Consider the following 144,179-nt stretch of genomic DNA (forward strand, 5'->3'; position numbering starts at 1 on the left):
GAAAGAAAGCTGGGAGCTGGATGGCTGGGCCAGCCAGGTTGCCACATCATGCCTCTTTCCATATGAACCTACCCTGACCCTGAGATCATCTTCTGAGGCCCTCCTTCATGTGCCTCCTCCTCGAGAGGTCTGGAGGGGGCAACACGAGAATGGGCCTTCTCTGCAGTGGCTCCCCATTTGTAGAATGCTCTCTCCAGGGAAGTTCACTTGGCGCCTTCCTTATACACCTTTAGGTGCCAGGCAAAAATGTTCCTTTTTAACCTTTGATTGACCTGACTGACATCCTATACCCTTTTAAAATGTGGCTCTTTGGGGGGGGGTATTGTTTTTGTCTTTATTTTATATATTGTGATCTTTTTTGTGAACCGCCCTGACACCTCCAGGTATATGGCGGTATCATAGCTGCCAAGTCTCCCGTATTCCCCGGGAAACCCGTTTTTCCAGATGTTCCTAGCCGAAGAAACGGATTTTGTTTGTTTGTTCCCGGTTTAGTCTGGTGCGGTGGCCATTTTGGAACTGGGCGGAGCATGCTCAGAAGCGACTTTTGATGCTGCTTCGCCCAGTTCCAAAATGGCTGCAGCGTGACTTCTGGTGTGGCGGCCATTTTGGAACAGGGCAGAGCAGCATCAAAAGTCGCTTCTGAGCATGCTCCACCCAGTTCCAAAATGGCGACAGCGCTACTTCTGGTCTGCTACTTCCGGCCCAGTCTCTTATTTCTCAGGCCGGAACTTAGCAGGTATGGGTGGTATATAAATTACTACTACTACTATTAATGTGGCAGATGCTGCGGGGACAGGCAGTGGTGCTGGAAGCCTGTGTGCCACAAACTCTGCCTTGGACCTCCTATGGTAGCTTGCTGCCCTCAGGTTCAGTGCAGGGTTCTGTCAGAAGGGTTCAGTGTCGAAGGAGAATGTCAGTTCCATCGCCTTCCGTGTGGAGAATGGGGGCAAGTGCCATTTTGTCCTTTTCCACAAGCAGCAAAACGCTTTGGGCAAGTCCCGGTGAACGCTTTTACCTCCTGGAAACAGGGGTACATAGCCAACAGAGGGCTCCTCCACACTTCCATTTGTCCTGTGTCTAGAAAGCATGGGTCCGAGTGGTTTTCTGCTTGGCCTGTGCTTTCTAGACTTGAGTCTGAGCAGTTATGCCTTTGCTTCCCCCCAGAAAACATTCTTTAGTGCTAAATTAGAGCAAACGGAAAACACCATTGCTGTCCATCCCCATTCAGCGCTAAACCACGGGTTTTCCCAGGAGAAAGCGCAGGCAGTCCAGCTCTGGCCTCCTGCCCCATTGCTTCAATTGCATTGTTCCACAAAGTTTGACCCCCCCCCAAAAAAATCCCATTTTTCACTCATCAGCAAAGCTTTCTTGGGGCTTTCTGCCTGAACGCATGTGCTTCATAATGATGAAGGTTTCGCTGCTAGATGGTGCCGTTGGGACTATATAGCCTGACTCACTCGATCTATGCCAGGGCAACCCTAATGAAATAAATCCTAGCTGGTTTTAATTGCTTGAGGTTTCAGCCAGCTAAATGAATAATGAATTGGCTCTTTATCTGGGAGTATGTTCCGGTGAATTCAGTGGGGCTTACTTCACAACAGAAAGGCATGAAATGGCGCTGTACTTGTGCATGAATTTGCTTATCTCTTCCTTCCCTGAGCATGATTAGAACTCGCTTCCTGTGCATGTCCCCATTGGCACTCCCCCACCCCCACCCGACCCAGCCGCATTAAGGCTCTCAGCTATGGGTAATTTTACAGAGTACAGTTTGCACTTCAGCACAATTACCCAACAGAAAAGTGAGTGGGATTGAGATCAGGTTAGGATTCAGCGCACTCCAGTTCTACAGTTTTTGCACTGGTTGCTAATTTGCTTCAAAGTCTCATTCAGGATTACATTGGCATATACAGTAGAGGCCTAGAAAACTTGGGTCCAAAATACCGGTGGGAAACCTTCTTCCTTGCAGGCAAGCTCTGGTGTTGAAGCCAGCTAGAGATGCCTTGCTGATATTGCCACTACCCATTGAGGTCTGCAGAATTATGGTATGCAGGTTTTTGGCTAACTGAATAATCTAGGGCCTTTTAAACTGGGGGGCGGGTGATTGCTTGTTACTATGGTGTATATTTGTGTGTTTTTATATTGTAAACTGCTTTATGATCCTCGGACGAAGGGTGCTAAAGAAATTTAATAAACAAACAAATAAAGCATCAGGGCCTTATCTGGTATAGCTCCCAGGCTATGAAATACACCACAACCACAACCACCACTTCTGCACAAGGCACTTCTGTGCTTTCGCTTCTGTGTAATAGCTTAAGACGAGGGGTGGACAAATCGATCAACTTTTGTTTCTCAGTTTCCTTTTGTTTCTCCACTTTTCCACATCCGTTTTCTTGCCTGGAGAACTGAACTGCAAAATTCAGACAAGAGTAAATTTCAAAGGACGGCTGTGTTTCAGTTTGTTTACTTCTTCAGAAAATGGGAATTAGGTTGTTTTTAAATGTGAACTGAAACACACTCCCACCCCTAGACACCCTTTTGCCCAGATCTTTGCTGTATGATTGAACAATACACAGCTTCCCCTTCATAGTATTGCGATCATTGGCTGTTGTTTTAACTGGTGTTTTAATGTGTTTTCTGTTACTTTGATACCGTGTTTCTCCAAAAATAAGACACCGTCTTATATTTATTTTTCCTTTAAAAAAAACAAACACGGCGGCTTATTTTCAGGGGGTGTCTTATTTTTTTCATTAAGTATGGTACAGTTTAACCTACAAGGTTAAACTGCCTATCACTATGGCTTATTTTCAGGGTATGGCTTATTTTCGGGGTATGGCTTATTTTAGGAGAAACACGGTAGGTATAAACCGTACCCTTCGCTTTGTGGGTGCACCACTCCATGCTGTGGAACATTATCCCAGCAGAGATTTAACAGACATTCTTGCTTTTCACTCCCAGTTATCCCTAGATGATTCTTTCATGCCGGGAGGCTGATCTAGTTGTTGAGTAGGCAGCCATTTTAATGGCTGTCATGCATTGCTTTTAAACTGGGTTTTTTCCCTAAGTGTTTGACTATCACTGCACATGCCACCTTGATATTTTATGAATGGGTGGTTTATATAAATACCTTTTATAATAAATAAATTCATGGCTAAGGGACTGAAGTCTTCCCCCTCAAAACCCACTGGGATGGGCCCGTAAGAATAGCCTGCTGAATCAGGCTGGTGACCCATCTAAGTCGGTTGTCTTGTTTTCAGTGTCACAAACCAGATTCCTAGGAGAAGCCCACATGCAGGACGTGAGCGCAGCAGCTCTCTCCCTGCCTGCATTTTCCAGCAGTCGTTATTCCGAAACATAGTGCCTCCGACCTCGCAAGCAGAAAATAGCCATTGCGGCTAGTAGCCGCCATTGATAGCCTTCCCCTCTGTGAATCTGTCTGGTTCTCTTTAGAAGCTGTCCGAGCTGGTGGCCCTCACTGCCTCTCAGGGGGTGTGAATTCAGTTTAACGATGTGCTGTGTGAAGAAGTACTTTGTCCGGAATCTCCCAAAATTCAGCTTCACTGGATGTGACAGCAGAACGCCCCCAAGGACAGACTCAAGCACCCCTCTCAAGACTCCGAACCTGAGTCCACCTCCTGCCCAAGCCACGCCACACAAACTTGCACCCAGGTGACTGAGAGCGTGAGCAGGGCACAACATGAAAATATACAAGTTGAGCCGGCTGCATGCCCTGCTTGAGAGCAGCTGCCCTGCTCCGTGTTTTGCGAGCTGTGAAGAAAAGAGATGCAATGCACAGGCCTGCAGGAGGTATGTGTGCTGATTCTTTGAAGGTGGGTGGCTTTTCGCTCCCGCATGCCTGAATTAGACCTCCGCTACGGACAGCCCCATCACTAGGGCTGTAATTGCAAGCAGGTGACCGTAGAGCTTTCATATCTTTTCATTAGCCTCCCAGACCCAGAAAAACTGGCGTTGTCCTCTCACGGGACTCCGTGGGTTTGAATGCACCTTCCGGCTGAAGGCCTGGCACACAAGGCTAATTCACCAGGACACAGGAAGTCTCCTTCGGATGATGCAAATGACCTAAGATGTGTCGATGCCTAAATTAGCACTTAACGGATAAACTCTCTCCTTCAACAGGAAGCTGCCTTACCCCAAGTTGGACCAATGGTACGTCAGCTGGAGTATTGTCCACATCACTTGTGGTAGATCTCTGACCCAGGGGCCAATTGTGAACTTCCACATCTCTCTGGCCATGCTCCCTTCCAGCTCTGCTTTGCACCCTGCCTCACATCTAGCCGGGCTGGACTTTGTCTTTGAACTCCCGACAATGCCTCATTTGGTCTGAATATGTATTTTGTGTGTGTGTGAACTAACTTTCTAAAGGCAATATTTACATTTGCTGCCCCACCCACTTTTGTCTCTGGCTCCGCCTACACTCGCATGTGGAACCACTCCCCCCCAAGGTGGTTGCCTAGAAGGGAATGCTGAGAAAGTTTCCTTGCCCGTTTTAAAATATAATCTGAAGCCTTATAGTATAATAAATACACTCACTGGGATGTCAATCACACTGTGCTCAACTCATTTCCAAGTCAGCATGCACAAGATCGCAGCCTTACGAGATTGCAGTTGTATAGATCACTGCTCTTTGGCTGGTATGTTGGGACCTGCTAGTGGGTTATGGCCTGATCTAAGGTGGGCTGCAACAGGATCACTACCAGTCTGCAAATGTAAGATTTAAGAAATAGGGCTCCAAGTGATCGGTGGGTTAAAAGTGGGTCCTGAGTCTGAAAAGGCTGATACAGTGGTACCTCTACTTACGAATAACTCTACTTACGAATGTTTCTACTTACGAATGGAGCTCCGTCCGCCATCTTGGATGCGGTTTAGATAGGATTTTTTCGACTTACGAATTTTTAGATAGGGTTGCTTCGACTTATGAATTTTTTCTCCCAATGCATTCCTATGGGATTCAACTTACATTTTTTTTCAACTTACAAATGTGTGTTTGGAACACATTAAATTTGTAAGTCGAGGTACCACTGTACTTGGCATAGATGTTAACTCATAACCCAGAGTTTTCAGCAGCACTTTCTGCCTGGTAAGCGTGCATTGCGGTCGATTTCTAGTAGGAGTATTGTGCAGCACCCAGAAAACTGCCCTTGCGGGTTGCTTTGTAGCCACTTTGAAGGGTTACAGAACTACATGTAAGGTGGACTCTCACTCCCAATGACAACAGTTAGGAGGGTATAGCTGCTCCCACTGGGCCACAAACAGGGTGATACAGCAACTCCCATGTGGGGAAAGGTTACAAGATATGGGGCTTCCTAGTTGAGAGGAAAAAGGCGACATGGCAAGAGGTGTATAAGATGTAGAGGAAGCAGTCAGAGAAAAGGTTTTCTGCTTCTCTCGCGAGACTAGAACTTGGGGACGTCCAATGACGCTGAACGTCGGAAGACCCAGGACCAAAACTTTCTGAATGAGGCAGTGATGGCCACCATGCAAGATGGCTTTAAAAGAGGACCAGACAAGTTCACAGAGGATGAAGCTATCGGAGCCTACTAGCCACATCTCCACTGTTGGAAGAGAGCTGTTGAGTTCAGGTCCAGATTGCAGGCTTCTCAGAGGCCTCTGGTTGGCCACTGGGAGAACAGGATGATGGACTAGATGGGCCATTGGCCTGACCCAGCAGGTTCTCCTTATGTTCCAGGAGACAGAAAAGTACCACCGACGGGTCCCGTGCCATTTTTAATAATAAAAAAATCGCAGTAACAAAAGGGCAATTGATACAAAACAGATGCTTTGGATATGGGCACGGATCTCAAACATGCCAGCTTTTCTTCTCCTTTGGTTCCACGGCATCATGTTCCCCTGTTCCCTTCCATCAGTTATTCTTCTTCTTTCCTTTTCTTTTTTTTTAAAAAAAGTATGAAGCTGGTGATCAGCTTGACTGGTGTTCGGCAAGAGAGTTCTCTTTGTTTCTGGAGCACATCCCGTTTCAGCTTCATTTATTCCTCCCGCTGTGAACAAAACCAACCGACTCCGGCAAGGCTCTCCCTGTTGCCTCGATAGTTTCCTCCGGTCGCGGGGGTCTCCGTCAAAATTCCTTAAAGCTGCAAGAGCAAAGAGAGCCATTAGAAATGTCATCCTGGTGGACACCCCTTTGCAGGTGGTGGTGGGGGAGATGCCTTTTCAAGGGCCGGCAGTAGCAATATATACTCCTGAATTAAAGGAAGAGCAATAGAGACAGATTTTTCAGAGGGCTTCCAAGCTAAGGCAGTTCCTGTTGCATCCTCTGTGGCTTGGGCATAGTCTTTGGGCGAGATATATTGGACATTTGGATTTCTTTTGCAGCTGCTGGATTTAGCGGTATTTGGCAATTGGAGTCTGCGGTTTTTGCTTTACAGTTGTACCTTGGATCCCGAACGCCTTGCAAGTTGAACATTTTGGCTCCCAAACCTGGAAGTGAGTGTTCCGGTTTGCGAACCTCCTTTGGAACTCGAACGTCTGCCATGGCTCCCGATTGGCTGCAGGAGCTTCCTGCAGCCAATTGGAAGCTACGCCTTTGTTTCCGAACGTTTTGGAAGTTGAACAGACTTGCAAGGTACCACTGTATTTTGTTTTAATCTTATTGTTTCATTTTTGTTGTAGGCTGCATATATTTCCACCCTGGTGCCTTTGGGTGAAGGGCGGATTAGAAATGCTTTTTGATAAATAATTTATAAAATTATCATTATAGATCACATACGTATGTGTAATACAAATCTGGAGGCTAGTGGTGAAAGGGCATGGCTGGCAGAAGAACAGGTGTTCCTCACACTGCAGCAATTTGTTGCAGCTCCTAATCGTAGTAGCAGCAATAATAATAATAATAATAATAATAATAATAATAATAATAATAATGCTACTATGATGACCTAGACCAGTGGTTCTCAATTAGCTAATTACTGAGGATCCCCCCCCCCATTTTCAAAAACCAAACCACGGACCCCCTACTTTTTAAAGGTTTGATTACTCTATACTCTATGGCAGTTACCTCTGCAAAGCCATTTTTTGAACAAAATGCGAGGTAGCATCTAATAAGCAAAGGATTTTAGGTATACTAAAACAGACCATAAAAGCTGTGATATTACCATGCAAAAATGACAAAAGATTAGTTTGGGGGGGGGGGAGGCAAGGGATAAGACTGCAGACCCCCTGGGTGCATTCCATGGACCCCCAGGGGTTCCTGGACCCCTAATTGGGAGCCACTGACCTAGACAGAAAGTTACCCTTAAGGTGCTTCTGGACAGCCATCTATTGTGCATTGATGCCATTTGATGCCATATGCCAGTCTGTATTTCCCCACCACTTAATCAGGATTTACATTTCCCATGCTATGTTTTAAAAATAATAATAATAATAAAAGAAACACCTATTGCCAATGTCCCGGGTGCGAGATCTGAATTTGCAATTTGCACTCTGGAAGCACCCTTTGGATGAAAACTGGATTTAAATGCCCATCTGCCAAGTTCATTTTGCAATATGAACCTATTGCTGTTCTTTCTGACCAAAGCTGGATGTCACCCAGCGGCAGATGGCTGCTCACCTAGCCTCCAGACAGTCGTATTGCTGCTGGAGGGGTGAGAATGGCAGCTAGGTGCAAATGCATCAGCAGATAACATTCAGCGGTGCATTTGCACTGCGATGACGTTGCTGCTGCCTTGATCCCCCCCCCCCCGAAAAAAAAACCTGGTAAACATAAGTGCTGCAACTGACTGGAGGTCAAAGGAGGAGTGTTGCCCCACCAGGCTGCCCATTCCTGACGTCCCCAACTGCACCCACTGCTCTAAGTCCATTCCTGCATTTCAGGTTTAGAATTCAAGAGGAAGCAGGAGGAAAATCAGTCAAGACGTTGGGCACAGAGGGTCTTCAGAGGTGAAATGCAGACTCACAAGAAGGAAGTGGAAACTCAGTGGATTGCATGGGGCTCCTTCTAAGTTCCCGTGAACACCAGCTCCACCACCAGAAGTACAACAGCCTCACTTATTCCAACAGAGGTGGCACAAGGCCAAGGGAGGAATGATGAAACCTTTGACCACGAGGTCCCAAAGACACCAGAAAGCAGGAGACGACCTACCAAGTAACACCAGGGGCTTGAGACGTGGACTTACCATGACTTATGGCCCCAGAACATGCCTACTCAAGAGTGATGTCTGACCTGTGAACACAATCGATATATAGTGGTACCAGGGTTCTTGGGAGATTAGGTGGGAGAGGAAGAGTATGTTTCATTACACAACATGGCTTGATACTTTAAAACAGTGGTCATCGTGGCCTAGCTAGATGTTCCGAGGGACATTTAGCATCTCTCCTGGGGATCTCTCCAGCCATGTACTGCATGAGCTTACCAACTGAAGCCCTGATCTGGGTGCCCCTGCCTCTGTTAGTTGCATGGCCACCAGAAACAGGGCCTTTGTTGTAGTGGCTCCTGATTTAAGCCAGAAAGTGGGCCTTTGCTGTGGTGGCACCCCTAATTATGGAGCACTCTCCCCAGATGCTTTGAGCTGGTGCTTATTGCTCTGTCTTTAGGCACTGGCTTAAATCTTCCCAGTTTTTACCAAGCAGTTTCCTATAATATGGGGATTGCTTTCTTTTTAATGGTTGCCTAATGGTGCTCTTTTGATTTATTATTTTCTTTTGCTCATAAGGTATGCTTGCTTGTTTGTTTGTTTTAAAATTGATTTTTATATTTTATCCTTACCCATAGCTGCCAAGTTATCCCTTTTTTACAGGGATTTTCCCTTATGCTGAATAGGCTTCCTCGCGAGAAAAGGGAAAACTTGGCAGCTATGTCCTTACCAAAACGAAGAGATGTGGCTCAGAATACGTCTGGCCACATTCACACCATATATTTTAAGCAGTATCATACCACTTTTCAACAGCGCTGGCTTTTTCCAGAGAACCCTGGGAACTGAGGTTTCTTAAGGGGGCTGTTGGAGATCCTTCTTCCCCTGCCAGAACAATAATTCCCGGAGCTCTTTAATAATCCATCCCCCTTCACAAGGAACTTTGGGCGGCTTCCAGCAAAATATTAAAAACACGATAAAACATCAAACATTAAAAACTTCTCTAAACAGCCTGCCTTCAGATGTCTTCTAAAAGTCAGATAGTTGCTTGTTTCCTTGACATCTGACGGGAGGGCGTTCCACAGGGCGGGCGCCACTACCAAGAAGGCCCTCTGCCTGGTTCCCTGTAACCTCACTTCTCGCAGTGAAGGAATCGCCGGAAGGACCTCGGTGCTGGACCTCAGTGTCCGGGTTGAGCAATGGGGGTAGAGATGCTCCTTCAGGTATACTGGGCCAAGGCTGTTTAGGGCTTTAAAGGTCAGCACCAACACTTTGAATTGTGCCTGGGGTCTCCTAACCCCACTCAACACCCTTGACTAACTACAGCTCACACAATTCATTTAAAGTGGTTTCACAGTGTTTAAAATGTACGCTGTGAATGTGGCCTATGTCTCCCACGACAGCTATCTGTGCCTCATTTTGGGGAGCTCATCTTTGAGAACCACTGCTTTAAAATACAGCCATTCTTCTTTCTCAATCATGCACACCCCCAAATCAAAACTCTCGGTGATTTGTTAACAAGGTACAACTGGTTACGGGAATATTGACAAATTGTGAAGACCAAGGCAATTATGTGGCTGCGCAGATGATTTCCTGGACATGATAGACAAGATATGATTTTTTCCCCCCAACTTGAAATTCATTTTGATTATAAGCATTCAGGGACATTAGTCAAGAAGTCAAGAGGGGGCATCTGTGGGTCCGATGGCACGACAATGGCTTACGGAAATAGGCACCAAAAGTTTCAGTTCGATATTGGCTAGGGCTCTGCAGTCTTAAATTTGAATATTTGTTTAAAAAATAGCACATATGGAAATGGCCAAATTATTGGGGGGAAATGCTCATCTCACCAACAATATAAACATGAAAACATAAGGAGAGCCCTGCTGGGTCTTCTCATAGTGGCTGAATGTATGTCTATGGAAAACCTATAAACAGGACCTGAGTGCAACAACACTCTCCCATCCAGAGGTTTTCCAGAAAATGGTATTCAGAAGCACACTTCCTCTGACCATGATGGCAAAGCATAGCCATCATAGCTGATATCTCCATGTTTTTTCTGTGCTGTTTGGGACTCTGTTAGAACACTGTCCCCTTCTAGGCCATAAGCAACTAAGCCGATCCATGCTGGATCATAGCAAAATTCTATCTAGCTTAGCATCCTGTTTCCTACAGTGGCCAACCAGATATTTCTGGGAAAGCTACAAGCAGGGCATGAGGGAGGTGGCATTCTGCTACTGTTAGGTTCCACAGCAACTGGTACAGTCAAACCTCGGTTGTTGAACGTCATCCGTTCTGGAAGCCCCTTCAGCTTCCAAAATGTTCGACAACTAAAGCGCAGCTTCCGCTTGGCTGCAGGAGCTTCCTGCCCTCAAGCGGAAGCCACGTTGGACAATCGGCTTCCAAAAAACGTTTGAAAACCAGAGCATTTACTTCTGGGTTTTCAGCGTTTGGGAGCCGAAGCATTCCAAAACGGAGGCATTCAGGATCCGAGGTTTGACTGTATTCAGATGCATGCAGTCTCCAATGATGAAGGCAGCCTATGGCCACCACAACTAGGGCTGCCTTCAGATCCATGAGTTCATCTAATCTCCCTTGAAAGCCACCCACGTTGATGGCCACCATCGTTGTGGTAGTGAACTTTCCAATTTAACTATGTGCTGTGTGAAAAAGTACTTTCTTTGATCTGGCCAGGATCTCCACCACAGCCTCGTTGGGATGGTTCTAGGTCATGCAACTTGTTCATCTTCTTCGTTTCCTATCCTGATCTGCGTGTTTGAAACCCTCTTGATCCACTTGAGATGATCGTGTTCAACCCAAGTTATAACGCTGGTGAACTCGCAGTCCTAGACAAATCACACCTTTGCTCTATTCAGGCGAACTTAAATCTCAAAGATAGGTCGCAGGAACTGCGTGTTTTGCTACTGCGTTTTTGCCTCACAGATGTCCCGAGGGGGGAAGAGGGAAATCAAGGGAAAAATCATACCCTGAAATTTGCACACAGACCCTGCTCCACTAGATGGGAAGAGAGAACCAATGGGCATACTCACACTGCAAACTATTTCGTATCCAACATTACTGGGTCTGTTAATGCCACACAAGAGCTAGGAAGGCACATGGGGGAGAAGGTTGCTGTTAGTATTGGTTAAGGATTGGCGGGCATGTTGGGGGGGGTAGTAGAGAAATAGGGGGTTCATTCTATCATGACCAGAGCTCCACTTGACTCTTTGCAGGTGCAGTCAGTGAGAAGGGGCAATGCCACACACTATGGTCTCCGGGCAGTGACATCGCTGGTGCTTCCCAGGAGAGAAAGGGGCATCAGTGGGAGTGCTGGATTGGCTCTGCCCATGTGCCCAAACAATGCCACATTTCCTGCTGCTCCAGTAACATCACTGCAGGGAGGTCAAGTGTGTGGCAGAACTGCTCCTGGTTCTTTGGGACCCTGGTTCATAACTCTCCCTTTAGATATGACCGGAGGTCGATGACTTTAGGTATAACTTTCATGCTTGTATCTTGGCACAATAAGTCAAGATATTAAACCAGCCTTTTGGCCAGGCAAAGTGATAGCAGAAAACAAACCACCGTCTTTCGTTACACAAAGTTCCCCATCTCGTCTGAACTGGGGAACTATGGCGAACGCCTTCCAAACAAACCAGGATATTAAGCGAACCTCAAATCATGGTTTAACATCCTGGGGTTTTCTTTCAAAGCAGCTAACCACAGCTTGGTTTGGATGATCCAGAAAACTACAGTGAAATTGATGGCTTTATCAGGGACGCGGGTGGAGCTGTGGTCTAAACCACTGAGCCTCTTGGGCTTGCCGATCGTAAGATCGGCAGTTCAAATCCCCATGACGGGGTGAGCTCCCGTTGCTCGGTCCCAGCTCCTGCCAACCTAGCAGTTCGAAAGCACATCAAATTGCAAGCAGATAAATAGGTACCACTACAGCGGGAAGATAAACAGCATTTCTGTGCATTGCTCTGGTTTCGCCAGAAGCGGCTTAGTCACTAGTTACAGCAGCCATTAACAGCCATCTACAGGTTTACCACTCCCATCAACCCATCACCCATTCCCACCCACCCCCACCACCCTCTGTATATATATAGGGTCTGACACTTCTGTTTCTAGTGTATCTGAAGAAGTGTGCATGCACACGAAAGCTCATACCAAAATATAAACTTAGTTGGTCTTTAAGGTGCTACTGAAGGAATTTTTTTATTTGGCTTAGTCACTGTGAGGGGACCACCAGGGGTCAGCAGAGAGTCCAGGAAGTCGGGACAAGGGCTCTCCGATGGAGACGGAGCCCAGGATGCTAGCGTCTCGCAGCATCCTTCAGAGGGTGGTACAGGGGCTCAGACAGCGATGCAGACCCTTGGGGATGCTGAGAGTGCTAGGTTTCCAGAGGGAAGGCTGGAGGGGTCGGACCACAGCGCTAAAGAGAGGGAGGCACCAGAGGAGACAGCACCGGCTCCTCAGCTGAGCAGCTGTGGTGGAGAGGGTGCTCCACCACCCCCATCACCCCAACAGTAAAGGGGGGGAGAGGAGGGAGCAGAGGAGGAGATTCAAGGTGCCAAGGGCGTTCTGTTGGCGAAAGTCCCGACGGGGGGTGCTTCCGGATTCTGAATCGGACTAGGACAGTCATGGATTTTGATGCTCTGTCTTGAACATATGTATATAATAAAACTCTGTAAAAACCAGGCACAGAGTTTGGAGCGTCTTACTCATGAGAAAGCAACCAGCATCACTACAGCCATGCTGGCCACATGACCCGGAAAAACTGTCTGCGGACAAATGTCGGCTCCCTTGGCCAGTAAAGCGAGATGGGCGCCACAACCCAAGAGTCGTTCGTGACTGGACTTAACTGTCAGGGGTCCTTTACCTTTTAATCTTTTGTTTGCTCTTGCAAAGGGAAGAGCAACGGGGTTGTTTGCATGTGCAGGCAAAACCCTTTTTCGCTTCTTGGCTTTTAAAGTGGAGGTACCATGGTCCGAGCATGGTCAGAACATCTGCAATCCCAAGGATCCCTGGCTCCTGCATGCATCCTCAGGGCTTCACATGTAGTCTTCCCTAGCAGAAACTCTACTGTTTAATTCCAATGTTTAGTTCCAAAAGCACTTGGGTTGTGGAACATTTGTTGAGGGTGACTAACTGGAAAAAGTTCTGAGAAATCAGTGTGTTTCAAGTTATAATCCTTTCCATGCTTACCTGGGAATAAACCCCATTGAGCATAGCAGGACTTTCCCATGTATCGGACACATACAGATCAACTGAAGATGGGAAATAATCTCATAACGGGATGATCTGCAGTGCTGTTACAGATCTGTTACAGTGCTGGATCCACAACCACAGCTCTGTATCTACCTGATATTTATTTTCTTTTTGCTGCCACCGGAATTAGTTTTGTGTGAGGCCAGATCAAGGCCATAAACGAGGGGTTAGCTATTCCTGAAATAAAACGTGTAAGATTGTCAAACGCTAATTTTGCGAAGGAGAATTTTGAGAATGCTTTCAGTCTGTGCATGACTGCCCCATGAGCTGCTGGCACATGACAACCATGTCTGATAAAAGCCCCATCAAGAATGGAGCATCGCTATCCTGGATTTTCCAAGCATGCTCCGTAGTGTTTCCTCCACATATATAGGTAACTCTGACAGCACGCCATGCAATTCCAGCGTAGCACATTTCAGAACAGAACACCGCCATCTTGTTTTGCTTTGTGCACACTCAACTGGCCCAAGCAGGGGAATTCAACAGGGCTTCACTGACAGGCTGGTAAAACTTAAAATTCAAGGGAATCTGGGGGTGGAATTTTTTTAAGCACCAGTGAACCACAGGTCCCTGGAGTCATACATTCCAAAATATCCAGTCTCTGCAAACACCTACCCTCGTTTTCTTCTGTAGGAGCCGCACCACCCTCGTATTTCTTTGAACACCACACGTGAAAGGAACTGGAAGGGGAAGATATACTCAGAATTAATGATGGCAGTGGCTGTTTGGTGCATGCAGACAGCTCGCCCAGCATTTGTTTGTCCATGACGTTGCAATGATGCCTCTGGGCTTAAGGCACCAGAAGCTGCCTTATACCTATTCAGACCCATTGGTCAATCCCACTCAAGCTTCCATCTGCTGCAGGAGGGGACTGCTCCTGCTTGCCCCACCGAGCCACAGATGCTGTCCATACCCATTGTCTTATACTGAGTCAGCTCAATGGTCACCTGTGTAAACACCAGGCACCCCCAAACTCGGCCCTCCAGATGTTTTGGGACTACAATTCCCACCATCCCTGACCACTGGTCCTGTTAGCTAGGGTTGATGGGAGTTGTAGTCCCAAAACATCTGGAGGGCCACTTTTGGGGGTGCCTGGTCTACACAGACTGACAGCAGCTCTCCACAGAGTTTCAGATGGGTGTCTTTCCAAGCCCTCCAGGATTGAGCCTGGTACCTTCTGCAAAGCTCTACCACTGAGCTATGACCCTTCTTCAAAATTATACACAGACAAATGCAGTTGGAAAGGAAAGACCCCATGATAGGTTTTCATATAAAGCTGCTATTTCTCCATTGGTCTACCTTGACCAGTACTGTCAACTCTTGACAGACAGCAGTTTTCCAGAATCTCATTTGTGGTTCTTTCTCAGGTCGCTGTCCTGAGACCCTTTTGACTGGAGATGGTGGGGGATGCAACCTGGGACTTCCTGCAAGCAAACTGTCTGCTCTACCACTGAGCTGCAGGTGGTTCCCAACTTAGGTCAGGATTGGTGTAGCAATATCAGCTTTTCTCAAGCGTTTACCCAACTGAGGTTTAATTTGGTAGGATTTACCCCTTAGCTAACAGCAGGGAAGGAGACCTCCGGACTTTGTTCATCTCCATTCTCATCAACACCAGCTTGCATGGCCAACCATCAGGGATGAGGGGAGTTACAGGTCCCCAAAAAGTCCTACTCAGATGAGACCCCTTGAAATAAATGGACCTAAGTTAGTTGTGACACAGGACAAGCCTTGAGTAGGATTGGCACTGGATATAACCCATAGTCAATCATCATCTGGAGGGCCACCAGTTCCTGATCCCTTAGTTCACCATATCAAAAGTCTGTAGAGACAGGGGCAATAAGGCGACATGGGCGTCTCACAGAATGGTTGAGTTAAAAGAGGAATGGATGTGGAATGCTCTGCAAAAGGAAACTCACTAGGCAAGCCAGGAGATCGGCGGCCATCAGCATGTAGAAGACATTGTCCCAGCCGGTGCTAGAGATCACACCTGCCAGCAGGGGTCCAAGAGCAGCACCTGCAAAAATGAAAAAAAGAATGATGCAAAGGATCAGCAAGCAGCCAAGAGCGAAGTCCAGCTCATGGCAATATGGAAGGCAGGCTCCTTCTAGCACAGATGGCGCAGAAAACCTATGTCTGCAAATCCTACATGGTGGTGGTGGAGGAAGGCTCAGGAAGTTAGAGACGACCAACATGTACTCATGGGTAACAATAAAAGACCTGCTGTGCTGGATTACAGCGAAGGTTCTTCTAGCCAGAACTATGCATCTTATGGGGGGGCAGCCATTATACCCTGAGCTCACAAGAAGCGCACGATGGCAAAAGCATTCGGTGATCTCTGAATGTGGGGGTTCTGTTCATAGCTAACATGGCTGACTGCTGTTGACAGATTGACCATTTACAGCATGGGTAGGCAAACTAAGACCTGATGGCCGGATCCGGCCCAATCGCCTTCTAAATCTGGCCCACGGGCGGTCCGGGTATCAGCATGTTTTTACATGAGTTATTTGTGTGGCATAGGAATTCGTTCATATTTCCCCCCAAAAAATATAGTCCGGCCCCACACACGGTCTGAGGGACAGTGGACCAGCCCCCTGTTGAAAAAGTTTGCTGACCCCCCTGATTTACAGGTTGATTTCCCACAGAAGCGGGGAACCATGGGTGTGACCAGGGATGTTAAAGAGCCATATGGATTTGTCTCATACATATAGGAACACAGGAAACGGACTTCTACTGAACCAGCCATTGTCCCATCCACCTCAGCGGGGTCTACAAGAGCCGGGGGGGGGGGGGCTAACCTTTCCCAACTCTCGGGGTGGGGACATGTCAAAGTGAGGGAGGCTGCAGTGTCAAAGTTGGTGTGGGCATCTTTAAAAAAAGAAAAAAGTTTACTTGGGGTGGGGGGTTGTTTGAGAGGGTAACCAAAATCCTTTGGCATTCAGAATCACAGTGGGGAGCAGTCAGCTTAAAAAGGTATTTTGATGATGATGATGATACTACTTTAAAAATCACAGATTTGGGGAGCCACAAAAGGTCTTTTGGCATTATATTATCACAGTGGGTGACCTAAGGAAGCAATCAGTATAGCTCTGCCCAAGGCATGATGGAGAACAGCAAGAACCGGGAAAAGATAGGTGTAACATTTTACAAGGAGAGGAAGAAACATCACCGACAGAATAATTGTCACACACAGGAAGAACAAGGATATAGTTTGATTGCCTCACTTGCAATTTTATAAATCATTTAATGTGTCAATACGAATGGAAGTTGTTGTATAAGGGATTGTTATTTTGACCAGAGTGTAATTGAAGTTATTAAAGATTTTGGAACACATAAAGTAAAACAACTCTAGCATGTAGGGGGGCCACCTAAATTATGTGATTTGGTATCTGAATGATTGGTATTAGTAATGGTGTTATAATTTGGCATTGTTATAATGAAGCTATTATTGAATTGTAATTGAAAACTAATAAAAATATGATCAAATTGAAAAGAAAAGGAAGCAATCAGTATTTACTTTTTTTTAAAGAAGTGAAAATAAAGTATTTTGCCATCAGAGGAGCAATTAATTAATAAAATGAACAAATAAATAAATAAATAAAAACAATAATAAAAATATATGTATTTGGGGAAGCCTTGAGGAACCACAAAAACCTTTTTGAGGCAGACGCAGCCTTCTGGAATCAGCTCTCCAGGATTTCATGCAAGACTGTTTCCTAACAATACCTGGAGATGCCACAGATTGAACTGGGGACATTCTGCTCAAGAAACATGCGCTCTGCCGCTGAGGTACAGAGTTAGGTACTTGTGTGCACTTGCATGCAAATTTGTGTCATATGGGTGAGCAATGCGGCAATTAGCCCCATCCGTTCACAGGGCAGATTCAGAGCTGATATTGGCTGGGTTTGAGACAGAAGTGGGCCCAAGGTGTGGGACTAGTAGCCAGTTATCACCACATCTCCCTGGATAATGGTATCCTTTGTGGTACAACAAAACCCTGGATTAGGCTCAAATTAACTCCTAGGCCCGGTGTGGAGAAACTATGGCCCTCCAGGTGTTGCTGGACTGCAACTCCCATCATCCCTGGCCATTGGCCGTGCTGGCTGGGGCTGATGGGAGTTGTAGTTCAACAACACCTGGAGGGTCAAAGGTTCCACACTTGGCCTAAGCTTCTTAGCTACTGACCGACAGATCCCGTTCCATCAATGATGGCTGTAACGGTGGCAAGGGCCTTTGAGTTTCCTTGGAGACATTCATGAGTGCCCTGGGGTGGAGAAGAAAGGGGGGGGAAGCAAAGAAAGATTACAAGGTTAAAGGAAAACATCACAAATGAACATTACAAGGTTCCTGTTGCTCTGGAGGGCAGGACTGGAACCGGTTAGTGGGCGGAAATTTCAGGAAAGCAGATTTTAGTTAGCTGTTAGGAGGTTTAGATGACGTGGTAAGCCAAACCATAGCTTAGTTCAGCACAGCAGTAAAATGACTGGAGCCACATAATAATAATAATAATAATAATAATAATAATAATAATAATAATAATAATATATTTATTTATTTATACCCCGCCCATCTGGGTGGCTCCCAACATAATAAAAATAATAAAAATAATGCAATAAAACATTAAAAACTTCCCTAAACAGTTTGCTTTAGCATGATATGTGTGAGCCAGGCCAGAGATCTAGGTTTGAATTGATTGTTCCAAAACGAGTTAGTTTTGTTAAATTGTAAGGCGTTTAAAAGTATTTTAAAAACCAATTCAAATCATTTTAAAATTGTATGCATTGAAGGAAACATGTTGAATACAGCAGTACCTCTACTTACGAATTTAATGCGTTCCAAACGCACATTTGTAAGTCGAAAAAATTGTAAATCGAAGCAACCCTATCTAAAAATTCGTAAGTAGAAAAAATCCTATCTAAACCGCATCCAAGATGGCGGATGGAGCTCCATTCGTAACTAGAAACATTCATAAGTAGAGTTATTCGTAAGTAGAGGTACCACTGTATATATAATTGCAATGAACTTTTTTTGGAGGGGATTGCATTGAAAATGCTTCCTCTAGACAAGGCAACACTCCCTGCAACAAGAGTGCTCTGAGCCAGTATTATTATTTGTTCTAAAACCATCCTGACTACATCTCCCCCCCCCCTTTCTTGTACACTAACAGCTGCCATGAAAGGAGGGATTTGCCGAAGGGACAATTTTACAGCCAATAAAAAAATTTTTTTTTTACCAGACTACCTGGAGAATGTGTAACCGATCTGTGCCAGATTAGTTCAGATCTCTTCCAAGTTTTGAAGGCTGTGTGCTGGGAGCCAAGAGCTCTCCTCCTCCTCCTCTCTCAGCCAAGGTGTCATGTTTACACTCCATGGAAAGAATTTCCTATTCTGTTGCCCAAAGAAGAAAACTGCTGTGCTGTGCTCCTGTGTGTTGAATCCTGTTCTAGGAATGAGCTCAAGGCCAGAAAGGCTCAAGTCACAGGAATGCCCTTAATTGATGAATAAGAAATGGTTGCAAAGGACGAGCCTGAGAGAAGACAATGAACCACTTTGGACAATCAGATCTGGAATTATATCTCAGCAAGGTATGTGTGAGCTATAATTTAATTTTTTGGCTGATTCAGAAGCTGGTAACCCTAGTTTCCCAGTCCGGATGAAACAGGAAATGAGAGGCTTCTCGGTTTAAGCACGGATCCTGACTAATGTCCAAATGTGGGGCCACTGAATTGTATGGGAGCCAACCTGGGTTGTTAGCTCAAAAGGCCCCTGGAGTGAATGTTTATGTTTCCCAGTGAATAACAAGAACTTCTGGGGGCAATTCTTACCAAGTCCGCAGACACCGCAGTTGTGATGAGAGCGTAAGGCCCATTGACGAGGGCGCCGCAGAAAATTAACATCACTGCAGAGAGAAAGAAAGAACAAAAAAACCAGCCGTCTTGATTCATTCGCTTCCATTTACGAATCAACTTTGCTACGAACAACCCCAAAGCAATTTTAAGTCAATGATAAAAGCGCATTGGAAACAATGGCTGTGGCTCACTGGGGGGAGCATCTGCTCTGCAGACGCAAGGTCCCAGGTTCAATACCCAGCATCTCCAGGGGGAGAGCTGCTGCCAGTCAGTGTGGACAGTACTGAGCTAGATGGGCAAATGTTCGGACTCAGTAGGTGTGGGATGGATCATCACTGAAGCAGTGAAATGCAACATTTCCTGTTGCCTAGAGTGGACACACAGGGGGATGTTGCTCCAGCCAGGAGGACTTCCTGTCACACCTGGTCTGGACCATCCTCCCTGTATGTGACCAGGTAGATGGGCATGACCCTGGCAGACCCTATAAAAGGGCTAGTCATGCAGCCATCTTCCTCTTTGACTCATCTTTGGCTATTTGGCTCTTTTGCTGCTCTTATACGATCTTCTGAAGACTGCCATGTTATTATTATTTTTAAGAGGGAAATAAAGGGAAGTTTACCAGGAATAATCCAATCCGGACAAGCCAATTTGCTCAATCCGGATTGCTCAACTTAAATGGATTAAATCCGGATTGCTCAACTTAAATGATTCTAACGAATCCACCAACTTGCCTCTAGCAATGTGCATGGGAATGTGCTCTGCTACTAGCGTGAGGAGGGATAATATCTCATCAATATATTCTCTCCTACTTTCCTCAACATTCCCACAGAAGGCAGGCTCTTGTGTTGGCAGTAGGCATGGGCAGCACGTGCGGCTGGGCAGGGCTAGCAGGATTAGCCCCCCTCATGCAACAGATGGGTGCTTGAGCGGGATTAAATGTCTTCTCCAAGTCTGTGAGGCAATTTGCTAGCTGGAATGCCTTCCCTTGCAGAGTGGAAGGTGACACTCAAATCAATATCGTGCTGCCAGCTCCAGATTGCCTGGCGATATATTCAGAGAACATTTATTTCCTTGCACAAAACTGAATAAAGAACAGCAACAAAGGGACCGTCAGAGTCTGGTAGTAATGTGAGAACTAGCTCAGAGGTTTCTTGGTGAAGGCCAGTGTACGCCAGTGGTGAAAATCTCCAGAAATTAGTGCAACTTTACCTATTGACGTTGCTAGTCCAGTCTGGCCAACATGGTTGTAGACAAAGAGCTAGAAGAGAAAGGAAGGCAGTGAATGAGCATTTCCAGAGCGGTTCAACAAGCAGTCCCAGGAAACTCTAGGAATTTCAGCTCTGTGAAGGGAATAGGGGTCTTCTAACAGCTCTGAGCAAACTTAACGAAAGCTCCCAGAATCTTTTGGGGAAGCGATGAGTGTTTAAGGGGTGCTTTAAATGTATGGTGTACTCTATACCTTTGAAGGTGACCCAGGAACTACAACTAATCCAGAATGTGGCAGCTAGACTGGTGACTGGAAGTGGCCGCCCAGACCACATAACACATAACACATAACATAAAAAGACCTACATTTGCTCTTGGTACGTTTCCGAGCATAATTCAAAGTGTAGGTGCTGACCTTTAAAACCCTAAACGGCCTCGGCCCTATATACCTGAAGGAGCATCTCCACCCCCATAATTCAGCCTGGACACTGAGGTCCAGCTTCTGGCAGTTCCCTCACTGCGAGAAGTGAAGCTACAGGGAACCAGGCTGAGGGCATTCTCGGTAGTGGCACCCGCCCTGTGGAACGCCCTCCCATCAGAAGTAAACAACTATCTGACTTTTAGAAGACATCTGAAGGCAGCCCTATTTAGGGAAATTTTTAATCTTTGATGTTTTGTTGCTTTATTGTTATTATTATTATTATTACTCTTGTTAGGAGCCGTCCAGAGTGGCTAGGGAAACCCAGACAAATGAGTGGGGTATTTGTTGTTGTTGTTTAGTCGTGTTCGACTCTTTGTGATCCCATGGACCAGAGCACGCTAGGCACTTCTGTCTTCCACTGCCTCCCGCAGCTTGGTCAAACTCAATAATAATAAATTATCATTATTACGGGTGGGCATGGTCAAGACATGCATAGGGAGACATGCATAGGAAAGGCGAGAGGCTATCAAACTATGGCCCATTGGGATTTGGCCCTGTCCTCTCTAACTTTCCAGCTCAGCCTTTGCCAACCTGGTGCCCTTCAGATGTTTTGGACTACAACTCCCATTAGCCCTAGCCAGCACAGGGCAGTGTAGAAAAATGGTGACTAAAGTAAGCAAAGGGCTCACAGAGGTGACTTGTTTATTGAACATTCATCTCAATTTGCTAGCAGGGAACTCAGATGACTTGGCTCTTCAATGAGCATTCGTTTGCGGGGATGTTAGAGGATGTCGTGTCAAAGCAAGTGGTATCCCATCCTTTTCAGTGCATTTCTCCATCACCTCTTGAAAAAAGTTTCAATCATTTGGGGAAGTGGGTTTGTAGCGCAAGACCTCCCAGCCACCTATGATTCCACAACCTGAAGCTGCAGGTATGTGACCCCAAAATAGTGACTGTCTAAAAGTGCCTGGACACACAACTGGCGTTTATCACCTTGCTGCCTCTGGACCTGGAAGTGAAATAGGGAAACTCACCATGGGAGCAGCCAAAATGAGCATCGTACAGCATGTCGTGGCCCTGCCACCTGTGTAGTCAGAGATGAGACCTGCCATGATGCCTCCTGCAGGACAAACAAAGTCACAGTTCACTTTCGGATGTTGGGAAAGGGTAGAGAATGTCAGGTCTGAGAGCCATGGACTCACTCAATGGTCTTTGGCAAGCCAAATAAATATTAGATTTTCTGTTTTACAATTTAAAGTACTCATTTTTACATCCTTAAAATATCAGTGACTTCCCTTCTTCTCTTTCCATGGTTCATTTTGCATATCATAAATCCCTGCATATTTTACAAAAAATACAGTGGTGCCTCTACTTACGAATGACTTGACTTACGAATGTTTCTACTTACGAATGGAGCTCCATCCGCCATCTTGGATGCTGTTTAGATAGGACTTTTTCTACTTACGAATTTTTAGATAGGGTTGCTTCGACTTACGAATTTTTTCTCCCAATGCATTCCTATGGGATTCGACTTGCAAGTTTTTTCGACTTACAAATGTGCGTTCGGAACGCATTAAATTCGCAAGTAAAGATACCACTGTATACCATTCCATCAAAATTTATTTACACTGTTGAATTTATCTTAATGCTGCCAGCGTTTTCAGCTGTACAGAGTTATTTCCCATCTTTTCAATAAACGTTTTCCAATCTTCTCTCAACATATGTTCTTCTTGTTCTCTTATTCTATATGTTAAGTCTGCAAGCTGCACATATTCCGTCAACTTAAGTTGTCACTCTTCTTTGGCTGGGACCTCGCTCGTTTTCTATTTTTCGGCTAACAACACGGGCCGCATTAGGGGCATACATAAATAACCTTTTTTGACACCTGGGAAATTCCGTCTGAATTATCCCCAACAGAAAGGACTCTGGTTTGGAGGGGGGGAGTACTTTCGAACATTTCCCCCAATTCATTATATATCATTTCCCAATACTCTTTTACCCTTTTAGAAGTCTGCCATATATAAAAGAACATTCCCTCAACCGCTTTGCATCTCCAGCTCTTTTCTGATTCAGTCTTATACATCTTAGTGAGCCTACTCTGAGTTAAATGCCACCTGTCAATCATTTTCAAGCTGTTCTCCTTCAAAGAATAACATGCTGTGAACGTCAAATCGCTTTTCCAGAGTTAAGCTAAATGAATCCCCACTGGAATTAATGCAACTAACTGTTCATTTCCACATTATATTTGAGCTTTTCCATGGTGAGAAGGCCATGTCCAGAAATCTCGTGGAGCTTGGTGCTCATTCCCATCTTAAATTGCTTGCAGGAAGGAAATACATTTGCAGCCCCTTTAACCCAGAAAATTGTGGGGGGTAAAGTGACAACATTTGGGGCAGTAGACCGGCATACAGTTCTTTTCTGCTCTTTTCATGGGGGAGCGGAAACACGCATGCGCAGAAGGGGTGGGAGAGCAGTGACCGATAGGCTTGTCCTTCATGGATTCTGCCTAATTCTCAGGATAGCTCAGTCGCTACAGCACGAGACTCTTAATCTCAGAGTTGTGGGTTCGAGTCCCACATTGGGCAAAAGATTCCTGCATTGCAGGGGGTTGAACTAGATGACCCTCACGGTCCCTTCCAACTCTACAAATCCATGATTCTTCTAAAGGCATCCAAGTTGGTGGCCATCACAACGTCTTCTGGGAGAAAACTCTTGGGTTCAGAATCCTTTCATTCCAAGCTCAAGTCTTTTGCACCAGGCAGTGAATCTTGGGGTTCTTGTGCCAATAAAAAAGCAGAACTTCCCTCCCCCAAGTCAGTCATTTGCCCACCCTTGCTATAATTTGCCCACTCATAAACCCCTCACCCCAAGTAGCCACCTCTGCTGTATACACAGTGTTGTTTTTTGGCCCTATCCCCAGGATAACAAAGAAAGCACAGGTGAAAATAGAGTCTTAGAATTGTAGGGCTGGAAGGGACCACAAGGGTCATCTAGTCCAATCCCCTGCAATGCAGAAATATTTTTGCCCGACATGGGATTCGAACCTACAACCTTGATATTAAGAGTCTCATGCTCTACCGAATGCACTATCAATGCAACGTATTTTGAATGTGCCCTAAAGTTGAAGTAACAATGGGCTATACTTTACCCATGGCTCCTCTAATTCTGTCATTTAGAAATGTTAAGGATATTGTATTAATAGATAGAGAATTAGTACAATATTTGCTAACTGCTGTTGGAATGCTCATTTGTCAAAACTGGAAGAAAACGAGGACCTTTTCCATGCGAGAACAGACGACCAGACTAAGGGACATCATATATATGGTTAAGCTCCTAGATATGGTGAGAACCAGATAAGATGGACAGCCAGGTAACATACATTTGCAGGAAAAAAATGAGTCTTTTTTATAATTTACTGCAGCAATGAGCTCCAGGATAATGTAAACCCATTTGTCGCGCTTGAAACCCAATGATTTTCAGTTGCCGTATATGACTTTGGTGAAGCTTGTTAAATTTGCTTTGTCGGTTACAAGTTCTGGATATTCATTTTCCTTTGGCTTTGGATCATCGGACTTCATCTTGTTTTGTTTTGTTTTGGTATCTATGTACACAAATATAATTACACTACTAAAATTATTTTTTTTAAAAAAAGAAAATCGATGCAACAAACCAATTATGCCGCCGACGTCAAAGAGAGTGGACATATCCCCCGCCTTTTTCGCAGTGAAGTGAGCTGCAAAAAGAAGGGCAGGAGAAATGGCTGCATGAGCAGAGGATCAAAATGTGATGGAATTAAATTTCCATTCCACCATCACCAACACCTCCAGTAGAAGACATCTCAGTTGCGGAAGACCCTCTGTATTTGACCCTGTACAGCTTCTGCCAGGCAGAGTCGATAGAACTGGGTTAGATAAGATCAATGGCCTGACTTGGCTGGAAGCAGCTCTCTGCTTGTTGGCAGGAGATGTAGCTCAATGGAAGAGGATACGTTTTGAATGCAAAAAAGTCCCTGGCATCTCCTACACCTGAAACTCTTAGAGAGACACTTCCAAGTCAGTGTAGCCATTACAGTGGTGCCTCGCTTGCGTAACAAGGCCCCAAGAAATCCCAAATAACTCACAACGGACACAATAATTATGGTTTTGGTTTTTGGCATTAATTTTAGGCCACAACTTTATTTAAAATACAAATTAAATTCGAGTGTTGGCTTAGGCTTTGGTTAATCCTTCTGTCCACCCTAAGGGACAGGACCATTTCCATCTGACCACCGGGTCAGGACCATTCCATCTGCTCTGTTGAGCAGGACCAATTCCATCTGACCATTTGGGTCAGGACCAACTCCGACTTACCTCGCGGTTGGTAAGTCAAGTAAACACCCCAAGGGATTGGAGGTACGGTTTCCCAGTACTCTCCTTCCCCCAAGGAGCGTTCCCCGAGGCTCGGCTCTGTACTGGACACACCATCCTTGCTTAAGGCCGGATGATGGACTAGAGTCCCTGAGCCCCAGGATTCCTTTAACGGAATACTTCTATAAGGAGCAAATAATTGGGGGATAGGCCTATAGGCCATGTCCCTCCAAAACCATTTAACCAAAGCCTAACGGCCAACCTAACAAGTTGTGACAAATTGCTCGTCAGTAGGCGAAAACCACTTGGCAACAGCCAATCAGCCAAGTGGAAAAATTCCTACTGAACTCCTGAATACAGCGAGCCCCGCTAATCGGGCAAGCAGTGTCGGCTAAGGCCTAAAACCGGCGGCGGGTGGGTGGGGATTCGAAGCTTCTCCAACGGACTGGGCAAAAACGAAAGTGAGCGGTCATTAAGTTAGAAGTGCCTGTCAATCAAACTCAAGGCACGCCCCGTGAGTCAGCTTAACATTTTAACCCACCCCCTCCCGGATTTCTCTCAGGCCTGTCCGCAAATGCCACTACACTTTATTGAGTGTAATGGTCCTTAACGAATGCCCTGCTTAACGAAATTTCCGCTTAACGAACGGATTTTTCGAGTGGAGCTTGCCTCGCTAGACAAATGTGTTTTATGAAAAATTCATCTAGCAAATCGCGGTTTCCCATAGGAATGCATTGAAATTCAATTAATGCGTTCCTATGGGCAAAAAAAAAAAATTCGAAAAAAATCCAGTGCATTCCTATGGGATTCGCTAGACGAATTTTCGCTATAAGAAAAGACCCGTGGAACGAATTAATTTCGTCTAGCGAGGCACCACTGTATTGAGCTAAATAGGGCCAACAGTACTTTGAGAAGGAAGCCTTTTAGCTCTGCTCTTCTAGTCTTTTGTTTTAACTCTGCTGTTCAATTCCTTTTGTTTTAATTCTGTCCTATTTTCTTTTCTTAGAAGCGCTTGTTAGGGCTTGAACAGGAGCATAAAATGATTGTTATCACTCAATAAATAAAGTAAAACAAAATAAAATGAGGTCCCCCTGGATTCTTTATTTAAAAAAATTTTTTTTAAAAAAAAACTAAAACAAAACGGGCCCATCTTTAGGTGTGATGAAGGACACGGACCTAAAGCCAGCCTTTGGGAGACTCACGAGTCGTTGGAAAATCCCACCAGCAAAAACTTCCTTAAGCAGGTTCTCAGATCACAAATTGGGAGTCTCCATAACAAGCTCCTTGAACTCACCCACATTCACAATGTAGAGGGGAAGCCAGTAAAGGAACGTGTAACTGACTAGTTTTGCAAACAGGAGGCAAAAGGAGAACTCCACCACGCCCTGCAGAGGAAAGAGGGGGGGAAAACCATTAGCAGCTAACAAAAGGCAGTTTTTGCAAAGACAAAAGCCCCAAACAGGCAGGACACAGGGGTATGGGTGTCCGTGGGGGTGGGAAGGGGGATGTTGCCCCCCACCCGAATCACAAGCCACCGATTCCCACAGAACCTGAGATACAAGGGGTTATGTGCAGTCATTCATCTTCCTGTTTTGTTTTAAATATATATTTGTGAGAAACCGGGCTCCATTCAGGGCTTGCCTTTACCCTCCCCTGGATAAATGCCTATGGACCCCCATGCACAGGTCAATTCACGATCTGATCTCCTGTTCTCCTTTTGCCGGGCTCAGCCCAGTATGCCTGAAGGAGCATCTCCACCCCATCGTTCAGCCCAGACACTGAGGTCCAGCTCCGAGGGTCTTCTGGCGGTTCCCTCACTGCGAGAAGTGAAGCTACAGGGAACCAGGCAGAGGGCCTTCTCGGTAGTGGCACCCACCCTGTGGAACGCCCTCCCAGCAGAAGTCAAGGAAATAAATGACTATCTCACTTTTAGAAGAAGTGTGCATGCACACGAAAGCTCATACCAAAATAAAAACTTAGTTGGTCTTTAAGGTGCTACTGAAGGAATTTTTTTTATTTCACTTTTAGAAGACATCTGAAGGCAGCCCTGTTTAGGGAAGTTTATTAATGTTTGGTTTTATTGTGTTTTTAATATTCTGTTGGGAGCCGCCCAGAGTGACTGGGATAACCCAGCCAGATGGGTGGGGGGTATAAATAATAATTACTATTTATCATCATCATCATCATCTTACTAAACAGTAGCTGCCAGGTGTGTAGCTGCCAGTCTGATCCACACAACAGCACACCTGTCCATTTCAATTTCTTGTCTTTCCAGTCTTCTCTCCCCACCCCGGGATATAAATGTAGTCAACTGAAACAAAGGGAGATCTACCACTGCAACTAGCCTCTTACGACGCAGCCATCCCACCCTCCCTCCCCTGTGGGGCCGTACTCACGGGTATCCGGAGGGCATCAATGAAACTAATGGCTTCCCGGTCGTCCGCCGATTCTTTGCTACCTTCCGACATGTCCACAATGTTTTCTCGGCTGTTGCTGGAAACATTTAGGCTCCCGTCGCTGATGGAGTGGCCCGCCTCGAGACCTTTCTCTTCCAAGCCGGCAGCCTGAGAGAGACACCAAGCAAACAAAGGAACACCTCAGGAGTTTGGATGCAGATATGATGCTTCAATAAAGAAGCAGCTGCTCTTTATTGAGTCAGACCACTGGTTTTCCCAGTAGTGATGTATGGAAGTGAGAGCTGGACCACAAAGAAGGCTGATCGCTGAAGAATTGATGCTTTTGAATTATGGTGCTGGAGGAGACTCTTGAGAGTCCCATGGACTGCAAGAAGATCAAACCTATCCATTCCTAATGAAATCAGCCCTGAGTGCTCATTGGAAGGACAGATCGTGAAGCTGAGGCTCCAATACTTTGGTCACCTCATGAGAAGAGAAGAATCCTTGGAAAAGACCCTGATGTTGGGAAAGATTGAGGGCACTAGGAGAAGGGGACGACAGAGGATGAGATGGTTGGACAGTGTTCTCGAAGCTACGAACATGAGTTTGACCAAACTGCGGGAGGCAGTGCAAGACAGGAGTGCCTGGCATGCTATGGTCCATGGGGTCACGAAGAGTCGGACACGACTAAATGACTAAACAACAACAACAACTGGTCTATCCAGCTTTGTTTCCTCTAGAGTGGCTGGCAGCCGCTCTCCGGGGCTTCAGATGGGGGTCTCTCTCAGCCCCTACTACCCCAGAGATGCCAAGGATTGAATCTGTGTACATAGCAGATGTTCTGCCCCTGAGATATGGAACTTCCTTCCAAGTCAGGCCACTTGTGTGGCTGGCACAAGTGGGACCTGCATCAAAATGTTTAAAACAACTTATTCTTTTTTAAAAAAAACCAAAACATGTGCTGTGGTTAAACCACTGAGCCTAGGGCTTGCTGATCAGAAGGTCGGCAGTTTGAATCCCTGTGACGGGGTGAGCTCCCGTTGCTTGGTCCCAGCTCCTGCCAACCTAGCAGTTCGAAAGCACGTCAAAATGCAAGTAGATAAATAGGAACCGCTACAGCGGGAAGGTAAACGGCGTTTCCATGTGCTGCTCTGGTTTGCCAGAAGCGGCTTTGTCATGCTGGCCACATGACCTGGAAGCTATACGCCAGCTCCCTCGGCCAATAATGCGAGATGAGCGCGCAACCCCAGATGAGTTGGCCAATGAGTTGGCTTATTTTGGTTCATAAGGAAGATGGGAGAGCCTCAGCTCCATCAGACTCCGTCTGCAATGATCAGAGAGGTAGAGAGGGGAGGCTGCAGGGCTGTGCGAGGTACTGAAGGTTGCAGCTTGCAAATTCAGATTTAATAGTGCAGTTTTCAGCAAAGGGCTCCCGAAGCAATGCACGAGAAGCAGAAATCTGAAATTGTAAAAGCTGCACATGATGCTAAAGGGACCCCTGACCGTTAGGTCCAGTTGCAGACGACTCTGGGGTTGCGCCGCTCATCTGGCTTTACTGGCCGAGGGAGCCGGCATACAGCTTCCGGCTCATGAGGCCAGCATGACTAAGCCACTTCTGGCGAACCAGAGCAGCACACAGAGAGGTACCTATTTATCTACTTGCACTTGAGGTGCACTTGAGGAGCTCACCCCGTCGCAGGGATCCGAACCGCCGACCTTCTGATCAGCAAGCCCAAGGCTCAGTGGTTTAACCCACAGTGCCACCCGTAGTCCAATGTAAATAGAGTGGTACCTCACTAGACAAATGCCCTGCTAGACGAATTTTTCACTAGACGAATGGGTTTTGTGAATTCGCTTTGTGAAAAATTTGTCTAGCGAATCGCAGTTTCCCATAGGAATGCATTGAAATTCAATTAATGCGTTCCTATGGGGGGGAATTCAATGCATTCCTATGGGATTCGCAAAACGAATTTTTCGCAAAACGAATTGACTCACAGAACAAATTAATTTCGTCTTGCGAGGCACCACTGTAAGTAGTCCTCCTTCTCCCTCCCTCCCTTCTCCAGTAGCGCATTATGCTCCATACTGAAAGGAAGAAGAAACAGCTGTTCACTGTGAGTGGGAGAAACTCTAAGTCACATTAAATTTAATGGGGCTTGCTCCCCGGTAAATGTGCAAAGGATTGAAACATAAGGGTATGTGTGTGCAAAACTTACATGATGGAGAGGAGGGCTGCAGTCGACATCTTCGGGATCTGAAGTGGAGAGGAGACTGTATTATAAAAGCACACCTTTCATTCAGAGCAAAATGACATCAGCAACCGGGGTGCGTGTTTTATAAAATATATTCCAGTTCGGAAATCAGGTAATTAGTGCCTGGCTGGATGAGACCTGTGGTCCATCTAATCTAGCATCCTCTTCTCACAGTGACCAACGAGAAGCCTGAAAACTGGACACAGCAGCACTTTCCCCATTTGTGGTTCCCTGCAACTGGCATCCAGTATCATGAATATCTGTCACTGTGGCTATTTTGATGGACTTCCAGCAAGGATGGGGAACCTGTGGCCCTCCAGATGTTGTTGGACTCCCAACTCCCATCAGCCCCAAGAAGAATGCCCAATGGGAAGAGATCATGGGAGATGCAGTCCAGCTGCATTCGGCGCTCCGAAGGCACAGAAAGCCTCTTTTGCACCCTAAGAAAAATACATCGTGCCAGGGCAGAGAAGAAAGCAGTTATAAGTGCTTTCTACCACTAGGTGGCAACATCTGCTCGTCTACCACTCGTGAAATGAAATTCAGGGATGGTCAGAGGTTTCAAGTCCTAGTAAAGGACCCCTGACAGTTAAGTCCAGTCGCAGATGACTCTGGGATTGTGGCACTCATCTCACTTTACTGGCTGAGGGAGCCAACGTTTGTCCGCAGATATCTGGCCAGCATGACTAAGCCGCTTCTGGCGAAAGCAGAGCAGCGTACAGAAACGCCGTTTACCTTCCTGCCGGACATGCTTTCGAACTGCTAGGTTGGCAGGAGCTGGGACCGAACAACGGGAGCTCACCCCGTCGCAGGGATTCAAACCGCCGACCTTCTGATCAGCAAGCCGAAGGGCTCAGTGGTTTACACCACAGCACCACCCACGTCCACTCAAGTCCTATGTAGGTCAAAAGCAATGCTCCCCAATTTGACACAAGACTAGTTCATTGCCACCTCAGTGATTCCGCTCTAGGTTTCTATTGCTCCTTTTAAACACTGCATGGTCCAATAAGCCACATGCATATTCCGTTTGATTGTTTTGGCTTTTATGAGGCTATTTGAGACAACTCTGACATTTGCATTCAGGTCCTCTCTTTGCTTCTCTCTCTCCCTCCCCCCCCCCCGTGCCCCCTCACTTTGGTGAACTGCTGTTTCTTACCACAACTATGTTATCTAGATATGCTCCTATTAGGCACACATTGCTTATAAACTGCATCCCCTCTTTGGCTAACACCCTGGTCCTAAAGGAGTTTAGGCAGAAGTAAATATCATGGATTTTATAAAAGCAGAAATCACTTCCTTGGGTTTTCACCCAAACACTCCCAAAGCAAGAGTTGGCAGGTGTACATATAGGGCTGAGCCAAAAATTATTTTCAGAACTTTTTCTGCATCAAAACGGAGGGCTTGGGATGGCAGTGGGGAGACTAGAAGATTTCACAAAGCTGTCTCCTCCTTGTGTTTTTCTACTGTCTCCACCTCCTCTTCTATGGGTCTGGTAAGGTCAGAAAGCATTTGCCCTCACTCTGAGTTGGCTTTACAACAACAACATATAATCACATAATGTTGTCGCCACGAAGTCAAATCAGAGAGAGGGCAACACTTCCTGAACTCTCTTGGGTTTAAGTGAGTGTTTTTGCTGCTGCTGCTGCCAATTCTGCATCAGACTTCATTCGTGTTTGTGTCCCTGTACCCAAGTGCCACCAACTTTGCCAAGTGTGTTTGGGTGCAGGGAGACATTTTGGCTCAGTCTATACTCACATTCAATGAGGAACAAGAAGCAGATGACGCCCATGCTGGCAATGATGATCCCAGGCACGATGAACGACAGGCCCCAGGCGTTTGAAACCCAGGCACCAGCAATCAAGGATCCTAAAATGTTTCCCACAGATGTGTGCGAATTCCAGATGCCCATGATTAAGCCCCGTCTGGTAAGAGATAAAAGACATGGTTCAGCAAGTCCAAAGTCTGCACCGATCATAGTTTAGAACCAAAACCATAGCTTGAGTTTCTGAGCATGCAGCTGGCAAACCAGTTCCCTTCCTATCAGCTTTTAGCTTCAGAAATTCACTCCTAATTCCATGGCACAACAATCTTTGGAGAAACAGTGCCTTTAGCTACGGTTTGTCCATTGAGACAACATTCCCAACCATAGCTAGCACAAAGCATGGCTTGCAAACCCCCATTAAACCATGCTTTCTCGTTCTGACTGTTATTGCCAGTTGTAAACCCTCAGGCTCAATTCAGAAATGGTGTCCAAACCATGCTTACCAAAATTTAAACTATGGTTTGGTATGATGTCTGAATTCACAAATCATGGTCTGCAAACCCTCTTTCAACCATGGTTTCTCATTCTGGTTTGACCACTGATTGCAAACCATGATTCATGGTTGCTCCTCCCTCAACCCTGCCTCCTGCTCGTTTGCCCTTTGGTCCTGACTACTGGGGTGACCCATGGCTCCCAGTTGTCAGGTCCTGGGCTCACCTCTGCCTGCCTTCCACGGCTCAGGCCTGATACCAGAATCTTTTAACGAGCAGAGGGTTGCCAAACTTGGAATTCAGGCAATCCCGGTTCAAATCTCTGCCCAGCCATGAAGCTCACTGGTTGGCTTCATGCAAGTCGTGATTGCTCAGCCTAGCCTACCTCACAAGGTTGTTGTGAAGATACTCCAAGCTACTTTTGTATTACAGTACCTTACCTTCCAAGTCCCGGACTGCAGAATCCGGGACCGGCAGCCGTGTGACACCGGAAGTTGTGTCGACGTAACTTCCGGTGTTGCTTTGCCCTTCTATGGGCACCAAAAATGGCCGCCGTCGGCTTCAAAAGTCGCTTGTACGCATGTCAGGAAGTGCGGCGACGCAACTTCCGGTGTCGCTCCGCCCATCTATGGGCACCAAAAATGGCCGCCGCCGACACCGGAAGTCGCGTCTATGCACTTCCGGACATGCGTAGATGCGACTTTTGAAGCCGGCGGTGGCCATTTTTTGTGCCCATAGAAGGGCAAATCAGAAATAAAAAAAATGGCCGCCGGCAGGAGAAAATAATGGAGAAAAACGGGAGACGAAGTGATACGGGGGGCCACCGGGAAAAGGTAAGTAAAATCGGGGTTTTCACGGGGAAAACGGGGTACTTGGCAGCTATGCAGTACTGGTTTATTAACTGTACTTTCATGCTGCCCCATAACTCTGGGTGGAGTACATCAAAAAGCTATTTTGAAAAACACACTCCATCAAACATTTAACACAATGCCATTCACGAAAAGGCAGGAATGCATATGCGATTTTTTTTTTTTAAGCCCCATGATGGTGCCACAATCAGGTCACGGCCTCATTTTTCAGCGCAGGGTGATATTTTCCATTTTCGCGAGGGAATAAATCTGGTACTTCCTCCTGGGATGAGGATTAAGCTATTGGCACTTGAAAGCAAAACAACCACCCACAAGACACAGCTGGGCAGATATTAGGAAACGAGACTCACTTCCCCTTTCCAAACCAGTTGCCAACACACGTCACTACCGAGGGCCATCCCGTCGTTTGTGCCAAGCCATTGAGGACCTAGTGGGTGGGTGGAAGAAGCAGGAGAGGGGGGAAAAACACACAGCTAGTTAAGCCAAAGTTAGCATTATGCACAAAGCCTTATCATTATAAGAAGAATAATGGGTTGTAACCAATGGGTTGTATCTAATGCTAGGCCCCAACTGCACTATGCATATAAAGCAGTATCATACCGCTTTAAATAGTAATGGCTTCCTCCCCCAAAAATTCTGGGAAACGTTAGGAGAGTTCTCCTGTTCCCCTCACAGAGTTGCAATTCCCAGAGTACCCTGGGAAGAAGAAAGCCTCTCTGCAGACTGTAAGGGGCCTAAGAACTCTCAGCACCCTTTAAAAATTACAGTTCCCAGGATTCTTTGAGGGAATCCATGACTGTCCTACTCGGACCAGACACATCTAACTGAGGTTCATTAATTTCAATCGGTCCAACTCTAAGTTCAACTTAGTTGGCAACCACCCACTAAAAATCCATAGAGAAATGGAATGTTTTTATTATTATTATTTCTTACTATATTGGCAAATTTCAAGATGCAATAAATCCCTAGACTTTATTGAGTGAAACAGAGCTCTGATTTAAAATTTGAGTAAGACAGAATTATTTTTTTCCTTATTCCTTTATCAAGGCAAAAATATAATGATGAAGGTGATACTAAATACGGCACTGGCAATTTCAGCACACACACACACACACACACACACACACGACTACATTATGTCAATTACTTGACTTTTGAAACTGCCTGCTAATTTATGTTCAATTTAATTCTGTACAGTCGTACCTTGGTTTTCGAACAACCTAGTTCTCAAACGTTTCGGCTACCGAACTATCGAAACCCAGAAGTGACTGTTCTAGTTTTCAAACATTCTTTTGGAAGCCAAACATCCAACATGGGCTTCCGTGGCTTCCAACTGGCTGCAAGAGCTCACATACACATACTCCTCGTAGTTCAGGGAGCTCAGAGCTTAGATAGGTGGCCACAATACCTTTCTTTCCCCCTCCTTCCTAACAACTCTGTGAGGCAAGCAAGGGCGAGAGGCAGGAGTAACCAATCCCCCATTGAGCTTTGAGGTCTGCCATCCTGTTTTGCACAGTGAAGACCCCTAAAGGTCTCCACCTAAAGGTCAAACTAGATACGACGCCATTCAAGTAATTAGCCAGATCGGGATTTGGGCTCTGGCATGTGAGATGGAGGTGAGGTTTGTCCCGGGATGTTCTTAAGGCAGATCGGGGAACCTGTATCTGCCATTTGCATTGGTAAAAATGTTTTCCCATTGGAGCAAACTGGAGCTTGTTTCTCAATGCAAAAAACACACACCAAAAACACAGGGAAAACGAGGACTCCCGATCCAGATCAGAAGAACATTGAGGGCAAAGCATTAATGCCTTTATCCTTATACAGTGGTAACTTGGTTCTCAAACGTCTTGGTTCCCATACACCAAAAACCCGGAAGTAAGTGTTCTGGTTTTCTAACGTTTTTCGGAAGCCGAACGTCCAATGCGGTTGTCGGCTATTGTTTCCAGGGCCCTGCACCAATCAGAAGCTGCGCCTTGGTTTTCAAACATTCCAGAAGTCAAACGGATTTCCAGAACAGATTAAGTTTGGCGCTTTTGTTTTTGCTATTTATTTTGCGTTTTTGTTTTTGAGGCTTTTTCGGTTAATCTGTTTTTGTGACTGTGTGGAACCCTATTCACTTGGTGATTGATTGACTGCGGAAATGGATAAAAGCCCCCCCCCCCATCCAAACAATGACTATCATCAGTGCAGGTAAGAATTATTATTTTTTTAAATTTTTATCATCTATAATACTGTCTTATTTATTTTATAGTACAGTACATTGTTTAATGCTTTCATTTTATGGCTCAATGGCCTCGTTAGATAGTAAAATTCATGTTAAATTTCTGTTTTAGGGGTTGTTTTCAAAAGTCTGGAATGGATTACAGTGGTGCCTCGCTAGACGAATATAATTCGTTCCACGGGTCTTTTCTTATAACGAAAAATTCGTCTAGCGAATCCCATAGGAATGCATTGAATATTTTTTTTGAATTTTTTTTTTGCCCATAGGAACGCATTAATTGAATTTCAATGCATTCCTATAGGAAACTGCGATTCACTAGATGAATTTTTCGTAAAACGAATTCGTCAAGCGAGGCAACCTCCACTAGAAAAAACCTTTCGTTAAGCGGAAATTTCGTTAAGCAGGGCATTCATTAAGCGAGGCACCACTGTAATCTGTTTTGCATTACTACTGTATGGGAAAACGCGCCTTGGTTTTGGAACACTTTGGTTTTGGAATTGGCTTCCGGAACGGATTAAGTTTGAGAACCAAGGTACCACTGTACCCTTAAGCCATGGTCCAATTCCAACTTGCCCCCCTCTTCCACCTGTGATGTATTTTAAAAAAGCCATGCACACAATTATTGTGTCATAGTGCCTCATCTAGTTTAGCCCTACACCAAGACCATCAGGATAGCTAACCTCAGTCCCCTGGCAACTGATGGTACACATCCCCAAAAGAGCTGTAGGAACAAAGTCTTCCTCACTGCTCATTCCCAAGTAAGCAAGCCAGGGATCCTGATTGTCTGAGTCAACTCAAATTTGGGGGTGTTTCTGGGATGCATCTCGCCTCTCTTCATTCTAGACTTCCCGGTGAGCAAGACCTGGCTGGGCTACCACCCAAACCAGTTGTGAAGTTCAATCCATGAAGGAGTGGGAGGAGAAGATTATTATGACTCGTCCCAGAGCCAGTTTCAATTGGGAAGGAAGAACAATGGGACGCCTTGCCCAACCCGCTCTCTAGGGTTCCAGGAAAGGTCCTCTCCGAGCACTACGTGGAGGTGCCAAGGAGTGGATCTTTCTTCCCTCAAAGAAATGACTTTCTTCCCTTGGCTCAAGCTTAGGGGATACCCATCCTGGTTTTCAGGTGCACGATGTTGATCGGCCAGCCCCTGTGACCTGTCACAAAACCACCAGAGCTCAGAGCTGAAGGGTTGGCCCGAGTCTTCATGGCAAAACCTTCTCAAGGCTGCTCAGCATTGATTGGTTGGCCCTGGTATCAATGGCACAGCCATAAATTAAGTATAAATTAAGTTTTTTTTAAAAAATGGCAATCAAATATTTGAGAGCAGATAAACATGTGATATCCTTGGAAGCATAACCCATCTTTGGAATGTTTAAGGAATAACATCAGGCTATGGGCCTGATTTCCTGATAAGGTTTCAGCTGTGCTTTTTATGTTAATAGCCAGCAAAGAAAGGACCACACCCATGGAACAGTGTAAACGAGCTCATTGTGGAATGATTCACCAGAGTTATATAAGGACGCAGGTATCACCCCAAGAAATTGCTCACTAATCCTTGTATTGGATTTTCCCATCAGTTAATTAATCAATGAATCGCTCAAGTCAAACCAACAGCTTTAGTTAATTGAGCTGTGGGGACAAAGTTTAGTGACAGAGGTCAAAACGGAAGGGGACAGTCGCGAGCTTAATTTTTGAAGCTACTGTTTGAAGCTACTATTTGGGGTCTTATATACAAATGATTACCACAATGTGGATCGGTTGGTTAAATTCTACATTATATCATGCTTTGGTCAACAACTTGAAGAAAATGCTTGGTATGCAATCAACCACCTGAAAGGCACTCACACACTACAGATGTTAAGTCTCCTGACATTTAAGATATTCCAGGGGTGGTCGGTCTTAAAATTCTATCTCACATGGCAATTGGAGTGACGTCCACAAGGAAAAATGCTCTGTTATACCCCAAAGCTCTGAAATTCTCCCCCATCAAAGGCCCATAGGATATTATTATTATTATTATTATTATTATTATTATTATTATTATCTGCTTTTATTATAGATAATATTTTATTATAGATAATATTATATACTATAATACTATAATATTTTATTGTAGATAATATTATTATTATCTGCTTTATTTGGCATAGCCATCCCATGACAATTCACTATATGTATTTTCTCAAGAAAATTTGCCACATAATTTCCAAACAACTGTCTGATCAATGAGCAGAAGCAACGAAAATTAAAGGATCTCTTCCTGTTTTCTTTTTGAAGCAACTTGTTAAGGTATTTCCTTCTTTCTTTGCTGTTGTGCCTTCAGTACAAACTGTTTCATCTCAGCTGTTTGTCAGATCCCAGCTCGTTTCTTATTTTTAATTTCCACTCCCCCCCCCCATTGCAAGTGGGTTGTTTTTCATTGTAAGTACACTGCTCAGGGAAATGTACATTGACAGGTGGTTGAAACCAAAGGGGGAGAACCTATGAGACTCCAGAGAGTGTTGGACTACAACTCCCATCACCTCTGACCTTCAGACACGCTGTCTGGGTGTTGGAATCCAACAACATCTGGCGGCCCAAAAGCTCCCCATCTCCGATCTAAGCGTTTAAAAAATACAGGCAACTCCCATTTTAGGTGCAGCAGATACGTGCGCACAGCGCCGAACCCGGAAGTGACCTGGAAATGTCATAAAGATGTCATTGAAATGTCACTAAAAGGGTGGAGCATTTGCATGCTTTTACAATGGGTTTCCAATCCGACCTGATTTCATGCAAGGGCGCAATACCCCAGAAACACCACCCCCGTGCAAATGGGGAGCTGTCTGTAAACAAATACATTTGATTTAATCAGCTACAGTGTTCTTAACTGGTGAACAGCCCCACTGGTAAGGTCAGCATAAAGACTTTAGGGCACCCTGAGCACAAAAACTACAGTGTATTTTACATACAATTTTGCATTGTATGTAAAATATCCAAGGTTCAATTCCCAGCATCTCCAGACAGGGCTGAGAGAACTTTGTGTCTCAAATCCTGGAGAGTTACTGCAAGTAACCAATGCCAAGCCAGACGGACCAATGATCTGACTTAGTACAAGGCAGCTTCCTCTTGTTCCTTCCTAATGTGGAACATTCTGCATTCAACCGATGTGTTCTGCCACTGAGCCAAGGCTTTCTTAAATTAACAATTCAAAGTGTTGGTGCTGATGTTTAAAGCTCTAAATGGCCTCGGTCCAATATACCTGAAGGAGCGTCTCCACCGCCATCATTCAGCCCAGACATTGAGGTCCAGCTCTGAGGGCCTTCTGGCGGTTCCCTCCCTTCGAGAAGTGAGGTTACAGGGAACCAGGCAGAGGGCCTTCTCAGTGGTGGTGCCCGCCCTGTGGAATGCCCTCCCATCAGATGTCAAAGAAATAAACAACTACCTGACTTTTAAAAGACATCTGAAGGCAGCCCTGTTCAGGGAGGCTTTTAATGTTTGGTGTTTTAAATATTCTGTTGGGAGCCGCCCAGAGTGGCTGGGGAAACCCAGCCGGATGGGCAGGGTATAAATTTCTTATCATCATCATCAACAACAACAACAACAGAAAGCAAAGTATCTCTCAGAAATGCCACAAGGAGCAGGCATTTTTAAGGTAATATAGTGCCAGTACTCAGATACTGGGAAAAGTGTCAGCGAGGACCATCACAAAAGTACCGGTAATACTGGTTGGGTGGAAACTTACTGAATCATCGATTTTGAAATATGCATAAGCACGGGGCTAAGAAGTTCAGACAAAAACAGAAGCACCACATCCAGGAGTTCTGCAAACACAATAACCTCTCATTTGACTGCAGTGTGTGTCATTCAGACAGACAGGCTCAGCTGGCCAGGGAAAATATACTGCATCTTTCTCAAAGTTATTCCGATGGCTAAATATATCGGGTTTCTGTTTGCCCAGACTGCAGTGCATGTGACTATGAGATCCACGGAGCTGAGCATCAGAAAAGAAACCGTTTTCCCATGAGGAAGCAAGTGGAGCAGAGGAGGGTCAAACCACTCACTCAAAAGTTTGTCGAGCAAGGAAGATCAGAGTGGGGAAACCTGCCAACTAAGTCCTGCATAAAGGCTACAGGTACTTGATGATTACATTCTTTATACAGCTCCATCAGTGCACATTGTTATGGTGGAGAGAGATCGCAATTTATTTTTGACAAGAGGAGGAGGAAAAGAGGAAGCTGACCTAGGCAAAAGATAATCACGATCTAACTTAGAAGCTTAATGAGATGAGCCCTAGAAGCCACCTTACATGAAATCAAACCACTGGTTCATTTAGCTCAGTGTCACCTGCACTGGCTGGCAGCTGCTCTCCAGGGTTGCAGGCAGGGGTCTTTTCCAGGGGATTGAACCTGGGACCTTCTGATGCAAAGCAGATGCTCTGTGCTCGAGCTACGGCCCTTTCCCAGATGAGGGTGTGCAATAAGCCACTTTATATTAAATCAAGCTAGCGATGCTTCTAAATCCATAGAATAAATCCCCTCTTTTTTGCAATTGGTTTCAAAGTCAGTTCTGAAGTGGCCCAGGAAGAATCAAGTCTGGCTTCTCTTCCCCTTCATGTGGAACCCAGAACCAAGATGGATCCTCACGCTGTGAGTTGTTCCACCTTGGGAGATGGGCAATCAGTCAGCCTGACAGCCAGGTCCATCTGCCTACCACCTGCTTCAAGAGAAAGCTATGTTGGCCCTCCGGATATGTCCCTCTCATTATCCGAAAGATGATTTCTCCAAGAGAAATCTCCTCACTCTCTATCTGTGTGAACTGCAAAGGCCCACAGAATCACAGTTGGCCATCTAGCCTAGGGTTCCCCAAACTTAGGTCTCCAGCTGTTTTGGACTACAATTCCCATCATCCCTGACCACTGGTCCTGCGAGCTAGGGCTGATGGGAGTTGTAGTCCAAAACCAGCTGGTCTGAAGAACCCTTGACAGAAGCAAATAAGGGCAGGCCTGCTGCTTGACCAGGCCAAAAGGGTCATCTTAGTCCAGCAGACTGTTCTCACAACGACCAGACAGGTGTCTATGGGAAGCCTGCAAGCAGGAGACTGGAGTGCAACCGTGTTCTCCGCACTTGAGATTCCCAACAACTGGTAACTGATAAATGCAAGAAATCTGGAGCAAGAGCATCTTCAACTGATGACGGTCCAGCTTCTGCCTCCGGTGAGAGACCATCAAGTGATTGGCAACATTGCTGAACCGCTCTTGCTACCACGAAGCTTCTCATAGTCATCCTGCTCTGGAGGGCAGGACTCAAACCAATGGCTTCAAATTACAAGAAAGGAGATTCCGACTAAACATCAGGAAGAAGAACAGCTGTTCAAAAGTGGAATGGGCTCCCTCGGGAGGTTGTGGACTCTCCTTCATAGGGGATTTTAAAGCAGAGGTTGGATGGTTGCCTGTCATGGATGCTTTAGCTAAGATTCCTACATTGCAGGGGGTTGGAATGAATGACCCTTGGAGTCCCTTTCAACTCTACGATTCTATGATTCACCTGTAACTCCAGCCCATGAGACCTAGTACTTCCCTCTGAGAAGCGGAGAACATTCGTGGGACAGCCCTTCAGGTGTTTAGAGAATGCGATCACCTCCCCTCTCAGCCTTTTCATCAGACATCAGGTTGACTCTTGGTTTGAGGGAGCTGTGGCCAAGTGCCTTCTTGAGGGGTGTCTCCTTGCCTTAGTGGCCCTCAACAGCAATCGTAGGCCACAGCACTCTGATTGGTTTATGTATGCAACTTAGAACCTGCGGCCCTCCAGACCTTAACCCTGCATTTGGCCCTAGACTGATTTTCTGGGCTTGGCCTCGGTTTGTTTGGACTCTGTTGCTCCTGCAAATCTGCGTTGGTGGTGAGGACTTTGGGGAGAGGCTCGTACCTCCTGGGCCTTGGACCCTAGCTCCTTGGGAGACCCACCCAGAGCACGACAGATGATACAAGACCTGCTCAGAGACCCCATAGCAGGAAGAGGAAACGGCTCTAGATAACTTGGTTGGCAAATGTGATGAATCTCCGTACCTGTACAAGAACAAAATACCACAGTTCATGGATGTTCCAGTAGTAGCCCAGTCCAAATAATGCAGTGAACAACCCGCTCAGCAACATTCCTCCAGACAGATAGTAGCGCAATGGAAGGCGCTCACCGAAGACCCCACTGTGGGAGACAGGAAGGAAGAGCGCATGAAACACAACAGCTACTTCTCAAGCCAAACCAGAAATGAACGTGGAAACAGCTTAAAGGGTAAAGGTAAAGGGACTCCTGACCGTTAGGTCCAGTCGTGGATGACTCTGGGGTTGCGGCGCTCATCTCGCTTTACTGGCCGAGGGAGCAGGCGTTTGTCCGCAGACAGTTTCCAGGTCATGTGGCCAGCATGACTAAGCCGCTTCTGGCGAACCAGAGCAGCACATGGAAACGCCGATTACCTTCCTGCTGGAGCGGTACCTATTTATCTACTTGCACTTTGACATGCTTTCGAACTGCTAGGTTGGCAGGAGCTGGGACCGAACAACGGGTGCACACCCCGTCATGGGGATTCGAACTGCCGGCTTTCTGATCGGCAAGCCCTAGGCTCTGTGGTTCAACCCACAGCGCCACCCGCGTCCCCGGAAACAGCTTAGGGCCACTTAAATTAAAGGAGTAACTGCAGGAGTAACAGAAGCTGGTGTTTCTTCTTCCTAGAATCTGGGAAACCATCGTCAACAACACAGTTATTTCCCATGTCGCATTTCCCACACCGACAGAGCAGCACCAGAAGCGAAGCCATTGTGGCTGCATTGCGGTTGCGACGCCCTTTGTCTTCGAGGAAGGACACAATTTTTGCAATGCCCTGGCCTGGTCAATTAAGCTGACCCATGATGATAAAAATGGCATATACACAGCCCTGGAAATAACCCCGTGGAACAGTTTAATAACTACTTAGGAGACAAGAGAGCAAACAGGATCCATCATGTGGACAAGAGTCCTGTTGACGTCTCGAGCCCTCCATTAGCAGATTTCTTATCTGCCTGCAGTTACGACCATGTTTATGGGAATTCTGTATCTCTGATCGGTTTCCTGCGTGGTTTAAGAGGTGAGCTGATTGCTGGCGGGTGCGGCTGGCACCTGCCATGCCATGCCAAAGTAATCAAACATTATGGATTTGTCCTAAGAGCACCTCTTGGGTCGTTTGAGATCTTTTAACAACAGCCGGGATACTGAAGTTCATAAGCCGGTGGTTGATCACAGGCAGGACCTGTGAATGAGAAACAGGCTGGGGCCATATCCGGCCCTTCAGGCCTCTCTGCTTGGCCCTTGGGGATCTCATCAGGCCACGTCCCCTCCCAAACCACTAGCCCTGCTTTCCGTTCTCCTTGAGTGGTTATTTTTTTGCCTGGCTGGACTATGTCCTTGAACTCTGACCATGCTTCCAGCTTGCCAGGATAGAGGAGAGAGAACTCTGCATGTTTGTAAAAACTAACCTACTGTAGCAAAGGTCAACATTCATTGCTCAGCACGCTTTTGTCTTTGGCACTGCCCGCCACTAGAATGTGGCTAAGGAAAAAGGTACCCCACCTGTGGTGTAGGTAAACCAAGGTAAATTGCAAATGCCACTGAAGGAGCTGGTGAAATTAAGATCACAAGGATTGCCTTGCTAGATCTGACTCCTATTTCCCTCCCCCGGGGGTAGGACACGTCTCCTAACAATTCCCATTGCCCTTAACAAACTACAGTTCCCAGGATTCTTTGGGGGGAATCCATGGTTCTTTATAGCGGCATGATACTGCCTTAAAGGCACAGTGCAGATGGGGCCTGAATCCCACTGTGTTCAGTGGGAATTACTCCCTATTAAATGTGTACAGGATTGCAGCATTAAGGAATGCATCCCATGGAACCAACAGAGCCTTTCAAGCAGGCATGCTTGTGACTTTAACTGTAGATCTATACAAACTCAGTGCACACTAGAGACCCAGGGCGGAGTAATGGTCGTTAGAGTGTTGGGAGATCAGGGTTCGAATCCCCACTCAGCCATGAATCTCACTGGGCAACCTTGGGCCCGTCACCATTTCTTGGCCTAACCTACCTCAAAGGGTTGTTGTGAGGATGAGATGGGGAGAAGGCGACCCATGTACACCACCTTGAGCTCCTTGGGAGATCAAGGTGGTATATAAATGAAATAAACAAGTAAATGTGTCGTTTCTTTCCTTCCTGCATACTGAGTACATACCTGATGTACATTCCTATAGCGTAGGCAACCAGGAACGCATTGTCCAAGGCTCCAAAGAGTTCTTTGTAGTTGTCCTGATCTGGAAGAAGCAGCAGTATGGGTTAAGTTCAGTGGCAGCCATACCCCACTGGGCAAAAGGAATATCAAGCTCACACAGGTTCCTGTATTAAGGCAGCTGCCCCCCCACTCCCCCCTTTTTTGCAGTGGGCAGGGAAGAGCAGTTCCTGACTGCTGATCAGCCACACAAAGTTTTGGAGCAGAATATCACACGATTTGTCTGTTTCGGTCTTATGAATTTCCTACCTTCACAGGTTTCCAGGTCAACTCCTGTGCACTGTTCTCTTAGCTGCACTCTGAAGCGGTACAGTCCCAGCAGGGCTATAGCACAGGCTTTTTTAAAATGTCAACTCTCCATTTCCATCTCTCCATTTCTTTTCTGGATGCAAAGTGCGTGCTCTTAAGTGCAGGCCAACGCAGCCATGCATGCATCAAGGTTGCGGCTACATAATGGGAACACAGGGAGCCTCCCTCGCAGGGCTGTTGTACGGACGAGCCTCCCTCGCAGCCCATTCTCCTTGCTGCATCCTATAAATGGAACTTCTCTTCCAAGCACACAGACGGCAGCCCCTTACTCCCCTCCTTCAAAATGCACCTTGTCCATGTGGCTGTTCATTTGGCTTTTTAATTCCCCATTCTCAGCTGCAACCTGGACGCATGCTTGACAGCATTTGCCTGCACTTAAGAGCACATGCCTTGCATCCAGAAAATCCAGATGCCTTGCATCCAGAAAATCTCCCAGTGCTGCGAAAGACCTTGGCCTGAAAGCCTGGAGAGCCGCTGTCAGCTGGGTATAGGGCAGTATATAAATTCAAGAACTAATAATATTAGACAGTACTGGGTCAAGTGGGCACATGGTGAAAGACAGCTGAAGGCAGTTCCCCAACTCTCCCTCCCACTGCTGTTTCACCCATTTCCTATTCCAAACTGTAAGCTCCTTGCAGATGGGGACCTGTGTCTTTTTGCCTAAGCAGCTCTGTAAAGGTACAGTTTACCCTGAGATTGCACTGTAGAAATATATATATCTATGTAAAGCCTGACTGCGCAGTGGGAACCAACCAGCAACCAATCTGCTAATGAGGCTCCACAACGACATTGGAAACAAATGCAGATAAGATATGCCAAGGTTGCTAATCACATCAGAATAATGCCTGTTGGCCCACGAGGCATCCCGTTTCGGTTACTGCATACAAATCAGTTGGGATCAGAGAGCCTAAGGTGGCCATAAAGGCTGCCTAGTCACCTGAGGTTTCCAGGAAAGGGACTCTGGATACAGACCACAACATTCCTGCTGTTTTCCAGACGACAACTCTGAAAGCCACATGTCCAAATCGCAGAAGTCACAAATAGCTTTTCCATATCCACCAACACAGAAAGTTGTTTTCTACCAAGCTCAGACCATCGGTCCATCAAGCTGAATACTGTCTGTACTACACTGACCAAACAGTGACTCCCGAAGCTTTGCCAGCCCTACCTGGAGGTGCCAGGAATTGAAACCGGGACCCTTTGCCTGCAGAGCAATTGCTCTGCCATGGACCTATGGTCCTTCCCTACTTTACAGCGCTGCAAGCTACACTATTTTGCCCTGTCCTCCATCACTTTATGAAGGCCAAGAGTGCGTTTGCTCTTCTGGGGAAAGATACAGCAGAAAACAAATGCAGCCTTACCAAAAGGCTTCCAGTCACACCACGTAGTGCTGTTTGATTCATTGTGCGGATTGGGTCCCCGCGAAGAGCAGTTATAATGCAGTTCACTCTGGGGGGAAAACACACAGAGAGAGAACAGGCGCATGAGTCAGAGATCCTTTATCCATTCATTAAATTTACATCCTCCCCAAAGAGCCGAGGGTGAGAAAAACATTGGGCAAAATATTCCTGCATTGCAGGGGGGCTGGACCTGGTGATCCTCGTGGTCCCAGCTCTATGATTCTATGAATTTAAAACAAGAACAAACACATTTTCAAAGCATTCTCTCCACAGGAGATTTCGGGGCTGCCAGGAGCGGCATGCTTCAGCCACCAAGTGTCTGGGTAAATAGGGATGTTTTAAAATATCTCCTGAAAGTCAGTAATGAGGGAGACAGATGCACCTCACTAAGGGGGACATTCTAGAAATGGGGAGCCGCCACTAAAAAAGGCCCTGTCATGGGTCAACGCCAACTGGGCAGCCTCCGGTGGTGGCACTGCCAACAAGGTTTCACTTGCCAAACATAGGGGTTGAGAATAGTGGACGTGGCACACTCTTAGGTCCTTGGTCCCAGGCCATTAAGGGCTTTAAAGATCAGCACCAATGCATTGAGTTTGGTCCGGTAGCTCACCGACAGCCAGGGCAGAGGTTTTGGGATTAGCAACACATGGCCCCAGCCAGCAGTCATGTTTTATGTACTTACGTAAGACATTTCTATACCACCTAGTTATTCACATTTCTAAGAGGCATACATAGAAACAATCAGCGGGAAATGGAACAACGGAAAAATCACCATAGAACCACACTGCACTAGCTGTAGCCTCCAGAATGTCTTCTGCAGTAGTCAGATGGGAGGTCACCCGAGCATGGACAATTGAGGCCAGGAATGGCCCTAGCTAAGCAGCCTACACTGGGCTTAAGCACTCCTCCTACAAAAGTCACTCCAGACTCTAGTGGCAAGCTGGAATCCAGGAGTACGTTGAGACTCTGAACCTGTTCCTTCAAAGAGAATGAAACCCCTCTCAAGACAGGAGATGGGAGCCAACTCCTAGGGGCTGTAGTCCCGTTGGACCCCCAATAAAATATTTGAGGGGCATTGCCATTCAAATAGCATGTGCGCATCCTGTGATTATTTTATTCAACTTGGCACCCTTGGGCACAGGCCACACACCCAATAAAGTATCTCTACACACCAGGTCTGGGAACAGAGTGCCGGAAGGGATACACACATGAAAATGGATTTTTATACGTTTGGCAAACGACAAAGGTGCTGATTGCAAGGAAACAAGAAAGGCCAGCTATGAAAATGGATTAAAATTAATAGACGGATGAGAAGGCGATTAAAGAAGAAGAATGAAGTGACAACATCAGGAAGCAATGGACATATGTTTGTAACAGGAGCGGGAAACCTTATTATTATTACTATTATTAAATGTGTTGTTGTTGTTGTTTAGTCGTTTAGTCGTGTCCGACTCTTCTAATTTGGATCGATTTGTTAAAATTTGGGAAACTAATAAAACTAATACAGTATATAAAAAAGGGACATCACATTCTCAGGCATGGTGGTTTCATATAGCACCATCAGTATGGATGCAAATTTAAAGGGCACAAGAAAACAGGTCCCTGCCCCTAGGGGCTTGCAATCTAGAAAAGGGATACACCAGAGGAACAGGAGGGAAGTGGAGGAAGGGGCAAGTTCAAATATGCCTGCTTTCAGCTGAAGCCAGTGAATGTTTACCTGGGTGGAAGTGGATCTCACTGCATTCAATGGGACTTCTTCCCAGGGACACTTGTATAGGATTGCATGTCCACCCTTTTGCGTCCAAAGATAGCCCCTCACCCCTGGGGACCGATGCTACATACCTTTACTATACTAATGGGCTTCCGTGAGAGATGGAAAGTGGTGTAGCACAGGAACGTCAACACAAGAATTAATCCCCGGTACCTAGAAAAGAACACACATATGAAAGATAGAGCAAACAGTGAGAAAGATGGAAAACAGTGATAAGCTTTAACTGTTATCTCTGAAGGCTGACGGCTGAAGTCTCACCAGCTTGCTTGAGCAGTTTGCAGAAAAATAAATGTCTACCACATCCTCTGGGTGGAAGAAAACCAAAGCTGGGAGGTCATTTTACTCCCTAATGTAGTTTAAGCTACAGAAATTGGTATGCTTTAACTCTACATCCAAGGGCACCATGTATCAAAAGAAAAGCTTACTGCTTATTTCATCATTATTAAATTTATATCCTGCCCTTCTTCCCAAAGGAGCCCAGGGCAGCAAATGGCATGTGATAATAATAATAAGAAGAACATATTTAAAACAATATGGTACCAGTCCAGACTTGATGAAAGGCTGTGTGAAAGAGGCAGCTCTTCAAGCAGGTACTGAAAAGACAGCAGAGTCGGTGCCTAACTCTGGGGAAGGCGTTCGAAAGGGCAGGTGCTACAACCCTAAAAAGCCTGTTGTTCTGTTGTTACAACCATCACTGCAAGGTGCATTACTAAGTACAATAGGGCAGGTTCTTGACTCAATGGCATAAGCCAAGGGATACGTGAAAAAGATCACATGATCACACGGAAAAGATCACATGATCTACTACTACTGCAAAAATAGGGGCCACCTTTCCTGGTCGCTTTGCTTGCCAACCCCAGCCACCACCTTCCCTTTACACCTCAGCAAATCCCCTTCCCCACCCTTTTACAACTTGCCAAACTGCAGCGTGACAGCATCCTTACAATTTTATTATATCGTTAGAAATAGAATTCCAGCGCTACAGAGGGGGAAAAAATAGCTCAATTTCTCCCCAGAAGACAACTTTAAAATATGAAGGGTTTCCAGGTTAAAATGTAAGCTTCCTTCTTCCCAAACAGTTGAATCAGATTTCCAAAAACAGGCAACTAGTATTAATCCTTTAAAATTAAACTAAATGCATTTTATAAAAATCAGGGGAATGTTTTTTTTTTCCTTTTGATATATACACTACATGCATGTTTATCATCCACTTGGGTTGCAACCCTACGCACTTGCATAGGAATAGTCGAACTCAACAAAATTTACTTCTGAGTAAATGCAGAGGAAAGCATAGTTTGTGAAAGCCAGCCAGCAAGTGGGCAGAGAATTTACATCATCCGTTACCATGGAACAGCATGCCGCAAAGTCCCTCCAGCCTCTGATCTTCTTCACCTTCAAGAGGTGAAACAGAGGCTGAAATAAATTGAGCAAGAGCCACCAAGGTCACCTGACTCATCCTCTTTATGTCTTCCTCAGAGAGCTGGCTGCATAAATCATTGCATCCTTTTTATCATTGCTGGTTGCAGTTCGCTCTTCTGTTGTGAAAAGACAAGGCCAGTTTGTACTTGCACCTTCACCTCTGGCTGACACCAGGGCAGGAGTTTGTGGCTTGGCCAAAATGGCCTGGGGGTGGGGACCAATTGGGGAGCACTGGTGTGTCTAATGAAGCCAGTGGACCAAAAGTTCCCCATCCCCAGAGGAGACAATGCTGGAGTTGGTAAAGCAATGGTTCTGATTCAGTATAAGGAAGGGTTTAAGGAATGGCGCTGTAGCTCAGTGTCAGAGTACCGGTCCTGTATTAGATATGTTCAGAGTGGCTCAGTCAGTAGAACATGAGACTCTTAATCTCAGGGTCGTAGGTTCAAGCCCCGCACTGGGTAAAAGATTCCTGCATTGCAGGGGGTTGGACTAGATGGCCCTCGGGGTCCCTTCCAACTCTACAATTCTGTGATTCTATCCCAGCACTAGGGCTAAATGGATAAAGAGGCTGGCTTGGGACAAAGCAGTTTCCAATGACATTTCCAAGTAAACTGTATTGAATCCATGCAATTGGTTCTGGCCATCACCCCAGTGATGTAGCCACAGCACCCGGACATGTAAGAACTTATTCCAGCCTTTTACAAAAATAAAAAAATACTTTGACTCAAAACATTTCTGCTTGAAAACAAGCCCAGCAAATATTCCAAAGGTCTCGTTCATTTTTTTTAGATGGCAGCTTGCTCCATCTTCCTTGGCATTTCCCCCTTATCTGCAGCCTTCCCCCCCCCCCCCAGTGATCCTTACAGGTAGACTTCTGAGATCCAGGAGGTTCCATTGCAGATTTGCTAACATTGTTCTGCAGGGGTCAGGTGTATTTTTCTTTGGGGCTGACATATGCCGTTTGCATGGGGGAATTCCCCTCTGCTTTTAGGATGTAGGAATTGGGGACTGCCCAGTATCAGCCATGCCAGCAGAACTTCCCTGCTTTGATTTCCTGCAAGAGGGCAGGACAATGTTTTGCATCAAAACACTTCCTTGACTGCTGCTTCCAAGCATTTCATGCAGCACTTAACAAAACTGCTCAGGAACCGTCCCAGTAATCCCTATCACCCTGAGGATGGATAATACCAAGGGAAGCAGATTCCCTTTACACACCAGCTGCGATATGTGTACTGTATATTCCTGCGTATAACTCAGGAAAATCTTCTCAAAAGTCATGGGTCATCTCATACGCCGGGTCGTATTTCTTATATGGCGAGTATATCCCAAACTCTATACTTTAACTGGAAAAGTTGGGGGTCGTCTTATACGCCCAGTCGTCTTATACGCCGGAATATACGGCACTTGTGTATGGTCACACACAAACATATCACTTGCCATTGCTGCCCTGCTTCTCCAAGCGCTGAGAAGTTGCAGGGGTGCAGAAGTTACTGAGCTTTAGTTCCCTTCGGAAGGAGGTCACCAGAGGCTTAATGGTGTTTTGTAATAGTTGCATACAGTATATAGGCTGAACGTAGGTAGAGGCACAACTGAGACACTCCCAAAAGGCACTGCTTCCAAAGCAAATCTCTAGAAAGAGGCAGCCAGCACCCCAATATGCTATTAGTCCAAAACCTTGGCTCTCTCTGCCTTTTCTCTGTTTGGATTATATCTTCCTTAGCCAAAGTATTTGCCTACTTTGCTGATGGTTCTTCCTATTCAGAATATTCCCCCAAATCTCACTACTGTATTGAGTTTCCATGGCAACACATCACCTATATTTGCATGGCAAAGGGGTGTGGCAGGCCATGCCCCCCCAATCTAGTGTGTGTGTGTGTGTGTGTGTGTGTGTGTGTGAAATTTGATTTAGCTGCCTAAAACTCTGGATATCTGCTGCCAATCAGTGTAGACTATTCTGAGCTAGCTGAACCAATGGTGCAATTCAGTATCAGAAAGCGCTGCCTATGTTCCCATTTAAACAGATCTTTATATAAAACCTTGAGGACTAGAATCTTCCTTTCAGGAAAGGTATCAAAGCTCAGTGATAAAGTATACGCTGCAGGTAGGTAGCCGTGTTGGTCTGAGTCGAAACAAAATAAAAAAATTCCTTCAGCAGCACCTTGAAGACCAACTAAGTTTTTATTTTGGTATGAGCTTTCGTGTGCATGCACACTTCATCAGATACAACTGTATACGTAAAGTATACGCTGTGCATGCAAAAGGTCCCGTTTTTATTCCCCAGCATTTCCAAGTAGGAATGGGAGAAGCCACTGCCTGGAACTCTGGAGGGCTGCTGCCAGTCAGTATAGGCAATACTGATGGGCTCATGGTCTGACTCCGTATGGCAGCTTCCTATGTACCGTAGCTGAGTTCAACTGGATTTATTCCTAGCTAAGTGCAGCCTAAATAAACTACTAAAGCGATGAGATGAGAAGTGAAGGATTTGAGCCTCAGGTGTAAGAAAATATTAGACATCATCAGCCAGCCTGCTACTTGCTGTTGTTTCCTCTTTTGTTAATGGAAAGAACATCGGCATATTTCCATTCTCCAAAAGTGAGTGAGTAGTGATGGGAAAAAGCATGTTTTCATAATCACATGGGATCAGTGGTGGAACCTCAACCATGTGAGGACAGCTCTGCTCAGCCTGCGGTGAGCAATAGAAGCCACAGACTCACTCATTCTGCCTTTCAAGGAAAGAGGGATCTCAGCACCACAAGATAACCTAGAGCAGGGGTAGGCAACCTAAGGCCCGTGGGCCGGATGCGGCAGAATCACCACCTCAATCTGTCCCACGGATGGTCTGGGAATCAGTGTGTTTTTACATGAGTAGAATGTGTGCTTTTATTTAAAATGCATCTCTGGGTTATTTGTGGGGCCTGGCTGGTGTTTTTACATGAGTAGAATGTGTGCTTTTATTTAAAATGCATCTCTGGGTTATTTGTGGGGCTTGGCTGGTGTTTTTACATGAGTAGAATGTGTGCTTTTATTTAAAATGCATCTCTGGGTTATTTGTGGGACCTGGCTGGTGTTTTTACATGAGTAGAATGTGTGCTTTTATTTAAAATGCATCTCTGGGTTATTTGTGGAGCATAGGAATTCGTTCATCTCCCCCCCCCCCAAAAAAAATAGTCCGGCCCACCACATGGTTTGAGGGACAGTGGCCCATGGCTGATAAAGGTTGCTGACCACTACAGCCTGCTAGGGTAAGCTATGCAAAGAACTACTGGGGGGGGGATAACATGTACACAGGATCGGGAGCAACAATTATCACAAAGGTGGTATGTCCTTTGCCAGATTCTGTAACAAATACCTTCAAAGTGGAAGGAAGGACAGGAGCTTTCATTCATTCAATGAAGCTGAATGTTTGGAGATTCAGGTCAGACAAAAGGAAGGGCTTCTTCACATAGTGATGACCAGGGTCGGATTTAGGTTTGATGAGGCCTTAAGCTACCGAAGGTAATGGGCCCCTTTATATGTCCAGCTGTCCTTTGTCAACAACAAATTGTCGCTGTTTTTTGTTGTTGAATATAAGCTATATGGACCTGATTTATGTAATTTATGGACCTAATAGGTATCTAAAGCCATTTGCATATAACAAAATACTGTACAGTGGTACCTCTGGTTGCAAACGGGATCCGATCCGGAGGCCCGTTTGCAACATGAAAAGGCCGCATCCTGAAGCGTCAAATCTGCACATGCGCGTGACGCAATTTGATGCTTCTGCACATGCACCGAACCCGGAAGTAACCCGTTCTGGGACTTCCGGGTTCAGCGCGGGACGCAACCTGAAAAGATGTAACCTGCAGCGGACATAACATAAGGTATGACTGTATGTATTTTAACAATATAATTGTTGAACTGAAATACAATTAAGAAGTATATTAATAATGAAATACAATTAAGAAGTATATTAATAGTGAAATAATTATTAAGCTGTAACTTAAAATGATTTTTTATTCATAACAAACTTAATAATGCAAACACATTGGGCAGCGGGTTGGCTACATTCATGGAATGTAAGGTTCCCAACACCTCCTGGTCTATATAATAGCTCCTGCATCAAAAGCCGTGTGTCTCTGAATACCAGTTGCCCTCCTGTCTTTCTTGTGCCCTTCCTGCCCATAGATATCTGGCCGGCCACTGCAAGAACAAAAAGGCAGGCTAGATATGATCCTGTGGGAGTCTTCTTATGTTCTCATGAAGTCAAAAGAAACCAGCACCTTCATGATCTGCTCAGTTCACAAGGACCAGTGTGCCGTAAACGGTTAGGGTGTTGGACTAGGGCCTGGGAGAGCAAGGTTCGAATCCCCACTCAGCCATGGAGCTCACTGGGTGACCTTGAAGTCAGTCGCCATTTCTTAGCCTAACCTACCTCGCAGGGTTGTTTGTGGGGAGGAGGCGAACCAAGGTACACCACCTTGAGATCTTTGGAAGATAAAGGTAATATAATAGTAGTAAATGAATCAATAAATAGCACAGGGATGGGGAACCATCCCTGCAACTCCTCTGATCCTTAACCATTGTCCATACTGGCTGGAACTGATGGGAATTGGAGTCTACCTCGGAAGGGCTACAGCTTCCCACCTCTGGTGTAACAGCACGTTGCCAAAGGAGTTCGAAGAAACATATTTGGTGGTTTCCGAGGAAGTCCCAACGAAAGAACAATGGCAAGAAAAACTGATGAGCTATGCGGAACTGGCAAAGTTAACATATACATTACGAGAGAAGGACAACTGTGACTTTAAGGAAGAATGGGAGCATTTCATGAACTATTTAAAAAGACAACAAAAGGATTTGGATTCCTTGGCAGGTTTTGAATAAACACCCACAATTTATTAGTAGAACATAGGGCAGATAGAGCAATGATATGTACAATTTTACAACATGCAGAGAATAACATGTGTAAACAAATCAGAGGGGGGAGCTGAGGGAAGTCTCTGGAGGGTGGGAGAGGGAAGGAGGGGAGGGCATAAAAAGGGGGGAAATGTAATTGGATATATTGATTGATAATGTGCTTTGTTAAATTGGGTTCAATAAAAATTTATTTAAAGGGGGGGGAGAAACCAATTTGGTGGTTTCTGTTCACTACTCAGCATTTTCACTTAGTAATAGGCAAATAGACATCCCCGCTCCAAGGATTTTTCTTTTATTTTCCCATCTCTATGTTTTGCTTTTTATATCAGCGGATCATAGAGATCACTTATGTTGACGACATCCATTTAGCCACTGCTGAGGTGGGAGGATCTGTCACTGCCCAAGTTCTCCTCTCCTTGTTCCTGTTCTGTCTATCCTAGACGGAATAGACTGTGTGGCAATTGTTGACAAAGCTAGACTCCCTGCATGTCACGCTGCTGCTGCTGCTACTTCATCCTCCTCAGGAAGTAATGAAACTACAGTACAGTACTTCTATTCCCCCCTTCTTTTCACAGCCAGTTTCACTTCTGCTTTAAAAGTAACCAAAACTGAACAGAGGCAGAAAGGAGCTGAAAGAGACAGAAAAAGAGAAGCAAGGGGGAATATTGTTACGCTCTGGTTTTATATTCTGATTTCATCCTGTTAACTTTCCTGAAACCTGCGGGTATAGGGCGGTATATAAATTAAATTAAAGTATAAATTTTTAATATGGTTTGTTTATATAAATACCCCCCCCAAAAAAAGAAGTGTCAAGGTGGGGTTGGAGCTGCTTACCTGACCTCCTGGCTGCTAACCAGGAGGGGGAATAGGTGATTTGGCTGTGAGACCTGCCTGGTCTCTAGAAACATTAGAGGATCCCACCTGGGCTTCCTGCTAGTGCATTTGCACTGCTCCCAGTAAGCAGCAGCAACTCACCTGCCAGGAGGCCAGGTAAGGACCACCTCCCCACCACAAAAGGACAGTAGAAAAAGTAAAATAGACGTGACCAGCCAAAATTACATAAAGCAGCGCAATCAGCAAACACCCACAACGACATTCTTGCTCTCACAACACAGAGGCCGCTTTGTAGCATTCAGTCTCTCATTGGGAAGCTGCATTTACTCACATCAACACCTCCCACCCCACCCCCAATTTCTCACCTAGCAGCCTGCTAGCCCATCCAAAGCTAACTGCCCTCATAAACCCCAATGGAGGGCATGTAGTTGGTGGTGTGTTAGCCAGGGCGTCTGGGTATCACTAGAGCTAATACGCCCAAGAACCTCAGCAAAATGCACCTCCACATGTGGTGGCAATGTCCCCAAATCCAACTCTTCTGGACAGCAATCATACAAGAAATATGCAAAATAACGACGCAAGTATAAACCCCAAGGGAGCAACCTCCTCTGTTTGGCATCACCCCCAAGAGGACTGCATACTGGCGAGGTGAGGACTGTTTCACAGTCAATGTGATGCTACAACATCATGCTTAACTACAGTTAGGTTCGCAGCACACTTCTAAGCTGTTACAGTGACAGCTGGACAGGAAACGCAGCTGGGGCTCAGCAGCAACCTCCCACCCCTCCATCCCCAATGTTAACTCAGCATTGGAACAGCCCGTGCAAGGCTGCACTGGATTGGTGTGGTCTACTTAGAATTTATTATAAGAATAGCAATTACTACACACCCCTTGCTTTCCTAGGAAGATGCTTCTGCCCACTGGCTCATGTAGCTCAGCACATTACCCTGCCCAGTTCTCTTGGTGTTTAGGTCTTCCTCTTCCCTCCTTGGAGATGCCGCTGGCTGAACAAGGGACCTTGCACATTGCAAACCATGCCCTCTGCCACTGAGCAATGTGCTCCTTCCTTCCACGCTAGAGGCCAAACAGGGCTTGACACTTCCCCATGCTTATCAAGCATCTACATACAGATCAACAAGGGAGCGTCAGAATAAGCAAGATAAGTAGAAGAAAGAAAGCATGCTTAATCCAACAGTTGAAAGCATGGGAGAAAAAAGGTACAGTGTGATCCACTCTAAGGAACATTCTTGCACATCCTTGTCAGTCACCCTACCTGTACTTTCACCCATCACCACCCAACAAGAAAGACTTCCATCGTATTTGTTTTTCTCGTAACTGCATGTTGGACTGCTGACCTTACAGGGAACCAGATGTGAGTAATAAGTAGGAGGAGACAGACACACAGGGAGAGTTTGGAGCAGTGATGGGGAAGTTGTGGTCCTCCAGGTGTTGCTGGACTCCAGCTGCCATCATCCTTTGCCAATGCCGGCTGGGGGTGATGGGAGTGGGAGATGCTCAACATCTGGAGAAACACAGGTTCCCTGTTACGGTGTCTGAGCCTTCCTTGGAAAGGGACTCCCCGCACACATTCAGAGGCTAACAAATCGCTGGGGATTAAAGCTGGGCAATTAGTCTGTGGATGTTTAAACAAGGAGTGTCACAGATGCTGATAGTCAAAGGGGAGTGACGTGGAAAAAGCTGAAGTCCACAAACTTTTGAGGACCCTCAGCTCACTTCTGCACTCACAAAATATTCCTCCTCTCCTCCAGCATCATTTGCAAAAAACATAATGAGGCATAACATCTTTCTCCCCCCCCCAAAAAAAACCCTTCTTAATTGCAGCTCATCAAGAGCCCAGCTTCAGTAAGAACATGGAAATATTGTCAACTTATCCAGCTGTGACTATGTCTTTGGAAGCTCTGTGCCTGTGATTAAGTGAGGCACCATCTATGGAAACAGCTTCATCAGACACTGAGTTACAGGTAGGGGTGGAAGAGAAATCTGATTCAGTTCACATTTAAATGGGAACCTATCTAAGTTGCCTGCGGACCTCCAGATGTCAGGGGACTTGCATCAGCCCTAGCCAACAAGGTGGTGAGTGGTCAGGGATGATGGGAGCTGCAGCTTGGAGGGCCACAGAGGGAGGAGGAGGAGGAGGAGGAGGAGGAGGAGGAGGAGGAGGAGGAGGAGGAGGAGTTTGGATTTGATATCTCGCTTTATCACTACCCGAAGAAGTCTCAAAGTGGCTAACATTCTCCTTTCCCTTCCTCCCCCACAACAAACACTCTGTGAGGTGAGTGGGGCTGAGATACTTCAGAGAAGTGTGACTAGCCCAAGGTCACCAAGCAGCTGCATGTGGAGGAGCGGGGATGCGAACCCGGTTCACCAGATTACGAGTCCACCGCTCTTAACCACTACACCACCCCTGGTTTAAACAAACAAAATAAGTAAGTTTTCCTAACAGAAACACTTTCCCTGAGCTGCTGTGAGCCACAGTATGGGGTATGTTTGTTTGTAAAACAGCAACCTTGGTACAATCTGGATAGCTGCCTTTTTTGTCCTCCACAGCTAATATGACCTTCAGAGGAGGAGGAAATCAAAGTGAGGACTATCACAGGGAGAGTTAATCTCCCCTCCTCTAGCAGCAAATCCCCAAATCCAATGCCGCCTCTTCAAAGTCCTGGAGGTTGCTTTTAAAGAGAAGAGAAACCACTGGAGATCTAATTATGGACCGGTACCCCAGCATCATGTCTAGTTTAGGCACAATGTTCTTAGGACCTTGAGTGAACAGGTCTGCTGTCAGCAGGTGCTTTTTGAAGTCATCCCCAGACGACAGGTTGCACCTTCCAAGCCACAAAACATCCCCTGTACAAAATGAAACCTCTTGTACCCAGCTGCTAAAAGGAAGGAGTCCTGTCCTCTTTTGTGCCTGCTTCCTTATAGGTAGTGGCATAATTAGGCTCATAATTAGGCAGATGTGTGGGCCCTTAAGGAACCAAGCTAACTGCATCACACTCAAGGCTTCCCTCCCTCTAATTAGGGCAGTAGGTTAATGGGAAGATTCAGGGCAGGTCAGCTCTCCAAGGAGCCACAGCCCAGGATAATTGAGAAGGTCTGGACTGGGAAAAGCAAAGCTGGCTATACATGATAGACTGAAGAGAAATAGAGCCAGGCTAGTCAGTCACCAAAGCTACTGGTCCATTTCATTCCTCAGCATTAAAATAAGTTGTTTATTTCTCATATACAATTGGATAAATCCTCTGGTGCTGAACCCAACTCTGAGCAGCCATTGCCTATCTGAGCCTTTGTCCAGCTGCTTTAAAGCAGAGATGGGAAAGCTTATTTCAGTCCAAGGACAACATGCCTCTGGCGGAAGGAGCTGGAGGCAAATGTGGGCAGACAGATACATGTATTTTTCACCTTTGTGCAGTAGGGTCGTTTACACACACACACACACACACACACACACACACACCCCTCCCTGTCCTCTGTGCAGAGCAACAGGCAATATGGGATGTTAAGGACACATTCCAGCCAGGCCAACACATTGGGGATGCAATGAAGGCTCTGCCCTGAAGGCTGTGCTCGGTCCCTGCATCTGGATCCCATCACCACCGCTTTAAAATGAACCAACTGATCATGCAGAGGATGTCCTTACAAATCACTTTAAAGGATTCCGAAATGAAGGACTGGCAGGCAAGGAAGAGAACGGCCGGCTGCCGCAAAAGAATCGCAGCTGTTCGGTCATGTGTACAGGCAAAGAATGCCAGAAGGACACAAAGTCTTGGGAAACACTGCTTGGTAAGGAAGAGGTCATGGCAGAAAACATCTGCAAGATGATCTTCATTTGTAAAGCTACCTGGGGGGAGGAATGTGTGTGTTTGTGTGTATGTGTTAATAATGCGTTTGGACTTTGTGGAATTCTGCACTTGTCAGTTCTCTGCCCGTCTGCCTTTAGACATCAGAATAAAGCAAAGAGTGGCTACTGGGCATGACGGCAATGTGCTCTTTCCAGGACTGGGGGGGTGAACCATGGTTCTGAACAACCAGAGTAGAATCCAACCAAAAGGTAAATGGTAAAGGACCCCTGGACAGTTACAGTAAGTCCAGTCAAGGGTGACTATGGGGTTGCGGTGCTCATCCCGCTTCTCAGGCCAAGGGAGCCGGCATTTGTCCACAGACAGCTTTCCAGGTCACGTGGCCAACATGACTAAACCACTTCTGGCGCAACAGGACACTGTGACGAAAACCAGAATGCACAGAAATGCCATTTACCTTCCCATCACAGTGGTACCTATTTATCTACTCGCACTGGCGTGCTTTTGAACTGCTAAGTTGGCAGGAGCTGGGAAAGAGCAACGGGACCATCGACCTTCTGATCAGCAAGCCCAAGAGACTCAGAGGTTTAGACCACAGCCCCTTCCAAGTACTTCCCTTAGCAGGATTCCCACGGCATGATGGAGAATGGAACTTCCTCTCTCCTTCCTCTCTGCACACACCCTCTCCAAATCTGCTCTAGAGGGGGAGGGGGTAACCCCAGAACAGATTTAAGGAGTGCAGGGGAAGAGAAGTCTTGCTGCAGTGACAAATGTCCTTGCACTAGCCAAACTCCTTTTCTTGGCTACTGCCCTCAGTTTCTGGGGGGCACTAGTAGGGCAGAGCTATTGCTCTCGTGTCCTGCCCCTAGGCTTTGCATAAATGTCTGGTTGGCCACTATAGAAAACAAAATTGTGAATAAAATGGGCTTTTGGTCTGATGCAGGAGGCCTCCTCACATTTTTTTACTTTAGTATACCTCTGGCCTAGCTTGCAAAGTTTTGTTTTAGTTGTCTTCTTCAAGATTTTGTTTTTCTTACTTCCCTCTAGAATTTTTGCTTGGGTTGCATTTTTTCCTTTTCTTCTCAAGAGTTGCCTTCCTTCATATAAGCTTCTTCGGCAATTTCACTCGCCTATCGGAGGCCCTGCGAAAGATTTCTCTGCCGCCAGAACCATGGCGGGTGAAGCACCCAAGATTTGGAATAGCTTTACTTTTGCAAAGACAGCAAAGAACGATTCACTTAAGAGAGTCTTTGACTGATACTCCCTCTTAACTTGATTGTTTCTACCAATGCCTTTTTTATATATATAAAAAGAATCATTTAGTGTTGGTGGGGGAAGAGCAACAGGAGCTCACTCCGTCGAGGGGGATTTGAACCGCCAACCTTCCGATCAAGAAGCCAAACAAGAGGCTCAGTGGTTTAGACCACAGCGCCACCTGCGTCCCCTCACTAGCCAGGATGGCTCTGCTCTGCCTCCACAGTCAGAGGCAGGAATGCTTCTGAATGCTGGTTGTTGGGAGTCACAAGATGGGAGAGGGCTCTTGTCCTTGAATCTGCTTGAGGATTTTCTACAGGCCCCTGGTTGGCCACTGTGAGGAAAGGATGCCAGATTAGATGGGCCACTGGCCTGATCCAACAAGCTCTTCTTATATTCTTGACGAACATGAAGACTGCTGGAATCAACCACAAGTATAGTTCTGTGCACGGGCGGCTGCTTCGACATTGATGAACTAGAGGGGAAAGGCGGCACCGGTTTCCATAAAATCTGCACATGCAAATGTATACATATAGATGCAAATTTAGAGAGGAATAATCTGAATCGAGGCTGGGATCAGGTGATCTATAGGCCCGCTCAGTCTGGTGTCCAGCTGCCGATTGTGGATGGGCAATTTAAAGGGCCCGTCCTCCTTGGGATGCTTTATCTTTAAACCAGGCGAGGACCTGATGACGCTTCAAATAGAGGGCTTCCCTCTAACAGCCCTTCAGATAAAGGACTATCCTCTGTAAGGCAAGGCACAGGGCCACCCCAACTGGGAGCTAGCATTTGAAAGCAACACAAGCACAACTTGCTCTCTTGCAGATTAAAAAGGTAAAGGGATCCCTGACCGTTAGGTCCAGTCGCGGACAACTCTGGGGTTGCGGCGCTCATCTCGCTTTACTGGCCGAGGGAGCCGGCGTACAGCTTCCGGGTCATGTGGCCAACATGACTAAGCCGCTTCTGGCAAACCAGAGCAGCGCACGGAAACCTTCCCGCCGGAGCAGTACCAATTTATCTACTTGCACTTTGACATGCTTTCGAACTGCAAATTAGTGTGTAAAAAAACCCCTCAGAAAAACAGTGTCTGATATGGAATGGATGGAGTCGGGTGTGTTTCACCCGTAGAGATTTGTTCACAAATGCAAGTTACTGCTTTGACCCTGCAAGCATCAAGAAATGGCTCTCCACGTGGAAATTAGAAGTTATGTACTTACAAAATAAAAAACAACCCCAAAAGGATGCAAAATGCCTTGGCTGGTCCCAAAGTGTTCGGCTTGTGTATATTCATTGGAAGCTTATTCTATTCATGTTGTAAAACATCTCTGCAGTGAGATGACCTGATTACTGAACAATGGCATACAGAAACATGTGGGGGTGGAACTATTCAGTGTTGCAAACACACGACTGAAAACTGAATCATGTGGGTCACACAGTGTAGCAATTGGACCTCAAAAGATCGAAGTGTAAGTTGTGCAAGGAAATGTCTGCAACTGCTTGCCAAGGGAGGCAGTACAACCCCTGTGGCTTGGAGTAATTAAACTGAGATTTAAATAGTCTTTTGCAGGTGATGTGATATCCTCTTAAGATTAAGTGAAGCCAGGTAAATACAAGAGCCTCTTCCCTACAATCAGCCTGAACTTATTTTCCTTTCAACACCTGCATGAGCGAGATAAAATGTAGCTGACTCAAGCACAGCAGGCAAAGTTTACTTTGCATCAGCTCCTTCAGTTCTGGGCCCAACTTAAAATGGTGATGGTTCAAAGCTCTAAACCAGGAACAGAGAACCTGTGGCTCTCCAGATGTGGTTGGACTCTTAACTTCCATTAGCCCCACTCTGCATTACCAATGGTTGGTGCTGAAAGTGAGTTGTGGTCCAACAACATCAGTACAACCACAGGTTCCCCAATCCTGCCTTAAAATACTTGAAGGACTATTTGTATAAACCTGCCCGAGTCTTAGGCTTAGCTTCTGAGGCCCTGTTTGTTGGTTTGACACCAAGAAACATTATAATGGCTGCCACAGAAGACAGGGCCTTTTTCGTGATTGTCCCATGCACATGAAACTCCCTGCTTAAGATTTGGAAAAACCCAAAAACCAAACTGCTTTAAATTCATTTTTATGTTGGTGTTTTTCTGTTACGAATTTTTCTGTTTGCTTTTACACTTGTATTATTTGAGTCTACTGATACTTGTTTTTTATAATATTTCTTTGAGGATGTTTAGGCTTGTTGTTGTGTTTTTTTATTGTTATGTTTTTATTACTTAGATTGTTTTTAACATCCTGGAAGCTACCATGAGAGGGGCAGCCTCAAAAGGCCATCTATAAATACAGAAAATAAATTACAAAAAAGTGAAAATGCAATCCCTGGTATAAACTAGCAAGGAGAGGCTTTGAGAAAGTACTTCTGAAACCAGCAAGAAGCTGATACAACACGGACCAATCTGCAAAACAATAGTTTTGAAATGTAAATGGATAGAGTAACAACAGCATACCGCTCAGTTTTAAGGCAGATGCAAGTTGAGAGAAGAATAATTTAGGATTGTGGATCTCAATGTTTCCAAAATTAACTCTGTCACAACTCTGGGCTGGTTCCAATGTTATGTTTTGCATCTACTTTAGAAAAATTCCACAGTATCTGGAAAAATGTTGCAGAGGAATGGAAAACCCTCAAGCAGAAGTGTTCCAGATTTTAGTATCTTGGTAGCAGATCTTTCCTACAAAAGCCAGTCTAACATGTTGGGGAACCTGGGACTTGCTAGACTACAAGCCCCATCATGTCTAGCCTGCATAGCCAGTGGTAAGATGATGGGAGTTATAGTCCAACAACATCTGGGGGGGGGCACAGGTTTCCTACCTCTCCCCAGGGAGCTCAAGGCAGCATCTTTCTCTCCAACAACCTTGTGAGGCAGGTGAGCCAGTGGCTGTAACTCACCCACTTTACAGAACAAATAAATGTGCCACCAAGTGCACTGCAACCTTTCTTTCAGGACTGTGGCACCAGTCCTCCAAAATTCTCTTTCTAGAAATAATGCAAGCCCCAACATTATGTTTTTGCTGTTGGTTGAAAACGCTTCTTTCCCCTCAAGCTGCCCCAAGTTATTACTATATACCGGTAGTACATTTTATTCCTGCAGCTTTTAATTCCTGCCAGCTTCATGTTCTTAACATAATGTTCTTAACATTATCTTCTATTTTCTTACACTGCTCTCTCTTTCTCTTTCTCCACTTACTTAATGCAGAGCTGTTCAAATTCCGGAACGAACAAAATACAATTAAAAACAGATAGGTGAACCATATCGCCAGCATAATTCTTTTAAGGAAAGAGAGGCTTCAAAGGGCCTTGTGTGTCTGCAACTGAACCCAGCCAGGCCCCATCTCGCTCGCTATTGTCTGCACCGCCTGTCTTTTCCAACCCTACCTGGAGATGCTGGCGCTGAACCCTGGAGCCTTTCTGCATGCAGGGCACGTGCTGCGTGCCGCTGAGCTGCAGCCAGCCAGAAGCCTCTCTGCGGCATTTCTCTACACACAGCTGGGCTTTGTTTCTCTGAGTCAGCGTGCTCTTTTTCCCACCAGTTAGAGATAAACTACTACCACCACCACCACACACAAAAGGAAAAAGAAAAGAAAGAAAGCTAAACCAAACCCCTGAATCAGGAGGAGGATGCACCAAACACTCTTTCCCCCTCTCCAGGCCGGCTCGATCCCAAGCTTAAAGCCAGATCCCCAAACCCATCCAAAGGGGGGGGGGGTGTCACCCCAGCTGCAAAATAAAGCCTTCTCTCTCTCTCTCCACCCCACGTCGCTGAGCCAATCGAGGGAGGCGAGAGAGGACCAGGGAATGCGCCCTCGCCGGCGCCGACAGGGCACCTCTCCAAGCCCAACCCAGGCGCGCCGCCGGCCCCGAGGGAGCCCCAAGCAGCAGCCGGCCTGGCGAGGCGAGGCGAGGCCCGGATCGCCCTTTCTTACCAGCTGTCCCTGGAGAAGGAGCGCAGGAAGCGGATCCCGGGCGCGGGGATGGCTCTCATGGCGAGCGGCCTCGGCGAGGGCGCACAGCGCGGGGACGGATGCGAAGCAGGACCCGTGCGAGGAGCGCGCAACCGTCTCTCTCCAAGCGAGACGGATCGGGCCGGGCGTCTGCTTCGGGCCGGCGGCGGAGATGGTGGCGGAGGCTTGCGCTGCTCCGGGCCCGGCGCCCGCTGGCATTTAAATGCCCCGCTGGAGCCCGGGCGTCGGGCACATGATGCCCGTGATTCAGGCAGCCTCCCCGCCCCGGCGCGGGCAGGGCTAAGCGGGAGAAGAAAGAGGCCGCTCCGGCAGCCCCTCCCCTGGCTCCGGCAGGCCCGGAATCACATGCTGCGCGCCCGAGCGCAGAGCCAACGCGGGGAGGCGGCAACTGCGCCCCCGGGAATGGCTGTTAGGTTTTCACGCTGCTCGGATGCTTTGAGCACCACCAGCCGCCTTGCCTCGGAAAAGCAGAAGCAGTTTTTGGTGCTGTCCTCAGCGCCCGAAATAGACCCTGGCAACTTTTATTCCTTGCTTCATTTGCTGAGCAATCTAATTTTGTCTGCAGCGCAACACGCTTTTTCTCCTTTTGGTTGCTTAGGGATTTGTTCATAGGATCATAGAATTGTAGAGTTGGAAGGTACCCCCAAGGGTCATCATGTCGAGCCCCCTACAATGTAGGCAACGCAGCTAACGAATTCATGGCAGTGTCGGACCTTAGCATCTCGAATTTCAGTGGCGCCCTGGGCGATGCAAGCAACCGGTACCGTGCCCCCCCCCTATGTTCTATTGGACTAAATAGTTGTGGTGTTTGCTGCAGCACCCCAGAAGATCTCTACCCAGGGTGACAGAATTGGTTACGCTCCCCTAGATCCACCTTTGCAGGTCACCCAACCTCCCCTAGATCCACCTTTGCAGGTCACCCAACCTCCAATGAAGGAGAATCCGCCACTTCCCAAGGGAGTCCGTTCCACTGGGGAACGGCTCTTACCGAGCCTCTCTGGGGAGAGCATTGCACAGATGGGAAGCCACCACCGAAAAGGCCTGTTCTCACATTGTCAACCTTGGAACCTCTCGAGGAATGGGGACATAGAGAAGGGCCTCAGATGACAAGCACAGGGGCTGGGTGGTTTTGTATGGGGAGAGGCAGCCCTTAAGGTATTGAGATAATAATGCTACTGTTTGGTGCATTGGTTTTCAAAGCATCTCCACACCCATAGGAGGTTTGCCATATTTTGAACAGCAAAAAAATAGGACACATTTGCCGACTTCTACTTTTAACTATGGATCGCTATGGCGACTCTCATTTTACATACCCACGAAAAAGAGGGCATGTCCTGGAAAAAGAGGACACATGGCAACCCATCTCTAGCCAATGTGTGAACAGCTTTGCACAAGTTAAAGACATCCTTGGCCTGTCAGCAGCCCCTGGTGTGCACACAAACAGAAACAATTCTGACACGTTTTTGTTTTGCTTTGTTTTGTTTATTTATTAAATTTGTATACTGCCCTATACCCGTAAATCTTACAACATATGATTACATTATTAAAAGCCACCAAATACATAATAAAAAATAAGAACAAAAAACCAAACCAATACCCCCCCAAACCCCCACAACACATTTAAGAGAGCATCGGATGTCAATCGGCCAAAGGCCTGGCACCTCAATGTGTATAATGAAGGCTTTAGGTGAACCTCCCTGGGGAGAGCATTCCACAAACAGTGAGCCACCACAGAAAAGGCCCGTTCTCGTGTTGCCACCCTCTGGACCTCTTGTGGAGAGACTAGAGGCACACAAAGATGATGATCTCAGGTGGGTTCCTATGGAGAGAGGCAGTCCTTGAAGACATGATTATGAGAACTGCTAGGAAAAAGCTGTGTTCTAGTGTGAGCACATCCTCATTATTTCACCCAGAAACACAAACAGAAGGATAGCAGGTAAAAATTCCCACAAGTGCAGAGCAACCGTCTCCATGGCTGCCCCCAAAGGCCTGGTGCCAATGCTGATGTCTTTTCCACACCAGACCAAGACTTTTCTCTGCATCTGAATGCTACTCATCTTCTTTTCTCTCTCCTATTGTGGCTGCTTTTGGTTCAGTCTGCTATATTACTGTATATAGCACTCACACTTCTCATGCGAACTTAGGTTGAAGTTTGGGGTTTACATTTGAGTTTTGAATGTGATCGTTTTTAGTTAGCTGTTGACATGCGGGGTTAATACTGACTTGTTCATTAAGTAAGTCATCTTGAGACCTTCAGGTATAAGATAAGGAAGTAGTAACAGCAGCAGCAACAACAACACAATTGCATTCCATTCCCATTTAATTCTAATCTCCTATTTGCCTCTTTACACCATTTGAAAGCACGTCAAAGTGCAAGCAGATCAATAGGTACCGCTACAGTGGGAAGGTAAACACAGTTTCTGTGTGCTGCTCTGGTTAGCCAGAAGCGGCGTTGTCATGCTGGCCACATGACCTGGAAGCTGTACGCTGGCTCCCTCGGCCAATAATACGAGATGAGCGCTGCAACCCCAGAGTCGGTCACGACTGGACCTAATGGTCAGGGGTACCTTTACCTTTACCATTCACTTGACAAATGAGGATCACATTCCCTGCAAGATGAACTGAGCATTAGTCTATAAAAAATTATGCCGTAATGCAGGCATCCCCAAACTGCGGCCCTCCAGATGTTTCGGCCTACAACTCCCATGATCCCTAGCTAACAGGACCAGTGGTCGGGGAAGATGGGAATTGTAGTCCAAAACATCTGGAGGGCCGAAGTTTGGGGATGCCTGCCGTAATGCATTTTAAGGTAACACAAGACTCTTTCTTGTTTTTGCTGCAAATGACTAAATACCATACAGCCAACCCTCTGGGATATATGTATTTTGCATTCCTAACAACAGGAAACAGCCTTATGCCAAGTCAGACCCATTGGCCAATTTAGTTTTCCATTCCTACCTGGATATGCCAGGAATTCGGCATCCGATGCCAAAATTCAGCATCGCTTGAGCTCTGCCTGAGTTCAGCTTTCTTCCGATTGAAGTGTTTGGGGACCAGGACATTCGCAGGGAATCCAAAATGCTTGTTTACAAAGCTGTTGTACTACCAACCTTACTATATGCTTGTGAAACTTGGACCACTTATAAACGCCATCTCCAGCTCCTCAAAAGATTCCATCAACGGTGTCTCCGAAAAATTTAGCACATCACTTGGGAGGACAGGCGAACTAATGCCAGTGTAGTGGAAGAAGCAAAGATCACCAGTGTCGAAGCAATGATTCTTCAACATTAACTTTGTTGGACTGGTCATGTTGTGCGGATGCCTGATGATCGTCTTCCAAAGCAACTACTCTATTCCAAACTTAAAAATGGAAAGTGTAATGCTGGTGGTCGACAAAAGAGGCTTAAAGACTCCCAAGGCAAATCTAAAAGAAGTGCAGTATAAACGCAGACAGCTGTGAAACACTGGCCTGTGAGCACTCCAATTAGAGAACAGCTTTTACAAAGGTGTCATGGACTTTGAAGACATTCGAACTCTGAACACAAGGGAGAAATGTGCTAAGAGGAAGGCACACTTGGCAAATCCACACTGATCAACTCCCGCCTAGAAGCCTATGTCCCTGCTATGGAAGGACTTGTGGATCCAGAATTACCTCGACTCGCTGTTATATCCATGTTCATGGAAGACCATCTTAATCGGTTATGAGTGATCGCCAAATAAGAAGATGCCAGGAACTGAGCCTGAGACTTTCTGCATGCAAAGCAGAGCCTCTACTACTGAGCTTTGACCCTTCCCTACTTTTCAGCCTTGCATAGAAATGCCTCCTGATTTCATGGACTAGGCAGTCCTCAAACCCAGAATTTCAGAGTGATAAAACAAATTATACGGTAGTCGCAGAAATAGTGTATATATGCATGCATGTATATATGAAGACCACTATAAAATCAGCAGTAAAATATATTTGCAAATATAATGCATTGTGCATATGTCAAGTAAGAACTTATTTTACTCATTATAATAATAATAAGCAATGCATAACACTCAAGCAAATAATCCCTGATTCGCAATGCTGTCATATCAGAATATTGTAATTATTTGCTGGCTTTACTTCCCACCTACCCCCATAATGACAGACATGAATTTAAGAAATCTTTGTTCTAGATTCAGAGATCCATTATAGTTCATCCAACTTCATGTCCCCGAAAATGAATGTCACGTGCAGCTTTGGGAGATGGTCATGCTGCCGCCACCCATCTTGAACCCTTTTTTGAAAATAATTGCTTAGGTATTCTGTTTCTTTTCCAGTATTTATATCCTTAATTCACATGCTTCTTCCAGTGTCCTGACTTGTTCTCTGTTATACCAATAGACATTCCATTTGAATCTTGATACCATTATCCAAAGATAAAACGGGTGCTCTCTATTCTGTTCTCGATAAGCTACCTGCAAATATTTGTCCTGTTCTGTAGGAAGGTGGGAATAAAGGACAGTTGTTGACACTTGCTCCGTGGCCACCTCGGAGGACCTGCAGCTGCAAGAAGTCTGTGCTGCTGCCCAGAGATCACCAAACAAATATCCGTGTTTCGAATGGTAGTACCCCATTTTGATAATTAGTATGGCTGGTGAAGACAGTGGAAGAGATCTGGCATGTCTGCTGGCACCCGACTTTATAGATAGCATTGTTTGAAGAGTGTTGGAGAATGGTCCCGCTTGGACTACTGCAATGCACTCTACGTGGGGCTACCTTTGAAGGTGACCCGGAAACTACTAATTCAGAATGCGGCAGCTAGACTGGTGACTGGGAGTGGCCGCCGAAACCATATAACACTGGTCCTGAAAGACCAGTACATTGGCTCCCAGTACGTTTCTGAGCACAATTCAAAGTGCTGGTGCTGACCTTTAAAGCCCTAAATAGCCTCGGCCCAGTATACCTGAAGGAGCGTCTCCATTCCCCATTGTTCTGCCTGGACACTGAGGTCCAGCGCCGAGGGCCTTCTGGCAGTTCCCTCACTGTGAGAAGTGAAACTACAGGAAACCAGGCAGAGGGCCTTCTCGGTAGTGGCACCCGCCCTGTGGAACGCCTTCCCATCAGATGTCAAGGAAATAAGCAACTATCTGATTTTTAGAGGACATCTGGAGGCAGCCCTGTTTAGGGAAGTTTTTAATGAACATCAAGTTTTTAATATTCTGTTGGGAACTGCCCAGAGTGGCTGGGGAAACCCAGCCAGATGGGCAGGTATAAATAATAAATTGTTGTTGATGTTGTTTTTGTTGTTGTTGTTGTTGTTGTTGAATGGCTGCCTGATCTAAGTCTCGTTTAAAGATACAGAACCATTGAAAGGATCAGCAGGGGCCCTGAAGTTGCTCACCGGCGGATAGTAGATAGGGGAGGCACAGAGGCAACCTACTCATGGCCTTCACCCCTATGTTGAGATGAATGTCAATTTAAATTATAGCATTTCTCAGTTTGTCACCATATATGTAAATTAGCACATGCAGATTATATGCAAAACGGTGCTTTCTCCCCCCCTGCCCGACACATCCCTGCTTTATCAGATGCTGAAATCAGCTCTTCTTTGGTTGGTCTCAGGTGTATGGAAGTACAGAGGTTCCCCACCTTTGCACTGTGGGAAAGAAAACTGGTTGCGACTGGGATTGCTGTGCAAGGTAATGCAGCACAGCAAAGTTAGGAACTCAAGTACAGTACTGTGGCTGTGAATGGTCACTAGTTTACCTTAAACACACCTGATCCTTACACACACACACGTCCTGCTTTGCAGAAGTCTGTCCCAGACTGGAAGGTGTCCTGTGTTTGTGGGCTGTCTAGAGGACCAAGCCTGGTTTAATAATGGTAATGGTAATGGGACCCCTGACCATTAGGTCCAGTCGTGACCGACTCTGGGGTTGCGCGCTCATCTCGCATTATTGGCCGAGGGAGCCGGCGTATAGCTTCCAGGTCATGTGGCCAGCATGACAAAGCCGCTGCTGGCAAACCAGAGCAGCACATGGAAACACCGTTTACCTTCCCGCTGTAGCGGTTCCTATTTATCTACTTGCATTTTGACGTGCTTTCGAACTGCTAGGTTGGCAGGAGCTGGGACCGAGCAACGGGAGCTCACCCCGTCACAGGGATTCGAACCGCCGACCTTCTGATCAGCAAGCCCTAGGCTCTGTGATTTAACCACAGCGCCACCTGGGTCCCACAAAAAGGGAAAGCAGGAACCTTGCAAGTGGCTCATCAGTTGTTAGCAGTAGTTGCTCAGCAGACAGAGCATGCACACATCTCACATGCTGTCTTCCCTGCTATGGGGAGATGTATTGAATTTATATTTAAATTATGGTAATTATTTATATATTTGTACACATATATGCTGATTTTATGGATTTTTTAAAACAGAAATTGGGGGTACGGTTTTCTCTTTGTAGGGGTACAAATCCTGTTTTGGGCCGTGCATGTACTAGCAAAGCTAACGTAGGAAAATAAAAAAATTCCTTCAGTAGCACCTTAAAGACCAACTAAGTTTATATTTTGGTATGAGCTTTCGTGTGCATGCACACTTCTTCAGATACACTAGAAACAGAAGTGTCAGACCCTATATATATACAGAGGGTGGTGGGGGTGGGTGGGAATGGGAGATGGGCTGTTGGGAGTGGTAAACCTGTAGATGGGTGTTAATGGCTGCTGATGGCTGCAATTAGTCCTGGGCTGAGGTGCTAAAGAAAGCTTGATCATGCATAATGAGATAAGAATCCGATATCTCTATTCATCCCAGGTGTTTCCATGGTTTTAAGCTTGGTAATGATTTCCAATTCAGCAACTTCCCTTTCCAGTCTGTTCCTGAAATTTCTCTGTAATAAAACAGCTGCTTTGAGATCTTGTATAGAATGTCCTGGGAGATTGAAGTGTTCTCCTACTGGTTTTTCAGTCTTATGGTTCCTGATGTCAGATTTATGTCCATTTATCCTTTGGCGTAGGGTTTGGCCTGTTTGTCCAATATAGAGAGCTGAAGGGCACCGTTGGCATTTGATGGCATACACAATGTTAGAAGATGAGCAATTAAATAGTCCTGAGATGGTATGTTGGATGTTGTTGGGGCCAGTAATGATGTTGTCCGGGTGTATGTGGCAGCAAAGTTGGCATCTGGGTTTATTGCAGGCTCTGGTACCAGTGTCCATGTTAAGTCTGGTGGTTGTATTATTGTGGGTGAGGAGTTGTTTAAGATTGGGTGGCTGTCTGTAGGCAATGAAAGGTCTTCCTCCCAGAGCTTGAGAAAGGGAGCTGTCATTGTCCAGGAGAGGCTGTAGATCTCTGATGATGCGTTGTACTGTTTTAACTTGGGAGCTGTATGTGATGACTAGTGGTGTTCTGTTATTTTCTTTTTTGGGTCTGTCTTGCAGCAGGTTCTCCCTAGGTATCAGTCTGGCTCTGTTGATCTGTTGTTTAACTTCATCAGGTGGATATTTTAGTTCTAAAAAGGTTTGCTGTAGATCTCTTAGGTGAGATTCTCCGTCTGTAGAGTTGGAACAGATACGGTTGTAACGTAGGGCCTGGCTGTATACGATGGATTGTTTGGTATGTTTGGGATGGTAGCTAGAAGCATGTAGATATGTTTGTCGGTCAGTTGGTTTTCTGTATAAGGTGGTGTCTATACGTCCATCCTGTATTTTTATAGTAGTGTCCAAAAAATGTATTTCTTGCATAGATTGGTTCATTGTTAGGTTGATGGTGGGGTGAAAGTCATTGAATGTCTGGTGGAAGGTTTCCAGGGTCTGTTGTCCATGTGTCCAGATAATAAAGATATCGTCAATGTATCGTAGGTACAAGAGAGGTTTGAGTGGGTAGGAGTCTAGGAAACGATGTTCTAAGTCTGCCATGAAGACTTAGGAGAATGCATAACGTAGGAGAATGCATTCAGTTGGGGGAAATTGCTTGCAACAATACTGTACATAAAATTGCATTACAAATGTGTTTATTAGGAGAAAGTCATTCTGGAATGTTGACTAATTTCTTCAAAGCAACAAGAACCTGGAAACTGCTGCAGAAATGCGGAGATCTCTATTTAAAATAGGAAAAATGAAAAACCAAGAGGACCAAAACTGAAAGATCCACCGATTCCTATGATTATGTCTGTGTCCTCTTCGGTGGTAGGTATAACATACAAGCACTTCCTGTGGATTTAAAATACAGGTATCCATACATTTTGATGTGTGCATGTCTGTTGCATTTTAAAAGATCATTCAATTGCTTGTCAGAGGTTGATACAATAATACGGTACTTATAAAGCAAAAGCATATACAGCGATCTGTAAGCAGTTCTGCAATGGAAGCAATGAGCTGGAGAGGGAGCAGGCTGTCCCTCACTGGAAGTTTTAAAGCACACGCAGGACAACAAACTGTTGGGAGTCCTCTTGCTTCAGGTTGCCTGCATCAAGCAGTGTGTGTGTGTGTGTGTGTGTGTGTGTGTGTGAGAGAGAGAGAGAGAGAGAGAGAGAGAGAGACAGACAGACAGACAGACAGACAGACAGACAAGGACCCCTCCAACTCTGTGACACCCTCCAAGCCATGGCATGTGTTAGGTGGTTGAGGAACCAACCCCCACGGCAGGTTGCCAGGAAAAGATAAGACAGGGAAAAGTCCTTCTTACCAACTGTTTTTACAGTGGTACCTCGGTTTACAAACACAATTGGTTCCAGAAGTCTGTACTTAACCTGAAGCGTACTTAACCTGAAGCTAACTTTCCCATTGAAAGTAATGGAAAGTGGATTAATCTGTTCCAGACAGGTCCGCGTAGTACTTAAACTGAAAATACTCAAACCGAGGCATACTTAAACCAAGGTATGACTGTATTCAGTATTTACAGAGAGAGGCTTGGGAATGCAGCACCTTAGAATAATGGCGTTGCCACACTACCGTAAATCTCCCTCCCCTTCTCTTCCACTTCCTCATTCATCATTCCTTCTACTGCTGGGACTGAGGGCCCTTTGCTTCTGAGCCCTTTGCTCTCCTACTTTTAAGGCTTGCTGGGTTCTGGGAGATGGTGGGTCTGGAATGCTTTCTAGTGATAACGTGTCAGCCAGCTGCTCCGGCTCTGCCTCTTTCTCCTCTCCCATTACTTCCTCTGAGCTGTGATCTCCCTCAAACCCTTGTTGTAATTCTGAACTGTCTTCTTCTCTGGAAGGGTCAGGCTGGGGAGGTGGTCTCCACCTTTCCTCCTCTGCCCCGTCCCTGACATCATGTATGTAAAGGAGAAGACTGAACTAGCATGCTAGCTAATGCAAGTCTTGCTCTTTCATCATAGGCTGGCTTAACAACATGCATTTGAAGGCGACTCTAATGCCTTTGGGATAGGAACTAGCTCGTGTCCAGCAGAACTGGTAGCTGCCTTTTATCAGCACTGCCTTAAGTAGTACTGCCATAACATAGTAGGATTATTATTATTATTTAAGTGCTGGAGTTGCTCAATCAAATGGGCTGGGTTGGAAGGAAACTTCTCGCACAGGGTTAAAGTTATGTAACCACCATTAAAAGCTGTTTCGTAGAACCACAGGGTGTATTTTTGACCCAAGCTTCTCTGCTGATTCTGGTATCGCTCCAAACTACAGGTGGAACAAAAAAACTGTGGGAAAAGAAAAAGTGTGCATGTCTTCACAAAAAAACAAAAACAGGTCATGCCCCACAGGTGTGGTGGCATTGCATTCCTTTGTGTGTCCTGGGTCCCAACCCGCCCAAGGGCGTGGGCCTGGGGCAGACCCTATCTCCTGTTATTGTTAAAACAGAAAAAGACAATTAGAAAATATAGATTACTGTACAAAAAATCTGGCAAGATGAACCTAGCAAATGAATTTTTCAGGCAGAGTCCCATGGGAGCGTGGAAGGAGGCTAGGACATTGCCACTGTCCTTTTATTTATGTGCCACATTTCGCACAAGTAAATCTGCGCTCAGAGCGGTTCACACAAAAATCAAAGGCTAAATACAGTTCTTATGATAACAATGCAAAGTAAGATATATAACACCACTGCAGCAGAACACTAAAAATCAATAAATAACAGTTAAGAGTTCACTAAATGTACATAGACATTTAAGTCAGTATATAGATTACCAAGAGGTCATTCAAGAGCATCTAAGGACATGATGCTCTCCTACCTCTAACCGGAGCTATTTTTTTCTAGAGAAAGAGGTGCTGGAACTCACCACGAGCATCTCCCTCGTTCTCTTAGAATGGCAATGGAGCCCACCTGAGAGGTGCCGGAACTGAGTTCCGGCTGAAAAAAAGCCCTGCCTCTAACTCTGGCTACAGTACTGTATATGCTTAGCATCTTCTTGGCGAGATAGGAGAGGCAAGAGCTTGATGACAAGGTGAGAACCAAACGTGGACTGAAACAAGTTGAGAGCTGGAGGAAAAGCCAGCATCAGGGTGGGCATCTGATGAGGTCCGCACCCAAGTAGGGGGTCCACTACTAACCCCCAGAGCCCGGCCCTGTTGTCACAGCCTTTTTATGACTTCCTTTTAAGTCAGGGATGGCTTAAAAATGGATTAGAGATATCCGTAGAGCATAGGGCTATTGATGGCTATCATGAATGATAGCTATATATATATTTTCCAGCAACCAAGACCGTCTTCCTCTGAATTTGTTGTTGTTTAGTCGTTTAGTCGTGTCCGACTCTTTGTGACCCCATGGACCATAGCACGCCAGGCACTCCTGTCTTGCACTGCCTCCCGCAGTTTGGTCAAACTCATGTTCGTAGCTTCGAGAACACTGTCCAACCATCTCGTCCTCTGTCGTCCCCTTCTCCCAGTGCCCTCCATCTTTCCCAACATCAGGGTCTTTTCCAGGGAGTCTTCTCTTCTCATGAGGTGGCCAAAGTATTGGAGCCTCAGCTTCAGGATCTGTCCTTCCAGTGAGCACTCAGGGCTGATTTCCTTAAGAATGGAGAGGTTCCCTCTGAATACTAGTTGCTATTTCATGCATGTCCTGCTTGTGGCATTTGGTTGGCCCCTGTGGGAAGAGGAAACTGGACCTGATAGGCCTTTGCCTTGCAGGGCTCTTCTTTAACATGCCCCTAGTTTACTCCCCAAAGCTTTTGATAAGAATACTCATAAAAAAAGAACCCTATTAAGTAACGATGGGGCAAAGAGCAGAGTTCAATTACAGAGCAAAGGGTTGTTAAGCAATAGGAACATTGCCGTATCGCCTCCACCAACAGAGGCCCCTCCCAGGCATGGCTTGAAGTCTCCTTCCTGTCTTCAGCTGTGCTCCACAAGGACATAAAGATAGTCCCGGCCCTTAAAGTAGTGCTTACAAATCTAACTTAACAAAATGTAGGTGCTGGAGATGGAGGGCCAGAACCGTTTGCACATCAAATAACTATTTTCATCTAACCCCTCCCTGTAGGTAGATCAGAGTGATAAACACTGTTCTCTCCCCAACCCCTTACAATTCTGTAAGGCTGAAAGCGGTGGCAGCTGGCCGAATACTTGACAGTGAACTTCATAGCCGAGTGAGGATTTGAATCCAGGTCTGTCAGGTCCTAACACAAACCACTACACACCATGCTGGCTTGCTAATAATGGCCCTCACTTAATCTAAACTAGTTTTCTGGGGTGGCCCTGACAAAAGGGCGCTTTCTTAGCACAGGAGGCCCCTCAAGGATGTTTGAGGTCCCTTCCCTGAGTTTCCAGGAAAGAGAACGAGAATCACCAGCCCTTATATTTGTGAAGATGTAAGGAAATCTGTGCAGAACATATTATGCCCAAACGTTCAATAAGAAGAAAAAGTGTTCCCATCTTCCAGAGTATTGGTTGATGCATTTAAAAGCACTGGGGTGTGGACAAGCACAAAGAAAAAAATAGTTTTGTTGCCTCAGTAATGGAATGGAATAAAATAACATTATAAATATATAAGGCTGCCTGCATTTTAGTCATTCTGCACCAATTCTTCCTATCATGGTGTACTCGTAAGAGGCTTCCTCGCTCCTGGATAGCCTTTTTGAGAGCCTCTTGTAGAAAACACACACAGGCTGCAAACAGATTGCATTGGCAATTAGAAATTGGGGGAATAGTGATTTTTTTTTAAAGTAAGTAAGTAAGTACAGTGGGGTGGGGTGGATCATTGGAAGGAAAGCTCCGATTCATATTGGCATTTACATTGGTATTTACTCCCCATTTCTTGGATTTGTTGCTGAGGTTGTTTCCCTCTTTTTCTTAGAAAGCTCCTATTGTTCAGTTTCTGTACAGAACACAGTGGAGTTTGCAATCCATTTAGTTGCTTCCATTTACTCATACCTTTTCTGTTACTGCTGTGCACATAAACTACACACTTCAAAAACAAAAATATTGATCTCATATAACAATTTTATGATGGAATCAGAAATATTTGTTGTGTCTAAAAAATTGAAATGGTTTATTGAATATTAACAAACAAACTGTAAACAGATAAGGACACTGGCAGGATTATTGTAATAACCTGAAGTTTCACAAGTGTATATATTTAAAGAAGATGAATAAAATAATAAGTTAAGTTAATTTAGAATATGCAGGAAACGTAAAAATAAATTTAAGGAACCACAGAAAGAGGAGGAAGGAAGTTGTGTTGTGAAATGTTAGAATGATCGTAAAACTATTGAAATGTACATAACTGAAAATCATTTTTTTGATTATTTGTTGTGGTACATTAATTTGCATTTGTGTTAGTTGATAATATTGCACCAAAAAATAAACTTGTTGACTGCATCAAGATTCTTTCTGTGTGATTTTTAAAAACTCAATGAACACAAATGCACATCATTCCAGTGCTGTCTGAAAACAATGGCAATTTATTTCTTCTTTTTACTCATTTATTTTTTAAAAAATTATCTGCACCTCCACTTTTCCAAAGCAGGTAGCCAGCAAAACAACATAAAACAAAACCACTGCCACCCAATTAAACCCACCTCTCCGCTCAAAATAGAAATACAAAAATATTTTTTGCAATCACGTGTGCAATCAAGATTGCTTTTTGGACATCGTTTTACTAATGAACACAAATGCACCTTCGGACATGTATTGGGAATGGGGGGAAATAAAAAATGATGTAAGTAAAAGCTGTAGGAGACAGCTCGTGTTCCCAATTCCTGAACGACCTTGCGAAATTCTTCAAGTTACGCTGGAATTCCGGAAGTGGTGGTTACAGAGCAAAACCTTAGAATAATAATAATCAAATAGAACAGCAAGCAGGGTGTGATTCAGTACGCTAAAGGTTGGTTCCATAGCTGTAGAGTTCAGTATCATGCTTACAACTGCACTTTAAGGCACCAATAGAAGGGGGAAAAAAGTCTATTTGATAAGATAGGAGCTATAATTTCATTGATAGAGGTGCAGACTTCCAACATTCCATGTTCAACAACAAGGAAGCCAGGACAGCTTCATTGCAATAGGAATGAACGATAAGCACACCAAATAAGACTGGCAATATCTGTTTACTCCGGTCAGTGAATTTAAGTAACTTGATTTCAATAGATTTACTCCGAGCGTGACTTAGCTGGATGCCAACCAACATGTTTCCTTTTCCCGTAATGTGCTTGCATGGGAACAACATGGGCTTTGTGAAACCGAGATCTTTTTTCAGGGAAATTAATGGAGGATGAAAGATGGCATCAGGGTGGATTGAAACCCACAAAGGCATGGAGAGAAACGACATTTGTTATAGAAAGACAGGGAACATGGCAGGAGGTGCTGCAAGCACAGCAGGGAACCCTGCCTCTGGAAGTAGATGTGCACTACAGGACCCCAAACGTACCCTCAACAGAGGAGGGATGAAGAACTTGGGAGCCCAGTGACATCTGTAGGGCCCCAACTCCCACCAGCTAATGGTCAGGGATGATGGGGAGTAATCCCAGCATAGCCAATGGTCCTTACTGTCTTAGCAAATATCTCTAGAAGCCCGTGGGTGATTGGATCATACAGAGGCTATACTTTCTGAAACTTGCTTAAGGATATGGTGTTTTTTTTTCTCCCCCACCCCAACCTGGAATTATTGTAACAATTAAAAACTTTATTTTATAGGGACACGGGTGGTGCTGTGGTCTAAACCACTGAACCTCTTGGGGCTTGCCGATCAGAAGGTCGACAGTTCAAATCCCTGCTCCCGTTGCTCTGTCCCAGCTCCTGCCAACCTAGCAGTTCCAAAGCACACCAGTGCAAGTAGATAAATCGGTACTGCTGTGGCAGGAAGGTAAATGGCATTTCCATGCACTCTGGTTTCCGTTGTGCCAGTAGTGGTTTAGTCATGCTGGCCACATGACCCGGAAAGCTGTCTGTGGACAAACGCCATCTCCCTCGGCCTGAAAGCGAGATGAGTGCCGCAACCCCAGAGTCGTCTTTGACTGGACTTAACCTATACAGTAGGATTTATATACGTACCAGTTAATAATAAAACACCCCCAAGCCATTTACACGAAACAACATGAAATATTTTTTATGAATCAATAAAACAAAATAAACCAAGTTGACCTAACATTTATCAAAATGTAAGTGAAATCAGCAATAGAAATACAGTATATGTATGTAATTTCATGGTGTTCCAGAGAGGTGCCAGCTTCAGTCAGTGCAGTTAGGTTTATGTTCTTTAGTCATTTAGTCGTGTCCGACTCTTCGTGACCCCATGGACCAGAGCACGCCAGGCACTCCTGTCTTGCACTGCCTCCCGCAGTTTGGTCAAACTCATGTTGGTAGCTTCGAGAACACTGTCCAACCATCTTGTCCTCTGACGTCCCCTTCTCCTTGTGCCCTCCATCTTTCCCAACGTCAGGGTCTTTTCCAGGGAGTCTTCTCTTCTCATGAGGTGGCCAAAGTATTGGAGCCTCAGCTTCACGATCTGTCCTTCCAGTGAGCTCTCAGGGCTGATTTCCTTCAGAATGGAGAGGTTTGATCTTCTTGCAGTCCATGGGACTCTCAAGAGTCTCCTCCAGCACCACAATTCAAAAGCATCAATTCTTCAGCGATCAGCCTTCTTTATGGTCCAGCTCTCACTTCCATACATCACTACTGGGAAAACCACAGCTTTAACTATATGGACCTTTGTCGGCAAAGTGATGTCTCTGCTTTTTAAGATGCTGTCTAGGTTTGTCATTGCTTTTCTCCCAAGAAGCAGGCGTCTTTTAATTTCATGACTGCTGTCACCACCTGCAGAGATCATGGAACCCAAGAAAGTAAAATCTCTCGCTGCCGCCATTTCTTCCCCTTCTATTTGCCAGGAGGTGGTGGGACCAGTGGCCACGATCTTAGTTGTTGAGCTTCAGACCATATTTTGCGCTCTCCTCTTTCACCCTCATTAAAAGGTTCTTTAATTCCTCCTCACTTTCTGCCATCAAGGTTGTGTCATCAGCATATCTGAGGTTGTTGATATTTCTTCTGGCAATCGTAATTCCGGTTAGGTTTATACAGAAAACAATTTAATTCTCATATCTCAAGCCACTGAGAACATTCAGACACATCGTTAAGCAACAATAAAATTTTATGGCCATGTTGTTTCTTTAAACAAGAAAATAAACATAGAACATAAAGTTGTCTTTATTGGACTGCAGGAGCATTTGCCAGGGTGACGCTTGGCATGCCAATTTTCCTGTACCAATAGCACGCCTATGTGCATTGCTGCCAAAGCACCCCAACAGAAAGGTCCTATGCTGCAACTCTGTCCCAGCATAGCTACTTTTTTATGCACTTCTCTAGAACGTAGGTCTTCAACCAGTGGGTGGGTTGCAAGGCCCAGCAATGGGTTGCAAGGCCACGCCATGTGGGTTGCAGCAAAACTGCTGCCACTATGTTTGATTCTAGCTTCTGCTGACCAGACCAAAGGAGCACTACACGTGTGTCTGGATTAGGGTGCGTTCTGATGAGATACTCATTTTGTCAGTTTCTAAATTTATTTTTATTGAAACTTTTCAGCACAGAATACAATGAAAACAAATTAAGCTAAATGAAAATGAAAAAAGGAAATAACATAAAGGGGGAGAAGGGAAAGGGGGGGATGCAAAGTCCTCTACCAGAGGTAGATCTTAACCCTTATCTTCCACAAAAGGATGTGGACCCTTCCAGCTCTCATTTGGGAGCTTCCCTTTCTTCTCCCAGCCTCCCATCCTGGGAGATATGTCTTTCACCTTCCACTTATCCTCTTCCTGTATGCACCCTCCTTAAGCCAGAATACAGGATCTCAAAAAGCAAAGCAAAACATAGGCAAAAGTAAAGTAAATGGAAAGAGAAAACACAAGAAATATAGATAATAATAAAAAAGAGAGAAGAGAAAAAAGAAAGGCTTCAAATTCTCCATCTGTGAATCATGTATGTAAGAGTTATTCAAAATACTAAAAGTGTTTATTCCAAAATGGTATCCAGCTATATTCCATGGTAATATCCAACTGTTCCTCAATTGGCTAGGTGGCATTTTCCCAATCTTCAAGCCCAGGCACCTCAAGTTTATTCATTTTCCTTTCCAGGAAAACAGTCCAAAAGGGGCCCTTCATTTTATCAGTTTGCACGATTGCTGCAAAGTAACCCTTGTCCAGTAAGAAATCTATTTCTGGCCAACTGTAAGCTCCACCTTGCTATGTCTCTACGGAATAGGGACACTCTATTTGCTTTCTAGTCCGCCCTAAACCTCTCCCAGAATAGAACTATGCTGGGGACTAGAATGCAGAAGTGTCCACTGTGGTCAATAGCTTCTCAGTTAAGAACAATCATAAAAACCACTAGTTTTTACACAGTAGTAATTCTAAGGCGACACAATGCACATTGCTTTGTGAATTGCCATTTTATGATTAACAGTGTCCCTTATCAGTGCTATAAATAAAAAGTGAACATGTGAAAGTAGGTCCCATTTTCCAGACTGGGAATCAGACGTGGGCCTTAACTACTTGGAGATCATTGTGCAAGGACCTGCATACGAAAAAGGCAGAGTCTCCATTCATATGAGATCTGGGTACATCTGTCTTAAAGAATCATAAGCCAGCACGATTTGGAAGCAGAGTGCTGTAAATGTTCTGCAGAATTTACAGCTTGTTAGATTGTAAAAGTAATTTTCCACCCCATGTCTCAATTAGAAGGGGCAAAAACATGTGTATCTACAGTCACCAACTGGAAACTAAAAGACATCTGGGAAACTGCCAAATTCTGTTGCTGAAACAATTCTAGTTTTAGTTGGTGATTTAACAACTGCTGGACTGATTGTCCAAACGGACAACAGAAAATTCAAACCAGTCTAGTATTTTTAAGCAGGTCAACTTAAAAATAAATCCAGTGGACGTTACTCCCCAGATTGCAGCCTTATTGCTCCAAGTATTTCAGCTACATTGCATTGTTTAGAAAGGGACAACATTCAAACTCCCAAACTTCAGACTTTGCCTACAAAAGCTTCATTTAGAGAAAGTCTTAGAAATGTTTTCTGTCTCCTAGGAACTGTCCAACAGCTCCTTTAAAAGACCTGTTCTGAAAGTTGAGAATATTGGCTTAGCTCTCACTATGTACATTATAAAGAAATATTCTGCTCTAGTCCGTGTATTTCAGAAGATGGTTGATTTTGCCCTTTCATAATTTCTGGAGACATTCAAGCAAACCCCACCCATGATTTGTCTGTGGGGACAGCTTCCCCCAACCTGGTGCCCTCCAGATGCTTTTGACTACAACACCTATTAGTCCCAGTCATAGGTGCTGTGGTCCAACAACATCTGGAGAGCACAACATCTGGAGAAGACTGTTCCAAAACTAGGCACAATATTCCTGTCATAGGTGTGCAGTTGAAATGGCTTATATATATATATCTATGAATAGAAAAGGAACATGGGTGGTGCTGTGGTCTAAACCACAGATCCTAGGGCTTGACGATCAGAAGGTTGGCGGTTTGAAATCCCGTGATGGGGTGAGCTCCCATTGTTCGGTCCCAGCTCCTGCCCACCTAGCACTTCAAAAGTACGTCAAAATGCTAGTAGATAAATAGGGACCGCTCCGGCGGGAAGGTAAACGGTGTTTCCGTGCGCTGCTCTGGTTCGCCAGAAGCGGCTTAGTCATGCTGGCCACATGACCCGGAAGCTGTAAGCCAGCTCCCTTGGCCTATAGAGCAAGATGAGCACGCAACCCCAGAGTCGTCCGTGACTGGACCTAACGGTCAGGGGTCCCTTTATCTTTATGAATGGAAAGTGCCTTATTTTTAGGCTGCAGTGCAGTATTTGAAGTTTCTGAGTGCTCACTGGAAGGACAGATCCTGAAGCTGAGGCTCCAATACTTTGGCCACCTCATGCATTGATGCACAGAAGCATGTAGCAGGATTTCAGCAGGATTTGCAGCAATGATATTTCCCTAAAAGGAAGAAATATATAAGAAGGAAAACAGAGGCAATGGATGGGTAAATAGCTGCCCTCAGGGGCTCCTCAGGGACAAAGGCCTTGAAAATTTAAAGAGCTGTTGTATTATAGAAACATCCCATTGCAACAATGTTTACTCTGTAAAGTAAGAGTACTTGTGTATTATCTTAACAACCCCATGCTTTCTGTAACTCAGAATTTACTAGCTCTCACGGGAGCCAAAAGTTGTGATACATGGAAAAATACAGGGCCGGCTCATCATAGACCCCCGGTGGCGCAGGGCACCATGGCGCCGGCCCACCAGGAGGGCGCCGCGAGCTGCGCCCGCCCGCTGGCCGGCTGGTCCGCCGGTCCGCTGCGCAGCTGTGCGCGGCACCCACCTGCCCACCGCGCTGGGAAACGGGGCGGGAGGGCGCCGGAGAGATCGCGCTGTGTCTGCCCGCCCACCCGCCGCTCAGCAGCGCCGCGCCCACCCGCCCACCGCGTTGGGAAACGGGGCGGAAGGGCGCCGGAGAGATCCGGCGCACCATGGCGACAGGGGCGCTTAAGACGGCGCTGGAAAAATACAAGAGACATTGCACATACCTTTGCAAATGAAAAAATCCTTAATAATAAAACTGTATAAATAAAAGGAAAGGAAAGGAAAAGGAAAAGGAAAAAAAAGTGACTGGGTTGAGAGTGGGTCATGGGGGGATGCAATATTTTGCTCCACATCCCCCTGGTATGTATTGATTTTGGTAGTCAATACAATACAGCTTCTTTGGGACGCTAGAGCCAAACCTTAATTTTTCAGTCTGTTCCATCTGGGTATCCTTTGTCTGCTGTTAGGCAGGCAATCCCTAGTCAGTTCTCTTCAGCCATTACCCAGCAGCTGTCTGTCCATCCTTCATTCTTTCCCAGCGACTCATGATTCGGTTTCGTTTCTTCCCATGTTTTAGACTGGCTCAAATAATGCGGTCACTGGCCAGATCTGGAAAGTAGGGTTTGGCATGATGCCTCTTTGGAAGTCAGGTGGGCAGATGCTGAGAGGCAGAGACCTTATGCTCTTAAGTGGGCATGCTGGAGTGTCAAGTTTGGTGAGTTCCGTGGACTGCGAATTGCATTCGTAGGATGGATCTTCACAGGAGCTTCTGGTACTAGAGGAGAGGTGTTTTGGTTTTTTTGCAACGCTCTTTTTCCCATGTGGCTCTTGTTAAGCGATGCCTCCTGGTGGCTGCATTATGGTGGTGCACAAGGCCTGTTTGACCTCTGCTGGAGGGGAATGCCACAAATGAATGTTCTTTTCCCATGTGGAATGTTGGAGGGTATGAAATTTGAGCCAGCAATACATGACTCCTTGTGAATAGAAACCATACACCCCAGCCATTGGAGGCCAATAACAGCGACTCTCTCAAATATCTCAGCGATCGAGCAGGGACTTGAGGGATCAGGTGGTTCCTGAGGTATTCTGAACCCCCGTTGTTAAGTGCCTTATAAATTAATAGAAGAACATTGTGCAATTACCTTGCTTTCCTCCAGCAGCAGGAGCTGAATTGGAAAGCTAGTCCCGGTAGCCAATACCCGCCTCGCTGCCCCAGAATACTCCACATGCTGCATCAACGCTGGCGCAATGTGGTAAAAGAAATTTGGCAGCCACTACAAGCAGAATAAAGCATACCCTCCAAGTCTCCTGATTTTCCAAGGAGAGTCCCAGAATGACAAAAGACACTCTGGTTTCTGATTTGATCCTGGACTATTCCTGTTTCCCCTGCCACTGCTGCTGAGCTCAGGGAGGCAGTGGATTTTTACAGGCACCTCTGGTCCTGGATTAAGGCATTCTTATTTTTATTTTTGCTGCGCAGCTCCACCACCCATTAGCCTGAACCAGCATGGCCAATGGCCTGAGATGATGGACGTTGAAGTCCAACAATATGTGTTGGGCAATGATTGCCTGGCAACCATATTGGCTACCCAGTATGGTTGTTGAAGAGTAAGTTTGACAGTTCGATCTGTCAGGAATGCTTTGATGGTGTTTCCTGCTTGGCAGGGGGTTGGACTGGATGGCCCTTGTGGTCTCTTCCAACTCTATGATTCTATGATTCTACCCTCATGACATCATATAGTGGTGACATCCACTATTTGTACTTTCCAGAAACAATTGAAGATACTCTTGTTCCAATAAACTTTTCATGGGTGTTTGTTTCCATTGCTCGGAAACATACATTTGTTTCTATTGTATGACTGACAATCACCTTGACACTTCTGTGAAAGGCGGTTCATTAATATCCTCCCCATCCTTATTAAAAATAACCATAAAAAATAAAATAACTATCTGTGGCCCCCAGTAACACCACACATTAAATTGGTATCACAGCGCTTCCAACAGTCATGGCATCCCCCAAAGAATGCTTGTGGCCACAATTTGTTATGGGTGTCAAGAGTTGTTAGGAGCCCCCTCCCCCCACAGAGCTACAATGCCCAGAATGCATCAATCCCTCTTCCCAGGGAATTCTGGGAATTGTAGCTCTGCAAGAGGAATTGGGGGGTCTCCAACATCTCTCAGCATCCTAAAGAAACTACAGCTCCCAGAGATCTTTGGGGGAAGTCATGACAGTTTCAAGTAGTATCATAGCACTTTAAATGATAGAATGCAAGCGCACTGATTTGCCCCCCGTGATTGCGCACGCCCTACAGCATGCTGATGTCAGTTGTGCACGTTGTGCACCCCCTCCCCGGGGGCACAGCTACCATGGAATTTAAAGCAGGCCCTGCCCCCTCCTTGAAAATTTTGGAAGGCCCTGTACCCCTGCTCCCTCCCCCCCAATGGTGCCCTTGATAGAATCATAAAATCATAGAGTTGGAAGGGACTGCGAGGAGCGTCTAGTCCATGGGTAGGCAAACTAAGGCCTGGGGGCCAGATCCGGCCCAATCACCGTCTAAATCCGGCCCGCGGACAGTCTGGGAATCAGCGTGTTTTTACACGAGCAGAATATGTTCTTTTATTTAAAATGCCTCTCTGGGTTATTTGTGGGGCATAGAAATTCTTTCATCCCCCCCCCTCCAAATATAGTCCGACCCCCCACAAGATCTGAGGGACAGTGGACTGGCCCCCTGCTGAAAAAGTTTGCTGACCCCTCTAGTCTCACGCCCTGCAATGCAGGAATATGCACTCATACAGGGATCAAACTCGCGATCTTGGCATTATTAGCGCCATGATCTGACCAGCTGAGCAAACAGGCAAGTTGTGTTGTGAATGTGGTCCCTATGTTCTTGATTTCCCAACTCCTTCCTCATCAGCCCAGCCAGCATGGTCACTAGTGATCAGGGTCTGGATGACGGGGAATATGGTACAGAAACACCTGGACGGTAACAGGTTCTTCCAAGCCCAGCAAAACAATGCAACCAAATCCAGGCCACACCCAGTTCATATTCCTCGCATGAAGAAATGGTGAACTAGAGAAGTCAAAGATTTGCTAAAACGTAACTTGGAACTCCATAGATAAGACTAGTGGCTTCATTTCTCCTGGAAGTTGTGAAATTAAAAAAAGAAAGAAAAACATTTAGTTTTCTTCTGGTGAGATTCAAAGAACAGTGGCAGCTTAAAGCGAAGCAACCCTTCTCTTTGCCATTTTACTCTTGTTAAGCGATGCCTCCTGGTGGCTGCTCGGATGACTGGTATAAAACAAACACAAATAAACAAAAGTTATTTGTTTATTTATTTTAAAAAAACTCATATCCTTCTCCTCCCCCCCCCCTGAGGAGAAGCTGCTCAAAGTGGCAAGAACCACAAGAACAAAAGCAACCCACCATTAAAACAATCAACAATTATCACAATGAGTTTTGACGGAGTGGCTAAATGTGAGCAAGATCTTCCCCAAAAGGGCCCGTTAAGATGAAACATAGAATCACAGAATCATGGAGTTGGAAAGGGACTCCAAGGGCCATCTAGTCCAACCCCCTGCAATGCAGGAATCTCAGCTAAATCATCCATGACAGACGGCCATTCAACCTCTGCTTAGCAGCAATACTTTTATTATGTTTGAAATTCATTTTCAGCAGAGGTGCTTCTACGGTAAGCACTTAAAAAGACTTGCATACACTAATTTATATGTAGATATTACAACGTTAGCTCCCTGAGCACATTAAAGATGGTTGGTGGCTGGGATCCATCTAGCACTGAGCTTTCCAGAATGCCATAGTGATAATAATCATGGTTTAAAAGAAAATTAAAAGGGGAGGGAGAATGCTGGAGATCTGGGGTCCAACAGAATAGACCTGGGGCTCAGAAAGGGGGGGGGGGGAGGGCCATAGCTCAGTGGCAGAGCATCTGTTTTGCATGCAGAATGCCCCAGGTTCAATCCCCGGCATCTCCAGGCAGGGATGGGAGAGATCCATGTCTGAAATCCTAGAGGGCCAGTCAGTGTAGACCAGGGGTTGTCAACCTGGTCCCTAACACCCACTAGTGGGCATTTCAGGATTCTAGGTGGGCGGTAGGGGGTTCTACGGCACAAGCTGAATCTTCCTTCCATCGAGCGCTGGTGGGCGGTAAGGAAATTTTACCATCAAGATAGATGCATTAGTGGGCGGTAGGTATAAAAAGGTTGACTACCCCTGGTGTAGACAATACTGACAAAAGGGCTCATCCACACTTGTGTTTGACATGCAATTTCTTCCATTTGCCCCATGATTTCTAGGCATGGGTCTGAGAGGTTTTCTTTCATCCCGCCACTTCTCCGGGGAAAACCCACTGCTCATGGCTGAATCGGAACAAACGACAGTCTGCAGAAAACCCAATGGGTGTTTGCTCCGACTGAGCTCTGCGGAGTGGCTTTTCCTGGGGGAAAGAAGCAGGACAAGAGGAACTGTTGATAAACCCCGAGCCTCTCTCAAACACCCCTAGTTCTATGCAGAAAAACTCTGGGAATTGTAACACGGGTGACCTTGTCAGTACCTCTCTTTAAAACCTGCTCCAGTGCTCCAGCTGGGAACTAAAGTTCATTTCTTTGTTATCTTGTGATTGTGGGGGAGAGTGACTTGCCCAGGTAGCAAAGCCCCCTCATTTTTTAAAAGACGTTTCCTCTCTGCACGTCTTACGCACTTTATTAGCCATTTGTTGCTCTTGCTGACGCAAATCGCTCAAGAGTTATCGGCTAATAAATGGCACCCACAGCCCTATTAAAGAGATAAATGATTTGTTGGTTAGCGTCGGGCAGAACACACGGGAGCAGAGCGACAGAAAATCAAACTTAAGAAAGTGCTACGAGAAAATATTGCATCTTGATTAGTGTCAAAGAATCTATACCACCCCTCTGGACTCTTAATAATGGTGCCTTGGAAAGTCCCTCTGAGCATAGCTAGTTAACGAAAGAGCGAGCTTTCCCCCCTTCTCCCATTTTTAAGCAAGGAGAAAACCACCATTGAGAAAAGTGGGATTCTTTTTATTTAATATTTATATACTGCTTGGTTGTGCAAAAACCCATTAGGTGTTTTCAGACTTATAAAAAGGTTAACATAATTGATATAAACAGTTAAAGACGGGCATTTAAACATGTTCAAACGATGATTAAAATCAACAGTAGCTAAAAAGAAATGAAACATATGTAACTTAAACAAAAATGGTTTAAGCAGGCAACTGCCTGGTCTCAATAGGCAGGGAGTTCCAAAGTGTTGCTGCCACACTGAAAGAACGATTTCTACAAGTGTGGAATGAGTATTATGTCGGCACCTGTAATTCTGCCAGCTCTGCAGACTGAGGTCTAGTGGGCATATATGGGGAAAGGAGGTTACTGTTTTGTACCAACGACAGGGAGATTAAAAGATGAGTGTTCAACTAGAATTATGACGAGGCCAATAATTTGTGGTAGCTATCATATTTATCTCCGTAATCCCATTTCCACTTCACCTTTCTTTCCTACAGTGGAAACTTAGGGTGGCCAAATGCATCAAGTTCAACCCAGTTACAGGAAGGCATTAAAAAAAAAAAACTTGTTAGATCCTGCTGACACAGCTTCCCGGCTGCCCCTTGGTGCTTGCTAAAACTATTAGAAGCAGCATTTGAGAGAGGATACTGGAAAGACTTCGCTTTCCCCCAGAGCCTGCCAGATGACCACTTATCCTTGGTGATCTCTGCTTCTCCATGCAAGGCCTTCATCTTTCTGCCTTGTGCATAAAATACGATTTAAAAGTATTAATTTATTAATTAACTAGTGTCATTGAGCCCGTTAAATAAACAGGTGCTAGAACATATGTGAGAGGAGCGGTGGGGCCGCGGCCTTCCCTCCCTCTCTGCGCTCGGCCGAGGGGCGCACCAGAAACGCAAGTAAACAAACTCGCTCTCCCATCGTGCCCCACGGCCGAGTGCAGAGAGGGAGGGAAGGCCGCGGCCCCGCTGCTCCTCTCACGGGCCAGGGAGGGTTGTGAGGAGGCGACGACGGACCAAGATGGCGGCATTGGGCTCCGGCATCGGGCTCCTCCTCATCGTCGTCGGGTGGCGTAGCTGTTGCGGCGGCTGCAGCAGCTGCGGCTACGGCGTCCAAGTGTCTCTGCGTTCCAACGGAGCCATGGGGCACATGCGCAGTAGCGCAATCCCACGGACACAGGGACTGGACGCGGAGACACTTGTACTTTATTATATAGGATTAATTTATTGCTCCACTCCCCCCCCATTTCTCCCCATAACTAAATCAAAACCATCGCTTAATCAGAGAAAGCGGGTGCTAGTTTGTAAATGTTTGTCGCAATAAATCTGTTAGTCATAAAGCCACCGCAAAACTCATGTTTGCTTTAGCAGTTATCCCCTTTTTTCTTTTTTTTTGGCCTCAGGTCTCAGCCCAGTCCTTTAACTTTTTAATTCACTGTTTCAAAATAAGAACCCAGACCTACAGATGTAGCAGAGGGAAATTAAACAACAGTGGTACTATATGCTTGAATGTCAAAACTTATGTGTCTGAGAGACGGTCCCTGAAGTTTTAAGATCACAGGAAGCTGCCTGGGTTCAGACAGTTCGGTATTGTCTGCAATGATTGGTATTGTCTCTCCTGGATTTCATTCAGAAGTATTACCAGTCCGACCTGGAGATGCTGAGGATTGAATCTGGGACCTTCGGAATGCAAAGCAGATGCTTTGCTTCCCCAAGCTCTATAGTAGCTGAACACTTCTTTGGTTTTTTGTGACAAATTCAACAGCTTCCAATGTAATGTGAGTTTCATAGCAATACAGTTGGACCTTGGAGGTCGAACGGAATCTGTCTGTTCGACTTCCAAAACGTTCAAAAACCAAATCACAGCTCCTGCAGCCAATCAGAAGCTGCGGAAGCCCCATCGGATGTTTGGGTTCCCAAAGAACAATCAGGGTTTGTGGCGTTCGGGAGCCAAAACGTCCGAGTTCCAGGGCGTTCGGGATCCAAGGTACGACTGTAGTTTCTGTCCCCTAGTTGTGGCTTGGAATGATTCACTCCCCAATGTTTTAATAGTCTACTCTATTTGTTCCCAGCTCATGTCCTCCTGCAGCTGTTTACCATATATACTTTTGTCTGTTTCCTGCATATATATATATTTAAAATATATACCAGCTTGCTAACTTGAAAACACATTTTAATGTAACAAGGGGAAGGGGACATAGGAGCCAACTCCATGGGGCTGTGGGGGCTCCAGCCCCCCCCAAAAAATGTTTGAGGGGGCCACCCCCCACAAAGCTGGTGGGCATTCCTGTTCAAATGGTGTGTACTACATCATGTGATCGATTATGCAGGGCGGGGCATACTTGGGCCCCCACAATATTTTATTCAAGTTGGCACTCCTGGAAGGGAAAATTGAGTTGGACCTACATTGAATTGTTTTGACAAGCTCTTCCTACTGGATGAAAAGCTTTAAAATGGGGTTAAGTTGGGCCTGGAAATGGACAAAAACAGATATAAACAACATGTGCCAAACCCCTGCCCTCTGTCTTTGGTCAGAGCTCACAGGGCAGAGGTTTCTGAACACTTTTCAGGAGTAAAGTAAGCAACAGAACTCCAATCTAGATGTAACTAGAATTATGCACAATTATAGTCAAATCTGTGCCCTTCAAGATTCACCGCAAGTCAAATCACTAGGATAAGTTGTGCAAATGCCCTGCTGGTCGCAGCTGCCGCCATCTACAAATACTTCAAAAACGTAAACCTAAATTGGTCCCACCAGCACTTTTTGCCATTTCTCTGAACCACTTTTATTGTGGTTGGTTGCAACAGACACAGAGGACGATCCAACGAGAGCTGTAGGGTGCAAAACCATCGCCTCCGCACCAAAAAGAAAACAAATGTAGAAGAAATGGGCCTTTTTGTTGGATTTGCTGCAGAATTGGAGAATTCTCACCAGCAGTTTAAGGTCTAACTTTTACTAGTGTCAACTACGTGCAAATCACGTGAACATCTACACAGATGGAGAAAAACACAGGCCCCACCCAGCAAAGTTATCTCAGGTAAGTTGAGACAGGGGAGAGGCTAATTTCTTGGAAAAACCCACGCTCGGGCAATAAATCCCACACCCTGTAGCATGAACTTTCCATATACCTCAATCCTAAACATTTATGAACCCATATTTGCTGGCAGTGCAGGTTATTAGAGGGCTCATTGCGCTATGCAGGTACATCCTATGTGCCATGTCGTCTTTTTAGTACATCTATCCGATAGTCTTCACCTGGTTTAACCGACATGGTCCCCGTGTCCTCAGGGTAACTTTGATTTTCCTATACCTATCACTTTAGCGTAGCTATCAAGAAATACTCGACCAGAATCTAAGTATTTACCATGGGCCAAGGTTAAGGATGGCCATATCTGAATCCAGACTTTGGATTCAGCTAGATCCTGAAGTGCCGTAGGCAAAACAGGAACGGGGAACCTGTGGTCTTCCAAATGCTGTTGAAGTATACAGTGGTCCCTCAACTTACGAATTTAATCTGTTCCGAATGCACATTCGTAGGTCGAAAAGTTTGTAAGTCGAAAAAAACAGTTTCCCATAGGAATGCATTGGAAACGGAAAAATTCGTAAGTTGAGAAAACCCCATCTAAACCGCAACGGTTTTCCTTTCGGATGTCGAAAAAAATGTAAGCGTGCGGCCATTTTTTTTCATTCGTAACTCGAAATTTCGTAAGTCGAGGGACCACTGTATTGCCCAGATCCCTGGCAGTTTGGTGATGCTGGCTGGGGCTGATGTGTCCCAATATCTGCAGGACTACAAAATCTCCTTTCCCCCACTCTGTTGACGAAGTTGGCCAGGCTCCGACCATTTAATCATAATCATAGGATTGTACACTCATATTCTTTTCTGACCCCAACACATCAGCCACGGCAACTCTCAGCCAGGTTGGGTCCGTCTCAGACACCACAATCTATTTCATATTACTGATGAGAATATTAAAAAGATGTAGTAAATGGAAGGTTCCATCTTTCACCCATTTTCTTTCTTATCCAAGATAACTCAGATCATAGATACCAAAAGGAAAGGGCTAAGTAACGATGCAAGAGAATTGTAATAGTTTGAACCAAACAGATTTACTGCTATTACTTGCATGTCTAGGCTTCACCCACATCATGGGCATAGTTTAAGTTTAGAAAAATGGCACTGCAGTTTGATTTTGTGATCAAGATGACACTATAAAGTATAACAATATAAAATACAAGTGACAATATAAACAAACAAACAAACCCATCTTTCTAAAATACATTACTTCTGTAAAGCATAATCGATGACCTAATCTAATGGCTGTCTTTCTGCAACCAGCTGACAACAAATAAGTCCCCCCCCGAAGACAACCACCACACACCTATTGTAGATGTGTTCAGAGTAGTTATGGGAGGCACTTAACTACCACACTGAATAGAACAAGTCTGGAATTCAAACTGGACATACTGCAAGGGGGTACCAAACACATACACTCTAATTCTGGGGGTAGACTAGCAGGTTGTATGGCACCTGAAAAAACCCCTATTCTTAGTCATTCACATATTATGGAAAAATTACAACCCCCCCCAAACAACAATCACACTCTACTCCTCACATATCACTGCATTTGTGGTTGTTGTGTCACAGCAGAGAAGGGACTGAAAGGGACAGCCGATAGTAGACACCAAGGGGGGGGGAATGGAAATATTTTTGGGTCAACACCAGAGTACTATCATCCTGCAAGGTAAAGAATGCTCCTTGTTATAAATACTAATCTTTACAGCTGGGAAGGCAATGAATTAAAACAACCTGGCATCTCATAACAATATTTTTTGCAAGCAACAATTAAAGGCTTCACTTCAAAGTTTCGCTTCTTAGAACAGTTTGAGAAGCAGAATGCGTCCAGAAGTGTCCATGCCCGAAATAGGGATTCAAATTATCAAAAAGGGAAAGGAAGTTGTAAGACTCTTGCCTGCCCTCTTAGTTTCTAAATCGTGGACTCAAATAGAAAATCTGGTATAGCAGCACCTTCAGAAACATGTTGAATCACATACTTTCACAAAATTTACATTTACAGAAATTCTTTATTCATCAGATCTAAACACCGCTAAGCATCATCGTTATCAGCACCAAGTATCCTTTGGGAATGATCACCTTCTTTTGGAAACTTTCTGCATATTGCAGTTTCACAATATGCATTCTGAAAGCCTGGAGGAGTTTTTCTTTATATATAAAAAAAAAGCAAGAAAGAAGAGGCTTGTAAAATGGACAGAAAATAGATACAGCTGCTCCTTAGAGCCTCTCACTCAGCATCAAAAGCAAAGCTTGAACCATGGAGTGCAATAAGTTACCCTTGCATATGCTTGTATGCAGAAGTACGTATACAGGTCTGGGTTTGGCTGATCCAAGTCCTCTTTCCACGCATTATAGGTTCCATGCATGAGGTTTTAGTGTTTGACATATTAGTAACTTGTAGGATGAGATAAACACCCAGTATTGGCACAAGAATGGAAAGGAAGTACCTTGGGGCAGAACTCCTTTCCAATTTATTTTTATTCGGACCTGGGCCACACTCCAGGAGGCAACAAGACTTGCATGCCAAACACCTACTTGCAGACAACTTGACTAAACTGCCAGGGCGTTGGGTGGAACCAATTCCGAAGTCCTCTTTCAGGAATTCTTAGCACGAGCATGTACGGTAGCAAATGTATGAACAGCAAGTCTTGTGTTTGAACCCCCATCAAAAACATTGCAAGATGAGATGACAGATTGCAGAGCCTGAGCATAAGCTGAAAAAAATAATGGAACAAAATTAGCTTTTGGTATAAGCTTGGGAAAAAGAAAGAAGAGGTGGGGAGGAGGTGATGGAGAAAGCATGATAAGAGGTTTCTAAAATTATACGTAGTGTGACAGTAGATAACTTCTATACCCTCTCCCACAGTATAGGACACTGATTCAGTACCTACAGAAATATTTTTTCCATGCAATCCATAATTTGAGTTCATTGCCACAAGATGTGACCACTGGCTTATTGAGTGCTTTAGGTAAGTCCATGGAGGGTAGGTCTGAAAAAATGGCTATACTAAATGCCACTAGATAGATACCAGTCGCTAGCAGGCAACCGTGGAGAAGTGTTGTGGCCTTCATATCCTGCTTGTGGTTAAACCGATGCAGCTGTTAGGCACTGCCAAGAACAGGATGCTAAAGGGACCTTTGCTCTAATTCCCCAGGGCTGCTCTTATGTAAATGTTGTTAACTTGGATACAGTTAACTCAGAATCGGTATTGTTCTACAGCTACTTGCTGAATCAGGAATTGAGCAAAGAAGACAACCCCTTGCTTTTGACCAAGATGCGCTTCCCAACGTAAAGAACATTCACAGGATCCATGGGAACTGCCGCAGCGCCACTGAGCAGCAGGCACGGTTTTAGCATGACCGCTCAGAGATGCAGCTGCTAGGAAGACAACAGTTTGGGGAAATAGTTTAAAGTTTCAGAACAAGCTAAAAGGCATACACAAGTGCTTGCTACATTGCAACCTTGGTAGAAGAGTCTTGGCTTAGAATGCATATTTGTGGATCCAGTACAGTGGTACCTCGGTTTTCAAACATAATCCATTCCGGAAGACCTTTCGAGCTCCGAAACGTTCAAAAACCAAAGCATCAATTTACAGAAAACTCAATACAGAAGCCGCGTGGCATGTTCGACTTCAAAAAAAGTGTTTGAAAACCGAAGCATTTACTTCCGGGTTTATGGTGTGCAAAACCCGAAACATTTGTCAATGGAGATGTTGGAAAACCGAAGTACCACTGTATATATCCAACCACAGGCTTACTAGTAAAAACAATTTGAATGGCAACATTAGTTGCTTACCAGCAGCTGCAGCCTAGTCTCAAAGCCCTTCTACTCACAGAACTAAGATGTTCTGTAGCTTGAGCAGGGCTAATGGAATACCCCAAAGTATTCCCTATATGGAAACTATGAAGAGAAAAGGATAGTTGAAAAGAAAATGCCATGGGATGGATGTTTAAGCAAAGTCATTCAGAATAAATTCCAGTTGGTATCTGGTTAAAAATCCACTGGCATTTCTGTCTTTCATGAGACTGCAACCTACTCTGCTAGGTACTAGGTGTTTCAAAATACGCTGGTATCCTCTTCCACATGAGGAATGCTAAACAGCTGCTGGGAGGAGCAACAGACGCCAGTAATAAAGAATGTCAGAAAACCTTGTACCTTTGTGATTTTTGTAGAACACACAATTGTTGGCGCAGCTATCAGGATGAGAGTCCCAGAAATCCGTCCCACAGAAGCACAGCAGAGGCAAGCTGATATTATACTTTTTGATCTTCTCTCGCATCTGGGCTCGTAATGCTTCTACATATCTGAAACAAAACACACACAAAAACACTCTTACTTTTGTCTACTAAAAACAGATAGAAACTAACTTTTGGCCCTGAAAAGGAACCCCCAAAGTGGTTTACCAACACAAAGCAAAGCCAGTTTAAACAATAACAGGATTGATGCATTAAAGAAAAAGGGCCAATCTTTAATGAAGAGCTGTAATAAAAATGCTTTCACAGCCTGCCTAAGGGTATTCAGGGATGAGGGCAGCCTAACCTCCCAAAGGGGTGTTTTGTGTGTGTTGGTGACTGATGGCCTTACGGACTGGCCAATTATTAGGCCTTGCGATTAGGTTGCCCAAACGAATATGGGGAGCAGGCACCTGGGTTCATTGCAGTCCTTGAACACTGCATTGACCCACATGGCCACATAGCCCTGTAACCACCACTAACTTTGGTGGTTGGCTGCGTTTGGCTGCAGCCGTTGCAGTGGCTTTGCTGGCTGCCAAGAGCTGCTGCAATTCCTCTTATGACTTGCAGGGATGTTGGCTGATGTTGCAGGCTGACTGACCACATAGTACCTAGCTCTCAGGAACACCTGGGGTCTACTGGAGTTCAGCTATCTTTGCCAGTATGTCCTCCCTCTGAATATGGCTGCTGGGGACAAAACAAGGGAGGGGAAGGGCTCTTGTCAGCACACTGCGTTGGTTTGCCATTGCGGAAAAAGAGATGCTAAAAAGAGAACTAGATGGGCATTTGGTCTGTAGAACGTGCTCTCTGTTGCTGCAGCTGGGATTTTAGGAAGAGAAACAAAGCCCCCCTCGAATATTTCAGCTCACCTAGAATATTCTTTATTTCTCTGTTGCCTTTCCGCTACCTTTTTCTTCTCCAGCATATCTCCCAGTTTAAGATGTTCCAGTTTTTCATAAGCTTTCCCTTTGGCATTAGCATCTCCTTGGGAGGCCCTCTCTTGTATCTTCAGTTCCCCTGCCTGGTATGTCTCCTGTATCCTCGGTTCATTGTCATAGTGCCTCTCTTGCACCCTTTGCTTCTCCTGCATCCTCTGTTCCTCTGCATGGCGTCGAAGTTCTTTTTCCTTCTTTATTCTATGGGCAAGAAGTGTAATTCTATTTATTCTTTCACAAGATCACATGCAAAAAGTGCAGGCATAAGATTTAGAACAGGCATCCCCAAACTCGGCCCTGCATATGTTTTGGGACTGGTCCTGTTAGCTAGATCACTGGTCCTGTTAGCTAGGGATGATGGGAGTTGTAGTCCCAAAACATCTGGAGGGCCGAGTTTGGGGATGCTTGAATTAGAACAACATTCTCACTTCTGCTGTTACATTCCTGTGTGGAATACAGTAATTTTAAGATGGTAAGCACTGGTTAAAATTCAACCAAACTTTCCTTTGGCTCCAGCATGGTCCAGGCTTGGTAAACTCTAAAAAATTAACAGTCCCTAATGTGTTTCTGTACTGTGAGCTGCATGACACATTACATGTTACTACCATCTTCTTACTTTGCCTGTCTACATTCAACCTCTACTAGGTGTACTCCAGAGCAAAAACATGGGCCATGTATGGTAGCATCCAGGAGCGACCAAGTCCTTGCTTCAAAACTTAGCCATGAACTCATTAGGTGGTCTTAGGAAAGAGCATCTACAAAATAGGAATACTATTGGTCTAACCCAGGGTTTCCCAAACTTGGGTCTCTAGCTGTTTTTAGACTACAATTCCCACCATCCCCGGCCACTGGTCCTGCTAGCTATGGATGATGTTAGTTGTAGTCCAAAAACAGCGAGAGACCTACGTTTGGGAAACTCTGGCCTAACCTTATAGTGATGTTTTTGAATCCTAAGAAAGAGCAATAATCAAGTAATATTAATAAATCTGCACAAGTCGATTTTTAAACAAATTATTTGTTTAATTCATAAATAACATTTATATTATGCATATCTTCAATAAATCCCCAGTGACAAATAACCATCAAAAAACCTATGCCAAAAAATAAAAAATCAAGGATCGGGGGGGGGGGGGAACCCCAAAGGTGACTGAAAAACAAACATTTTCCAACAAGCTGGATTACTGGCAAACAGGGAGCCAATGTAATCTCCCATAGCAGTGTGTTCTGTATATGAGCTGCTACTTTTTTACTCACTTTAAATTATAAACTGCTTTAAAAGCTCCATCAAAGCAGTTATTAGCCATAAGTGCTAAATGGAACTTCCACATTCAGAAGCAGTATACTGTGGACAAGTGGATGAGGCCTAATGCCCCCCTTGTGGACTTCCCAGACACACCTGGATGGTGACTGAAAACAGCAGGCTGAACTATATGGACCTTTGTCTGAATGAGCAATACAGTGCGCAATACAGATTTGTTGCAACTGCTGCCAACTCGCTAAATCAAAGCTATTCAAATAGAGAGGAAAGGCACAAGAACGTAAAAACATTTACTTAACAAAGTCATGCTGCTGGAGGAAAATAATCTCATTTGACACTTCTCTTCCCCCTGCAGCAATTTCCTTAATATTCAATATTTAAACAAACTTTACTGCATCATAGTAAAATTTTCATCTATAAAAGCCATGGGAGTATTGGCAGGCCAACCTTATCCTAAATAATTATAAAAAGATAACTAACTCCTCCCCACCCAGCTAGTAAACTGAAACAAATATGCACAAATCCGCCATGGAAGTACAAGATTCTTCACGTGTTATCGAAAACACAGCTGGCTCAAGGTGCATTTTCCTTGGGTGATCTCTGTACTATGAGGAGACTGAAGGAATCCACCTGGATGCATTTGATGTTATGCTGAAGAGGCTCTAATTAATTATAAAAATTATTTTATCGTTTGGCAATTTCTCCCTTTTTATCTTAACAGCAAAAATGTGTTTACGGTTTTCAGTGACTCCATGGCTGCCATGATACGGCCCTAATAAACTGAGAGCAAAAAGATGGTCATGTGTGGAACACGTACTTCTCCATTTTCCTCTGCCACTCCTTCTGCCTTTGCTGCTCCTTTACTTGTTCTCTTTCAATATCCATGAAGAGGCGCCTGTATCTCAGGTACTGGCCTTGGCGCTATAGGAAAAAAAGACGCATTTTAGAGCAGTAGCGGACACGGCACACTTACCATGCTCCAGATGCTATACAGAGAACTATTAGCAACCATTCCACCTGGCTGCAACAAAGAGAGAGGCTTGGACTCACTGCCATTTAGCTGCCTCTCTGCCTGAATTCTCTCCGTCAGTAGCTATTCCGTCTACTCACAGAACCTTTACAACAGTGAAGAATTTTGTTTTTTTAATGCACTTATTTTCACAGTGTCCTGCTTTTCTCTTTGTGCTTTCGAGTCACATCTACTAGACTGCCCATCTGTGTTTGTTCCTTCATTTTTGCAGTGACAAGGAAGCATCGGGTACTTTATCATTACTTTAACAAACAAAACTGAGATTCCAGAAAGTAGGGATTCACTTTTTCTGGATTAAATAATCTAGCATTTAAGAGTACATGTTGCAAATACCCCAGGATCTTGAAAGTGCAAAATGCTTATCTATAGAAGCGGCTGCCAGGGCTCTTCCTGTACAAAATCTAACATACTACATACTCTTATTGTTTAATAAGAATTTTTTTGGTGCTTGTCCCCACAAGTGTATTTACAGAGCTCAATAAAGTGGCAGCATTCTGCAACTACAGTCATGGTATTACAATTTATTGAAGTGGTTCAGTTACAAGACACAAAGACCTCCTGAACCAGGTTTCCCTCTGCTGGCCAGCATTTAAATCACAACTCTGTATTTTGCTGTGACTCCTTATTTATGAAAGTGGAAAATTCTAATGCCTGGTTTATTCTCAAGTTTACCCTTGGGTTTTAAAGAACTCACACTCTGCCAGTCACTCATATCTCATTCGAAGTCCCAAACCAGAAATGCATCTCTGTTTATTTATATTGCCTGCTCTGGAGATGTTTTTATAAAAGAGGTAGTACCAAAACTGCATTTTAAAAGGTTTTGGTACGTTAAGTACAGGAGGCAGCACTTAAGCAACTCCATGTTTGAATTCTGGCAGCACTAGAGATTTATTATAGTGAATCCAGTTAGGAAAGTTTACCATTTGTCCGCTAACCAGCTGCTAGAAAATAGCAGAAGTGTGAACTGTCCTTGCCCATCCCTTTCCCCTTACTTACAGCTGTTTAGCACCATCCTAGGCCTAAGTCCCAGTAATTTAGGATGTGGCAGCAGGGCTTAATGAAGCAGCATAGCCACATCATCACCCAAAGCCCATAGGAAGGCTGGGGGAGGAAGAGGAAAGGAAGGAAGGAAGGAAGGAAGGAATGTCTCTTTGCTAAGCCAGTTCTCAGGCTGGTGCAGCAAAGAAGCACAGATTGGGCTGTCTACCATCACCTGAGAGCAGCTGGGACATTTCTGAATCCAGCAAAACTTGTGTTGGCCCAGGTCTGCTCCCTCACCTCCCCCAAAACAAGTGGTTTCCGCTTGCTACTCCAGCAAAATGGGGCGGGTGCAATGGGACTCTCCCCTGCCATCAATAGAACTCCCCTGCTGAAGGCGGCAAGCAGAGGGATACCTCCATCTCCTCCCAGTACAGTAAATTGGGGAGCTGGATTCCTCTGCCCAGCTATAACCAGTGGCAGTCATATTTTTATAATGATGACACGTGTGTGTGTGTGTGTGTGTGTGTGTGTGTGTGTGTGTGCTCGCACACACACTGACTCTCAGTCCAATGTCCCTTAAAAGGTAAGCAGAGACAGAGGATCACAACTGCTGTCACCACAGCCTTGCATTGTTTCCTCATGAAAATTCATTTGCAAGGTAAATTAATACAAGACTGTATACCTGCTTCTTTGATTCTTCTTTCTCTGTTCCAGACCAGAGTACCATGGCATCTCGAGGTTCATTGCCAACTGTGGGATAGGTACTTTTCAGTATCTCATTATTAACCTGCAAGGAAATCAGAGCAAGTAGCTAACTTCTCACCTTTTGACATACATCATTATAAAAGGCTTCCTCTGAAGTTTTAACATATAGCCCTTCTCCTCTCTTAGACTTTGTATTTATATAGTTAGATATTGATATAAAACCCAGCAATGGACATGATCCAGCCACAGCAAAGCTGCTGTTCACTGAAAAGGTTCATGCATCTGCTTAATTTTCTCATGGATGTCAATGGGACTTTAAACTGTTCAGCTTTGGGGGGAAACATATCCCATGTTTGATGTAACATTCTAAACTTCTGGTGTGCAATATTTTAGGTTTATTTGAGTCCAGTAAGTAGTCTGGAAGCAGGCATTAATCTTATTGGTCCATTTTATGAGAAACCCATAAGAGAATGGGGCATTTATATAATAAACATACTTTAGGCTGTAAATGTTTAAAGAACCATTGCAATGGATCAAGTAGATGTAGGAATGTTAAGGAAGGTGAGAGAGGATATATTGTTTTGATATTATCCCTCCTCACTCATGCTAGTGAGTAAACAGCAGAGCACATTCCCTTTGTAACTTACTGGAAGCAAGTTGATGATTTGTTAGAATCCTTTAATTAAGCAATTTAGTCTGGCTTGTCCAGTCTGGATTGTTCCTGTTAAGTTTCCCCTTTATTTCCCTCTTAAAATAATAATAATAACACAACACAGTCTTCTTTGAAAGAATAAAGTTTTGCTCACATTCAGCTCACAGCAGTAATCTGAAGGCAGGCTTTATCTTGTGGTTACAGTGAAAAGAAGTCTGAGCTACATCTCAGACTTTCGGCTTGTGGGCTCCATCCTATGGGAAGGTTGAGCCATGCACTGGCTGAGAGTCCAAGAAAGTAAGAGTCCAAGAGAGAGAAATGGTTGCATGGCCAGCCCTTTTAGCTGGTCAGGTAGGGTCACGCCTATCTACCTGGTCACACACAGGGGGAAGAAGCTCCAGAGCAGGTATGACAGGAAGTCCTCCCTGTCTGGAGCCACATTCCTGTGTGTCTATTCTAGGCAGCAAGAAAATGTTGTACTTGACTGCTCTAGTAATAATACATCCCACAGTATATACCCAACCCAATATTCCAGGGTCTTTATTGTTAAGACTGTCCTATAAAGCAGGGGTGAGAAACTTGTGTCCTCCAGACATTGTTGGACTCCAACCCCCCCCCCAGCATCCCTTTCCACAAGCCATGCCATGCTCATCCAAGCCATGCTCATCCTCATCCCTGCAATAAAGAGCGGTTCAAAATTAGTCTAGCAAACTATAGGAAAGCAAGCATCTGTTTGCAGCTAGGAAGACATAGGAAGTATCATGCAAGCCATGAGAAGAGTTTAATTGTCTTCCTCTCCTTCAATGTCACAGCCTCTCACACAAGGAAATAGGAGAACAGCAAGGGCAATATTCTCCTGAAGCAAGTGTCTCTGCTGAACACAGAACTAGTACAGCTAACATCAGCTGCAAGACTGGTATTGGAGAAATCTAACATTCTCTACTGTATAGTATGAGTCTTTGTTCCGCTGTCCTTGTTCCTGCTCTCGAAGTTCAGCTGGAAGGTCGTGGTGTCCCACAAGAAGAAACTCGTCCCTGTCACCCTCTTCTGCATTGCCTGGAATTGTCTTGGGAGATGCTGGCTTCTAAACAAAATTGAAGACATTATTTCAAAAGCCTGTTACATGAGCCTGCTGAGACTGAATAGCTGTACTGAAACGTGCAAGTCATTTTGCACTGCATTAGCCACTTAAGGGCAGGGACACGGGTGGTGCTGTGGTCTAAACCACAGAGCCTAGGGCTTGCCGATCAGAAGGACGGTGGTTCGAATCCCCACAACAGGGATTGCTCGGTCCCAGCTCCTGCCAACCTAGCAGTTCGAAAGCAGATAAAAGTGCAAGTAGATAAATAGGTACCGCTCCAACGGGAAGGTAAACGTCGTTTCCGTGCACTGCTCTGGTTCGCCAGAAGCAGCTTAGTCATGCTGGCCACATGACCCGGAAGCTGTCTGCGGACAAAACACTGGCTCCCTTGGCCTACAGAGCGAGATGAGCGCGCAACCCCAGAGTCGTCCGCGACTGGACCTAATGGTCAGGGGTACCTTTACCTTTACCCACTTCCGAGAGTTTTTATTTTTATTTGAAAATTGGTACATGTAATATTCAAAATAAACACACAAACCAAACAGGGGAGATGGTTTCCTCTTCTGAAATCCTGCCCCAGTCTTGAGACACAGTAGCCTGGTTCACATGTCACATTAAACCATAGTGTGTATTGAGCAAGCAGCATACTCAAAACATTCCTATAGTACTCTCCCCTGCTCCTGCTGTGCCACAGACGAAGCAAGCTAGAGTCCAAGGAAATCAACCATTAATTCCAATTCAGATGACCCAACAAGCCAGACTGGCTTGTTTTGTTTAATGTGGTATGTGAACTGGACCGGGATATTGGCAGATCCATGTGTCAGGAACAGGTAAATCATTTGCCCCGCCTCCAAAAATCCCCGGGCAAAACAGTCTTAAGAGAACAAAGTCCCCCCACCCCACCCCAGCTGAACTTTGAAGGGGGAATAATGCTACAGGAGAAATCTGCCATTAAAAAACCTGCTTGCTGGAAAAAAAATATATGGAGGAAGGGTTTAGTTCACCTTTTTCGTCCATGCTGTGCCTTAAATCACAGATGAATTTCCCTTCTGTTTCATAGGGATTTGGCAGGGCCTAAGTTGGGTCATGCCACTGCCACACAGACATTTTCAAAAATGGCAAAACATCACTCTTAACAGGGCAAGTTTCCCACATAAGAGCTACAACTTTCACCTGATTGCTTGATGTTGTAAACAGCTAGATAAGCTATCATAAGATCATGTTCTCATCACTTCAGGCAATTACCTAATAGGAGATAAGGCTAAACACACATTTGGTATCACATTAAGTGGACTGTCTGAACTCACCTAGCTAAAGTCACCCAATAGCAAACTTTAAATACATCTCTTGGTCTGAATGAAAACTCGCACTCGTTGTCCTCTGGGCTGGTATTACTTTGAGATTATGAACAATTATGTTTTTAAACAGAAAGCTGATTAGTGTTAGGAAAGCTACATAAGGCTTTAGCACATAGGTCGGCAACGTCCAGCCCATGGGCCAGATTGCAGCCCATGAAGGCCGTTTAACCGGCCCATGAGCTGCCCGGTCACCGAGCCACGCGCTTGGCAAGTCCTCCACGTGCTGCGCTAAACCGGCGCAGCGCGGCGTGGGGGACTCACCGAGTGGTGCCGGAAATCACTTCTGTGCATGCCCAGACACGATTTTTGGCTTCCGGACATGTGCAGAAGTGATTTCCGGAGCCCTGGACATGGGCAGCACGGCACCAGAAATCGCTTCTGCACATGTCCGGTGAATGTCCAGCCCACAGACAATTGTCCGTGGGAATCATCCGGCCCACGACCGGGAAACGTTGCCAATGCCAGCTTTAGGAATACTGGCCCTATTATCTTAATGCATAGTTATGCTAAAGATTCAGAAGTGGTAGAATCCAACTCATTCTTCATTTATCACAAAATCAGCTTCCTCTGTTTGTATGTCTGAGGGCACTGGAGAAGATTAGCATGGCAGAGAACCCAGAAGCACAGAGCAGGAACTGAAAATAAAACTGGTAAGTTGAAACTCAGAGATTACCTATACTTGTCTATTTACAATTACTCCCAGGTAATTGTATAAAGGACCACAGCAGTGATGGCGAACCTATGACACGCGTGTCAGACGTGACACACAGAGCCCTCACTGCTGGCACGCGCCCCATCGGCCCATTCACGCTGTTGTTGTCTCTCCCCCCATTTGTTCTCCTGCTCCTCCTACAGCTTGTCTCCGCTAGAGCTTGTCTCCACTACAGCTTGTCTCCACTGTTAAAACCCGGATCCTTTTTTTGTTGTTGTTGCTGGTAGCCAGAGATTGGTTTTTAACCCTTTCTCTGCTGTTTTTTCTGGCGCTTTGGCAGACTATGATTGGGTGTAACAGCGTTCGTTTTTTAACCCGTTCTGTGCTGGGTTTTTTGGCGCTTTGGCAGACTATGTCGGTGCTGCGTGCTAGTTCCAGCGAAGGTATTATTCATCATTTATTTCTGTTCTCTTCCCCCCCCAAAAGCACAGCAGCTTTGGGGCACCCCCCCAAAACAAGCAAAGCAACTGTTGCACCCCCCAAAAAACCTCCAAAACTTTGGTCAGCAGCTCCCCCAAAAAAGCTCAACAACTCTGGGTACTTTGTGATAAATAAGGGGTTTTTGTTTTGTTTTGTTTAAATAATTAGTTTTTGGTTTATTAAATACAGTTATATATTACAATTATACATTTTTGGTACCGTATTTAAACTATAAATATCGCAAAATTATGGTTTTTGTCTCAAAGTGACACACCACCCAAGTTATGCTTGGTTTTTTGGCGAATTTTGACACACCAAGCTCAAAAGGTTGCCCATCACTGGACTACAGCCTCAATCATGCTTCAGAGCTAGCCAAGCAGGTTATTGCAAGACGATATTGCAAAATGTACCAAAATAGAGAGTATTTTCTCCAGTTGTCACCTGTATGCTTGGACGGCTCTCCCAAGCACCTCCTGGAAGTTCTGGAGCAGGATCACTTTCTGACACAGATTTCCGGGAAGCCAGCCTGCGACGGACCTGTTGCACAGTTTTTCTTACCTATGAAACAGAAAATATATAAAATACTACTCACATAATCGAGAATTATAAGCAGGCTCTTTTATTTTTATCTGACTGCTCTTTTATTTTTATCTGCTCTTTTATTTTTATCTTATTCAAAAATAGGTGGCCTACTAATAGAAAGTATTGATTTCTGGAAGTGCTTTTCGTTTTTTCAACAGCCTAATGAATATTTAGTATTTTGTTTTGTTAAGTCAAGAAGAGCTAGATAGAAAATATGTACTTGCAGATTTGAGCTTGCTGTGCAGCTTGGAAGGTCTGTGCAAAAAATGGTGGATGGGGGACAGAGCATTAAAATAATTCTGGAACAGACTCAAACAGGCCTCTCTGAGCAGCATGCTACAAGTATTAAAGTCTGCAACCAAGGGCCCCATGTTCTACTCCCTAATGGATCTTTGTCTTGCAATGAACTGCAGAGCCCCAATAACATGCTATGAAAGCACTGATAAGGCTTTCTTCTCATGGGGCATTATAAGTGTTACACAATATGTATTGACTCGTGTAAATGTGCTCATCAGCAGGTCAATACACACACAAAGAGTAAGTAGCACAGTATGTACGCATGTGAATCTCTGCTTGGGGTGAATCTCTGCTTGGGGTTATCTCTACCAGAACTTGCATTTCATTTTGAATGTTTTCAATCATGTCGCCTATAGCCACAAAAGCCAAGATCCTGTACTTCATGTGTCTGTAGCAAGTATGAATTGCCTTCCCTGAGCAATACAAATATTTCTGCATTTATCTCACATTTTGGGCAAAAGTCAGAACAAACATGGTATTTTTAAGGACTGATGTTTTTATTATGTTTTTAGATATGTTGTAAACCGCTCAGAGTGGCTGGGGAAATCCAGCCAGATTGACATTGTATAAATAATAAAATTAATTAATTAATTATTAATTATTATTATTATCCAGGTGCAAATAAAAGTTGTGTATATATCAGTTTTGCATTAGTAAAAAAACATTTGCTGACTATTTATTGGATACTTAAGATACTTAAGGACTGAGGCATCATATGCCAATGAGACTTAAACTTAAAATGCCCACAAAACTCAACAGAGCAAAAGGTTGCTACAGAGAGAAAACACTCACAGTTTTAGCATGCTCTGAAAACTGAACATCTAGCACCTTTTCTTCCAAGTCCGCCTCGTAATCAGGCTGCTGAACAGAGTTGATTTTATTACCAGAACTACAGATAGCAGAATCGGTGTTATGTCTGTACAGACACGTGCTTTTCTTGGGGGTCAATTGTAATGCAGAATCTGAAAACCCTATCACAACAGAGCTTTCTTTAAGAGCCTACAGAAGAAAAAGGTAAAGAACAACAGAGTAATAAGAAGACGATAGATACAGTACATCCTAGCCTACTTTGTTATAAGCAATGATAGTCATTTAAAGGGTTTGGATTGATAAAACTGACCTCAGAGGTCATACCTCTTTATCTTTTCTTATTTACAGTGTATTCTAGTGATTCTAACACCGATATCAAATTGTTATTTTCCTATCTGGTGATAAAGTAAAATGGGAAAACAGAAGTGAGCATATTTGAGAGATGTTCCAAGGTGTGGTCTGAAGGCAAATGAAGCCGCAAAAATGCTGAAGCTAAGCAGGTCTGCAAAGGGGCAACCTGTGCCCCCCAAACTCTTTTTATGTGGTCTCTAATACCCACCGAAGCAGTCCCATTATTTCATGCCATAAAAATCCCTTCCTTCCTGTTTGCTCCTATCGGTAATTTTCCCGACCTTTAACAATGTTTTCCACCTCTTCCTATGTTGTTTTGGAACAATTTGGAAGGACAGCACTTTATTTTATTTATTTTCCATAAGTCATTTATATTTAACTTTGTACTGACTACATGGCTTGGTGAAGAAAAAAATTGTCCGGAAGCCAGAAAGAAATTACTTCTACTTGCTTTCCTGACCAGTAGCTGTATTAGTTTGCTGTACTTTTATAAATATCCTCCTTGTGCTCATTTAGGAATGATTCCATTCAGGGTAGTCTTTCTTCTGGATTATTTAATCCAGAACACTTTTGTTTCTGGCTCCTCTCATCAGCAATGCCATGCAGCCCTCGATAGATGACACCTGAGGGAACATGGTCCTTGACAGGGGAAAAGGTTGCACTCCCCTGATGTCAGGGGCCATAGGTCCTAGATTAATGGAACTCTACAGCTTGGAACATCACGATGCAAGTTATCACCACAAATCCTAAAACCAAATTGATAATATTTTCCATTGCACATAGGCTTCTACTTATAAAACAATGTTACTTGCAAGGAAAGAGTCTACATGTGTAGTTAACAAAAGAAGCAGATATTAGGAGACACTGTCTTACTGCTTCATAGGACTTCTGAAGCTGGTGTTTTCTCCTCATCTTGATGTGCTGGTTCACCCTGTGCTTCACCTCCTCTTGAAAGCGTTTCAGAAGCCTCTCTTTTTCTTTTCTTTGTTCTTTGTATGCTTCTTCAATTTGAGCTGCTGCAGCCTAAAGAAGATTGAAGATTGTTGAAACCAAGAGTGGGTGGAAGGTAAACTCAAGTTCATCCGTGAAACATTAGCCAATTTTGCGTAGAGCATCTAGTTGGTGGGATTCTTGCAAATAATGCTGAACTAGATAGAAATTGGTCCGATCCCACAATGCACTTCTTAACAAAAAATGCAGTCTTAGCATCACCTTGCACAGATTAGGTATTCCTTAAATGTTACTAGATCCCAAGTATTCAGTCTTGCTTGGAACTATTAATACACTGGCCCAGATCCCATGTTAATGCTAAGGCAATCTATGGCTTAGCTGCAGGTAGCATGGCCAGGGAAAGAGTGAAGTAGTCACAATTTTTGCTCTCGCTTGTTCATACTAAGCAATAGTTTGGCTTAGCATTACATGTAAACCAGGCCACTGACAGACAGTAAGGTTTGTGTGTTTTTGTTTGTGTATGTGTCTTTAAAGGGAGACCAAGATCACCCAAGACTCAAATATGCCTGCCTCTGGTTTTAAGAAAGTTATTCAGAAAGAGAATGGCATATCACCAACAACATAGGATACACAAGTTATGCAAGAATAGAAGCTGGGTTTGTAACATAATTATATAACCTAGATTTCAAGAAAATATTTTTTAAAACAAACAAACAAACACACATACACACAGACATTACAAATTACATTACAAATATGAGGCTTTGTTAACATTCTCAGATAGCAAATACAATCCTGACATTCTGTAGTTCCTCATTCAACACCCCCACCACCAGCTCTAGAGAGTTTGCCAGCTGGAGAAGACAGCATTGGGCTAGATGGACTACCGATCCAGCTCAGTAGAAAATATCATATTTCAGAAAATGATGTTTTGGAGCGTTCAAAAATACTGTAGCATATGGGGTGTCCTTTCTTAGTACTTACAAAAACTGTGTTCTCGTTTTGCTCTGCATCATCTTGGGCACTCTCCACCCAAGCCCCAACAGCCACCACACGCTGCGTCCTCTCTGCTAACACGTTCCAGTTCACTGCTGCTGACTGAGGCCTCACTTTTTCCTCAGTAGATCTCCAGGGATGCTGCTGCTGCTGCTGCTTCTTGGAAGGTAGCATCTCAGCAGCAGAGTAACTTCAAATCAGGGACATCTGGAAGGAGTCTCTGTTGAAATACAAGATTGGGCTCAAGATCAGCTTCTAGTTGCACTAACACACCACTACCAAGTCAAACTTAAAATGTTCAAATAGGGAAGGGGAGATAGACCTGTGGCCCTCTGTATGTTGTTGGACTTTCAACTACCACCAAACCCAGAGACCATGGCAGTTTTATACATGCAACTCCCCATTTGCATGGGGTGTGTGTGTGTGTCACATCCCAGGTCACCCATTCAAAAAGCCTGCAAACAACCCATTCCATCCCTGCCCTGCCCCTTTTGTTACAGGTAGGTAGCCGTGTTGGTCTGATGTAGTCAAAACAAAATTTTAAAAAATCCTTCCAGTAGCACCTTACATAGCTGCCAAGTTCTCCCCTTTTTAAGGGAAATTCCATTATGCTGAATAGGCTTCCTCGCGAGAAAAGGAAAAACTTGACAGCTATGGCACCTTAGAGACCAACTAAGTTTGTCATAGGTATGAGCTTTCATGTGCATGCACACTTCTTCAGATACACTGAAACAGAAGTCACCAGACCCTTATGTATAGTCAGAGGGTGGGGAGGGGTATTACTCAGAAGGGTGGTGGGAATGGGTGATTGGCTGATAGGAGTAGTAAACCTGTTGAAGACTGTTAACGACTGTTAATGACTGCAATTGGTCTTGCAGGAAAAAGCAAGGGGTGAGGTGCTAAAGAAAGCTTTATCATGTATAATGAGTTAAGAATCCAATGTCCTTATTCAGACCAGGTCTCTCCATGGTTTTAAGCTTGGTAATGAGTTGGTAATGCCCCTTTTGTGACGTTTTCTGGTCACTTCCATCTTTGGCGCGATGCATGACTGTGCAGTCATGCATATACCGGTATTGGATGTGCCTAAAACGGTCTAGAAGGCCATGCATTCTGCATCCCTCAACTGGGGTCACCAACTGGCATGAACCCCAGCCTAGCCCAGCTTGTGTTTCTTTAACAGAGTTTTGATCTTCAAAAAATCAACTGGAGAAGCTTCTCCAGATTGTCATTTACGGTAAGCAATTTATAGGCAATTGTTTATAAGTTTATAAACAACTAGCTGGCCCTGCCACATGCCCTTTTTACATTTATATAGATTTAACTATCACTAAGCAATGTGGGGTCGAGATCACCTGATCCTTACTGAAGATCAAACTGCTGTTAAAGGAAGAGCTTATAGGAGCAAGCACAAGAAGTGGACAACTCTCCCTAAGAGACAAGGTAATCTTGCTACCTTAAACAAAAAAAAAACCTATTACTTTTAATAACCTCAATTCGTGCACACTTATGCTTAAACCTTCTTATATAGAATCCTGCTTTTTACATGTTTGTTTGGCTTCCTCTCTCTGTAAAATATCAAAACACAAAAAAGGAGTTGATTTCTTCTCCCGCAAAAAGTTCCCAAGAGTTTTTCGTGGTGACAGGCAACCTTAGAGGTAAGGCTTTCTGCTGCTCGGGATTGACAACTACCGGTAGCTAGATCACGAGAAAGACGAAAATGGGAGGGGGAAAGGCACCTTAGCTTACTCCTGCTTCCTTCATCAACACTAGGAGCTTTTCCACAGAATGGAACTAAAACAGGGTCCTTATGTCTACCAGGGTTAAGCCTATGTTTCCAGCATTTGTATATACAAAACTGCTTTAACTTTTCTTTTTAAAAAAAGAAGAAGAAAAAGAAGCTTTAAGCACTTCCCACCTCCAAGGAAATCGCGTTACCAGAACTTCCCCCGGGGACCGAGGCTCCTTGCAGGACGTTTTGCGCCCCTCCGCTTCTCCCCACAGCATCCCGGAAAACTGCCTCCGCCGTTGTCATAGCAACTCCCTCCGTCCCCACCCGCGTACCTGCCCTCACGGACGCCCGCCGCGACGGGTGGCGTCTGTTGCCACGGCAACCGCTTCAGGCCTCGTCTCTCCTTCCGGCCCGCCCCGAGCAAAACTCTTCCCCAACCGGAAGCGGGATGCCAGAACCCCGTGCCCCCTTCCTCTCCCTCCCCTCCCAAACCGTTCTATTTTTGAAAAATGCCGCTTCCGCCCCGGCAGCGTTCTGGCCCCGCCTGCTCCCTTTACAGGCAACCAATCCGGAAGCAGAAGCGGCTTCGACGTCATGGTCGCGACGCGCCCCCATTTAGAACTTTAGAATTTCGACGCGCCTCTTTAGAATTGGCCAGGCCCCTTAAGGGATGACGCGCCCGCCTGCCCTGGCACTTGGTCCTTCAGTGTGAGGTGCTTGGCTTAAGTTGGAGGGAAATTGGCACAGGCTGTTCCATGGTGGACATATTGTGAACTGCCCTAAGATCGATGGGTACATTATTATTATTATTATTTTAGGAGCCTGACAGAAAATAAGTTTGCACATGCTCAGAGGCACTTTTGTTATTGGAGCAGAGCTTTATGTATTACATTTATTATTATTATTATTATTATTATTATTATTATTACCTGTCCTTCACCCAGAGCAATTAAAACCCAATATTAAAAAGAATTTAAAGCAACTTGCCGTCACAGACATAAGGTGGGTTGTAGAAAAATAAATCCCAAGTGCCAAAGACCAGGGCGAAGAGGTGTGTCTTCAGCCTTTGCTAAAAGCTGTGTGACAAAGGGCCCAGATGCACCTCTGCGGCACTTACTAGAGCTCACACTTTCTCCAGCAGGCTCCAGGTAGCATGCTGGCTTCCCCTCCACTCATTCTGTTTTCACAACAACCTTGTGGGCTTGATCAGGTTGAGCCTGCCATTGCTAAAGCCACCCAGTGAACTTTATGGAAGAGGGAGAGTTTGAACTTTGGTTTCCCCAGTCCTAGTCCCTTGCTACACTACACCACATTGGCTCTCCTAACACTCTCCCCAGTGCTGATGTCCATTGGCTATGCTTAATGAAAAAATACCCTACAGGTGTGCAGGTGAACATTGATGCTTCCGGAGAGGTGTGGCCAGCAGGCACATTTGCTCTTATTAGGTTTGGGATTAGCTATTATTCTCTGTGCATCAGGATGTCTCAAAATATCTGTAAAAGGCTCCAAAATACAGGTAATCACCCAAACTTATCTGACTATATCACCAACAAGTCATTGAAAGGGTAGGCAGGCTCTGAAAGATTTGAGTTTTGCTATGAATCGCTTGCATTTCTAATTAAAAGCTAAAGGCTTTTAATTAGAAATTAGGAGACTCTTGAGTCTAATTCTAATTAGAAATTAGAATTAGGAGACTCTTGAGAGTCCCATGGACTGCAAAAAGATCAAACCTGTCCATTCTTAAGGAAATCAGCCCTGAGTGCTCACTGGAAGGACAGATCCTGAAGCTGAGGCTCCAATACTTTGGCCACCTCATGAGAAGAGAAGACTCCCTGGAAAAGCCCCTGATGTTGGGAAAGATGGAGGGCACTAAGAGAAGGGGAAGACAGAGGACGAGATGGTTGGATAGTGTTCTTGAAGCCACCAACATGAGTCTGACCAAACTGCGGGAGGCAGTGGAAGACAGGAGTGCCTGGTGTGCTCTGGTCCATGTGGTCATGACTAAACGGCTAAACAACAACAAAGGCTGAATTTCAGCTGGCTAAAGTTCTTTTGATAAGGCTCAATGTGTTTTACAAATAAAAGCTATCTAGTTACCATTAAGTTCTATGGAGCCTACTAGTCCCAGGAAACAATGCATAAGGTTGCAGTCATGCTGATCCTAATAAACTGGGTATTGTGCTATTTACTACTGTTCTTTTGTGTGGGTGGGTGATAATGGATCAACACAGCTGCCTGAATTTTTGGGCTCTCCTTTGGGGGCTGTCAGAATGGATGCCTTCACGTCAACATTTACCACTACACCTCTGCTACAAGGATACATCGCAGTTACAGTATTTCTGATGGTCCTTCTCATCTCTGGTAGCAGGCTGGGCGTCATGAGGGTTTTATCTGACTATATAATCAAAACGTCACCAAAAGGGTAGACAGGCCAGCTGGAATGAAGGCCTGCAGCATTCAGCAATATATTGGCTTGCCTTGCTGAAAACAAAGCTTTTGTTTGTGACTTTGCACTGTGCGGAGGCCAAGAACTCCAGCAGCAGAAAAGAGTGTGGAGAGAAACTTATGGGATGGGGAAAAAACCACCCCCTCCTCAAAAAATAATAATAAAAAAATTCACAGGAATAGCTCAAAACTCACTGAAATGCACTCACCAGCCTCCCAAGTCCCTGGCTCTGTGGATAGATTCAAAGCAAAGGGTTTTAATTGCTTTTGGAAGACACGGACAATAAACAGGATCAAATGAGCATTTCAGGGACCACCACTTCTTACTTTAATCAGCCGTTTTGGAACAATTGGCATGTTCCACTTGATAGTAAATAATGATTTTTATCGACAAATATAAAATAATGAATAAAATAATGAATTTTATCGACAACAACAGAGCTGGAATAAAAATGTTTAGTTAATTTCTGCTGTTGGCTGTGGCTTTGTACACATTACCAGCTTAAAACGCAGCTAGGTTGCTATTTTCTCAGTTTGGATCAAGTGTGGTTTGGAAATGATAGGATAGACACATTGTGACCAACATTCCGCAGGTATAGATTGTGGCTAAGACTGTGTGTGCACCCCTTAACAAACTAGCAAAGGATACTGAATAAAGGGGAATGTGTACACAGCTTTGTTCAGAAGATTTGGGATGATAAAAGGAGACTAATTGGTACTTGAAGCCTGGAATGCTGGTCTAGTTAGGAGGGTGTAGGGAGGACTGCAGAGCTACCGGTAGTGCTGAAGTTCAAAGTAGCAAAACTCAATAACTGTGGAAGCTTAACATGGTCACAATCTGAAGAAGTGTATCTGAAGAAGTGTGCATGCACACGAAAGCTCATACCAAAATATAAACTTAGTTGGTCTTTAAGGTGCTACTGAAGGAATTTTTTTATTTTGCTTCGACTCAGACCAACACAGCTACCTACCTGTAACATGGTCACAATCGTTATTGTTTCTGTTCCACTGCAGTTTGGTTTCTGCTACGGTAAAACCTACCTTATTTGTTTTGCTATACACTATGGCTGAAACTTATGTAATCAGTTACCTAACTCATTTCAATGCATTTCAGTAGAAGAGAAATGTTTTTGTTTTTGTTTTTAAAAATGCAGAAAATAACACAGTTATTTATGTAACTTTGCAGACTAAAACGGCAACACAAGCAAACACAACTCGTATTCACTTGTGTGATTTCTATTCCTGATATGTTGGACAAACATGCAGATTGTGGGGATTTCTGCTCCCATTTTTGTTTCTGGTATAATTTTCTGACAGCTTTGTGCTTTGTTGTTGTACTATGACCTACCCTCTTGAGAATCATTTGACTGAAAGGTAGAGTAGAAATCTTCAGGATAAACACATCCATTGGCCAGGGTTAAGGGTTGCTAGGCTGTGTGGGTTTCGGTTTGGGGTATGTGGTGTTTTTATATTTTTGGCATGTGTGTTTTATTACAATCTAAGCCACCCCACCCATGAAGATCATTCAGTTGAAAGGTGGAACATATGCCTTACCAATAAATGAATAAGCAATGCTTTTGAACTAAGAGTGGCTCCCTAATTTGAACAGGTCAAAGACTATTGGTCTAACAAGCCTTTGCCGGATCCATTGTTGGGAAGCTATCCTGCCTGCAAATGTCACAACCTCTCCAGAAATCCTCCACCCTGCCAACTGATGCAACTCCCCGAGGCAGATTTGCCAGCTAATAGCCAAAGCCCAGGATGAACTGCTGCCACAAGGAGCACAAACTCACAGAGTACCTTTTCAAGGCCAGGGCATGCAAATGGCTCCCAGAATTCCCCTCTGCCGCCTGCCAGAACGTGCATTTCAGAGAGTTGTGGGTACAGCGTGGCATGTGTCAAGCTCCCTAGGAACTGTGGGAGTGAGGCTGCAGACAGTGATCTGGAATTCTGAGCCACCCTCCTTGTTCCAAGAAACTCTGAAAAACAAATCAGGCTTTTACTGCGATATTATCTTTGCAAAGTTTGGGAATATTGGTCATGTGTTGTTGTTTTTTTAATGCATGGTCAGCTAATCCCTTGAAACCGAGGATGTAAGGCTCACGAAACTGGAAAACATCAGGTCTGACCAAAGGAGAAGAAAAGGGGGAGAGAGGGGGGGTGGAAAAACCAACACCCCACAACAACACACAGAGGCTCTGTCTATTGAAAGAGGACTTGGCAGAGTTCAGTGGTGGCAGAACAACTCCAAGCGGTACTAAGGGACGTGCCCAGAGTGGACAAATCATGCTAATTGTGTGCGAGAAGGACCTAAAACCAAACCCAAAATGAAGAGAGAAAGAGAAGTCTTGTCCAGAGTTCTCAGCGTGTCGGGGTTTGTGCACGTAGCTTGCCTTCTTATAATCAACTACACAGGTAGGAGAGCAGCACTCTTGAAAGCCTTTGGGGGAAAGGGCTGTGCGGTTTGGCAGATGCTCTTGTGAGGGGATGAGGGTTTGGTTCAGAGGTGCTGAATGCCCAGGCACAGAGGTGAGAGTCAGTCAAGTGACAGCCCTCAACACCTTTGTGTTGCCTGACGTAACAGGGTCTCTGGCACTGGGGGAACGATTTCTTCCCTCGCATTTCAGTGTCGTGAGAAAAGACTTCATCAAAGCATTCTCTACAGAGGAGATTACTGAACTGTGCATCTCTAAAATTGGGGCAGCACTTTGAACCATGTACCCTCTGAATTGGATGAGTTTTATTTTTGTAAAACAACAACAACAACTTTGCTGTGGCATGTTTGTGGCACAGACAACCCAGTTCCAACAGTGCTTCTCTGAAAAACACTGTAATGCTCAGACAAAATGTCATAGAGAGTCTATGCTTTGAACTCTCCATCCTCAATTTTAGCTTAGGCTCAATATATTGTGTGGGCTCAGAAAGCAAATTGTGTCTATGTGGTTTTTAAAAAATGTTTTTCTAGATATGCTGTGGACCTTATTTAAGTTCCATTTATGCAACAACAACAAAATCACCATAACTGGTGTGATGTATGGAGGATCGAGCATATGACTTCCCCCAAATAATCTTGGGAACTGTAGTTTCCCCCCTACAGAGCAGCAATTCCCAGTACCCTTAACCAACTACAATTCCAGCATTCTTTGAAGGAAGTCATGTATTTTAAATGTGCATACTTTAAATGTATGGTGTGGATCTTGCCATAGTGACAAAGGGACTGTAGCTACAAACTAGGAAGTCCTCAGTTCGAAATTCAGCACTGCTAGGAACTCAACAGGTGATTCACTCAGTTTTACTCCTCTCACCCATATCTGCAATTCAAGGGAAATAAACAACTTGCCTTTTGAGGTTATTGGAAGTATTGGATGGAAATATGTGTAAATTGTTTTACAACCTCTCAATCAGTAAATAAACGCTGTGATAGATAATATGTTAATTTCCATTAACCTGATCCTAAACATACGGGGCGTATTTCAATGTTAGTTCTGATATCATAGAATTGGATAGTTGGAAGAAACCATGAGGGTCCTTTAGTCCAACCCCCTGCAATGCAGGAATCTTTTGACCATTTCATTAAGTTAGTTCTGAAGTTGTTGCCATTGAAAACCATGGAGTAGGACTTAGCTATGTTACTGTCATAACAATGAAAGCCTATGCATGTTTACATTCAAGTAAGGGGCACACGGAATTGAAACCTTAGTTTCCATTTATTCCACTGTGACTTCAGCTGCAATCCTATACAATTGTACTTGAGTGAAGGGTTATTGAACTCCTTTAGATCTGCTTCTGACTCAGCATGTATAGTATTATATTGTTAGTTGTGACCTCTTGCTAGCTTATGCCCAGAATGTAATACCGTATGTCCTGTTCACACTGTTAAGTGATGGGGTGCCTGCCTGCCTGCCTTCCAGTTGTGCAGTGGTTTAAATACACATTTCACCTGTATGGAACTGAATGAAGCCTTGTCTCTTCCAAGTGATGTGCTCAGAACTTGAATGAATGAAGCTTACATGTAGATAGAGACTGCGCATCCCTAAATGACTACATAAAATCTATTGCACACCTCCAGTAGAGTTAGTGAGGTTTCTCCCAGGCAGTGGGGGAGCTTCATGCTCCGACACCGGGGATGGAGAGCAGGCGGGGCGGGGCTGGCACACGTTCTGGGGGCGGGGTATGCCGCCTGCAGAGGCGTGGTGTGTGTCCTGGGGGCGTGGCATGTGTCCTGGGGCGTGGCATGTAGCCTGCAGGGGCATGGCGCCCAGCGCGCACGGAGGGGGGGGAACAGCCACGATGGCACCCTACTGGGATCACGCTGCCGGGGGCGGTGTGCTCCCCCTGCACTCCTCTTCCTCCACCAGTGCTCCCAGATTGCCATTGCCATGATTATGATTTAGGAAGCTGTCCCGTTGTTTTCCTTGCTGCTTGTGCCATGGGCTCTCATACTAACTAGACCATTGGTTAATGCATACTTCATGTGGACCATATCCTCCCATTATATCTGCTTGAATGGGTGCCAGATCTAACTGCCTGTATGAGGTGCTGATGGCTTTTGACTTTCGAACCTAATTTTCACACAGATTGTCTAATTGTATATTTAGTGACTGGTGAAACGCCAGCCTTCTTGTTTTGCTACTGGATCGATGTTCCTATTATACATAGAACTTTGCAATTCTCCAGCTAGCATGGCTTGAGTGCAAAAAATAGAGAGAAAGTGACTTGAAACAATGCAAAAATAACAACAACCAGATCCGTGATACCAGAAGCATATGTCACCTAAGAAGGAGGGAATGTCTCATTTTGCAGTTACGTAAACAAACAAACAAACCACAAAACCACCACTGCAATTCTGTGCATGCCTGTGCAGCAGCAAATTGTGGTATATTCAGTGGTTGACCAGGCTCACCAGATGATGTTGGACTACAAAGCCCATAATACATGATCATTGGCCATTCTGGATGGGATTGAAGAGAGTTGGAGTCCCACAAGATCTGGCGGGGGGCACAGTTCCCCATCCATAGCTGACCTACTAAATGCATTTAATCTTGTAGCTTTAGGCAGCCTGGGCAGGAATATTCACTGGACACAGTGCAACTTCTTTCCAAATGAATGGGCACCGGAGTTTGCTGTGGCGTAGCTTGAAACTTCCTATGCCACATGGCTTTCTCCACCTTATCTTATTTACAAATATCTGCTTTCCCCCCAAAATGTTGTTACGAACCTATGTCTTAATATAATTGGAGTGATATAAATGGCACTGTATTCATTTTACAAAACCAAAACAAAACACAACCCTTGTGGTTTAACTTGTGTTAAGGGCTTTCCATATTCACTCAAAATGTTAAGGCATTGCGACAGTTAAGGGTGATAACAGATGTATTATGCAGGCAATATTGATAACCTGTGATTAGTCCCAGTTTCACTACCTGCTTGGAGGTGGATGCCTCTTAGTGGCAGAGGTGTGGACCTAAGTTCCAGATTTGTCTGTTCACTGGAATAGATATACTGTATATAGTCTATACAAATGAAGTTACTATGTATTTCAAGCCCCATAAATATCATTTCCCCACCCCACCCCCAAAGTCTCTCTTGTGTATTCAAAAGCTGCCCATCAGAAATTAGTTTCCCCTCCCTCGTGCCAATCAAATGATTTTTACTCATCTCCTGTGATTTATTTCCCCCCATCTCCTTTCACACATAACCTCTAAACATATTGGCCTACCAGGACTGTAAACCCTTTCAAACAGGCCTGATTTGTGATCATTTTCATATCCCTCTCATCTCCTCATCCGATAAGGTCCTTTTTTATTCCTACCATAGCCCCACTGTGATTTTTCCTACCTATGGCCGAAGAATTGATGCTTTTGAATTATGGTGCTGGAGGAGACTCTTGAGAGTCCCATGGACTGCAAGAAGATCAAACCTATCCATTCTGAAGGAAATCAGCCCTGAGTGCTCATTGGAAGGACAGATCCTGAAGCTGAGGCTCCAATACTTTGGCCACCTCATGAGAAGAGAAGACTCTGTGGAAAAGACCCTGATGTTGGGAAAGATGGAGGGAACAAGAAGATGAGGACAGAGGACGAGATGGTTGGACAGTGTTCTTGAAGCCACCAACATGAGTCTGACCAAACTGCGAGAGGCAGTGGAAGACAGGAGTGCCTGGAGTGCTCTGGTCCATGGGGTCACGAAGAGTCAGACACGACTAAACGACAACAACAACAACATCCTTTTGAAATCCCATTAGCTAACACTGGCTACAAGCATGTTATACAACACATGAGCAACGACACATATTAGATGCCCTTCTTGAGCTAACACAACAAACAGCTTCCTAAAAGATGCAATATAAACAAAGATATTTCCTCAAAAACCACCCTAGCAAAGACTATGGACGAAAATCAGAGGTTCTCCTCCACTGAAACTGCTGCTCAAACCTTTGGAAACTGCTCCTGAATAAGACGTGCTCTGGGCAGTGTGGGCATACCTTGCTCTGGGAGGATTTTGCCAGCATTGGTTGGATGAAGGATAATCCCCTCATGCAGATGATGCCTGCCAAAATCAGGTTTCTTTTCCCTCCACTCCATTTGGGCTCTGGCCTTCAGTGCCAAAATGTTTTGGCCTACAATTCCCATGATCCCTAGCTAGCAGGACCCAGTGGTCAGGGATGATGGGAATTGTAGTCTCAAAACATCTGGAGGGCCGAGGTTGAGGAAGCCTGCCATAGAATATAAGCAGGGAACCCCCCCCCCCCAAGCACAAGCCCCAGTTTGGCCCAACAAGGCCATTTCCCCCAAACCATGGCCACCTGCCCCACGACGGACATCATATATGACATCAGGTGTGGAGCAGATAAAGGACCCATTGGAACTTCAAATGAGCTTCTAATTGTTCCTTTGCTAGCGGGGCTTGCCGACACCACCTGTCAACAAGCCCTACTTGGGTCACCTGGAGCAGTGGCAGTTGCAGGGGTTTGCGATCAGCACTGATCACCTTGAAAGCTATGCTTTCCTTGGATTCAAGGTGCACATGGAAACAGAATTCAAAACACCTTGTCGTACCAGTTACAACACATTGGCAGTTACAGAAAGCCCATTTGAACAATGTCAGGTGGGTAGGTCTGCCCACTTGTCAAAGGTGGCTTCCTCATTATACTGGCAAGATGAGATTGAGTGCTACAGTTGTGGCCTTATAATAAATATTATTATCCAGGGAAACAGAGAGAGTATGATGAAATCCATATATTGCTCAGAGCCTGGGATATGTCCCCCTCTTTCCACCCACTCATTTAATTTACCTTTGAAGGTCCTCCTCTAAGAACTATGTAACACTTGTGCTATTCCCCCCCCCTCGCTGCTTAAGATTGTATGCATCTCTCTCCCCCCCCCCGGACCTCCATCAGTTGTGCTGCAAGCATACTTGGAACACTGTGTCCCAGGCTTTGAAGCTGGACAAAGCTGAATGAAGAAGTGTTTCTCTAGAGCGCACAAGACTTTCATGCCTGCTTTGATCTGAAAGTGGCTCTAAACACACTTACACAGATGGTGCTTCTGTACAGAACAGTTGAGAAATCTGCAGGTCGATTGCAAGATGGTGGTTGTGTGTCCGTTTACATGCCCTGCGATGTTGCGACTTGGGCGAGGCTGTTTGCTAGCGTGTATACAGTATAAAATGCAGTCATATATATGTACACCGAAGTGTGATTTGTGCAGGAATTTTGCAGCATGTCAGGCAGCATACTCAATACATCAATACCAAATGCAATATATCAATAGCTCAAGCAATAGCTCAAGCAGCCCTGTTTAGGGAAGTTTTTAATGAGTGATGTTTTAATGTATTTTTAATCTTTCGTTGGAAACCACCCAGAGTGGCTGGGGAAACCTGCCCAGATGGGCGGGGTATAAATAATACATCATCATCATCATCATCATCATCATCATCATCATCATCATCATCATCATTTTCCTTTGCAGCTCTTCCTGTGCATACCAAACAGCACCTGAGGGCTGGTTCTGTTATTACTTTTATCCATGCAGGGACTAGCGAGTTTGACATGAGACTGGGAGACGTGGGTTCAAGTCCTACCAGTGCTATTTTTCTAGAGTTGCTGGAACTCACCACGAACACCTCCCTTGTCCTCTTAGAATGGCAGTGGCACCCACCTGAGAGGTGCTGGAGTTCCTGTGAGTTTCCCCTGCGGGGGGGGGGGGAGCCCTGAGTCATACCATTACCCATTGTTTGGCCTTGGGCAATCTGAAATGAGTGACCAACCTTCGGCCCTACAAATGTTGTTGAACTCCAATTCCCATCAGTCCCAGCCCGCATAGAGCACATACCATTTTTAATCCCCTCTCTTAAAAAAAACAACCCTCTTTCCTAAAATAAAACAATCTAGTTGAACTCTGTCTACTGTGCTGGTTCCCTAGTTGTTGGGAATTCTTTTTCTTCTAGAATCAAAGGGAGATGTAGCCTGACCTCTGCCACCAGACAGGACACTGAGAGGTTTCACCCCCTACTTTGCAGGAAGATCGTCAAGGCACACTGGAGACCAACTTTACCCTATTCATTAGCTGTTGAAGGACCAGCTTCTCTAATATTTGCTTTCCCATTCTCTCCTCATTTCATCCCTCCCTCTCTTGCCTATCATATTGCAAGCTGGCAGACAGAGACGGTCATAGCTTTTAAATATGTGCAGTACTTAGAACTTTTAGGTGCTATATAAATATTAAATCATAATAGGCTATGTCATACCATTCAAACCAGTGTGAATTAATTCTGAATTGCAATCTATTTTTTTTATTCGCAAACATATTGCAGATTTCAACTCAACGCTCAATAGTCCCCACTTCAATATTCCCTTCAAACTTGTTTAATAACTGCAGATGGACGCCTCTGTTTCAGGACTTGTCAATCAGTCAATCATTTCCCCTTTCTAAGCTCTGCTATATGCTGCTTTCCAAAACCAGTTTATGACCTGTTCCGCCTTCCAGAGCTTATTGTTACCTAGGTAACGCCTGGCCATTTGCTATTCAAGGTGCTAGCCTTGCTTGTCCGTTCCCATGAAGTCATGAATAGGTGCGGCTGGATGTGTTATGGCTGCCACTCAGTATTAGGAACCCTTGGACCCGCGGAAGAAACATATGCAATGGAATGCCTTCTTGCTGAATAGAGCCATTCATCCACTGGGGTGGCAGTTCGTTGCACAGAGATTTGGAAAACAGACATGTGCCATCATCTAATTTGCAGCTCATGGATTATATTTATGGAGGGCATTTGGTGGAAGAGTTAAGGCTGGGAAATGTTAAGGCAAGACTCCAGTTTGATTGCACATGCATTTTAAGAAGTCTTTGCTAATGGGGCACCTGTATGAGTCTGAGCATTGATCCTGATTTGCTTTCAGAGCAACTACGTGTCTTTACAGATTATTTCCCCCAGTTCTTAATTCAGTTCTCCACATGTCTTCAGCAATTTTTGAATTAAAAAAAAAAATCCTCCTGAAGATCGCGCAGCATTTTAGTACAGGTTTCTCCTAAGAAACACAGTTTGGTGTGCAGTCGACTAATGTTCAGATTTTTTGCAAGCAATTTGTCATGATAGAATGCATTTTGTGTGTTATTTCCACTTACATGTTGAATGTTATGCACACTTTCCCCTAACAGATGCATTGTTGTAAAAAAAAACAAAAAAAATCTTTTGGTAAGCATTTTGTAAACATTAGTTTATGGGGAGTAAGTCCTACTGATTTTGTTAGTTAGTTTTCGACACCTGAAAGAACTCCTCCTTCTGGATGCCAAGATCCTTGGATGGGGCCCCACGGGTTGTGCTGCTACCTGCTCACAACGAGCAGGATGAGGGCCTTTCCCACTCTGGTGTCCAGCTTATGGAACTGCCTTCTCCAAAATAAGGAAAGCGCCAACACTGATGTGCTTTCTATGTTTCCTAAAGACCCATCAGTTCACCTAGGCATCTGTATGTTGTCCATAGTGTATCTGGGTAGTGTGTCCAGCTGCTCTCCTGCGAATATGCTGATACACCTCCTTGCCAAGGATGCAAGGGACCCTAGGTAGGGTGGCTCCGCCTCTTCCTCCTCTTAGGGTCCCAGGGGTTCTTCATCAGGTATCAACCTGGAGGGTGGACCCTCACCACTGAATTCAGCCATTGCCATTCAAGTTGTGTGCGTGCACCACATCCTTGGTATTTTATTGAACTTGGCACCCCTGGGCATGACAAGACTAGGCAAAACTGCATACAAAAACGTGTGCATTAGGAGAGATGTGCATTGAAACACTGGCAGATTTTCAGGAGGGCTTAAAAAGAAAATCACAGAGTGATGTGGCAATGTGGAGTGATGAATTTAAGGTGGGCAACATGAGCAGGGCCGTCTTAAGCATATCTGGCGCCCTGGTGCCGTGGTGTGAAGAACCCTCCGGCGCCCCCCTGCCCCGTTTCGCAGTGCGGCTGTCTGGCGGGTGCAGCGCGGCAGCCGTGGGCTCAGCTGCGCGGTGTTAGGAGATTCAGTTCCACCTTAAGGTTTAGGCATGCTGCTGTATGTCACATGTCTATGCATTTCCGTTTGTACTTTTCCTGTACTGTACTGTACTGTTTGAACTGATGGAAGAGAGAAAGCATCGTTCGCTCTCTCTTCAGATACGCTGTAAGTAAACTGCTTTAAAATGCCTCTCTGCTGCCTTATCATCTCCGCTGAAACTGCGTGGACATCTCTGCTGATTGCGTGCTCAGGTTACTGATACCCTGAGTCGTCTTCCATGGGAATCACCGCGACTGAGGAGAAGAGGGGGCTGCCGGCTGGACCTCCCAATGGTGATATCCCAACACGTGGCGCCCCCCTGGTGGCCCGGCGCCCTGGCACCCTGGGCCACCCAGCCTTGCCGTAGGGCTGGCCCTGAACATGAGAAAGGAAAAGAAACCAGAATTGATCCCCTATTCCTCCTTGTCCATACGGCTTTTTGCCCCCTCACTCCCCTCAGGACACCACATCTGAAGGGGCATATCAACTTGAGAGTCTGAGATGGTGCGTTAAGTGGCCCCCGAGAGTCCAAAAATGCTTTGAACTCGTACAGTTGCCTCCCTTGCTGAGAATGGGGGATAAAAGAAAAAAGCAAAGCAAATCAGGTGCGTTTCTAAGGAGAGGGCCATAATGAAGGTCTCTTCTGGGGTTTGCTCAGGCTGTGCCAGGCAAGAAGTGCTGCTATTGGGGGGGGGGGGCTGGGGCGACTCAGCTGTCTCTGCTTCCTTTGTCCAGTTGCTGTTTATTACATTTGCCAGGTCCTTGATGCAGCCTAGTGAATCAGAAATGCTGATCTTCCTTACACTGCAAGCTTGGTCCAGGAAGGAACTAAAGCCCAACAACCACAAGCTTTGTCTTCGGCTCCTGGCAGTCTCATTTCTGCCCCCCATAAGCTGGAGCTGGATCCTAGGAGACCAGCATGCCCCCACCTTCCCTCTTCCTGCAGGGAGCTACTATGCTAAGGATACAAAATGTACTGAAAGAAGAAGCCAGCCTTCCAAGACAGTCATCCTAAGCACTTTGCCAACACTTATTCCCTCACACCCTCGGTTTAAAGGAAATAATACATTGGATTCTGTTCCCAGTATCCAAGCAGTGGAAGAGTTCCCCAAAAGAACATCTAGTGTCTAACCCACCTGCTGTGTGAGACAAGACCACCCAGCCACTTCTTCCCTCATCATCAGCATAAGGAGTCGAAGCAGGATTCGCACCAGCATCCGGCACCTTTGGGCAGCTGCTGGGGCTGATGCACTTTCCCATGCATTTCCCCTTCACTTTCCTCATCACGAGAAAGTCTGAACTTTGGTGGAAGTGGGTTTGTTGTATGATGCCTAATCAGCTCTAGTTGTGCGACCTGAATTTACCGGTAGATGTGATTTGACGCTATGCCAAAACATCGGCATTCTGGAAGATCATTAAATGGATCTGGGTGTGCAGATATTATTTTTGTGTTTAGCAAAGGTACCTTCTCTGGAATAGGAAGAAAATGTCAGTTCTGTTACGTGTTCCATGTTCAGTCTCTAAAGAATATGAACTCGGTGTTTCATTTATTTTCACTGTACAGTAGCTGGTTTCCACCGTGTTTTTTCTCCATCAAGTGTTAGTTCTGAATGCAAACTGCACAGGTTACAGATTCAGGTAGGTAGCCGTGTTGATCTGATGCAGTCAAAATATGTATATATATATAAAAAAATTGTCCAGTAGCACCTTAGAGACCAACTAAGTTTGTTCTTGGTATAAGCTTTCTTGTGCATGCACACGTCTTCAGATACAGATCACAGAAGTGTTCATAACCTCTTGGTAATCTGAAACAGCAACGTTTCCCAGACCAGGCCACTTTGAAATGAATGTTTTCCTCTAGGGTTGGAATGCATGTTCAGGTTTGTCGTCTTGGCTATATTCAGTAGCTATCCATGGTGTTGATATGTTGCTTAAAAGTGTGCCAAGTGGATTATTCTGCCTCAGTATTTTCTTAGCCGGGTATCCTCTTTCGGCTTCCCTGATTGCTTGGGGGCAGCGATATGGTCATGTGGGGACAGCTGTAAGACATATGGAATGACTAGGATTCTGCGGCCCTAAATTAGGTTCATTGTCATTCTTGAGTTCATCTGGAATGTGAAAGCAGACAAATGCATTCTTCAGTTGAGCAAATGCAATAGGCAATACCAGGCAAGAAGGACATCTCTATATTCATTTGCTTGCACTGGCTCAGCCTCTCCTGCATTTAACACTTCCCTTTCAATATGCCCATATTTCATTGGATGTCAGGACTGGCCCCCCATCTCCCATCCATTCAGAACAGATGAGATATGGAAAGAGCTTCTTTCTGTGAGCAAGCATAGTGATGGCTAATGTGGGTGATTCCCCGCCCCCCCAAACTGTGGATGGGGCATGGCTATACCATTATGTGGCCCTGTCTCCTTTTGTCCCTCCTTAAGACTTAGCAGTCATTTTGTGTTAAGTCACACCTCCATGGCAGCCATTTTGTGACTGGCAACCATGACACTTTCTGAAAATTCCAAATGCCCCCCAAATGTTTGCAACTCCTGATCTGTTGGGTAAAGATGTAGCTGTTAGAGGTGTCTTCCAATTGGCAATACCCTATATCAGTCATACTCAGACCAGACCCATTAAAATCAATGGACTTAAGGAACCTGATACCATTTATTTCAAATGGTTTATTCTGTGTATCCTTTTGTTGAAGATAACCCATTCAGTTAATCTGTTTCTTCTGCCATTGTCACAGTATAAGAGTTTGCTCCTTATGTCATTTCCAATGCTGCTCAAGTCTATTAATTCCAATGTGTCTTCTCTGAATAGAAGTTAATTTGATATAACCCAAGAATGTCTGCTTGGCTTATTTGCTGGATTTCATTTGAACTTCATGTTCTTGGTGGATAGAGTCTTGGATTTCCATCCTCATGGACTGTGGTGCAACAATAAACTTTCCTTTTGCTATTAGATTTTCCAGTTCACTGAGTTGTTCATGGTCAGTAAAGTATTTTTACTCTTCTCTGAAGCATTTCTATAACCCAATATGATATTCTGTATATCCTGTTCTGCTAATGGACAGAAATCAGGACCATGGAAAGCTCTCAGTCAACCTTGTGGGCTGTTGTTCTCCCAGCTATTACACATAACGAATATATATTGTCTTAGCACAGAACTAACTCTGGGGATGCTGCTGGGGGAAGGCCCAGTTTTAGGCGATCCCCCCATCTCCCAATAGCCACCATTCTTCAGGAAGGGCCCTGACCCCTCAAAGAAGCCCTTTGGGCACTGGTAGGAAAGAAGGACAGGAAACATTCCTTCCTTAAGTTACCTTAGGGCCCAAGTCAATATATTTTAAGCAATTAATTTAAGGTTCATGGCACCATCCCTCCCCTCAAGCTTATTGTTTTCCCCTCACATATGCAGCCGTAGAACTTGGAAACTGTTTTTTCCCAGGAAGTAAAAGCTAGAATTTACAACTGAAACCAATGCATGGCATTGTTTAAATATCATGTCCACTTTGATAAATTAGATCTGGCCACAGACACACTGTGCCTGCTCTACTAGGGAAACTGAATGCAGTTTCTTCATAGCCACTGCCAACACTTCCATAATAAGGGTGGGAAGAGCTTAAAACAAACAAAAACAAACCCAGTGCCTGAGTCTAAGGGACTCATCGGAGTGCAAGCTCCATTAATGCAGAGTGTGAAGGGGGTGCATTAACAGCTGAAAAAGAAGATTGAGAGGTAATTGCATTACCGTCTATAGATCCTCTGACCTTTTGCAGAAGTAAATGGATACATTTGCTGTAACATCTCATGCGACAATAAAAGAAGTACAGAGTTCTTCCATTCATTTCAATAGGCACTGCCTTCGAAAGACCTTACCAGGCAGTAAGAGTAGAGACCCCATTGTCTTCAAACCCTGATTCCGCAGCTGATTGGCCAATGTGGAAGCGTGATACTGAAAAAGATCAACCTTTGCCTTGATGAAGCAGGGCTCTCCTTATGTCCTTAACTTATTTATTACCTTTATATCCCATCTTTCTGCCGAGGAGCTCCAGACGATGGAGATGGTTTTTCCTGTTTAATCCTTACAGCAACACTGTGAGCTTATGTAGGCTGAGAGTGAGGACTGGCCCAAAGTCACCCCGAGACTTTCATAGTTGATCTGCCACACTTCCATCCAAAAACACAACACCAGCAGGACTTGTTTGAAAGTAAGGACAAGTCCTCTTGTCCATCAGATGATGTCATCAGTGATGTCACCTGATAGGTGGGGTGTTGTGGTTTCAGGGAAATGGCCTTGTAGGCCAAGATTGGTCTGCTGGCCAGAGGGTCTCCAACTCTGCATTCCTTGAACATCTCTACCCAAAAGCCCAGTTAAAGTGATTTCCTTCTTATTATAAACAGGATCTGTCAGCCACGAAGGGCTCTCTTCCCATCCTGGTGTTTTTCTTATGTGCAAGCTGGGGGGTGGGGGAGAGATTGGAGTGTTTTTGCAGACATGCACCTGCAGTTCTGTTTGACTCTGCATTTCCATATCACTCACAAGAAGACCCGGATTCAATTTGGAGCTATTATCATGGAGCCCACTTCCCGAATCTCTCCAAATCAGCCCAGTTTGACTTAAGATTCTTCTGAATCCAGTGCACACCTCTGGTTTGTTCTACTACCAGTGTGCCATGTCCCTGTATTCTGGGGTGGGGATGTCTCCTGGCAAACCAGCCCTACAAGACGGTCCTTTACCATAAAGCATCAAAAATTGGTTATGGAAGAATGGGTTGATACACATGATGGTGGCAAAAAAGAAGCAAATCAGCCCTCCGTCACCATATTGTAGAAGGCATTTGTGGGTGGTTTTACCTAGCCCTTCTCCAGCTGTGATACTGCAAAAGCAACCATAACGAGTCCAACTGCATGTCACTGGAGGTGGAACAGTTCAGTGGCATGTGAGCACCGTGTGTGGCTGGCTGAATCTGCCTGGCTCTGCATGTTGATGGTGTATCTCTACATCCTCCAAAAGCAAAACAAAGATGCACTCTCTGCAGGTGATCAGAGTTCACAATGGTTGCTTGGCAGACATTCCCTGGCAGCACTACTTACAAAGCATCCTGATGCCCAGTATACCACGCTCCCTTGGCTTTGCTACTGTTCTCACACTTTCTTTGTACATGGTGCTGGGAGGTGAATACAGGGCCAACGTTTGCCTAGCTACAAATTAGACAGGGAATGGAGAGTTCAGTGTCTCTTTAACCCAGTGATTTATATCTTTTTAAGGAAAAGCAGCCTTGGAAGGCTAAGCTTGGTAGCAGAGAAACTGTTTAAAGCAATAGGATACTGCATTAATTGCATAGCGCAGATGTTTCTGCCAATTGCGTTCCAACTCACTGGGGGTTGGGGAGCAATGAAATGGCAGGAACGTTTCAGCTGCCTTCACCCACTCTCAGCGTTCAAAATTAGCCAGGTGCCAGGCACATTTTGCACCTGGCTATTGGCCACTTGCGACCAAGAGAAGAAATTGCCCAGGCACCAGAATGGCACCTGATGTCTCCATCATCTGGAGGTGCATGTTTTTACACACTAGTAAGCAGTGCTATTTTTCTAGAAAAAGAGGTGGCAGAACCGACACCTCCCTCCCTCTGGCTGAAACCCACCCCCTGTCCATTATATTTTATCTGCCCATTCAGAATGAATTTCGGGAACCCAAAAATTGTATTGGAAAAAGAAAAGACTTTTGAGCCGCTTGTCCCCCAAATAGCAACTAGGCATTCTGCTTCGGTGACTGTCACCCTGGTTTAAGGAGACATTTGGTGCCTAACTTATGCAGTCATACCTCGACATCCGAACGACTCGACTTCCAAAGGTTTCGACTTCCGAAGTCGACAAACCCGGAAGTCTTTTCGCCGCACGCACGCTCTGGGCCTGTGCAGAAGCGCGAAATCGCGCTTGGCGCATGCACAGAATGGGCACTTCGACAACCAAAGACTTCGACTTATGAAGAGCGCCGCGGAACGGATCGTCTTCGTAAGTCGAGGTACCACTGTATACAGTTGTACCTCGGGTTACAAGCGCTTCAGATTACAAAGATTTCAGGTTACAGACTCCGCTAACCTCGGGTTAAGAGCTTTGCTTCAGGATGAGAACAGAAATCGTGATTTGGCGGTGCGGCAGCAGCGGGCGTCCCCATTAGCTAAAGTGGTATCTCAGGTTAAGAACACTTTCAGGTTAAGAACGGACCTCCGGAACGAATTAAGTTCTTAACCAGAGGTACCACTGTATCTGAGTTTTTAACATTGCCCACTCTCACTGAGCTACGATTCCCAGAGTTCCCTGAGAAAGACAGGTGGACTGTTAAATTGCTTTGGAAATAGCAGCTCTGTGTAGGGAACAAAGGTCTCCATACAACTCTAACCAAACTCTTAATAAATTGCAGTACACAGGATGCTTTGGAGGAAGCCATAAGTGTTAAAAGTGGTATGATATTGGTTTAAATGTATAGTGTAGATGGGACCTTACTTCAATACTGGCAACAGGAAGCCCTTCCACCACATCCAACGACAGCAGGCTCACTTTGAGGGTGCAGGGTATGCTATCTTAGGAGACTCAAGAATCGCTGCCATACTAATCAGCATATGCCACCTGAGTTAACCACCTCCCTCTGCCTAATGGTAGGGCTGGCCTGCTACCATCTCCTGCTTCCCAATCCTTTTAACCGTAGGTAGCAAGGATTGGACCTGAAGGCAAAGCATGTGCTCTACTACTGTCCCCTTCTGAAAAAAATTCACAAGGAGGGAGGGTTAACCCTTTCTCTCTCGCCATTTCTCCTGTGAAAATTACCTGCTCCCAGAAGGTGCTCTGCCATGAAAGACAGGTGTGTGCTGCAGTTAATAGCAACTTTATGGAAGTATTTCCATTGGAGGAATGGCATGGGGGAAGAGGGTTAACCTCATCTCAACAGCATGGTGGCCAGGATCCAATCTCCCCACCCCCACACCTTATGCGACTGGTTTTAGAGAAAGACAGAGATTCCAGGAGTTCTCCAGTTTGGCCTGGGCAGTATACAATTAAATAAAAAAATATATATTTCCACTTTTTAAAAACATCATCATCATAATCATGATCATGTTTTCCCAGTGCTATTTTTCCTTGAAAAAGAGGTGCCAGAACTCATCATGAACACCTCCCTCATTCTTTTAGAATGGCAATGGCTCCCACCTGAGAGCTGCCGGAATTGAGTTTCTGTGAGTTCTGGCTGGTGAAAAGCCCTGGGTTTCCCCTTCTGTTTGCATCAGGCAAAGGGAAAGAGAGAGAGAGAGAGGTTTGCATACTAATATATCTCATGACTTCGGGACTTGTTTAAGCCTTTTCTTGTGCTTCTGCTCGCAGCTCCTAATCTAGCAGTTAATTGTCACCCAGATGATTCATGCTCCCCTCCACTGCACATCAATACTGGTTTTGTTTTGACCTCAGCACCCAGGCTGCAGGCTGAAGCCATTTTGGAAGCAGCTCGTCTGATACGGAGCATCTGCTCTCTCCCAACCTGGCAGCAAAAGGCATGATGTGTCCTCTTTTGCCCCGGACTGCATTCACTGAACCTCAGTGGTGCCATTGGGCCTGGTAGGGCAGGTAAGGCAGGGAGGCTAATCACAGGTGGAGCCTGAAGCAATGGTAACTAATTTTATTTCCATCCAATGCTGAAATGAAGGAGAATGAAGGCACCTGAGGGCCTGGGCAGACTTCTGAGGGCCACATGCATGTCAGTGACATGTGGGGCTAGAGGCAGAAGTGGCTGGAGAAACGAAATTCTACCTTAGTATAAATTTTGCCTTTGTACTGTTACAGATCTGGAGTCATCTGGGAGTGATTGTTAGAATTCCATAAAGATTTCTATTCAGATAATACTTGGAGTTTTGAAGGGAAGGTGCCAGACAAGTGAAAAATACAGCTAAGCTTTCCCCCCCCCCCCAGGCCTGAGATAGAAGTCGTTAAGAATGACAAAAGGTGCTGGAAGCAAGTCATTAACCATCAACCAGGCAGGAGTCTCTGTTGGTACGGGGAGGAGGTTGCCAAGGTGATGGGGAAGCGTGATATCACACAGGAAAAATATGTCCTTTTGGAAAACAGAGGAATGGATAAGAGGGGCGAGCAGATAGAGCATAGCTGCCAAGTTATCCCTTTTTTAAAGGGATTTCCCCTTATGCTGAATAGGCTTCCTTGCGAGAAAAGGGAAAACTTGGCAGCTATGAGATAGAGGGAAAGGAGTTACTTGGAGCAGGGCTTTTTTTGTGAAGCGGAAAGGAAGTGGGCAGAACTCCATGAGCAGCCATGAAGGCTGGAACCACCTTGGCAGGCTGGGGCAGAGTCACAGCGATGGCTCTCAGGATGCCTTAGAGCAGGCATCCCCAAACTGCGGCCCTCCAGATGTTTTGGCCTACAACTCCCATGATCCCTAGCTAACAGGACCAGTGGTCAGGGATGATGGGAATTGTAGTCCAAAACATCTGGAGGGCCGAAGTTTGGGGATGCCTGCCTTAGATTCCAGTGATGCACTGGTATGGGGAACAAGCCCCTCTGGAGATGTAATGCTCCGAACTTTTTCTGGACAAGACCTAGGTGTAAATATATGTACAATAAACCATTTTTTAAAAGACACTAATCTCAGCTGTGCCTTGATGTCTCAGCAGAAACACACCCCTAAGGGAATGCCTGGAACCCCCTGGAAACGTGCTGCTGCTCAGCAGAGATTGGGGGTGGCACACAACCTTTTTAACAGCGCATTAGGCTAGTGTCTGTAAAGATCCACACAGCCTTCTCTACCCTTCTTCCCAGCAAAGCAGGAGTCACTGAGAGCATTCAAGGACATATTCCAGCCAGAGGGGAAATACTCCAGGAAGGCTGGACCAGTCTGGGGTGTGGCAAGGGTAAAGGGTGTGGCCTGGGAAGAGGACTAAGGGCCAGAGAGAGAGAGATTTGGAAGGCCACATTTTGCACCAGATCCCAAGGTTTCCCACAGACCCTTCAAATGCCCCTATTTTCCAGGGAAAGTCTCAGATTTTACAGAAGCCATCCCGGTTTCTGATTTGATCTTGGAATGTCCCGCTTTCCCTTAGGACGTCCCTTTTTTCATCAGAGAAATGTTGAAAGGTCCCTGAGCCAAGGGGATAAGTAACTATGCAACCTTTCAAAGACAGCCCTGTATAGGGAAGGGTTTTTTAAAAAAAAGAAGTTTAATGTTTTATTATGTAACAACCCAGTCCGATGTATAGATATTATTATTATGGAGTAGGACACGCCTATTTTCATTGGAGAAATGTTGGAGGGGATGTTCCCCTTCCCTGCTATACACACTTATTGTTCCTTATCTATCTCCTTATCTATCCAGGCAAGCAAGTGGCATTGCCAGGATTCAAGCACACTTTCCTGCTAGGCAAAAATAATCAAGAAGAGTGAAAAGCAGTGGTAGTGGAGGGCATGGCCTGTGAAGAGTGGGTATGGCTTGTGGGGAGGATGTGGGGCTGCATAACGAGTATTGTGAGGCAACATTACCCCCCCCCCCAACCTGAGATTCTACACCCCTGCTTTAGACCCTTGCTTCTGATTAAGTTTTACCCCTTTTTGGCATCCTTTTGCAAACTGAAACCTTTCTTTCTGCATGCTCCTTTGTTTCTTCAGCATCACCCCGATGTTAGCCCAAATGCTGATGAGTTTATTCCTATGCACAGGGACACATTTCTGAATCAACAATGTGAAGCCATGGCAGCCTTTCAGACATTCTTGCTCTTCTGGGTGCTAAGGAGAGAAAAGGGCGCACAAGCTTTGCCTCCCTCCGCTGTCTTGCCTGGACCCCAATGAAATGTCAGGGCGAGGATTTGAGGTTGTTTCCAGGTTAACCATTGTGAGGCCTAGATCACCATCCGCCTTGCCTCATGCCATTTAGAGCCAGGGCTGGAAGCATTAACTGCTTGACTGCTGTGTCCATGAAACTGTGTTGGACTCAAACACAGTGAATTAACTGTGTCCTGTCCTTACAAGCACAGTCCAGCCTCCACTGCTTATTCTTGTTAATTCAATTCTATCTTTAGATAATTAAAAGTTTTTAAAATCAACATCATCTTTATTTTTTGTTGTAATTGTTTGCTGTTGATCATCAAGAGACTCGATCATCTAATCATAGTATATCAGTGTGGTGTAGTTAGACTTAGGACTCAGCTACATTAGCCAAAAACAACAACAGTGTTTTAAATGTGTTATAAACATGGAACACCAGATGGTGCTGTAGAGCACAAAACATTGCCATGTGATTTTACATAGGGTTTTCCCTCCTTTTGTTATAACCATTTAATTTATGACTTATTTATAGTGTTTCTCCCCTGTGTGTAGATCTACCCTTAGAGTGTTGAACTCGTTTCAAATCCTCACTCAGCCATGAAGCTTACTGGGTGCTGTTGGGTAGATCACTGCCTCTCAGCCTCACTTACCTCACAGGGTTGTTGTGATAAAAGGGGGGGGGGTTTGGGAGGACCATGAACGCCACCTTGAGTTCCTTGGAGGAAAGGTTGGACATACAATGAAGTGTTGACTTTGTTGACTCACAACAAAGTGCCATGGGTGCCAGCACAAGATCGCTTCTACTATGGGAAAAAGAAAGAAAGAAAGAAAGAAAGAAAGAAAGAAAGGTGGAGGGACTCTATAGCAGTGGATACTGTCACAAAAAGCACTGCTATATGTGATACAGTGTTACCTCTACTTACGAATTTAATGCGTTCTGAACACACATTCGTAAGTAGAAACTTTTTTTAAGTCGAATCCCATAGGAATGCATTGGGAGAAAAAATTCGTAAGTCAAAGCAACCCTATCTAAAAATTCGTAAGTAGAAAAAAATCCTATCTAAACTGCATCCAAGATGGTGGACGGAGCTCCATTCGTAAGTAGAAACATTCGTAAGTAGAGGTACCACTGTAAATAAAAATAAATACTGTTTAAAGGTGCTATCCGAGGGTCCAGGGTGGCGCTTATAGAGTCATAGGATACTGCAGACCTCCCTCTCTGTGGGTGGAGAGGAAGTCTCATTACAGGGGGGCTGCAGTAAATATGTCATCGGATATTATTATGGTCACATCCACACCAGAATTGATGGGATATTTCTATTGTTAACGTCAACTGAATATGTCTCAAACTCTTATATTTGCACATTATATTTGCACATTAAAAAAAAGATATGGAGGGCCCACACCTGATCTAACCTGTAGCTCTGGTGGGGACACTCATACGCCGAGCCGACGGCTTCCGGTTTTGGCTTTTCCAGCACCAGAGCTCATACCACCTTCTTCAAGTGATCTCTACCCCTTAATGCTAATGCTGAGTGTCCTTTGCTTCTTCTTCTTCTTCTTGCTAGATCTGCTGGAAGGAGTCAATATCACCAGCCCGGTGCTGTTAATCCACGGTACGGTTGGCAAGTCGGCCCTGCTCTCCGTGAAATACACCAGCACCAGCCGCGACAAACCCGTGATCAAATGGCAAGTGAAGCGTGACAAGGCTGTGACGGTGGTCCAGTCCATCGGCACTGGGATCATTGGTAACTTGCGCTCGGAGTACAGGGACCGGATTAGAATCTTTGAGAATGGCTCCTTGCTGATCAATGAGCTGCAGCTCTCTGACGAGGGAACGTATGAAGTGGAAATCTCCATTACAGATGACACTTTTACAGGGGAGATGAACATTAACCTTACAGTGGATGGTAAGTGAGCCTTAGAAAAAAATGAACCTTTTTTTTAGTTCATTGATTAAGGTATTTATTTATTCTCTAGGTGGGGGAAAAGAGACTTTCATGCAGCTTCAACATATAATAACACATGGTTTGGACTAGGAATGGGCAAATCTGTCAATTTCACTTACTCCTTTTTCACATATTAAAATCCATAGAGCCTAGGGCAGGGCCATCTCAAGCATGTCAGGCGCCGTGGTGCGGAGATCGCTCCAGCGCCCTCGCTCTGGTGGGCGCTGGACGCAGCACGGCTTCCATGTGGTGCCCCCCTGCCAGCCCGGCGCCCTGGCACCCCACACCACCCAGCCTACCCCTAGAGCCGGCCCTGGCCTAGGGCTTGCTGATCAGAAGGTTTGAATCCCGCGACGGGGGGAGCTCCTGTTGCTCGGTCCCTGCTCCTGCCAACCTAGCAGTTCGAAAGCATGTCAAAGTGCAAGTAGATAAATAGGTACCGCTCCGGCAGGAAGATAAACGGCATTTCCGTGCACTGCTGTGGTTTGCCAGAAGCGGCTTAGTCATGCTGGCCACATGACCTGGAAGCTGTACGCCGGCTCCCTCGGCCAATAAAGCAAGATGAGCGCTGCAACCTCAGAATCGTCCGTGGTCCCTTTACCTTTATATATATATATATATATATATATATATATATATAGAGAGAGAGAGAGAGAGAGAGAGAGAGAGAGAGAGAGAGAGAGAGAGAATTAGCAGCATTTCAGTGCAAATTTCTCTTTTATTTAATGCAGTGTTGCCTAATCTGCATAATTGTGCAAAGCATTCCCCCCCAATTTTTGCACGCTGTTTTTGTATGTTATTTCCACTAATTTATATACACACTTTACCCTGGTGTGTGCGCATTGTTGCACACCTTACCGGGCTGCAGAACTGCCTTTCAAAATTCAGAGAAGTGTGAATTTCAGAGGATGGCTGAGTTTCGGCTTACGTACAGTTTCAGAAAATGACAATTAGGTAAGTTCACTTTTAAACATGAATTGGATAAAAGATTTCTCTCTCGTCCAAAGCTTGGGACTAGCTGAAAACCTTTTGCAAAACATCTTCCGCAGTTGCTTCTATAAATGAAACCTCCTCCTGTATATACCCTGTAAGTTCAAATCCAGTGGAGAGCTTGGAGACACTGTACTGCATTGTCTCATGCCAGCTGGCTTGGATTTCAGTGTCGTTGTCAAAGCACCGCTGCCACCATGTGACAAACGCTCTTTCTTTTCTCTAGGCTTGCCAAGCTGGCCATTTAGCCTCCTCCTATAACCCCATGGCTTCTTTAACTTGCTGTCCTGCTCTACCACCCCACTGCCAACCTTCGCTACTCCTCCAGCCCTCATGTCTTTACATCAGGGGTCAGCAACCTGAGGCCCATGGGCCACAAGTGGCCCACGGGGGTTGTTTAACCAGCCCAGGAGCCACCCCTGAACTAAGCCGCCTGCTTGGCAAGTCCCCGTTTCCTGTGCTAAACCAGCACAGCGTGGCATGGGGACTCACTTCCATGGCACTGGAAATTGCGTCTGTGCCTTACCTTCCAAGTCCCGGACTGCAGAATCCGGGACCAGCAGCCGTGTGACACCAGAAGTTGTGTCAACGTAACTTCCAGTGTCGCTTTGCCCTTCTATGGGCACCCAAAATGGCCGCCGCCGGCTTCGAAAGTCACTTGTACGCATGTCAGGAAGTACGTCGACGCAACTTCCGGTGTCGCTCCGCCCATCTATGGGCACCAAAAATGGCCGCCGCTGACACTGGAAGTCACGCCTATGCACTTCCGGACATGCATAGATGCGACTTTTGAAGCTGGTGACGGCCATTTTTGGTGCCCATAGAAGGGCAAATCAGAAATAATGGCCGCCGGCAGAAGAAAATAACGGAGAAAAACGGGAGACAAAGTGATACGGGGGACCACCGGGAAAGGTAAGTAAAATCGGGGTTTTCCCGGGGAAAACGGGGTACTTGGCAGCTATGGTCTGTGCAGATGGCGGAAATCATAGGGGGGTGCGCACAATCCGGCCCACGGAGGGATCTCCACTGGAGTGAACCGGCCCAGGCAAGGTAAACCTATCCACTGGAGTGAACCGACCCATGATTTACATCTTAGGAACACTAATGTGTGGAATATGCTGTCCTGAAAGAAGCAATGGCAGCAGCTAGTTTCTGTTGGGAACCAACAGACTCCCCCCCCCCCCCAAATCAAAAGAATACATGAGCTGCAGATCGGCAACAGAGCTCCTCATTCACCCTTTATTTTGTGGAAGCTGCCTTTAAAGACCATCAACAAAGGCCAAACATTGCTGAGGCACAAGATTTCTGTGCAGCTACTCTTCATAGCAACTCCTAATATTACTAGCAGTAGCTCCCAAGTCAAATAATCTCAACTAATTGCATTACCAGTCGTTACGGCTCAGAATAGTGTCGCAGAAAATTGGTGCAACTCATCAACCTTGGGGAGATTTTATGGAAAGGATAACTAAGCCATAATGCAGGCATCCCCAAACTGCGGCCCTCCAGATGTTTTGGCCTACAACTCCCATGATCCCTAGCTAACAGGAACAGTGGTCAGGGATGGTGGGAAATGTAGTCCAAAACATCTGGAGGGCCGAAGTTCGGGGATGCCTGCCATAATGCATCATTGCCACGGGGAGAAAAATACCTCTTGCTGAACACACTCTTGTGTGTGTGGTGATAAGTGAGGATGGGGTTGAAATTCAACTCAGTTGTCATTCAAAGGCAAACCTACCAAATTTGCAGTTTCAAAACAACGTGTGGACTTAAAAATCACACTTCTCTGAATTTTGCAATGCAGTTCTCTAGCCAAATAACGTATGCGGAAATGCCAAAAGCGAGGTGTGCGTAATAATGCATACATTTGTGAATATATCACATTAAAATGCATCACATCGGGGAAAATTTCTTTGCAAAAATGAGTATGGTGGGAGAAATTCACACCAAATTATTTATCACTTTGCAAAAACATAAGGCGGTTCGTTTATAAAAACACAAAGAGTTTCTATGTATACATTCCCATGTTGGTGTCACAGTTCACATAGACAGTTTCCAAGATAAAATTTGGAAATCAGCTGTGCCATCTGAGTTTATGAATACTGGATTGCAAACACATGTGCCCCATTCAGAAGGTATGCCACTCCCTGAGTGAAGGGGCTTTCAGTGAAGGGGCGTCTTGCTTTTTGCCTTAGTCAGCAAAATGTCACAGGCTAGCCCTGCAGCCAGGGATCTGAAATGGAAACAAAAGACCGTTATTGTTAGAAAACATGGTTAGAAATTACTTTCCACCAAAGGAACATAAGAAGAATCCTAGAATCGTAGAGTTGGAAAGTACCCCAAGTGTCATCTAGTCCAACCCTCTGCAACGCAGGGATCTCAGCTAAAGCATCCATGACAGATAGCCATCCAACCTCTGCTTAAAAACCTTCAAGGAAGGAGAGTCCATCACCTCTTGAGGGAGTCAAACCGCTCTTATTATCATAAAGTTTTACCGCATGTTTAGTCGGAAGCTCCTTTTTCGTAACTTAAAGTCATTGGTTTGAGTCCTACCCTGTGGAGCAGGAGCAAATGAGCTTGATCCATCTTCCTTGTGAAAGCCTTTGAGATATTTGAAGATGGTGATCATATCTTCTCTCAGTCTCCTCTTCCCCAGACTAATCATACTCAGCTCCTTCAACCACTCCTCATAAGGCTTGGTTTCCAGACCCTTGATGTCAGGGACTGGACAGAGGAGGAATGATGGAGACTGCCTCCCCAGCCTGAGCCTTCTAGAGAAGAGGAAGACATTACAGATTTACAACAGTGGTTTGCGGGAGGTCATAGCTCAGAGGCACAGGAAGAGAGAAGCTGAGAGATAATGGGAGATGAGGAGGGGGAAGCAGAGGCTGGCTGACACGTTATCACTAGAAAGCATTCCAGACCCCCACTTCTCCCAGAACCCAGTGAGCATTGAAAGTAGGAGAGCAAAGGGCTTGGAGACAAATGGCCCTAAGCAGCCACCATAAGGTGCTGTTGACTATTGAGGAGAGAAGCGGGGTGGAGATTACTCGGAGCAGCGCCATTACTCCAAGAGGCAGCTTTTCCAAGCCCCTCTCTGAATACTGAATAAAAGACCTTGGTAAGAACTCTCCTTGTTTATCTATTCCTCCTGACAGCCTACCATGTGGGGATCGGATTCCCTGATGCATGGCACTTGATCATCTTGATTGCCCTCCTCTGCACACATTCCAGATCGTCAGTGTCCTCCAGTGGCCCATCTCGTCCACCATCCCATTCTCACAGTGACCAACCAGATAGGTGCTCAGGGTAGCCTGCAAGGAGGACCTGAAAGCAACAGCACTCTCCCTGCTTGCGATCCCAGAAGCATACTGCCTCCAACTGCGGAGGCAGAGTCTGATCCTCTTTTAAGGCCATCTTAAGTTGGTGACCACCACTGCCTCTTGTGGGAATGAGCGCCATAGTTTTTATCATTTTCTTCACTTTTCCCCTGACTGAGAATCTTTGCTTCTTTTGTCTTTGTCTTCCTAGTTCCAATTTCAAAGCCTCATGTCGCCCTGGCCTCTTCCACTGTGCTGGAGCTCAGCGAATATTTCACTCTGAACTGCTCCCATGAAAATGGCACAAAGCCCAGCTACACGTGGCTGAAGGACGGCAAGCCCCTCAGCAATGACTCCCGGCTGATCCTCTCCCATGACCAGAAGGTGCTGACCATCACCAGAGTCCTGATGTCTGACGATGACACCTACAGTTGTTTGGTGGAGAACCCCATCAGCAACGGGCGCAGCATCCCGATAAAACTTACCGTGTACAGTAAGTATGGCCAACGCAAATACCGTACACAGAAGGGACAACATGGGGAAACTGGAGACTGGGTCTGCCTTCATTATTATATATCTTGTCATGTGAAAAAACCCAAAGCCTTCCTTTTAGGAATTCCAGTTGCTGAAATCCTAAGGGAGCAGAAAAGACTACAGTGGTACCTCTACTTACGAATTTAATGTGTTCCGAACGCACATTCGTAAGTCGAAAAAATTTGTAAGTCGAATCCCATAGGAATGCATTGGGAGAAAAAATTCATAAGTAGAAAAAATCCTATGTAAACCGCATCCAAGATGGTGGATGGAGCTCCGTTCGTAAGTAGAAACATTCGTAAGTAGAGTTATTCGTAAGCAGGGGTACCACTGTATTTATATATGCGACCACGGCTGTGCGGATGTTATTGGCCCAGAGATGGAAAGAAGATAAAGTTCCTACCAGAGAAGAATGGCAGATCAAGTTGATGGATTATGCCAAAATGGCCAAAATGACCGGAAGAATCAGAAAGACCTAAATTTTAATAAGGAATGGGGAAAATTTATAACTTATCTTAAAGACCATTGTAAACAGTTAAAATTGTTAGTAGGATTGGAATATCACTTGTAGTCTAACGGTGAAGTTTGGACACAATGGAGAGGCAAAAAATTTTGGATTATCAAAAAAGATGCAGGAGGAAATGATTAACAACAGGACACACAAAGGGGAGGGGGGAAGTACAGTGGTACCTCGGGTTACAGATGCTTCAGGTTACAGACTCCGCTAACCCAGAAATAGTACCTCGGGTTAAGAACTTTGCTTCAGGATGAGAACAGAAATTGGGCAGCAGCAGGAGGCCCCATTAGCTAAAGTGGTACCTCAGGTTAAGAATGGTTTCAGGTTAAGAACGGCCCTCCGGAATGAATTAAGTTTGTAACCCGAGGTACCACTGTACAAGAGATTCCTTGGAATCTTGTTTTTATGTTGTAAGTTGGATATGTGAGTGTAAAATTTTAATTTGGAAAACCAATAAATAAATAAAATTAATAATAATAGTAATAATAGTATTAGTAACAGTAGTAGTAGTAGTAGTAGTAATAAATAAATAAATAAATAAATAAATAAATGCAGTGGAACTGGAAACAAAGGCGAAAAATGTCCTGGCCTTGCTGAACCCAACATTCCATTACTTTCCAAAAATTTCTGGATGTTCCAGATTTTAAAATAATGGGTTTTATCCAGTGCTAGAGTAGATCTATTGAAGTTAATGGACACCTGCACTATACATATAAAGCAGCATGTATCATTCCACTTTAAAGAGCCATGTCTTCTTCCAAAGAATCTGGAGCATTGTTAGGAAGCTCCTTCTTCCCCTTGCAGTGTTATAATTCTCAGAGAGGGTTAACAACCAATCCCCTTTCTCCTGGTATCTACCCATCCTTTTGACCTGTTGCCTCGGTGATGTGGGAAGAGCAGTTGGCACTCTCTCACCGCTGTTAAAATAAGTGTTATGTGCTGCTTCTTATAACTAGGGGTGGGGGAGAAATACCACTCAGTTCATGTTGAAAGATGAACCTCCCTGATTTGCGCTTTCTGCGCCAAATCGGTACATGAACATCGTCATCCGCTGAAATGGGCACGTCTCCAAATCTTGCAGTGCAGGTCTCCAGCAAAACAGGTGAAACTTGCTCTAACATTTGCCTTGTCTTTTGTGTCTCTGTAGGAAGGAGCTCCCTCTATATAATCCTTTCGACTGGGGGAATTTTCCTTCTGGTTACCTTAGTGACCGTCTGTGCCTGTTGGAAACCATCCAAGAAGTATGACGTTTAAAATTATATATGTGTTTTATAACCTGAATGAAATCTTATACAGTATGTTTATTTGGGGTAAATCAACACCAAAAGGCACTTTCGGGGTTCCCTGTCCCCCCCCCCAGAGGTGTGTAGCATTCTCTCTCTGTAACAAGCAGCATCATACCATTTAAAACCATTATGGCTTCCCCCAGAGAATCCTGGGAACTGTAGTTTGCTAAGGGTGCTGATTATATTTTAATGGATTATTGAATATTACTTTATTTGATATAAGTTGTTTATTTTAAAGTGATATTTTTGTTATAGCAGTTTTTAATTGGATCAGATTAATTCAAGATTGTTGGATCAGATTGTTATAAGGTGTGTGATCTTTTTGTTGTTTCTTTGCATAGAAAGGAGGCACACAAATTAAAAGTGAAGTGAAATGAGAGTTAGACTGAGAGCTACAATTCTCAAAGTTTTCTGGGAAGAGGGATTGTGGGAATCATAGCTCTGTGAGGGGGGACAGGGAGCGCCTTAAGTACTCTCAGCACCCTTAACAAACCACACTTCCCAAGATTCTTTGAGGGCAGCCATACTGCATTAAATGTATAGTGCAGGTGGTTGAAAATTGTAGTTTAGAGCAGGCACTTATGGCAAGCTGCTTAATTGGTGCCCCCCAATGGCACTTGGGGGGCCTGTTGTCTTTGAGTCAGCCTTGGCTAAAACAGTATCTTTATAAGCCGCTGGTCCTCTTATCATTGGCAAATTCCTTAAAGCTTGTATGAACAGTTGTGGCCTCAGTCCAGTATACCTGAAGGAGCGTCTCCACTCCCATTGTTCTGCCCGGACACTGAGGTCCAGCGCCGAGGGTCTTCTGGTGGTTCCCTCGCTACGAGAAGCCAAGTTACAGGGAACCAGGCAGAGAGCCTTCTCGGTAGTGGCACCCACCCTGTGGAATGCCCTCCCGCCGGAGGTCAAAGAGAACAACAATTACCAGACCTTTAGAAGGCATCTCAAGGCAGCCCTGTTTAGGGAAGCTTTTAATGTTTGATTTCTGTATTTTAATGTTTTGTTGGAAGCCGCCCAGAGTGGCTGGGGGAACCCAGCCAGATGGGTGGGGTATAAATAATAAATTATTATTATTATTATTATTATTATTATTATTGTTGTTGTTGTTGTTGTTGTTGTTGTTGTTGTTTGAGGGCACATGTACCCAGGATGCCTGTTAGTGCTCAAATTATGTCCCCCACCCCCAAGATCCTGCAGTTTTAATCCAATGATGCCTCTCCGCCGTCTTCTTAAAAACAGTAGCTGACACAAAATGTTGAGAGTTTGGGGCAGCTGATTTGAGCACTGATGCTCGGTTGTATATAGTCCCCCCCCCCCCGGTAATTTTCTTTTTCCATTACAAAATGTAGTGGCAGAAATTTCCACCTGTAGCAGAAGACTGACTGGAGTGGTGGAGGCTTTCTTAACCCTTTCCACTCTGGCCATCCCCCCCCCAGCTTTTTTTTTTTTTGCTCCTGATGGGAAAAGATGTGTGGCCCATGTCAGTTGGCCCTTATGTCCCAGTTGGTGTAAAGAGGAGGCGCACGGACTGGTTCTGTGAAGAGTACAGTGTGTTAACAAAGCAGTCTGGGGTTGTTTTCGCCCTGCATTTACCGCACAACATGACAATCCAACTCACTTTTGGGCAACTCTCCTTTGCTAGGAGAGGATCACATGTAGGGTTGATTTGCAGGCTGCCAGGACCAAGTAGGGCTGGCCCCCTTCCATTCCAAGTGGGCTGTGAGGGAGCCTCTTCCCAAACTGAGCAAACTCATGCAAACTTTTGCATCCGCAACGGCTATTTTCAGTTTCCACTGTCAGACACATATGCTTCTGAATACAGTTGCTGGGAATTGCAGGTGTTGTGGTGCTCAGGGGCAGCTTGTGGGCTTCTTACTGGCATCTGGTTGGCCACGGTAAGTACAGGATAGAATCATAGAATCATGGAACTGTAGAGTTGCCGGGGACCACGAGGGTCATCTAGTCCAACCCCCTGCAATGAAGAAATATTTTGCCCAATGTGGGACTCAAACCCACGACCCTGAGATTAAGAGTCATGAGTTCTAACAACTGAGCTATCCCAAACTGCTGGATCAGATGGGCCATTGGCCTGATCCGGCAGGCTCTTCTCACTTTCTTATGGTCTTATGCCTTTTGTTTTGTTTTGTTTTAGAAACAAACGGAAAATGGAGAAGCAAAATTCCTCTGAATATGTGGACCAGAATGAAGAACAGTTGAAGCAGGATGGTAAACCTTGAACCTCTGTGTTTGAATTCTGACTCTCAGGCTGGTGTCTTCCAGGAACTGGCAGTGCTTTATTTGCTGAGCCTGGTTTATTGTTGTCAATGCTAAGTTGCAGGCAGCAGTCCGAAAGGAGCCAGGGGGTCAAATTTGTAGAGCTAGATCATGGGGCGCCTACATTGAAAGGCTGGAGCAGGAATGGGAAACCTGTGGACATGGACCCAAATTCCCATCAGTGCTGAAGCTGCATTCCTCGTTTTCAGGGGATGAGGACTCAGGAGCTGAAAAGGCATGCAAGGTCAGCCCCAGAAGCATGTCCACAAGATGCCCAAGGGTGTGGCATTGCTATCCTTGGACTTTGAGGACTCCAGTGCCAAAGACCTAGTCAGACCAGAGACTCTCCTGCTGCGTTGCCCTTTAAAGTGAGGTTGCATCTTGCAGCCCAGGTGGTGTTAACAATCAGGCTATGCCTCCTGCTACTGTTACACAAGCACTCTGTTCCCAATTGCTCTTTTTGCTGGAGCAAGACCAGAGCTCTGCTTCCCCATTACACAGCCTCATGTGTGCAGCGCTTTGTAAGTGGAGTGGTGGTCAGGCTTAGCAAGGATCTTAGCGATGGCAGCTGAAAAATGGGGTCTCCCTCAGTGGAGACAGTGTGCCTCTGGTTGTTGGGGAACCCGTAATAAGGGAAGGCATTTAGCTGCCTGTTGTTGGGATCAAGGTGCTGGACTTTTGGTCTGATCCAGCAGGGCTTTTCTTAACTTCCCTCAGTCCAAAAGACGGGATCCGCGAATCTCAAAATAAATAACATTTGGTTTAATCTACCAAGGCTCTCCTGCCTGCCTGCCTGCCTCTTTCTCCCATGCTCACTTGCATAGCAGAACCCTTTTCAGACTTGATTGAAAAGGAATAACTCAATTCCATTCTCGTTTTAATGCAGTGGAGATTGTTCCCAGGAGTGGAGAGCATGAACGCAAGAATCCCGTCGCTTTGTACATCCTGAAGGACAAAGTAAGTTTCAGGTGTCGTGCTTTGGGGACGCTTCAGCCTGGTACTCTGCTGATTTAATAACTTTCAGGCCAAAGGGCAAAATGCTAAGTAAGGATGAGGGAGAAAATTGATTCAGTTCACATTTCAAGGGGGACCAACCTAATATGCACTTTCAGAAATGAAACATGAACCCAAACACATTTGTCCGTTGAAATCGACAGTCCCCCTAATTTTGCAATATAGTTGTCTGCCCAAATAATGTGTACAAAAATATATATGCAAATGCTAGAGTAATGACTTGTACAGTAAGGGAGATTATAATGTATGGAGAATCAAGTTATTTATGTATTTTAAATAATACCAACTGCTATATCTACTGATAAATGGGATTTGTGCTATTTCTCTCTTTGTGCACAAGTGACACCCTGTGGTCCTTTGGGCACTACCCTGCCTGAAGTGCGTAGATAGCTCTCCATCTGTCCATATTATTATAGTAGCTCTGTATATGTTCTGGCACGCATGTCTG

At 45.2% G+C, this 144,179-nt stretch overlaps 3 protein-coding genes across 17 annotated transcripts in view; 1 reads left to right on the forward strand and 2 right to left on the reverse strand.

Annotated features, from left to right (window-relative positions):
- Positions 1-5,729: 5,729 nt before the first annotated feature.
- Positions 5,730-63,733, reverse strand: SLC37A2 (solute carrier family 37 member 2). Of its 5 annotated transcripts, none has more exons than XR_004693978.3 (20): positions 63,134-63,643; positions 47,017-47,098; positions 45,136-45,223; positions 43,412-43,490; positions 41,226-41,361; positions 33,309-33,385; positions 31,592-31,758; positions 29,801-29,838; positions 27,585-27,752; positions 26,483-26,573; positions 24,513-24,575; positions 21,877-21,962; positions 20,425-20,473; positions 19,192-19,265; positions 17,553-17,631; positions 15,287-15,384; positions 13,986-14,050; positions 11,153-11,206; positions 8,148-8,194; positions 6,015-6,107 (listed from the first exon to the last, which is right to left on the reverse strand). XR_004693978.3 is itself a non-coding variant. In XM_035139149.3 (19 exons), exons 1-18 carry the CDS (start codon positions 63,190-63,192, stop codon positions 8,173-8,175), a joined length of 1,521 nt encoding a protein of 506 aa, XP_034995040.1. In that variant the 5' UTR covers positions 63,193-63,643; the 3' UTR covers positions 5,730-6,107; positions 8,148-8,172. The 5 variants fall into 5 exon arrangements, 3 of the variants coding, with proteins under 3 accessions (XP_034995040.1, XP_034995041.1, XP_088514359.1); XR_015947134.1 differs by lacking the exon at positions 63,134-63,643 and adding an exon at positions 62,586-62,845; XM_035139149.3 differs by lacking the exon at positions 11,153-11,206 and having other exon boundaries at positions 5,730-6,107.
- Positions 63,734-91,967: 28,234 nt separating this feature from the next.
- Positions 91,968-109,455, reverse strand: CCDC15 (coiled-coil domain containing 15). 11 transcript variants are annotated; one of them, XM_088658230.1, is made up of 11 exons: positions 109,392-109,455; positions 107,319-107,550; positions 106,257-106,406; positions 105,015-105,221; positions 103,785-103,901; positions 100,716-100,853; positions 99,098-99,202; positions 97,222-97,325; positions 95,081-95,347; positions 94,135-94,283; positions 91,968-92,692 (listed from the first exon to the last, which is right to left on the reverse strand). In XM_088658230.1, exons 2-11 carry the CDS (start codon positions 107,502-107,504, stop codon positions 92,574-92,576), a joined length of 1,542 nt encoding a protein of 513 aa, XP_088514356.1. In that variant the 5' UTR covers positions 107,505-107,550; positions 109,392-109,455; the 3' UTR covers positions 91,968-92,573. The 11 variants fall into 11 exon arrangements, with proteins under 11 accessions (XP_088514356.1, XP_060139094.2, XP_034995976.3 ...); XM_060283111.2 differs by having other exon boundaries at positions 100,716-100,856; XM_035140085.3 differs by having other exon boundaries at positions 100,707-100,856.
- A 3,918-nt stretch (positions 109,456-113,373) lies between these two features.
- Positions 113,374-144,179, forward strand: part of HEPACAM (hepatic and glial cell adhesion molecule) — a 37,603-nt gene continuing 6,797 nt past the window's right edge. The window contains exons 1-6 of the mRNA XM_035139524.3: positions 113,374-113,919; positions 133,419-133,760; positions 138,318-138,599; positions 140,305-140,398; positions 142,596-142,669; positions 143,604-143,674. Of these exons, the coding sequence (XP_034995415.1) occupies positions 113,832-113,919; positions 133,419-133,760; positions 138,318-138,599; positions 140,305-140,398; positions 142,596-142,669; positions 143,604-143,674 (951 nt within the window). The 5' untranslated portion in view covers positions 113,374-113,831. The remainder of the gene's footprint in view (positions 113,920-133,418; positions 133,761-138,317; positions 138,600-140,304; positions 140,399-142,595; positions 142,670-143,603; positions 143,675-144,179) is intronic.

Source organism: Zootoca vivipara, chromosome 14 (assembly GCF_965207765.1).
Source record: "Zootoca vivipara chromosome 14, rZooViv2.hap1.1, whole genome shotgun sequence".
Taxonomy (NCBI): Eukaryota; Metazoa; Chordata; class Lepidosauria; order Squamata; family Lacertidae; genus Zootoca; species Zootoca vivipara.

What these genes read in the sequence shown, in the direction of transcription:
- SLC37A2 (XM_035139149.3), bottom strand. Translation starts at nt 63,192, where the DNA reads ATGAGAGCCATCCCCGCGCCCGGGATCCGCTTCCTGCGCTCCTTCTCC. An exon ending in GGTATTTTGTTCTTGTACAG is followed by an intron (nt 33,386 to 41,225) that starts GTACGGAGATTC and finishes CCCACCCACTAG; the next exon opens with GTCCTCAATGGCTTGGCACA. An exon ending in CTTCTTGTTCCTCATTGAAT is followed by an intron (nt 29,839 to 31,591) that starts GTGAGTATAGAC and finishes TCTCCACTTCAG; the next exon opens with ATCCCGAAGATGTCGACTGC.
- CCDC15 (XM_035140085.3), bottom strand. Translation starts at nt 107,504, where the DNA reads ATGCTACCTTCCAAGAAGCAGCAGCAGCAGCAGCATCCCTGGAGATCT. An exon ending in CATACTATACAGTAGAGAAT is followed by an intron (nt 99,203 to 100,706) that starts GTTAGATTTCTC and finishes ATTTCCTTGCAG; the next exon opens with GTTAATAATGAGATACTGAA. An exon ending in AGAAATAAAGAATATTCTAG is followed by an intron (nt 94,284 to 95,080) that starts GTGAGCTGAAAT and finishes GTTTTGTTTCAG; the next exon opens with ATATGTAGAAGCATTACGAG.